Consider the following 107824-nt stretch of genomic DNA (forward strand, 5'->3'; position numbering starts at 1 on the left):
AAAAGTAGATAGGGACTACTTTCGTCGCTACTGAACCGGAAGTAATAAATGTGACCAAGTCCAGGAGAGATCCCTAGAACAACTTCATTATTAGCTATATAATTAATCCAGTCTAGCATATTTATATTCCATAATTTTAAACCTAACGCATACCCGTGTTCAAATGTCCCATTACAGTCTCTCGGTGCTGAAATATAATTTACAAGTTATATAACTGTCGGTTATTAGACTTCTGTGCATAATTTTCTACAAATCCTGATTATATATATGATATTTCTGCATATGATGTCATTTATATTGGCACTTGTCCTACATGTTATATATGGTAATAATTTCATAAGTCTTTAAGAAATCTATTTTTTAGCTTTTATGGAACTCTTTATACATGCTGTTGATGCAATATCTTACACTCATAAATATATTAAATGCATTTGAGTAAAAAAAAAATATAAAGTCGATATAAAGACAGTGGGGACCATTTATTGCTTTCTTCAGTCTCTGTTTTTGTATGGAAAAGTTATATATTAATGCTATAAAAAAAAACAACGTAAATGAAATAACAACGACGTCAAATTGTTCATTTACAAAACAAATATGTAAAAGTATGTCTACCTGAAGAGCATTCATTGATACCGTTTGAAAACATAAAGGAATATATATGTATATATATATATAGAGAGAGAGAGAGAGAGAGAGACAGAGAGAGAGACAGACAGACAGAGAGAGACCGTACAGACAGACATTCATACAGACAGGCAGATAGAGAAACAGAGACAGACATATAGACAGACAGACATACATACATACATGGGAGTAGTTGGGTTGGGTATCTTTGCTCTAGAGTTACGCTACATATAAGAAGGTAATAATACCTCTCCTTATTATCACAAAGTCTCATACTTGAATCTTTAATTTAAACATCAAAAAGAGGTATTCCATTAACAGTCATCATTATAACAGTGCCTATGACTATATAAAAAATAAGATCCATTTTCTAATCCTTTATAAACAGTATTAAAGAAGACTCTCATGACTGTACGTTTATGCGCTGTAATGTTCCTAGGATGATGAATTTATTTTTTAGCTGGATAGAAACATTCTATGTAAATGTAGACACGTATATAGGCAAATGTAGATTGTGATCTAGATACAAACTGACAAATAGACAGTGATCAGAGCCAATGTTGGCAATTATCTAGGCACATGATGGCAGTAATCGTGGCAAACGCTGGCAATGATCTCGGCAAACACTTGCTCCAAATCATATCTTTTCACAAGACTGCTCAGATAATTAGGAAATTGATTTTAATATAGTATTATCGATGAAAAGAGTTAAACAAAAGAAAATAATGGAACGGTTACAATTTGAAAGTATAAGTGTATGTCGCATAACAAATATACCTCGCCTAAGACGTATTCTTTCTGAATTGACATGACTGGACAAATGTAAAGAGTCTTGAAGAGTGAGATCATTACTGAAACAGCCATATAGATTTTATATATTATTAAATGGGTTAGGAGACCAAATGTAAATTTACTAGAATATAAACAAAATTCATTTAACTATTATGCATTACTCTATTTAACTTGGAATATGTGTATTATTAATTACGATCTAACACCAAATCATTTTACAATTAAGCGCAAACCTGTACATTCCTATTTTTTTTAAACAGAGAAGACGAAGTTCAAAATATAATAGGCTTCAGATTTTGTTATCATGTTTAGTACAAATTACATTGCCTCATATTGATAAATACATGATGGTATACTCTGATAAAAGAGAACACGGGGGCATCCTTCTCCATTTCTTATCCATGGCATAGTTACGGGTGTCAACAGCTTGGCATGGAGACAGAAATATATCAACAAAAGGAGAAGAGATGACAAGAAACAAATGTGCATTTAAAATCTAAACCTACGCCATTTAGAACCACTCAACTTGAATTTGTAAAACCAAAAAAACAATCAAAGCTACAATGACGTGTTTATTTTCCAACACGAGTTAGATTGATGTTTCATATTCTCAATGCTGTAAAGTTAAACTAATTAACCAGTTCATGAGGTTCCGACGTTTGTAATCGTTTCAAAGCATTCAGTAATAATATTGAAGCTACAATAATATTAATCAATCATCACCTGTTAACATTATACAAAAATAAGAGTTATGATCAATTGGAATAAGAATTTCCAGGTAACCAACTTAGTTTAAATCGGTCAAAATAATGATGTTACACACAAGTTTGCTAACATCCAAGTTTCAAACTGGCCGTTATTTATACGTTTCGCTAGTCCATCCATGTCATCAAAAAATGGCTTCACTACCTTGAATGAAGCTTCTAAATTGTACAATATATTCGTCCCTTAAGCTAGGAGATTTACACTTGTTACTGAAGATGTTTCCTGTTGAATAGTCCACTCCCCAACCACCGTGATTTATGGATGTTTGTTACTGTTCTAATGTTACGAACCAGTGGTTCTATCCAATTGACCACTGTTCGTCATATCTTTCAGCATAATCTATTTATGTAAATGTAGCCATACAATTTTTACGATAGATTTAGTTCCACTAAAATCAAAACTTATCTGGTGATTCTTGAATTTCTTTAGTTTTATTATGCAAATGATCTTGTATTTCGTGCAAATACATCTAAATAATTGCGACGAGCATAAATAGTTATTTTCAAAGCTCCTAATGTAGAGAAAGTTCTTATTATACTTTTGTCTTTTTCAAAATACGTTTGATTTCGTCAGGGTTGAGTATGTCCTCATTCCTTGTAATTATTTTTAACTTAGCAGGTTTTCAAGATATTGGACGTATATACTAGATGTTTACTCTCTAAATGTAATTATCACACAGTCTCTCAATTGAGACGAATTGTTTCTGATCAAGATGTGCATAAATTTATCTATCCCATAAAAGTCATAGAAATTTGAAATTAAATATTTCTGGGCATGTAAAACAGTAAAACGAAATTTAAATTTTCACTGATGAGAGGATTATTTTTTTAAGCAGATCATCCTTTTGTGATCATCCCTAGTATGTAATATTTATCCTGAAGATAGCATTGTCAAATACTGTTTAAAGTCAAAAGCTGAGTTAACCAAATAACACAAAGATTGATTTAACTTAATAGCGTGTAACCTCACTGGCATTTGTTATTACTTTAAGTCAATGTAAGGGTGAGTAAATTGCTTAGCTTTAACAAAATAAATGTGCAACAGAAGACAAAGGAGTGAGTTTTCTTCACGTTTAAAATGTTCTGATCACAAATGGAATGACAAAATATTTCAAATCAGAATTCTAACTAATATACATTTTTACAAATTTAGACTGCCATCCCTTGGCTTGCAAATGTGGACATTTTTCATCGCGTTTTTTATTAGAGAGTAAAGAAAGAGAAGGAAGTAAGCAGAATTTTCTGCATTTCATTCTGACTCAGATGTCTGACTCAGATGTTGCACCTTTCAATTCTTGCGCACGAAAAATAGTCTCAGATGGTAGATGTAGCATTATTGAACAATTTTATAACAAACATTTAGAAAATTGCTCTATAACACATAATAATTACAAGAGAAACTATGCTTCTAATCAGTAAACCATCTGTCACAAACAGAATAAAAAATTACAAAACTGGACCCCCGCTGGAAATTCGTAGGTCTTGTTACATTGTTCAGTTGGTTAGATCTGCGGGGTCAAGGAAACACAATATACATGAATTTATATGTGGCTGTTCAGAACGTTTCCACCAAAAGGTACATTTATTCCACACAAAAAAAACATTCACCACAGCTGCATCATTGGATCTAGCAGAATTTCATTGTTGGATACTTATCTGAAGGGAGTATTGCTGGCTGCAGGAACTGGGTTCGATGTAGAAGTAATGCTGAGAATAGAGGAGATTTGCAGGTGCTGATTTGCATTCATTTGGCTGAAGTTATTAACTGAACAGAGGTTTTTGTAACCAGATATTTAAATGATTTGACTTGAAACAGTAGACGACAGCAGACACAGTCATATATTATTTAGAATTGCATCATATAATAAGAAACATTATAAAGATTTGAGCTGTTGTACCGCGTAAAAATACTATGTTTTGACAAAGTTCTGTCAAAAGGGAGACAGGTATATGTCCACGATCCTCTGATGTGCTTTTACACATTTCTGTAAGTTAACATTTCCACCCTTGCATATAGGGTGGTATTCCATGGACTTATTTGGAATAATCAGAATCACATAAAATGATCAGTTAAAATCTAAGTCAAATCAAAAATATTAAAATGTATACATTACGTGTAAGGTGTGCAGAGTATGTGATAAATTAATATTTGTAACACGTTCAATAATATTTTGTGATTTCACAAATGACGTCATAGCATCATACAAAAGAAAGGTGGAGAGACCAAGGGATCATAATGTATTTTAAAGTAATTTCACTACAATATTCAATTGTTTGATAAAAAATAAAATCAATATTAGTTACCTTGCAATAAAATTATAAATTTAAGTTCATTTCATATGATATTATGAAACTGGTCGAATACGTTCAATCTTTTGCTCGTTAGGAAGGATAGTAATTGTTTGACCCATTTCATAAATTTCAATTGAAATGAGCACTCATGTAAGATCTTCTTTATGTAAGTTAAGTAAACAGGCATATAATTAATTAATTCAGGAATAAAATGTAAGTAAGAAATTGTTAGCAAGTAAAAATGAATGAATGAATGAAACAAACGAAGAACGCTAGATACGTTTAATGCAAGAACATCTATTTTAAGTTAGAATGAGTCGATATGCAGATGGTGTTTTGCAAAACAAGTATTTACAATTTGTATAATATAGTTTGATCCAGTTGAATTTAAGGAAAATCAGTTTTTCATAAGAAAATATTAATATTTTAGAAACACTTTTATGTTCCCTACCTAATCATTGAAACACTGGTTATTTCTACTCGTAGTTTGTCATGTTAAAGCCCGTATAAAATGTACTAATACCACAATGTAATTATATACAAGCATGCCACATTCTATATAAAATATACTAATAGCATAGTTTAATTATATACATTCATGACAAATCCTGAATAAAATATGGTAACAATACAGTGTAATTATATACATTCATGTCAAATCCCGAATAAAAATTATTAATAATACATTGTAATTATGTACATTCATGCCAAATCCCGTATTAAATATACTAATAATACACTGTAATTATATACATTCATGCCAAATCCCGTATTAAATATACCAATAATACACTGTAATTATATACATTCATGCCAAATTCCGTATAAAACATAATAACAATACAGTGTAATTATATAGAGTCATGCCGAATCCCGTATAAAACATACTAATAATACAGTTTAATTATATGCATTCATGTCAAATCCCATATAAAACATACTAATAACACATTGTAATTATGTACATTCATGTCAAATCCCGTATAAAACATACTAATAACATAGTGTAATTATATATATTAATGCCAAATCCCGCATAAAATTTACTAATAACACAGTGTAATTATATATACATAGTCATGCCAAATCCCCTATAAAATATTCTAATAATATATAGACAGTAGTTTCTTTCCCTACCTTATGTCCGGATATATTTGCTCTTTTTGTACCAAAAACATAATATTTTAACTCGTGGCGAAGACACCGGATAAAATATATAGTTTTTGGTACAAGACGAAATGTATTCGGTATTAACATATGAAATGAATTTTTTTTATTATATACCAAACTTGCTCCAGAATCGAAACTTTAGACGATTAAAATCATTCTTGGTCACAACACTCTCACCTCAACTCCCTTTTCGTAAATACACCTTACTTTCATAGGCTGATCATATAAATATACTTGACTTGAGAAAGCGGTAGACTTGAGTTGACCTAATCTGTTGTAGTAAATTAAATTTTTGTCATTTTGTAAACTATTTGACCCTATCTGAAAATAATGCATTTCCGATTCAACAATGCATTACAGTGGGTAAGTCGTTGTTATTTGGAAGTAAGGGGAAATAACTTCCGAAAGACACGAACTTCGTCTGGTCAGATTTCATTATCAAAGATTAATTTCCATGTCTGAAATGTAAGGCAATTTCCATTTATTTGCTCCAGCTCACAGAGTACCTGTTTTTCTTGTTCCAGGTACAACTTTTGTAGGGCAAAAACAATCAAGCGTCGCGTGGCATGATGGGAAATCCTATATTTTCACATGTGAAAATATAAAAATATATGTTTACATGTAAAATCATAGAAATGAAAAAAATGAAAACTATTTCGCCAAGAAATCTCTATACGTTACATTTTGATATAGACTAATATGTAATTATATACATGCATGGTAAACAATCTTGGTCTGAAATGGAAATTTCTTATTAATTTAACAGAGAATTTCAGATGACCGGTAATTGGAACCTCCGTCAAGTCGAGGGTCATAAAATCTTGTTTACATTGGGATTATTCATTTTTACCTTAATATCACACTTAAATATGCATTTCTTCTCATTTTTTGCATCGCACATACAAATATTTTACCGTGGTAAAGATCAGTTTCATTCTGCAAATCGTCTAGATCTTCCCGCTTTCGCTTTGTAGGTGAGCAACTGTAAATGTTATGATACGCAGGCAGGCTGACCGTTTTATGGCATAACGTAATAAGGTTCATAAACTAATCGAAGATGCTTCCTACGTTACGTACCTGCCCAGACTTTATATTTATAAATCATGCTACCTGTTAAGTCATGTAACTGGATTCAATTTGTTTCTAATATTCTTTTTGGATCAACAATCGTACTGTGTCAGGAGTGTGGAGTAAATGTATGAAAACCAATTTATATCATGTTAAAATATATAATGGCCTGAAATACGAGTATATATTCAATAAGCGAATACCTGATTTGATATAACAATTTTCATCTAGACTCAGGTTCACATCATCGTGTTTTATTAAAGATAATGCAACGTTGACAACATGCAATTATTGATTTAGACATAGGACTCCTGTGCGTAAGAAAACAAACAGCCATAGATGTTCAGATAACAAATCACAGAGACTGCTATGAAACATGTCATGTAATTTAAGGTATGCAAAGTCCTATTTGAAACAAAAGCAAACTTCATATGAGATGTTTTTTCACATTGAATATAACATTGACTTTGAAAATAAAAATAATGCTGATTGAAACATAGCGTTGGTATTTCCATTCAAACTATGGAAAACACTTACCGGACACCATGCCAGAGTCAGTATTGTTTTATAAGGATGCTTCTACCTTTGGGTTGACAAACTCTCGTAACCGAAAAAAAAACCCTCTCAGCTGAATCAGAGGCTTAGTATCCCCATATATATATATATATATATATATATATATATATATATATATATATATATATATATATATATGGAAATAAATTAAACCGCCCAATCAAAATCTTTGAAGTGCTAATTGAAGATTTAAATATATCCTCATTATGTTTTCTCACCCCATTTCTAAATACAAACTCTCTATCTTTGATTTACTCTAATTTTGATCAGCCAGCTGTTATATTTAAGCCAGGTAAGAAAGAGACTGAATCGTGTGTATTTTGTATGGTTTTCGTAAATTAAAAGTAACTAAATGACTGCATTTTCAAAGTTTAAGGGCAATAGTAATTAACAAGAATAAAAGTAGACTTCAAAGAAAAACCAACAATGTTTAGATGTAAAACCTTCATACACATGTCATGCATGCCGATGTTTTCAACAAGCTGTTAAGAAACTAAACCTTCTTCCAGCGATAGTGCATTAAAGAAAACTAAGCGTCCACTTTAGATTAACTTTTTGCGTCTTACAAAACTATAAGACAAGAGTTCTTTTCTATTTTGTTTTGTTTCTGCATTGCAAGCATGTAATGGTATCTTCAAATCTTAACAAAGTATATTTGCGAATAATTTTAACACTTTGAAAAACATTTATCGATCAACTTCCAGCATGGTGTCTAGCCCCTCATTCATCAATTTGGATTACGTTTTGTGTTCCGAGTTTTGAAGATGTTCTGTGCCGGTTTAGATACATTGTTTTGTGTTCTCTCTCCCTCCCTCTCTCTCTCTCTCTCTCTCTCTCTCTCTCTCTCTCTCTCTCTCAATTTATTCGTTGTGCAAAATTCACAGAGTGTTGTCGTAAAGACACAAAATATTGTTAAAAACCACTCAAACGTTATTTATTGAATCACCCAGCATGCCAACAAGATTTGATTTTCTTAATCATCGTATATCTAAGTCAGCTTATAGTATTTATAAAATGAATGGAAAAGTCTGGCACATTAACAGGGAAACGGTTTTCTGCATTATCTAAGTCAGGTTTAGGTCTCGGAGACTGCATACCAATTTTCCTCTCAGTAAAAAAATTGTTATTCATTCCATAACTGGTTATCTTTGATTCATTTTACATTTGATAATATCTCTTCCGTTGTTTAAGAAAATTGTTATATGTGTGACAGAAATTTTAAGCGTTATCTTCTCTCAACCACTATACTATTAACTAATATATTAATATTTAATTTACAAATATAGCATAATGAATGCGCAAGTATGCAAAAACTATAATAAAGAAATACGTAATATATACTGTATGAATGAATTAAAAAGCAACTATATAAATGACCTTTAATATAAACATATTTTTTCTTCTGAAAGTAACATGCAGATGGTGTTACGTGATGTTAACTAAAACACCTTAATTCCATTTAAATGCGGAATAATTATTTAAAGTTAGTTTTAAGGAGATTAGCATCTGTCAATATTTTAATTTGGCTAGTAGCATTATTGTGCAACTAATCACTAGGGAAAAATAATCCCCAATTATTTTCGACAGGTGTATGTGTGTGTGATTTGGATTCTTAACGTAGCTTTAACAATTTTTCAGTTATATCGCCACGATGTCTGTTGTGTGGCAGTGTATAGTGATGTCTAGCACTGGAGCATCATGCCGCAGACATGTAGCATAATGTCCCACCCAGTCACATTGTCTTGACACCAGGCCGACTAGTCCTACAACTAACGTCTTAATGCTGAGCGGCTAGCGAGGAAGCTGTTAGTACCATTTTTGTAAGTGTTTGGTATGACGGTCGGGGTTCGAACCCGCAAACTCCCGCATCCGTGGCGGATGATCTAGCCACTAGGCCACCGGAGCGATCAAATTTACAGATTGGAAGAAAACAATTTTTAAATGGTACTTTTGCAATTACCTTAGCCTTGTACTCTCCAGTAGCTAGAAGTGTTCCAAGGATATGAAATTAAGCAAGTTTAATTATAAGTTACATAAATATTTATTTAGCAACAGAATAAATCATTTTAATCCGATCAATATTTGAAAATATGCATTGCTGATATTGGGTAATAAAAGAAGGAATGTGATGTAAAACGGATATAATAAAAAAAAATATTATCATGCAAACTCGTAACTATCATTATTGAAATGATTTCAGTAAGGCCTGAATAATACAATTTTCATAATTGTGAAAACTCTTAACCTCGACTCGACTATATATTCATTCCAGCTCTCTTGTATTATTGCGAGGTTTACATCGTGAAGAACACATTTCGCGATTGTTTAATATAGAAAATTGCATGAATCTATTTGTGTTACAGTTTATCCCATCTGGTATATCTATGTAATATATGCATTATCGACGTTTTGTGAACGATCTAGTAATATAGGATGACGATCTGGAGTCCAGTATGAAAAATTCGGGGTCAAAGTTCGTATACGAATAAATGTGGAGAACAAATTAGACAATTGGAGGTTAATGGGAACTTAATATAATTCTATACGATTAACATGAGGCTACCACTCAGAGATCAGTGGGGGGGGGGGGAAATAACCGTATGACCCCATAGCGCTAATCTTATACTTAAGGGATCAAGGGAGGACGGGGGTCTCTAGGAAATTAACACTATCACACTATATTGTCATTTTGTGTTAAGTTAATATGGTGTCAAAACGCAGTGTAACATTAAAAATGTATATGCTAACTAATCAACCAATATCCCTTTGAAAAGAGGTAACCTAGTGAAATCAAACTTGAATCAACAACTGCATGAAACGATCGCGCTTTTGGACCTGAATCACCCTTCAATCTCAGTAGCTGTAAACATTCAGTAGGTAACAGATGAGCTTGTTGTCTGTAAGTAGCTGGGAACCAATGGTTCAGAGGCAGCTTAATGACTTAAAAACTTATTTTAAAGTACAAATCCTCTCAATATGTCACAACCAAGATGCATTTTAAACGATCGACAGAATGTAACAATTATTAAGCTATAAAGCATACATAATATGTTATGGTGATCATTTCTGCATCATTGTCTCCATAGGAAAAATCATCATGTCAGAAAATCGGTCATGGGTCTGATATAAATGTCGTCATTTTCAAATAACCTACTATCTCAAAATATTATGTGATGCAAACAGTACAGTCGTCATGCTTGAAAGTGATTGGACATGGTGATACGTGCATTGATTTATGCTATTTGTATTCTTAAGAAAATACAAAAAAATATATATATTAGCAGAAGTTCATGATAGTAAACAAATATGGTTTCATACCAACATTCCATCTGTGTCATCATAAATTTGATTATTTGTGAAAAGCCATGCATCGCAAATAAGGGTTAGGACCATGCCTGATATCACTCTTAATATGGACACAAAAGCGATATGCAATGGATGACAGACAATCACTGAAAAGAACTGTTGCGTAGCATGTTTTCTGTCACTGAAATAAGAGCCAATATGATTCTACATTTGGAACCTGATGAAGTGAATTTATTTTATCATGGCGATTGATTCTATTTGTTGCAGACTTTGTCGTCGTCGTCGTCGTCGTCATCAACATCATTTAGAAGCAGCAGCTTCGAAAGTAGAAACAAATTATGCATCATCGCCATTATTATCATCGTGATCAAGATCGTTAGTAGTAGGGGTAATAATCGAGGCAATAATTGTAATAGTGTCAGTTAGTGCTGCTGTTTTGTTATACCTGCATACTATGTATTGTGGTTTTAGTATCGTTATTATTATTATGTTTATTATTTCAGCTGAACCTGCTACTGTGCCTCGTGGTCGTGACTTTTATGGTGCAGCCGGGGATGTCAGCATCAGTGCCAGGTTTTCTCTCAAGACAAAGTGAGCAAGTCGCTGTTGAGGAATCAAATGCGTGTTAAAAAAAAGTATATTTCAAAAGAGGACGTTAAGACTTTCAATGAAATTTAGAATAGGACGTGCATGCTCTGCAGAGACCAAACTTAAAAGCAATCATGAAAGAAAAGGCATATTAACCATTTTAAGAATAATTGAAATTCTTACACAACGTCATTTTCGTCAGAGATTATAAACAAATTACAATAAAAGGGGAAACAACGATTCAACCTCTATAAATCAAACTCTGCCCTCTCTTCGCCCCAAACTCCCAAACCCACAAGCAACCATGAATGTTGATACTAGCAGCCAATGATGGCTGTTTCATTTTTTTTCTGGGATATAATATATATGCGTTATTCCAGGAGTTATTTAGTTCCATATGAATGTGCAGTCCAGAATCCTAAAACCTGACATGACGAGCTTTTAGAGAAACCCGTAGATATGTTACGTATATCTGATTTAATATATATTTATTATAACTTAATTGTTTATTTGTCAGTTTTAAATTTTTATTTTTCTTACATGCTATTGTAATGTAAATTTATTCACTGCAGATGATACTTTTTCAAAAAATTGTTTGACCTTGACTGTTAGTGTATAAACAACATGTGTTCTAAATTCTGACCTGGATTCAGAATTAGTAAACAAAGTTCTATTTTATTTTAAAATGATTGGTTGTTGTCATGGTCAAGATAGGACTATGTAGGTTAAGAAGTGAACACTTTTGTATTCTTATTCTGGGAATAAAATCTTTGGTCTAATCAAGGCCATATTCTGTGTATGTGATATAATCATTATCATGTGACCCCACCCCACCCCGATTTTGCAACTTGGGGGAATTTCGAAACTGCGTCTTATAATACAATATAATCTTTGTTTTGAGAGAGATTTATCGGTTTTGGGCTTTATATACTGATGTAAGTTAATTTGTTGCAGCCAGATTTGAGCTATAATAATTCTTCAGATCAGTTGGATTTTATGAGGGTTAATTCTTTATTCTCTGGAAATATTTTGAGGAGTGCTCACACAGAAATTTTGGAAAGACAATGCTTACAATTCCGTAAGTTCTTCTCCTTTTTTTTACAGAATTTTCCAGGAAAATAAATTATTTGTTAAATTTTAAAAAGCTTGTTGTTTTCACTCTTTCTGTGCTACTATTTATTCGAGCCTAAACACATAGATAACAGGGCCCTTTAACGTGTTGTTTTCAGGAACGTTTTATGTTGTTTACATGATTCAGTAACTGCAGTAACTGAATGAAACTCGACAATTATTCACAAATTTCGCACATATACGTAGATAAATTTCATAGCCTAAAGTGGGTAAAAGATGTTTTATCCTTCACCTTGCCACGATAGTTTTTCCCCAAACACATTTGATGGATACTTTGACATGTCTATGTTTCTCCGAATTTCTATAATGCTACACTTTGTCATTGTGGATCTCTTGGTATAATGTAATTCATCTAGAAATATTACCCATCTAATTTCTTTCTTGCCAGACATTGCCTAAAAAGAAATATTTTTTTGAATTACCATATATTCTCTAGTAATGCTAAAAACTTACTGATTAAGTGTATATTGTCATAAGTGTCAGCCTTAAATATATAAAATTTAATTTTATTAGAATATATTAAATTAAATTTGCTATGCAATTAACGTTTATTATTCTCTTTTATTACAAATTATTATTATTATTATCATTATTACAGCTACAAAAAAATGTTTAATAGAAATGACCCCGAGCCTCCAGAACTTCATAGTGTCTGTGAAAATGGCTGAAGTTACGTAAGTGTTCACTTAAATTTTACAATTTGCACTGAGAATACTGCCACGTGATGGTTGTGTTTTCTGTAGATAATTTGAGTGTACAGTGTCAGTTCTTCAAAAGCATAGTGAGACGTTATTTAAGTTCCTGATATTTGCACCTTATGGCAAATTTTTACCCTGGGAAGTGTCAACGAAACCTAGTAGTATCGTTAGTAATCAGAACAAAACCTAGTGATAATGGTAGTGGTCAGGAAAAAAAAAGTGTTGATGACTAGTGATCATAACATAACATAGCGATATTAGTGACCAGATTAAACCCAAATAGTAATGTTAGTGATCATAAAAAACAGTGATGATCTTAGTGATCAGAACAGAACATAGTGATGATATAAGTGATCAGAATAAAATAATATCATCCTGTTAATGGTCGGAGCAATCGTAGGGTTACTGTTAGTGATCAGAACAAAACATAGTGATGATGGTAGTCAGCAGAACAAGACTTAGTGATGCTCTCAATGGTAAGGGCAAAACCTAAAGATACTGTTTGTGATCCGAACATAACCTAGCGATAGTTAGTGATCAGAACAAACCCTAATGATGATGTTGGTGTTCAGAAAAAACCCAAGTGATTATGTTAGTGATCAGAACGAAACATAGTTACACTCTTAGAGGTCAGAGTAAAACCTAATGATGTTGTTAGTTGTCATCCATATCATGATGTTTCCATTATTATGGCATCTTATTTGAGTGATACTAAGGAAGATTTGTGATTTGTGTGATTTGTATTTTTTTAACGTAGCTTTAACAATTTTTCAGTCATACTGCTACGATGTCTGCAGTGTGACAGTTTATAGTGATGTCTAGCACTGGGGCATCATGCCGCAGACATGTAGCATGATGTCCCACCCAGTCACATTATCCTGACACCAGGCCGACCAGTCCTAACACTAACCTATTAATGCTGAGTGCCAAGAGAGGTAGCTGTTAGTACCATTTTTGTAAGTCTTTGGTATGACTCGGCCGGGGATCAAACCCACGACCTCTCACATCCGAGGCGGACGGTCTAACCACTAGGCCACCGGAGCGGTGATACTGAGGAAGAGAGATTGATAATACATAAAACTTGCCAGATTAAGGGCTTCCTGGGCCCTCATCGCTGAAAATACCCCACCCCCACTACTAAATGTGAAATTTAAAAAAAAGTAATATCAGTATCTAATAAAAGCTGGAAAATAAAAGTGCTGCCACCATTCCAAATCACAATACTCGCACATGCAGATCAAAATGGTCATATATAATTCGTTCGATTAAATTTTTTGCAAATAATTATAAATGCCCTAAACATGTGCTTGGTATGCTTAATTGGTTATCTGGCAATGTACATAACCACATTCAAATGAATGTAAAAAAAAAAAAAAAGGTAAATTTTTAAGACATACTCATTAATAATTTGACTTTTTATGTCCATGTTGGCCTGAATCCTTTATTTTTAATGCTTTGTATTTTCTCTGATGACTGTGCAGTCATTGCAAGTTCTGTCTGGTCAACTCCCATTGAATCTAAGAGGGGTCCAAGGTTTAATACAAACAAAAACAAAATGGAAATTACAGTAACATTTGCTCATCTCAACTGTACTGACAGCAGGAGTGCCTCACCCCTGGGTCATATTGTGGCTGGATGAGTGGGGATGTTACAATCATCAGGATTTGCTATTAGTTTTGGTTAACTGCTACCTTTGAGTAATATGTGTTTAGTGAATGCATTTCTTTCATCAGATGCTTCATCGTCTCTTGCCTGCAGAGATTTTCATTTTAACACTTCTCTGAACCTCCCGTTATATCGAAAGCCTTATGGCGAGATATTCGCATGATTTTTGCATAGGAATACGGACAAGCATGTTGGCCTACATGTATAGTATACAGTACTTAAAATATTGATGCACAAAATTTGCCATTGAAACCTCTGTCAAATTATAATAGTGAATGTAATAATGTGACTAGCTTTACTTTAATGGTATATATGAACCCATATTCATATAACCTTATTTTATTCGTTAAAATGTTTCTATACGTTTTTGAATTTCTTCATTGCCCCCAACTAGGGCCCCAGTTTTAAGTCACTACAAAGAAATGAATATAGGCCTCCATGTGCATAGGAGAGAGAGAGTATAGTCGTACATGGTTACTTTAAACAATGAAAAGGTAGAAAAATACTTACTTCGACTCATTTTTCATTCAAGTTTATGTGCAAACTTGTTCCCAAAAATTCCTTGAAAGTTGCATTCTTTCTATAAATCCACAAATCTTGCACGATGTAATTCACCATCTTTGCAGACTCTTAAGTGCTGGTAAATATCATTTGCTAAACGAATAATAATGATTGGGTTTCCATTTGTTCATTATAGGTATATGTTCTTTATAAACATTTACATCCTCTCATTTCACAGGCAGCTGTATGCAGTCAGTGCAATGAAGTATTCCCACACTGGTTTAAGAATAGACAAAAGGTCTAGAGAGTACAATACCTATAGTCTGTTTCTCTCCTGTATTCTCCAATGCCATTACTTCTAAAACATATTTCATATTATTGAAAGTTCATTAAAAGTGCAGAACCAATAGTGTTTTCTTTCTATTAATGTCCATATTATATCTTTATGGATGAATGTATAGTTTATAAATAGATTATAGCTTATCTATAGGCTACCTCAATGGGTGTGGAAGACAATTAATTTTTTAAATCTCTAACGATAGAAAACAGTAGTGTGTGTGCTATATAGCTATGAAAATATAAGGATAAAAGTACATAAAGAACATTTGGCATTTCCAGTGAAAGTAACAAACCCATGTATTCGGTGAAGAAGCGAATGTACAGGCCCTTGTTAACGCCTCAGTTACAGTCATATTCAATAATATCAAACAATCATTTAAAAAATTCAGTAATATTAAACATCATTCAATAATATTTTACTGAGGAACAGTTGTTCTATTTTATGATTAAGTACCTTTTTGTCAACATATTTTAGAATCAGTTTTCAGTTGATGTACAAGTTCGATATTCTATTTTTGTCTAAGATAGACCATTTTGGAAACATTTTAGAAATTAAACTAGAGCTTTATAACCCCTAAAACAATAAAAATGCATATTGCAAATTTGAAACTGAGTAAACAGCTCATGGTAAAGCAGTATCTATGAGAAGTAAATGGAAAAAATGACTACTTTTCATGTGTTTTTTTATAGTGTTTTGACACCCTGTAACCATGGCAACAGACACATGAACACAAAACTGACGTCAGAAAGAAATGTTAACCACCTCATGTGTACAGTACACATCATATATGCACATTTGGAGAAGAGGCAGAAAATGGCCCTTATTCAATATAGTCCTTCGTTGTGAATTGGATACCACGTCTGTGTGAATTCAATCCAAGACAGGAATGAGCTGACATTTAGAATGAATAATTTTATCACAGGAACTTGACAAAAGTGTAACCATTCATCCAAAACCTAAATACACAAGTGTAACCATTCATCCAAAACCGAAATGTACAAGAGTACACATTCATGTAAAACTAATGCAAAAGTGTAACCATTCATCCAAAACCGAAATATACAAGAGTACACATTCATGCAGAACCTAATGCAAAAGTGTAACCACTCAACCAAATCTTAAGCACAAACATGTAACCATTCATCCAAAACCTGAACACAAAGTCTAATCATTCATCCAAAACCTAAATACAAAAGTGTAACTATTCATACAAAACCTAAATAATCAATCTAAACACAGAAGTGTAACCATTCATACGAAACCTAGATACAAAAGCGGAACTATTCATCCAAAGCCTGAATACAAAAGAGTAACCATTTATTACATTTTATCTGGAAATTCAAATAGTTTTGATATAAATGGGTGATAAAGTATGAGTCAGTATGAAAAGAAACAAAGGCAATGACTTTAAAGGAATGAGATCTAACATAGAGAATGTCAAATAAGCTACAACACTGGTTACAATCAATATAAAATACAAGAATTGAGACAACATATAAAAGACCACTAGTGGAGACACAGGAACAGAATGTGGAAGATCGTCACAAAAGAAATATATCCACAAAAAGACAAATAAGTATGAAACATATGAAAAAGTAATAAAGTTTCATGACTATGATCTTTTTAAATTCCTTGTTGTATTTTCATCTTTTTAACCAAGCATTTCAAATTTGTGCAAATCAAATTTAAAGTTTGTGTTCATAAGCCATTTATTCTATTCTCTTCCATACATTATATTTTGTTTCTTTATCAGCCCAAAAAGAACTAAGTTTTCATTTTAAGTTACTAAAATAGGTACTCCAAATAACCTATTCTTCATATTTCATGTATTTTTGTTCATTTAAGGAAATGAGAATGTGTTATTTTTCCATTTAATTTTTCAAGAATGTGGATATAATGCTTATTTCCATTGCAGAAGTTAACAGTTCAACACCTACCAAAAGTGACCCTTATTTACCATTAAGACCTTCATTTGGTTATTGTTGTTTTTGTAAGCTTAATGTTGAAGTCAAATATTTACAGTTCTTACAAAGACATTCCTTTTGTTCTTCACACCAACATCAGACAATATTGTTCTTATCTAATAGTCTTCTTTTTTGTAAATCATACACCTTTTTATAATTATAATAATTTATTTCTGTCAACATATAATAGAACCCAATTAATTCATAACATTCATAAGTTAACATCATTTTGTTTTGCAATTTCATAGTGTTTGTTTTTGTAACCTTGTCCTTGTATGTTTTTACGTGTCATCTAATATTGTAAGGTGCTTAGAGCACCTTAAGAGTAGGTGTTATACTAAGCCCACATTATTATTATTATTATTATTATTATTAAGTAACAAATAACAATGTCCACTGGATGGTGTATGCCAGACAATTGCAATTCTGATTTTGGTGTGTGACCAGCAGAACTGACAAGATGACGAGGGCCTGTATCTCAAACCCAAAACTAAAACACTGGTATAAAATGCATGGCCTTTACTCATAGGTCAAAAAAAAGGAGAGCAAGTATCACAGAATAAATTGTCATTGTTTAATAATGATCAGATCAATTTATGAAAAAGTCCATCAAGAACTTTACAAAACATAATAAAATGAAAAACAAGAGAACAGAGCATATGTCACAGAAAAAACTGTCTCAGCTTCACACTTATTCATCCCAAGTAACAAACATCCTCTGAAGGGATATAGGAAATAAACTTAACCCGAGTTTACTATGACTACCGTATGTACTTGATCCCAAGCTCAGTGTGGCAAGTATGTGCATCACAGAATGAATCATCCCAGCTTGACAATGTTTTGTCCCAAAAATTAACAAAAGGGTTTTAGGGAACAAAATGAAGAAATCTTAACAAAAGTGCTTTGTGACTTTGATCTTGACACTGGGGTGATAGAAGTGAGTGAGCAAAGGTGTGGTAGAATGAGTTATCTTAGTTCTATAATAATTAATGTCAAGGATAATCAGACTCTATCAACCAAAAAAATGTTAACAATTACATTAACAAGACATTACCAAGACATTAGCAAGACATTAGCAAGATATTAACAAGACATCAGCAAGACATTAACAAGATATTAACAAAACATTAACAAGACATTACCAAGACATTAACAAGACATTAGCAAGATATTAACAAGACATTAACAAGACATTACCAAGACATCAGCAAGACATTGGCAAGATATTAACAAAACATTAACAAGACATTAGCAAGACATTAACAAGATATTAGCAAGACATCAGTAAGACATTAGCAAGACATTAACAAGACATTAGCAAAATATTAACAAGACATTAGCAAACCACTGAAGCTGCTGCTACTGAAAATTAATTGTATTAAATATGTAAATCCAGAGATAAACGTCTTAAAAGTACATATCCAGTAAAAAAAAATGTATCAAAAGTGTATATCCAGAGAGATAAATGTATCAAAAGTGTATATCCAGAGTGATACTTAAAAGTATATATCCACAAAGATAAATGTATTAAATGTGTATATCCAGAGATAAATTTCAAATGTAGATCCAGAGTTCAATGTACTAAATGTTATATCCAGAGAGACAAATGAATTAAAAGTGTAAATCCAGAGAGATAAATGTATCAAAAGCGTCTATCCAGAGGGCTAAAATAAATGTATCAAAAGTGTCTATCCAAAAGGCTACTTACATGTGTATATCTAGAGAGTTCAATGTATTAACACATTAACCCCTGGAGGTTCTTGTCGTTTTCACCTGAAATTCAAGTAGGAAACACATTTTGAAATCTATTTCTGAATGCATCCGAAAACACCAAATTCCAGGTGATTTTTCAATAACAAGCAGCCTAGCTTTTTGCAAAGGTTCATCTGTCTGTTTGCAGTTCATACTGGTTTCCTTGGATCTGAGACCTAAAAGTCTAAAATCCTGATACAAAATCGGATTCTGACCACGGGCCAATTTTGGACTGAAAAAAATAGATTCCAAAAATTGAGGTTTATCCCTATGTATTTTGTAGTACAACTAGAAATTCCAGATTTTTAGTGTATCATGCATGACCATGATGCAACAGAGCTCTGCAATTGGCTACTACCTCCTGCCACGTTAACTCATTGCTAGGTGTTAATGTGTATATCCAGAGAAATAAATGAATTAAAAGTGTGTATTCAGAGATAAGTGTATTAAAAGTGGATATCCAGAGAGAAAGAAATGCTTTAAAATGTTCATCCTGAGTGACAAATGTAATAAAAGTGCATATCCAGAGAAATAAATGTATTAAAGATAACCATGCTTTTGTGCTGATACACTCTGGAATTGCAAAGAAGGCCAAAATCAGACAGGCATATATCTAACATTATTTTTCACTTGTTTCCTTTGTGAAAAAATGGGGAACAAATCATAATAGGCGATAGCAACAAGCACCTTCATAATTTTATCAACTGTATCTATAGACAGCTTTATAAACCACCTGAACATAGTGGACATGCACTGTATTGTTGAAAAACTGCAACAACAGTGATCTCAAGCAAAAATGATTGTTCCTTGATCAACTTCTCAAGCAAAATAAAAACAATTTGCAAAACCTAAACCATTTTAACCAGAAAACATTCTTCAAAGAAGGAAAAGGATACAACATTTTGAGACCTTTTTAAAGTTAGCAATTGTTTTCATGATGAAATATCCAAACACTGGGCATGAGAGCACACTCAAGCCAAGAAGGCGTATAAATGAGAAAGCCAAGATGAACAGTACTCAATAAGCTGGAAGAAAATGATTGTAAATTGTTTTTAAGCCTATAATGGATATCAGATTGGCACCAGTTCCATTTAGGACCAACAAGACTGTAAGATTTGTTTGGCGAAAGCACAATATGAAAATAACCACCATCTATGAGTAGCCACAACAAGTTTTTTATAATGACCATTCAGGTAGCCATGTTGGAAGTCAAATCAGCACCATTTTCATGTAGGAGCAACTAGACATCTTCAGAAATGTTTCTGTGAAAATTCCATACTGCTATGACCATTCATTCATTCAGGTGTGAAAAGATTTTCAAGATGACCAAAGAGGTGGCCATGTTGACTGAGCCAAATCATTTTCATTTAGGATCAAGTCATTTATGAAAACCCCATGTTGATATGACCATCCATTCTGAAGGTCTAGCAATAATAACATTTTCAAAATGGACAGTGTGGCAGCCATACTGAATGTTCAGGCACCACCCTTTCATTTAAAGCCATCCAGACATCATGAGAAATCTTCTGGTGAAAACCTAATGGAAATATCACATTTTACTGAAGTGGACTAGCAGTAACATCAGATCAATACCATTTTGATTTAAGAGCAAGTAAACATAATCAGAATTCTTTCTGCAAAACTGAATACTGAAATGACAATCAAATCACAAGACGTAGTGGTAGCAGGACTTTCAAGATGACAACTGAAGCAGCCGCAATGGACATCAGATTGGCAACATCTTCATGAAGGACCAACAAAACATGATAGGACTTTCTGGAAGTGTACCAATAAAAAATTTTTCAAAATGACTAATGTGACAGCCACAATGTATTCAGATCAGCATCACCTTTTACTTGGGACCCACTAGATATCATAAGAAGTCCTTCGGTGAGTACCCCATATTGATACGACCATCCATGCAAGAGAAGCATTACTTTCAAGATGCTGGATATCTGAGTAGCACCTTTTTAATTTCGGCCCAGCTAGACTATGGGACGAATGTATGTATAAAATGTGATGGCAATCCTCCAAGTAGTTTAAGTGGAGTATTGAAAACAAATCTGTGCTAACAGACAGACAGACAGTCGATGGACAACAGACCATCTCATAAATGCTTCTGGTCAATGACCTTCACAGCCAATAAAGCTTGGTAAATGATCTTTTATCATTAGGATACTAGATAACAATGAGGTAATCTGGTATACAGTCAGTAAAGCTAGTTATAACCTTCAAGGTCATCTATCTAATACTGATTACACTTGGTGTGCAGTCTTTTATCGTTGTGACATTACAAAGGAATGAAATAACCTGGCATAGAGCTGGTAAAGATAGCTACCATCTTAGATACCATATCAAATATATCAAATACGTATTTCAATGATACTTATATCATCAAGATCTCGGACGAACATTACTATGAACAGCATCTTTAAATAATGTCACTACCGCTACTCTTTTTGGATCCGACCAAAACTGATCAGCTTGAAAAAGCAAGTTTTAAAAACTCCTAGTTATATTGCATGTATATATGTGCTTAAAGTATGACACCAGAATGCCAACATATATGTTAACAGCAGTAGTAGTGAACTTACTCTATATTCATGCCTGTATGTCTGGTCTAATTGCAAACATAGTCACATGGTTTGCAGATCAAGGTTCTTGTGCTTTATTCTATTTATCAATCCAAAGAAAATGCATACACTCATATCTGTTGGGGCATCATGGGATAGCAGATCTGGATCTATACAGCCTGCAGTTAGACCTGACTAATAAGTGAGTATATCTGGAATGCTTATTAATTTTTACCCCACTAGTTACCACAATTCAATATTCTTGAAAATTTAAGACTCATTTTAATAATTCATCAAATGCTTTAAAGTACTTTTTACTTTAAAACTTGTATTGCTTTTTGTAAAGATCCTTTATTAATCAATTACAAAAAAAATATACAAGCTTCAATTTATAATGTATGTTCAATTGAAGTTGCTGTCTATGTATTACTTCAAAGAAACATATTAGACAGTCCCTTTCTTAAGGTTTGAAAAAGGACTAAGAGTAACCTGTATAATATAGTTTATGAAAGAGGACTGAGTAATCTTTATATACAGCATATGAAAGTGGAGTAAGAGTAATCTATATAATATAGTATATGAAAGACTAAGAAAGTAATTTGTATGAACAGAATATTGAAGTGGGCTAAGAGTAACCTGCATATACAGTATATGGAACAGGTCAAAAGGTAATCTGCAAATACAGTATATAGAAAAGGTCGAAGGGTAATCTGCATATACAGCATATAGAAAAGGTCAAAGGGTAATCTGCATATACAGTATATGGAAGAGGTCAAAAGGTAATCTTCAAATACAGTATATAGAAAAGGTCGAAGGGTAATCTGCATATACAGTATATAGAAAAGGTCAAAGGGTAATCTGCATATACAGTATATGGAACAGGTCAAAAGGTAATCTGCATATACAGTATATGGAAGAGGTCAAGAGGTAATCTGCAAGTACAGTATATAGAAAAGGTCGAAGGGTAATCTGCATATACAGTATATGGAACAGGTCAAAAGGTAATCTGCATATACAGTATATGGAAGAGGTCAAAAGGTAATCTGCAAATACAGTACATAGAAAAGGTCGAAGGGTAATCTGCATATACAGTATATAGAAAAGGTCAAAGGGTAATCTGCATATACAGTATATAGAAAAGGTCAAAGGGTAATCTGCATATACAGTATATGGAAGAGGTCAAAGGTAATCTGCAAATACAGTATATGGAAGAGGTCATAGGGTAATCTGTATATACAGTATATGGAGTAGACTAAGAGTAATCTGTATCATATAGTATATGAATGAGAACAAAGAGTAATTTGTATAATACAGTATATGGGGCAGAAGTAAGAGTAATCTATGTATACAGTATTGGGGCAGAAGTAAGAGTAATCTATGTATACAGTATATGAAAGTGCACTAAGAGTAATCTTAACATAGAGGATCTCAAATGGGTAATGATTTAATACTGAATTTATGAAACTTGTTGAATAATGTCCAGCTATTGTGAGACTTGGCAAGCAAAAGCTGGACATTATTCCAAACGTTTCAAAAATTTAACATTAAATCATCACCCATTTGAGATTGTTTATTACATGGTTTTAATTTTAATGGAAACAGGAGTTAAAGAAGAAGAAATAATTTGATTCACTTTGATACAGATGCTGCACCTTTCACTTGTTGCATGTTAAATATGGTCCCTGTAACTTTTTGTGATGTTATATAACTAGTAAAATTTATTAGTTTAATCTTTACCAATTATAATTCAAGACCAACTGTCCTTCTGAATAAATAGAATATCCGACTCAAAAACAACATAATTTTTTCAACACGGAATGTATATGCAAGGTCAGTATGATGTCACATGGAGAAATGTTTAACAGCAAAAGTGTGTCACTCTCGGTTTCACTTCTAAGCATTCAAATTGCTGGATATGTGAAGGAATGATTATGGATACAGATATTCCAGATTTACAGTAATCATTCAATCTGGAACAGTAGACTATAGCAGACAGATAAATTTGGAATAGCATCGCACTGCAAGAGCTATTTCATGGCATAATCATGTTGTGGCTGGATAACATTCTTTCTGTTTGAAGGCTGATTTACTCCACAGTCCTCTTTAAACAGAAGTGAGTTTATTTACTCCTAAAAGTTAACACTTAAAACATGCCTGTATACAGGGTGTATTCCATGTTATAGGTATACCCCCACTCCTTTCCACATGCATGCTGTCAACTGACCGATTCCTTTAGTTTTTTTTTTCTTTTTCTTCTTTTTTTGGAGTTTAATGCCATTTTCAGCACATGATAATCTTAACATAGCAAAATAAGCCTATGTGGGAGTAATGGGCCATATTCAGACCGACGTGACTTGATCTCCACAATTCCCTTTGGGCAGCTGATTAAAAAAATGGCCACTAAAATGTTAGTAGTAATAGTAAAACCAAAATATTCCAGTAGGCAGGGTAATGAAATTTTCCCACAATCACAGCCAATCAATAAAGAGAATACTGCAGAGGAATTTCAAGGGTTTATAAAGACAATTCATAATCATATAAAGTGATAAGTAACATGTAATATTATAAAAAACTATTACAGTTTATGAGAGATGACTAGGTAATATTTATAATTTAATATGTGGAAGAATAAATAAACATAACAAAAACATTTATTGATTTAATGTTATCAAGATTTTGGAAATCCATCAGCTTGAAGAAGAGACTCTGCTGGGTCTTGAACAATGCTGGGTCCAGGACCAGATCGTGTGTGTATGACGTACTGAATAACCCCTCTCTGAACTGGCAGTGAAATGAAAGATACATCTGTCTGAAAAACAGATTGATATTCAGCATTCTACATATGATTTTTAAGTAAACAGCAAAAACGTAATTAAGCTTAACACATTCTGAATATTCAGTAAAGATAAATATTTTCTACAGAGGTCGACCAGGCATTAAATGTTTTCTACTTAAATGACTGGCATCATTTTATGTATGCGCTTATGAATGAGAATAGGGTTTAAAAAGTAGTTGATCTTTAAAATTAATCTACCCAATATAAAACATACTTTTAAATAAATGTCTAACTGAAATAATATTATTTTGGATATTTATTTTCTGTACTTAGAGTTTTCTCAATTAATTTTCAAGGTTTAGAAATTATTCCAATTTTCTCAACGTCTGATGGTCATTTAAGAATCTTTAAAAAAAGCATCTGATTCCTAATAGAGCCCATATAACTAATGAATTTTGACAATCGGCTAATTGCTTCAAATCAAGTCCACTTAGTCAACTACCTGCATAGATTTGTATCATTAAACATTCACCTCCCAACCCACCTCAGCCCCATAAAATGTACTGTCAGACTGAAACACATTCCTTAACAGTGCTGAACAATTTGTAACAACAAAACACATGCCATATCTTCAGTGTCAAAAAAAAATTTGTAAAAGTATCCTTGAAAAACTTGGCTTCCAGTAGGCACTGATAAAAGGAAGATTACAAAACTTCTCTGTAAGAGATACTGCAGTTGCAAGATTGCCATAATTTCTAAGTAACCAACACTGCATGCACTCCACAGCACTATTTTTCCTGTTCAGCTATGTTGTTGGTCAACTGCTGTTTTTCACCTTGGGATGACCCCTGCTTCTAAACCTGTTACTCTAGTGGTTATTTTTTAATACTATCCTTCACATGCAAATTATGAAACTCACACTAGAGACTACAGTTTTACAACTTCTGATGCTAAATGCTGCATAAAGGATGTTGGCAACAGTGCAGAAATTTAGAACTGTTCTAAAGTAAGTGTGCATGTGGGTGTGTGTGTCTGCCAAACCTGCATGCATGCATGTAGGTACGTAGATATGTGTGGGGTTTAATGGCATTTAAAAACATTACTGGCTATATGGTACTGATTGAAAATGAAATTCTAAAATTCTAAAGACAGAGATTTGCAGATTAAAACTTTAGGAAAATAACCCTTTCAAATAAACATAAACACACAGTACAAGATAAAAGATAAAAGGTAAAGACGTTAAAATACCATAAAAGGCATATCAAATAAATATGTAACAAATATTTTACAAAATGACCTTAAATAAAAAACATGTAAAAACTATTTTCAAAAATGTCCTTAAAATATGTTGTCCAAATTTTGGTATATAAGCTGTATTCCCTAAAAGGTTAATGATTTTCTCAAGTGATACTTCATAAGTTCTTCTGACTATCGATAGCGAAAGCTGATACACTCAATAAGTATGTGTTCCACTGACAGTTGACACTCACAGGATAGGTACACTGGTCAAGGTTCAATCTACAGAAGGTACACATGAGTCAGGTATGTTACATTATTACTAGACTGTCTTTTGCTTCTCAAAACATTGCTACAACATATTTTTTCATTATGAAAACATATCCAGTAAATGTTATAAGTCTGACTAGATGGTCAACTGTGCTTCTATGGCAACTGAATCCACAATGAAGCTTTATGTTTGTACAACCTGCAAGTGAAATGGTAACAAAAGAATACCTTGTCCTCAATGTGTTTTCGAAACAAGAATGCACTTTACTCAACTTGAATAACAGAAGGAAAGTTCCTGCTTGGTCACAGGTTTACTCAACTTAAATAACAGATGGAAAATTCCTGTTGGGTCACAACTTTACTCAAGTTGAATATTAGATGGAAAGTTCCTGTTTAGTCACAACTTTACTCAACATGAAACCGCTCCAGTGGCCTAGTGGTTAGAGCATCCACCTTGGATGTGGGAGGTCATGGGTTCGATCCCCAGCTGAGTCATAACAAATTTGATTTAAAACCAAGTCATTTCATGTCTGCAAGAGTACCTTTTTAGGAGAAATGTTTGGTGTTTGTAATCCCTGGACAAATGTGTTTATATCATCTTTCTCTGGTGGAAAGAAATGGCATACAAGAGACAAAACTCTGCCCACATCTTCCTCAAGGAGGTATAAACAGGCATTGGGTCCTGCATCGAATGTGTATGCAACCTGCAAAGATAGAAATTGTCAATTTCTGACAAAAGATGCCTCCAACTGAATTCAGACAAATTAAAAGCACTATGTATAAATGCATATGCTCACATACCAGAAGGATCAAATGGTCCTACAAACTTACCTCTGCTTCCTCAGTACAGTGATAAAACTGGTATGAAATATACATATTGTGTGCAGCATCTGCAGCCACATCAGGACTACATATACTGTACCTGTAAGAGTAACCATACATCACCGAGCGGCCGTTGACACGTCTGATGTAGTTATCTATGAAACTGGCAGCAATGGGTTCGAGCCAACATTGAAATTAAACTTTAATTCAGCTTTTATTAAAAAACAGAGGCCCAAAATCCATAACAACAATTACAACAATGCAAGACGAACCCATGACTCCAAAAGGGTCCAAATGCTGTTGTTGTTGTTGTGGGGTTTAATGCCATTTTTCAGCACACGATAGGCTATACATGGCAGCCAGTATTAATGGTGGAAGAAGAACCCGGGAAACACCTGGAAAGAACCACCGACCCACAAGAAGCTACTGGCAGCTTTCTCACATACCCACATTGGCTGAATCCGAGACAGAGGTGGGATGGCAGTGATCCATAATGGAAAGCGCTTTAGACCACTCGGCCACGAGTCCAAATGCAGGTGAAATAGAATTTATTGTAGCTACACAGTACTGGAGTAAAGCACTTGCTTTGCAACTCAGCAGTTCTTGTGTAAAACCTTAATTCAAAACACATTAAATATTTCAAACCACATTCAAGGAGGTGTCACTGTCTAACAAAGACCAGTGATTCCCTGTGGCTTTCCAATTTCTACTCCTCAAAGATCCACAGATTCTGACATGTGAGCTATAATTAATACAAGTAAATTAAGCTTTTTCTACAATTAATGTCTTTAAAAAATGGGTAAATTTAAACACATGATCCACAGAATGATTGGTCTCCGCTGCTACCGTAGTTGTCTATAAATTGATGCAGAGTATAAGTCGAATGAGCAAATTTGGCAAATTTTCCATCCTTCATCCATATATAAGTTAATGCTGAGTATAAGACAAGGCCAGATTAATAACTAAACTTCATCTTTTTCACTTCGTTCCATGCTGCATTGCAAATTTTATCTATATGTAACTCAGTAACCTTTCAGGTCAGGATCGTTGAATGTAACTAAAAGTACCTAATTTGTTTCACACAAAGTAATCTAAATGTATTTTGTACTTTTTGCTACATATAATGATGCCAACCTGAAAATTTATAGTTACAGATAGGATAAAATTCACGATGCTATGTGGAATTAAACTATAGTAACTTCTGGTTTCATAAATATGAAAGGTATTACTGTATGCCATTTCAGATGTCCAGAACTTGGGTAATTGCAGTATCAATGCTAAAATCCTTTTTCCAGAGTTATTTTTTGAAGAGAGATACAAAGAGAGAGAGAGCGGTAGATGTATTCCATCTCATTTTTCTTCTTGCAACATGTGATCAAAATAAAATATTATCGCTCAGTATGAAAGAGAGAGAGAGAAAGTCTACAGCTATTCATGTTTTTTTGTTTCTTTGTACCTTACTGCCCCTATTTAGCTGAAGCTTTTGTCAAAGAGGGAAAACATTAATCAATTAAACTGAAAATGTAAACTATGAAAATACATACCATACTCCTTCAGAGTTTAAATATTCACAATAGTTATATCCATAAAGGCTCCACTTAGGTTAGATCCCAAGAACAACCATTTTGCATGCTATTTTTTTTGCAAGTTCAACGACTTCTCCATTCCCAACACATAAGATTTTTTATGGGCATGTACTCTTCCTGTACTTAGGAGGCAATTGTTTTTGACCTTTGGTGATAATTCAAAATGCTGAGAGCTCTATTAGCAAGTTCAAATGATGTCACTGGTTGAGAAATTCACATGAGTAACCAGCATTTCCTATCATTATACAGTAGCATATTTATAATACCCATGGGTAGCCTCATTTCCCTATTGATAGCCTCACTAATCTGATCTGGTATGCTGAATCTTGACCTCAAACAGGTGTTAGCTTGGAAAACCAGACTACAGCATAGCATATTTAACTAGAATGTAAATACCACTACAAAGCCATGTGATTCTTGAACAATGTGGACAATGGAAGTGGTAACTAAAACTAAAAGGATCTGCTTACCCAGTGGTATTAATTGATAATGGAATATAGCACTGCACTTGTACATGAGTAAGATCACAGTCATCAGGTAAGTGAACAATACAGATACATCAAGACATCTCTCTCTCATAATGGGCATCATTTTTATTTGATCGTGAGGTGCAAGAAGAAAATTCTGATGGAATATCTGTCCTTGTCATAGTTATTTATCTCCTAACTTCTCAATTCTAATGCACATATATGTACCAGTAATCAAATTTAAACAACGTATATTACTAGTATATGCTGATTTAGTGCACTTACATCTGATGCACATTAATTTTTAATATTAACGATCATGTAATTGTTTAAAATCCTTCTTAATGTGGGGTCCGATATTTTTTCATATACAATCTCTTCCCCAAAATGAAGTATGTTTTACACATTATTTTTCGTACTTATTGGAGAACCCTTTTCCATGCGAAAAATTACATGAAATATGATAAAATGATTCATATGACATAATCCACATATAAGTCGATTCAGAGTATAAGATGAAGCTAAGATTTTCTGGTATAAAAGTATCATCTTATAGGCCAACAAATACGGTAATTGTTTTTATGATTTTCACTTGCACAGGTAAGACAGAATTATCCAGCATATTAGATTAAAAACTTCAGACTCACTGTAATAATTTATCAAGGTATAATACAATCATATGTGACTTCAGATGTATTGTAATATTTCATCAAAGTGTAATACAGCCATAAATGACTTTCACAAAAATGTACAATAGAACTTTAACATCTATTATTGAATTAACGAGGTGTGCACACATTAAGTGAATGTACCTCGGTCTTTAACACTGTTTGTGTCTCAATCTTTATAGGTGATTGGGTAAGACAAAAAGAATATTCATCAGCTTTTGACTCATTACCTTTGTCTTCCCACAAGAAGAGTTAAATGCATGGACAAGCTGAATAATTTGTCTGGATACATCTGTCAAGTATAAAATCGGAGGATAGCTATCCAGACACACTGCATGAAACTGGTTACTGTCCTGTAAAGAAGAAAATTAAATTTAATATATATATGTATATATATATATACACACACACACAAAAGATCAACAGTGGTAGATGCAAATTTGCTATGAAGAAAAATGTAACTATTTGAAAAGGAAATGGTAGCTATTGACTAAAAAATTTACAAAGGAGTAATCTTTGTTTTATTGTACAAGGGATAATTAACTTTTCATATTCAGAGAAATAAACAGTTTTACTGATAACTGAACAAAACTGATAATTAGGGAGCTAATTTTGAATTATATGGTAAACCAGACATTATAGTTACATCTCATCACAAGCTATTGAGAGACTGGTTTTGCTTATTCACATCAATGTTCTCAAGAGAAATCAGCAATTCCTGATAACCTGTTATATACAGAAAACGGTTTCATAAGTTTAAGAAAGAATTTGTGACTATCATGAATTTGAGACCTGCTACTATAAATTAAGTCTACAACAAGGAAGTCAGAAAATATATAATTCATTTTTGATCTTAATAAATAAAAATATCTAAATAAAACATAAATACCATGAATTTGCTGCTTCTTGTGAAATATATTTTCATGGTTTTGTAAAAATGACATTTTCATCGGTAAAATGGTAGCTTCAGTATAATGTCATTTCTAGCGATGTGCATTGTTTATTCTCATGATGGAGGGTTTTCATGTTAAGTATTATTCTTTTTCTTCCCCATTTTACCAGAGTGGTAATTAACCCCAGCTGAGTCATATCAAAGACTAACAAAAATGGTACTAACAGCTGCCTCACTAGGTGCTCAGCATTAAGAGGTTAGTGTTAGGACTGGTTGGCCAGGTGTCAGGATAATGTGACTGGGTGGGACATCATGCTCCATGTCTGTGGCATGATGCTCCAGTGCTAGACATCACTATAAATGCCACACTGCAGACATTGTAGTGATATGACTGAAAAATTGTTAAAGCTACGTTAAAAATCCTAATCACACATCACACACACACCATAGTGGTAATTAAATCTGTTGATTAGGAAAGGAATACTATCATCTTATGAGTATGGCAAAACACTCTAATGACTAGGGGAAGTTATATTTTTATTCTACCAGTGTCGTAATTAAATATGTTGATTGGGAAAGGAATATTATTATTTTACCAGTGGTAATTAAATTTCTTGATTGTGGATAGGATACTATTATCATACCAGTGTGGTAATTCAATCTTTTGATTGGAAGAAGGTATACTATTATTTTACCAGCATGATAATTAAATCTGTTGATTGGGGAAGGGACATTACTATTTCTAAAAGATCACTGTTTTGTCATTAAATTCATATGGTAGCAACTACAAAACCTGCTAAAATTGGACATCAGTGAAAAAGCAACAGCAAAATAAATAAACAAACAAATAAACCAATCAATCAATAAATCAACAAAAACTACCTTCATTGTGATTTCAGCAAAAGTTTTGAAATCTTTTTTTAGTATTGCCTCTTTAATTTTTTCTACATTTCTTGGAACACATTGGATTCTTCTGTCCATTAACTGGCTTGTCTGAAGTGTTGTCTGCATCCCCTCTGTACTTCCCATGCTTTTCTGCTGGTCACTCACCTATACAGATAAGAAGACAAAACCATCAAGAAAATGTTCTAACTGCCAGATACCAGGTATGATCCTTTCTAAGACTTGACCAACCAAACAAGACAGGGAATAAAAGCTGTTTACTGGCGCTGACTTGTAAAGAAAGGTATTGCTTGAAACTATCTGATGAACCAATATTTTCAAAACATCAGTCCATTTCAAGTCATCAGGGGACTAGGACTGAAAACAGTATTCATTCATGCTATATTTTACAGAACTATGTACTAAATAAATATAATCATATACACATGGTAAAAAAGCATAAATTGTACCTTTAACATTTGCATAACTCTTATATGAGGTATGTGTCTACCTGTGAATAAAAAAAGCAAAAGGCATTTGTCACATGTGCAGGAAAGCTGCTCACCCCTTTTGCAGACTATCCTATGTTCTGCTGACATAAATATTTGTACATGTCAGATCTGTACACATCTAATATATATATTTACTCATTTTTAAGTCAGATCACAGACTCTGATGTGATAAAATGTGAGCATATCAGGGTTTATTTTGTTTGTTTTACCAATCAGCCTGAACAAACAGCATAGGATCAGATCTACTGATACACTGCATGATGGCAGATCACAGTCTATGTTGTCTGTTCTATTGATTAGTCCTAACAAACTATAAAGACCCATATTTACTGTCACAGAATGCACTAGTAGATCGGGGTTAATGCTGGATTTTTTTTACTGATTAGTCCCAACTAACTATGTAGACTCAAATCTAGCAGTGCATTGCATGACAGCTGGTCTGGGTCAGTGCAGTCTGCAGTTTGATCCAATTTGTATGTAAGAATCTACCGCTCCAGTGGCATAGTGGTTTAAGCATCTGCCTCGGATGTGGGAGGTCACGGGTTCAAAACCCATGTTGAGTTATGCAAAAAGACTGATAAAAATGATACTTGCAGCTGCTTGGCTTGGCACTCAGCATGAAGAGGTTAGTGCTAGGACTGGTCAGCCTGGTGTCAGGATAATGTCACTGGGTGGGACATGATGCTACATGTCTGCAGTATGATGCCCCCAGTGCTAGACATCACTATAAACTGTCACAGTGCAGACACTGTAGTGATATGACTTAATTTTTTTTAAAGCTAAGTTAAATTTCCATATCACACACTCACGCTACAGTGTAAAATATGCTGGTAAAATACCAAGAGAAAACACCTTACATTGGTTGAATTTGTAATGTAGCTGTCAGAGAAAGATTATAGTTACAGAAAGTTATTGTGCATTCAAGGTTGGCATGGAAACAGGAATCACAGGAGAGGCACACTATTATCACAATCCTATTTATTTCCACAGATCACTCAGTCAACATGAAGTATACAAATTACAAGTGTATATCAGGTCACATTATTTTAGTATTTACTCTTAGATACTGGAGAATGACTTATAAAAGTAGACATGAAAGAAATGATATTGATTGAGATGAGATAATCCATTGTTAACATTACATAAATTTTGGTACAACTGATACATTTCAGTGAAAGTGCTGATGGACTCTACTCACCACCAGAAGGAGCACTCGTAGTTCTGGCCAGTGATTTTCTGATGCGATCTGTCTGGATATGGAATCAGAGCCATCCTCCTGTGAGCCCATGTCCCACTCCACAAATCCACCATACATACTTCTACATGCACTGCCAGACCCTCGTCTAGTATGCAAAATATACACATCATTTTAACATAACATCACTATAACAATTATTTAATTCAAAATTCGGGACACATGTTGAAAGATTTAATGTTCTGTTATCTTTAGCAAGCAAACCATAAAGTTTTCCATTTTAAAAATGTGATATTATGGCAAAATGAATATTCAATTTTATTTATAACTCTAAGCAGCAAGTTGATATTTTCATCAATTAACTGCAAAAATATTCACTGTTATGAGCTAAAGTGAATTTGAATGTCTTTATGAAATTCAAGAACTTTTTAATATGATAAAAAAAATAAAAGTTCAGACACTTTTCTATGACTGTAATATCCATGTTCATTTTTTCCAAAGACAAATTTAAAAATTTATGTTGTCATGTAATAAACTTTCAAAGTAAAGTTTAAAGGATTTTACAAAACTGTTTTAGCCCCACTCCAACATAAGATAAATTTTCAAAACAGTACAGATCTTCAGTCTTTTTAATATATATTGTTATGTGTTTAGGCTCGAATAAACAGTAACACAGAAAGAGTGAAAACAACAAAAATTTAAAATTTAAAAAATAATTTATTTTCCTGAATCAAATCCAAAATTAATCTAAGAAGAATCCACAAATTAAATTGCAAAAGTCCTAGCAATAAATGTTCTAATAATTTCAAATTCGAATCCTGATGTAAAATCCAAATGACAACGTATGCTGTAGTCAGTACTGTGCTTATCTGCAGTTCCTTGTAGAAATACAAAAAATAGCACTCTGGTGTTGGAAATCCAAATTAAATTTGTACGCAAAGTCTTTCCCTGTGTGAGCACTCTTCAAAATATTTCCAGACAAATAACAGAATCAATCCTTTCTGAGTCCAAGTAATTTGAAATAACTCTAAACAGACCAACATAACACTTTAACTGCCCAACTTCTACTAAAATTATTTCTCTCAAACACTGAGTTATATGGACTTTCCTAAACATCAACAAGGGTCATGTGATCATGTTTATATCACATACACTGAATATGGCCTTGATTAGACCAATGATTTTATTCCAAGAATAAAAATAAAAAAGTGTTTACTTCTCAACCCACATAGTTTCATCATGACATTAATAACAACCAATCATTTTAAAATAAAATAGAACTTTGTTTACTAATTCTGGACCCAGGTCAGAATTTAGATCAACACCTGTTGTTTATAAACCAACAGTCAAGGTCAAACCATTTCCTGAAAAAAGTATCATCTATAGTGAATAAATTTACATTATAATAGCATATAATAGAATAAAAATTTTAAAACTGACAAATTAAATTAAATATATATATTAAATCAGATATACGTAACAATATTTCAAACATTTAAACAGAATTGTAAATATAGATTGCAATATTTTAAAAACATATTGCAAATTAAACACAAATGCATCACCTTATCTATCCCTTAACACATTAACCCCTGGTGAGGAGTTTAAGTGGCAGGATGTAGTAGCCTACTGCCAAGCTCTGTAGTGTCAAGGTCATGTATGATACACTAAAGTGGGTGTTATTATAGAAAGGTAGGCAGATATGGCTCTACAATGTTACCAAATAATCTGGAATTTCAAGATGGACTACAAAATACAAAGGGAAAAACCTCATTTTTAGGACCGGATTTTTTTCTACCCAAAATTCACCCATGGTCGGAATCCAATTTTGTGCCAGGATTTTAGACTTTTTGGTCTCAGATCTAAGGCAAACTGGTATTAACTGCAAACAGACAGATGAACCTTTGCAAAAAGTAGGATAAGATGGGCATTTGGAATAAACAGTGGTCTTGATACAAAAATAATGGGTCTGTTAAGCAACAAAAAAAAAACTCCAACTTTTACCCTTCTGCATACACACGAGCCAAATAGTCAATGAAAAACAATGTTTCTAACACAAGTAGGCACTATTTTATTGGAAGATCACCTGGAAGTATGTGTTTTCAGATGTATTCAGAAATAGCTTTCAAAATGTGTTTCCTACTCGAATTTCAGACGAAAACAACAAAAACCTCCAGGGGTTAATGTGTTAAGCTTCATGTAGACAAGTGACTAAAACTGCTCATTAAAAGTGCAATAAAAATCTCTTATAAAACTACTATCAAAATGTATCCAATATCCACAAATCTGCCGATTGCATTTGCATAACTAAACATTTATTCCCTTTATATTTTACTGACCAGAGTCATAATAAATCTTTGACAATTTCAGTTGCTTCAATTTAAAATTTAATTCACTCACCAAGACTATGTTGTGCCCATTGTTGCATAATACTGAAGTGACATGTGATAATTCTGGAGTCATACATTGTGGCCATTGTTGCATAACGAAGTGATGTGATATTTTCTGAGTCTTACATTGTGGCTATTGTTGCAAACTGAAGTAATGTGTGATAATTTCCAAGTCATACATTGTGGCCATTGTTGCATACTGAAGTGCCATACAATAATTTCTTTGCCATACTTTGTGGCCATTGTTGCATAATGGAGTGATATGTGATAATTTTGGGGTCATACAGTGTGGCCATTATTGCATACTGAAGTGATGTGTGATAATTTTGGGGTAATATATTGTGCCCATTGTTACATCCTGAAGTGACATGATAATTCTGAAGGCATACATTTGTCAAGGGAAGTAACCGATATGAAACTAATCATTTAATCTCACCATGAGAATGTGGTTAAGTGCCTTTGCATAGCCTGACAAGCCTTTCACTTTCTCAAGGGCAGAAATGTAAAATATACACAATTCCTTATTATTAAACTCACTAACTATTCAATGTAAACAGAATAGCAGACTGCATGCCATAACCTTTCAAGCAAATAAAAATGATTTTCATCCACACACCAATGGAACAGCTGCTTACCTGGCAATAGCTGAGAGATCTCCTTCTACATCATACAATCTGGCTAGGGAATAGGCTGGAAAGAAAAGCATAGCTCAGTCTGTAATAAATGCAACAACGGCTGCTGGAAAGCAAAACAGTAAGTTTTCCAATTGCACTGTTTTGACTTGAAACTTGATCAATCTGATTTATTGGTACATAAACTAGAGATCCTGTTTTAATATAAACAGAAGGCATACTGGCTGAAAAATGTCTTGTCATCATTTCTAATCATTCAAAAGGTCAATTTTCAAAACAGATTCATTACTAAATTACCATATGCATTGGAATTGTTTATTTAGAATTATTTTCAATGTCATTGGGCCTTATTTATGCATGTTGTGTGTATCGCTGGTTAAAGCTGAATTGTATGACATCATGATCTGTGCACTCTGACCTTCCATCCAATTACATTCTTAGTGGTTTTTGAAACTGACTGAAACCAACAGACAGAACCAAGTCAAGAATCTGGGGAACAAATAACTTTCTTGTGTAAAAACGTACAAAAGTATTGGCTACAAAATGGCCTGAGAAATCTTGCATCTATAAAGCTGTGCTCCGTTAGATTCAAAGAAAGCAAGTTTATTATCAACCATTGGGTTATTATGGGAGATTTAATTAAGCTTAATAAAATGTTATCATTTGGTATGGATTTATTAATTTTGCATTCCTTTATTATATAAGAAAACTAACTGTGATGGTATAAAGAGTGGTGGAGGGATGTTTACAGACTGGTTATTTACAATAAGGACATACCAAGACAGGCGTAACCTGCAGCTGAAGATGCCAGTCCAGCTGCAGTTGGAAAATTGTTTTCTGAGCAAATATGAACCTTCCACATGAGTAAACTATCAGTACATATATCACCATTCTGTTTTTCCTTCTTCCACTGCTTAACTGCAAATTAAAATCAGAATATATATTATACATTTTTCACAGTAAAACATCTTTTGACTTTTATTTTGCATGCCCATATAAAATATCTTTTCTTGAAGTATTTTGAAAAAATGTGCAGAGAGATACAAGCAGGAAAGTGAGCAAGTTTAAAACAGTGTTATATCTAGGGGCTTAAACTTTGTAAAAAAAGACAAGGTAAAACCAAAAAAACATTCAGGTTTCTAAAATATAAATATATATCCCTAACATTTAAAATTAAACAAAGTGAAAGAATTAAAAATAACTTACAGTGTATTATTTCCTAGAATATCCTAAATTATGCTATCAATCTTATACTAATCCAGAAACTGTCCAAAGGTTTTCCAAATTACTGGTAAGGTTCTAACCTATGTATGTATAAGCTAATGTGCTAGCACCAGTCAAGAATCACAGTTCTAAATCCAAAAGTTTTAATGGCAGAATATCACTTAAGTCGTTTAAAGTTTCACATAATCAAGAAGAATTATTAAAATATTCAAGTCCTTGAATACATTCACATAATCTGATAGATATTAACTGTTTGAATTAAATGTTTTCCACTCTATTATTCCAACAAAATTTAAAAAAAAAAATAATAAATCACACTTTCCTCTCTCTTACAAAGCTGGCATACACTGTAGAATAAAAGTGTATAATTCCCTTATACAACCTCTATCTGCACACCAAATCAACAAATTCTGAGTCACTAAAAAGATTCTCAAACATTTAAATTATTAGATTGCGAAATAATGTAAGTCATGTTCTGACCTTCTCAAATTACTGAGTTAATCAACAATTAGGGTGCACATGATATCTCTATATGTCAAATGCACTCCTAGTTTCACATGATGTTTTCATGGCCTCCATTCAAACTAAACAGTGGCATACTTGATCAAAATAATTTGTCGACTTGACATTGGCTGTCAACCTTTGGGTAAAGTAAATACAGGTACCGTTATTACTAGCCAGCCACAGAATTAAAGAATTAAAAACTTAAATGTCATTAAAACTCTTAACTACTGAAAACTATATTAGAAATGTAAATGGTGATATAGCTATCCATAGCAACAGAAAATCTAATCTGGTATATACAAAAAATTTCAAAATAAACTTCAAATAGTATAAAAGTACATAAAAGGAAAAAGCTAAAAACTCATTTGGGGTTGATTCATACATTTGTTGAGCAAAAAGTAAATATTTTCAAACATGACATGTCTATGTTATTGATATTATATATTTCAAAATGAATTATTGAATATCTGTGGTGGAAAAATGACTTCACCACAGAGACAATACCAAGCTTACTGCCAGAGGGGCAATATCACTTTTGCAACAACTTTCTCTTCCATTTAGGAAATATATCTGCTCTTATCTATGTTATTCAGAACTGTATTTCCATATTAACGTCAGAACTGTACATCCATATTAAGGCCAATTTCTTTTTTTCTTCCCTCTCTCTCTGTCTCGTTCTCAGTGAAATCACTGTCCTAAAATTATTGTAAAATTTTGGAACTTAATTTTATCAATGTAGTAATACGGAAAGAAATCGATGAAAATCAGAGGATTTTGCCGTAAAATATATAGTAAAAAAGAAAATATATGTGTTTTTAGTAGATATAATGAAATATTTCACTTATGAATTGGAAACAATTTATACTGACACTTGTGGCTTCACCACTCAAGACAACAAAAAAAATCCACTTCACTCATAAAATATTTCCTTATGCTCAAAAAGTGTACATATCCGCTGAACATGTCCTAAAGACCTCCAATAAAGTCTGTTATCCTTATGAAATTATGATCATCAGAAATGCCATTCAACAAGAACTTCATTGTTTCTGACAGAGAACATACAGCCATATATCAAACAATACTTCTGAACAATCTTCTGGAATATTTTATTCTTTACATTCTTCTGGTACACTCTTTGTTAGTTTGTGGGCGATTTCTCGTATCATTTTTAACCTAATTCTATAGCCTGATTTATGTACTCTCATGATGATCAGCCAAATATGACAGCCTGATTCATGTACTCTCATGATGATCAGCCAAATATGACAGCCTGATTCATGTATCCCCTTGATGATCAGCCAAATTGTACAGCCTGATTTATGTACTCCCTTGATGATCAGCCAAATTGTACAGCCTGATTCATGTACTCCCTTGATGATCAGCTAAATTGTACAGCCTGATTTATGTACTCCCATAATGATCAGCCAAATTGTACAGCCTGATTCATGTACTTCCTTGATGATCATCCAAAATGTACAGCCTGATTCATGTACTCTCATGATGATCAGCCAAATCGTACAGCCTGATTCATGTACTCCCTTGATGATCAGCCAAATTGTACAGCCTGATTTATGTACTCCCTTGATGATCAGCCAAATTGTACACCCTGATTCATGTACTCCCATAATGATCAGCCAAACTGTACAGCCTGATTCATGTACTTCCTTGATGATCAGCCAAAATGTACAGCCTGATTCATGTACTCTCATGATGATCAGCCAAAATATACAGTCTGATTCATGTACTCTCATGATGATTAGCCAAATTTTACAGCCTGATTCATGTACTCCCTTGATGATCTGATATCATATCACACGAGTGACAAGGACAAGACATATCAGCCATAAATATATTATATGCTCAGCTGTGTTAAGAGCCAATTCATTTGTAACCAAATCCAATTAATGTATATTGCAAAAAACTCACTTTCATTCAACAAATTCTGTATTCTTTTGCTGTCCATCGACTGCTCCCTGAAACAAAATTTCAGTACCTATAATAGTAACAAAGTCTATATAAATTTTTATAAAAAAAAACAGCTTCTGTGTTTGTGTACATAGCAACCTTAGCTGATTTTTCATTCTCCTTGAATTGCTTTTAAATGATAGCTCTCATCTCTAGCAACATAGAACAGGTTAAATTTTAAAAATATCTCAACCAGAAGTAAAGATATGACATGATAAAGTCGCAAAATTTCCATTAATTTGCCAACCTTTTCCCTTATAATATTTCCCACATGCAATAAATTGATGGCACTGAAAAAAGGAAACAATACATAAATTTATGTAATTTTGTTATTTTTAAAGAAAAATTCATAAAACTTTTCAACTTTATGTAACAAACATGCTGGACTCATTTTTGTAATTGTTTAAGATGTATTTTTTACAGTTATTTCAAGAAAAATCTCACCAATACTTAAATTTTGTTTTTAATATTTTGTATGCTAACACAAACAACAGTAAGTCAATATATGATGTTAAATTTTAAAAATATTGTTTTCCACATAAAAACCATTCAAATAAATATTTTAATAAAGCCATACTGGTAATCATGTATCAAGTCTAAGGCTTTAGTACTCATATGGAATATGCAACAAATTTTCAAGATTAATTATTGTCATGGTAAGTGGTAAATCTCATACTTTATTTTTTGAAAAATGTCACCATTCTGTTTAAATAATTAAGTTGTAAATTTTTTTCATTGTTTAGGAAATACATCTAACTCTGTAAAGTACTTCTTCATATATCATTTAAAGAATTTGTTTTTCTACTGTTTAAAAGAATTGTTTTGCAGGTTGGCAGGGTATACACAATTTCTATATTATTTAGAAATAACCAAAAAGATCATGTTAGTTTTTTTAATTATTTTGATCAAAACAACTGAATTTGCTACTAAAATCTTAAGAACAAACTAGTTAATAAGCTTATGAAAAAATAGCTGTAAATTGATAGAAAATGTAGCAGTAAAATGTCAAAAAAATGGCAGTCAGGTGACCCAATTGATGAGTCAGTCAATTTTGACACATCTGGGTATATTTTGGTACAAAATGCAGGATACAAAATATTTACTGAATTTAAGGACTTGCTTATCATTTTAAAAAGAAAAGCTTTAATTTTATTTTGATGTATGCCTTTTACCTGTATTTAGAATAGATGGTGCAAATTCCTCAAAGAAATGACCCATCATAGCTCTGTTGTTTGCAAACATACAAAGAAACATTAATATCCATGTTACAACAAATTCATTTCTCATTGGCCAAATTAACTGTATGGATATTCATATCCATTTAGTGACCTGCATACATGATCATGTGATCTACATGTACTGTTGAAGTGCATGCATGCCGAAAAGGAAAATTACCAGAAAATACCATTCTGTAGTGAGTCTTAGAAAAGATAACAAAAGTAATTTTAAAATAACAAAATTAAATGTTATATCACAAGAGAAATAACTGAATGCCCTTTAGAAATATGTATATTTTGTATAGGTTGATTTTGATTTGTGTGTGACACTGATAAAGTTCCAACACTAGGTATTTATTTTCATAGATATACTTAATATGTGATGCGTATCATCTGTGTGTGTGTGTGTGTGTGTGTGTGTGTGTGTGTGTGTGTGTGTGTGTGTGTGTGTGTGTGTGTGTGTGTGTGTGTGTGTGTGTGTGTGTGTGTGTGTTAAATCTGAATATCACAAAATGTTTAAATCTGAGTTAGATTCAACATAAAGAAGTAAATATCCTCCTTCAGTCCTACTATCAAAAGAATGCACTTTCATAATTCTGTCAAAATTTTAAAAAATTTAATTCAATCCAACATATACTTCTTATAGATCAAGTCCAACCACAAACAACATACACTATCTGCTATCACCAGCAGATCTGGGTCTATGTTGCTTGTTCTGCAGATTACTCCAAACACACTGCATAGATCCATATCTGCCACCTCATTATGCCATGACAGACCTGGGTCTGTGCAGCTTGGAAATGGACAGAACTTATTAGTGATTATATGTGGTAGGTTATTTGAAAATAGCAAAACATACAATAAAAACATAAGGGTAAAGAGGATTCTATACATTTTGAGCTCTCATTCATTCTATCTTCGTTGTAATTTAATAGTTATGTTTTTCTGTCCATACAGAAACTGCATGTTCATTTCAGAAATGTCATGATTGTTTATTTGAAATAAGCTTTCATAATATAATTCTGTATCAAGTCTAACTTTGTCATAGTCCTTTCCTTGAAACATGGCATGAAAATATTGACAGGCTTTGCATAACAACAAAGGATGAATAAAATTCAGAATTTTTAAAAATTTTTTTACTGAATAATAAAGCACTGGATCATTTCATTGGGCATCCTAAGTAATTTTTTTTTAGAATTCTGCTTTCATTTAGGAAATTTACCCTTGTTAATTAAAAAGTGAAAAATAAATGTGTGTGTGTGCGTGTGTGTGTGTGTCATTTTGATTTTTAACGTAGCTTTAACAACTTTTTAGTCATATCACTACGATGTCTGCAGTGTGGCAGTTTATAGTGATGTCTAGTACCGGGGCATCATGCCACAGACATGTAGCATCATGTCCCACCCAGTCACATTATCCTGACACCAGGGCAACCAGTCCTAACTCTAACCTCTTAATGCTGAGTGCCAAGCGAGGCTACTGTTAATACCATTTTTGTGAGTCTTTGGTATGACTGAGACGGGGATTGAACCCACGACCTCCCGCATCTGTGGCAGACGCTCTAACCACTAAGCCACTGGAGTGGTCGAAAAATAAATCACATCATTTTGGCCAGTATCACTATCAAATCCAAGATAAAAGTTTCCTTTTATAAAGAAAACAATTATTTCTAGACAAGAAGACAGAATCATGCTGAAAACATTGTCAGCCATCTTACCTAGAATGCTGATTTGACACTGCACTGTCATATATATGTAATACCTCTCTGGTCATCAGGGACATTCTCTGATTCAAACTTTAAAATGTGGTCGGGAAAAATTGGGGAAAAAAACCTGAAAACCTTCTCCAAGATAATCTAGAATTTTCTTATTTCATGTATTTTTTCAAACCTGCTAATTTTTTTGTATATCATCTATCCATAAAAATAAAAATTAATTAAATACATCATATTTTTCATACACCAAACTTGATATTTTTCATCAAATGCTTAAAATTTTAGCATAAAAAAGTTTGAATCAAAAGATTTACACATGCAAAAACAGTAAATATATCAAAGAAACTTTTTCAATAAAGAATACACATTTTAAACAACAAACATAATCAAGGCATTACTTTGTCATTATGTAAAGTAATTTATCATTTTCTAACCTAGTATTTTATTATTTTATATCTCAACCATGTTTAAAACAGAACTGGAAAAAATTCTGATGTATAACTAAGATATGTCAAGTGACCAATGTATTGTTTTATAAGAATTTCTTGGATCAAAACTCGTGCAAAAAAACAAATATTTCTTAAATTTGGGAAAGTTTATTTTTAGTGTAGCTAATACTGTGGATAATTCATTTTTATATTACAATTTAATACTTCTTGCTTCTTGTCCTTGTCATTATTGGTATCATACAAGAAAATGGTATATTTTATCCTATTCATGCTCACATTTCGTCTGTGCTGAAGTTCATAATTCATTTTTAATTTATGCTGGCTACAATTTAAATCAATTAAAAATTAATCAGGAGATTAAAAAATAATCAATGTTTATAACTGTAAACTGATCTTCTCATTTTGAAAGGGTAATTGTTTCCTTAATTAAGAATCTACCAGTTATATTCAATCTGTTGTTGTCTTTATCAGCGAGAAAGAAGAATGTGCAATGCTTGAAATTATATTTATCAACTTGTGTAATTATAATATCAACTGCTCTAATTTTAATATCACCTGTTGTAATTATGGTATCAACTGCTGTAATTATGGTACCTACTGCTGTAATTATAGTATCAACTGCTGTAATTATAGTATCAACTGCTGTAATTATAGTATCAACTTATGTAACTATAATATCAACTGCTGCAATTATAATATGAACTGCAGTAATTATAATACCAAAAGCTGTATTAATGGTATCAACTGTTGTGATTATAAAATCAAGTCCTGTAATTATAGTATCAACTACTGTAATAATAATATCAACTGCTGTAATATTTATAATATCAAATGTTTAATTAAAATATCAACTGCTCTTCATTTACAGCTGGAGAATGACATATACAGCTCATAATCCTCAAACAATATCAATGACAAGTGCCTGTTTTACAGCTGGAAAATGACATATACAGCTCATAATCCTCAAACAATATCAATGACAAGTGCCTGTAACAAGAAAGTCATTGTCACAAAACACCACAGTATACCTTGTGTGATCCTACATTCCAAAGTGTAAACCAGAGACCATTGGTCAAAGAGTACTGTTGCTTTATTATAGTAAACAAACTAAATTACTAAAACCTTGGCATTTTCTATCTAAACACGAAAGTCACTGAAAGGGTGAAATTGATTATTGCATGTCTTTTATAGTGTACTGTTTTTGTTTATCTTTTGTAATATTTTGATTGTACACCTCTCCCTCGATAACTCCCGCATGATAGGGTCCAATAACATAGACCGCACTGTAACTGAGGATGCAAGTTACTAAGGAACCTCCGAAAATTAGGAGTTATGCCATCCCTGCTGAACAAAACTGCAGGAGAGGGGATCTGAATACTCATTTTATAACCGCTTTAAGAATATGTCAATAAAGCACTTTTTCTAATGAAGTTATTAGTTATTCTCCATAAATTATATGTATTTTCAGGATGCCCAATGACTGAAAGATTGTTAAGATTATTTCAACTGATTTCAACAACCTTCACATGTACGCAAAAAAAAATTGTTGTTGATTAGTCTGGTTCCAGACTTATTACAACAAAGTTCAAAGCATGGATCTATAAAGCAGGGTAGCAGACTAAATGTTGATACACAACAAAACAAGATTAGTTTTATTTTTAAAACTTAGCAACATTTATTTCATGTAACAACTGTCAGCATCAAAAGTCAATTTTTGTACTTCTCAGTTTGTAAAATATTGATGCCATGATTTGATTGCAATATCAGTGAAACATCTTCTGATCCTTGAGGGCATGTCTAAGTGCTAATTCAGGATTTTGCTGAAGCTTGCTTGTGGAACAATAATCATTATCTGTGCTACAAAGCTCTTTATTTGATGAAGTATTAATTTCGCTTGATTGCCTTGCTATCTTTGATCATATTTATGACTGAGTAGGTTAATTTAAGGTAGTCTAATTATATTAAGTACACAATAATATTTATAACTGATCAATTGAAATGAGTTCACTCGACATACGACCGGGCCTGCTAGATCTTACACATGTAGGATTTGCATGCCTTTTAACTTTTCTTTTATTCCACATCCTTTATTTGATAAAAAAGACACAATTAACGTGATATAACAAATGAAGTCAGTTTTTAAATTAATGCAACAAAAATCTTCACAAGTCAGATATCAAAGTACAGTTAGCACTTAATTAAGTTCTCAGAGAAATGCTCATGGACATAGCTGTTCAGGTAATTTGACACATTTTACGCCTGAATACAAGAGAGCACATTGCATTTATGATCATTACACTTAAACCTAACTAACTGATAGAACTAAAATACAAATTTCACTTGATAAAAAACGTATTTAATTGGTTTTATTTAAGAAAATACTGCCTCCAGTATGCATAAGCGACAGTTTTATTGATCAAATTCTTTTTGAATATAGTTACTTACAGTATACTAAGAAAGTCGTTTGGAAAGGAAATGTAAAAAAAGTATGACATATTATTAAAGGTTGACAATTTCATAATGTGATTCAAATTTGCAGGACCTATTTACCATTTTTTATGATAAAATGAGCGATATATCAAAGTTTCAGTTACAAATTGTGATAGTGATTTTCTTCAACAAATAGGGATCAATTTTGGGGGTAGTTTATTTTGTAGAAAAAATGGGACCCACACCTGTCCCTGCGTTATAAGTGGGTTTGCGAGATATCAGGGCTTGAATGGTGTATATGTCTGATTCTTGCAATTGGAATTCATTTACTTATGGTGCATATGAAGGTGATGACTACAATACAGTGCTTTTTCAAACGTATGCCAAAGATATAGACTTCTGTTATGCTGCCACCAAAATGGTACAAGCATGGTACCATACTGCAGCCACAAAATGTTTTCTTTATATGTAATATATAAACATTTCTATTTATGAGTCTTCATTATTAAACACAAGTACTGACTGTTAAATTCATTTACATTCAAATTTATAATGTTCGGAAAACCTGCATTTTTCAACAAGGTAGTCCTATTTATCTACTGATAGTCTCAATTGTCTGATCCAGTTGTGGGTCCCGTACACTCAAAATAGCCACGACTAGAATTACCTGGACCATAAAAATTCACCAATGATAACATCATATTTAAGTACATGCAGCATGTAATAACCCTGCAAGGTCATGTGATTTCTTTGGCATAATGTAACAATGGCTCTTGTAACAAAACAGGAATGAACTGGGTTTTCTTTTCCAGAAATGTTATTTGACAGTGGAATATAATCTGTGAACAAAATCAGTAGTGCTCTTTTACCCAAGGAAGATAACAACTGTCATGTAAATAAATAAGGATTACAATTTCTCTCTTTTTCTCTTTTCATAATAGAACACCATAAAAGCTAAATGCCCAAGGTTGATGGAGGGATGGCATGAGTGCTTGCTACGTCCAAGGTTGACGATGGGATGGGATGGGTACTTGCTATGTCCACAGTTGATGGAAGGAATGGATGGGTACTTGCTATGTCCAAGGTTGATGGAAGGATGGGATGGGTGTTTGCTCTGTCCAAAGTTGATGGAGAGATGGTAGGGGTACTTGCTATGTCCAAGGGTGATGGAGGGATGGTATGGGTACTTGCTATGTCCAGGGGTGATGGAGGGATGGTAGAGGTACTTGCTATGTCCAAGGGTGATAAAGGGATGGCATGGGTGCTTGCTACGTCCAAGGTTGACGAAGGGATGGGATGGGTACTTGCTATGTCCAAGGTTGATGGAGGGATGGTATGGGTACTTGCTATGTCCAAGGTTGATGGAAGGATGGTATGGGTACTTGCTATGTCCAGGGGTGATGGAGGGATGGTAGGGGTACTTGCTATGTCCAAGGGTGATGGAGGGATGGTATGGGTACTTGCTATGTCCAAGGGTGATTGAGAGATGGTATGGGTACTTGCTATGTCCAAGGGCAATGGAAATATGGTATGACTATTTGTAAAAAGCAGCAGTACTTGCTGTACTGCTGCGTACTATTTAAATCTTGGGTTTTATTGCACAAGACTTACTTGCCATTCAGCCACATTCTGTCATTTGGGAAAGATGGACTAGCCATAACTGTTGTTTTGGCCCGTAACTGCAAAACATTATAAAGATCACTGCAGTGAAAGTTGTCTAATATATACCTCCACAAAAGCATACATTGTAAAACATGTTAGAACATGATTACTACCAGTATTGTCACTCTCTAATTGGTTTATTCAAAACTTTATAGGTTTTTATGGATACAGAAGCTTTTGAGACCCACGCACATATATACAAGTACCTCTCTCTCTCTCTCTCTCTCTCACACACACAAACACACACACACACACTGATGTGTTCCCTCAGTACTACCTAGAACAAATATGTATTTCCTAGATTATTATAACTTCTTATAGATATACTGACATACCATCTCATAAGTTAAAAAAGAAGCTTTTATCAGCCTAGTTTGTCTTCCCAGTTTGAGGAAATTAATCTTTTTGTAACCATTTTCTATGGCAAAATCTTCACCTACTCCAGTAAGAAAATATGCTAGAACAGTTCCAAACTGTTTAACACATCACACATTGCACCATGGTTACTTTTTTAGGTATTGTGTTTTCAGATATAAAATGATAACTCAATCCTTTAACAATTTGGAAGAAAAGACATTTAGAATATGCCAATATACAACTACCACTCAAACGTGAAAAAGCCGACCCCAACTTGATTTAGCATGTTATAAGTTACAGTCAATAAAGATCTATGAGGGGCTCCGAGTAGCTGAGTTGTTTAAAGCGCTCACCATTACAGATCACTGCCATCTCACCTCTGTCTGCGTGGGTTTGAGTCTCAAGTTCAACCTATGTGGGTATGTGAGAAAGCTTGCCAGTAGCTTCTCATGGATTCTTCCTCTACCATTAATACTGGTCGCCATGTATAGCCTATCTTGTGCTGAAAAATGGCGTTAAACCCCACAACAACAACAACAACAAAGATCTATGATGTCATAAAGTGAGCAGTGTCAACCCTAATCTACCAGTGCATAATGTGATGGCACGGTTGGGTCCATGCTATGAACATTGTCAACCCTAAACTAGCAGTGCATTATGTGCTGGTAGGTCTTGGTCCATGCTATGAACATTGTCAACCCTAAACTAGCAGTGCATTATGTGATGGTAGGTCTTGGTCCATGCTATGAGCATTGTCAACCCTAAACTAGCAGTGCATTATGTTGTTGTTGTTGTATGCTTTAATGCCATTTTTTCAGCACAAGATAGGCTATACATGGCAGCCAGTATTAATGGTGGAGGAAGAACCCGGGAAAACCCCAGAAAGAACCACCAACCCATGAGAAGCTACTGGCAAATCTTCTCACATATCCACATTGGCCGAATCCTAGACTTGAACCCACGCAGACAGAGGTGAGATGGCAGTGATCTGTAACTGAGAGCACTTTAGGCCACTCAGCCACTCGGGGCCCCCAGTGCATTATGTAATGGTAGGTATTGGTCCATGCTATGAGCAGTATCAACCCTAATCTAGCAGTGCATTACGTAATGGCAGGTCTAGGTCCATGCTATGAGCAGTGTCAACCCTAATCTAGCAGTGCATTACGTAATGGCAGGTCTAGGTCCATGCTATGAGCAGTGTCAACCCTAATCTAGCAGTGCATTATGTAATGGCAGGTCTAGGTTCATGATATGAGCAGTGTCAACCCTAATCTAGCAGTGCATTATGTAATGGCAGGTCTAGGTCCATGCTATGAGCAGTGTCAACCCTAATCTAGCAGTGCATTATGTAATGGCAGGTCTGGGTCCATGATATGAGCAGTGTTGTTGTTGTTGTAGGGTTTAATGCCACCCACACAGAGAGATGAGATGGCAGTGATCTGTAACAGTGAGCACTTTAAACCACTCAGCCACTCGGGGCCCCTTATGAGCAGTGTCAACCCTAATTAGTGTATTTTGTGATGGTAGGTCTGAGTTCATGTTATGAACATTATGAACATTGTCAATCCTAATCTAGCAGTGGATTGAGTATGTGATGGCAGGTCTGGGTTCATGCTATCTGTGGTGAGGAGCATGCAACACACAAGCAGGCATGAACCATATATACTTGCTTGTAAGTCTAACAGCAAACTGGACAGATCCAGATCTACCATATGTTGGCAGATCTGGGTCTAAGCAGTTTGTTAGGTGTAATCAGTCAAACAAACAATACATACCCTGATCTGCTGGCACATTAGTGCAATGGCAGATCACGGTCTTTGTTGGTTACAGATGAACCTGACCTGTAGGCAAGAATATATGGTATTTATAATTTTAGCAACTATTGATCTTTCCTCATGATTCGCCCATTTGTCATACCTGTGCCTGATCCAAGGTAACACTAACTGAAGAGTTGACTGGCAGGATAAGTTCCTCATCACGTTTACCCCCTAAAATAAATATTAGAAAGAGAATTATTATATAAAATAAAGAAGAAACTTAAATAAATAAATAAATAAATGCACATAAATAAATAAACTAAAGGAGAGGGAGAGAGAATTTAACGATGTTTAAGTGATCAGCAATCTAAAATAGGTAGAATTTAACAATATTTAAGTTATCAGCAATTTAAATGAGAAAGAATTTAACAATGTTTAAGTCATCAGTAATCTAAAAGAGTGAGAGATAATTAAGTGTTTTAGATTTCTCTGATGACGACTTTTAAATTTTCATTTTTTAGTACATCATGGATACAAGGATATCACCATTATCAGAAAATGTCCTATTTGGTGTATAATGCCAAAAGTACAAAACATTTTCTTTCAAGTTTTGTACTCACCACCAAAACACCGTAGCCTACTCCATAAAAGCTTTTGATCCTAATCTGTAACTACTTTGTTTTATTTTCTAAAGTGTCAAATTCTTCCAGATCATTTTTCAACCCTTTGGCTTAGCAATCTGTTGGGAAATAGTCATATTTCCAATGGACAACTGAGCACTGTAATTGAATGGGACAAAAATATTACATTTTATTTAGGCTGTAATACCCCCACATTTTAATTAGGCTGTGACATTCCCATATTTTAATTAGGCTGTGATAATACCACATTTTAATTAGGTTGTGATATTCCCCAATTTTAACTGGGCTGTGATTGTAAAGGTCTTATAGCCTACCTTAGGTTGGGGTGGGGTGCTACCAATATTATCTTTAATTATTACAGAAGACCCACCCTGGCTCGTTTTTGTTAGAAATTGAAGTAGCAATAGAGATGCAAAGCTCCGAGCCCCCAGTCAGTGATGCCAACAGTTAAATTACTGAATACACAAAAGGTGAAATTCAAATAAACAACAAATTTAATGCCATCCAGTAACAGATAGTTCTTCCTCAAATGAAATGCAATATTCAAAACCCTATCACTCGTCTTTCACTCGACCATGTGATGACCTATTTCATCATCTGACTTAGTGTGATAGATTTTCCTCCTGTCCTGTGTTTTTACTCATCTGTAGCACTTCTTGACTGGTACCCAGTACCCCTTCAGTCCAACAACCACGTCCTTCACCCTTCCACTTCCTCCACTTTCGTTCTCTCCTTTTCTTGTCTCCCAGAGATTCAGGACCAAATGTACCAGGATATTTCCCTTCTCTGTCTCCTACAGCTCCTCCGGTCCCTAAAAGCTTCCTGTCTGAAGCTCCTTTGTAATTCCCAGAATAACAATGTTTCCCGTCAATTTCGAATGACATCAGAGTAGCTTATAACTTCCTTATGTAATTCCCACAAGATGGTTTAGCGACTGCAGACGTTTAGTTTCAAGACACTAGATTTAAACTTGCTATTCCAATGGTGGCCATGTCTTGCTCAATTTTGAGTGGATGTTGATTCACCCATGGTTTACATAATTAGCAGACATTGCCTCCTTCCTGGCAATCTGTCAAGGGTGGATTTACGACCCCCACTTGATGTTCCTTTGAGCCCAACACCAGTAATTCATACCACTTACATGTGAATCGCATGCAGCCAAATAAGGCGCCAGTAACAAGTTCCTATGGCCATGTTATATACAACTGGCTTCCAACCCGTCCTTTGATGTCAGCTTACTCTATTGTAACATAAACCGGCCGGCTAGCTGTGTACACATCACTTTGACACTGATTGTTCGCAAGGCTGACACTCGCAACATTAATGAAGCGAATAATTAGCCTCAGGGTCTAGCATATACATGTTGCAATCTGGCTATTGTTCCTTACTTATAACGTGACAGTGATATTCCGACACTCAAATTATCCATGGATATTCCCACATATTAAATTAGCCACAGATAATCCCACCTATCAAATGTCATATGAAAACAACTTTAGTCATTCAATAAATACATTATCAGACAGATTCCTTTTCAAGATATGGAAATATTTAAGATTTCCTTGAAATTGCTTCAAAGAAACATCATCCACAGCAACTGTTGCACTGTCCTTAATATGAATGGATAAATCCATTAAAAGTATAGATATGTATAGAAGTACACAATTCACAAAATGTAACAATGGAAGTTTGATATTTTTAATCGCCAAATAGTTTTATTTTCAATTCAGAAAAACATTTCATTCCTTGAAAATACATGGAGTTATGGAAGAATCCATTTTTATAAACAACAAGACTGAGTTTTTATAATAGCCATTACATACCACAGGTAAACAAACACTGTCTACATGTTAGACAAATCATATCATAAACAAATTTTAAGGAGAAATTTAAAATAGCTTAAGGAAAATAAGATGATGATGCAAGTAATTTTAGCCCCATTTTGATAGGCTCACATGAAAATCCACTGAACTACAGATCCAAATATCATTTGTGATGCTGATCTTAATGAACTTTAGTATTATAGCATGGATTGGAATGTAAAAATAAACATACTTCAAAATACCAAATAGACCAAGTTAATTGCTACAATAAACATATGCAAGTCCTACTGTCTCCTGATCATTACACTTCTTTTATAGTTATGTGACTGAGGAAATCCAGGAGAATGTAATGGCTAATGTGTCTGCTTTGCATGTCCAGGGCTGGTTCCATTTTTCTCATTAATACTTCATCTACATCTAGACCTTATGTTGATACAGTCACCCTTGACTAATAACAACGGGTGGTACCTGCTCAAGATATAAGTAACATGCTAGCAAATGGATCAGATAAAAGAACATTAATATTAAAGATAAAAATGTTTAAAAGATTGTGAAGCTACATTTGTGTCCCTTCATACTTAGACCAATCCAGCCATCATCATGGTGAAAAGGTATGTTTACCTCAACCAATATAGCTTTGAGAATCACAAGGGCTTACTTATAACTGGCAATTGCATTTATAAAATCATGGTGCAAAGATCCTGCTTGTAGGATGACAAGTCTGGAGCTTCTGCAAATGTGACAGCTAAGTTACTGCAATGTTCCATGTCCATGAACTAGTATTTAAAGAATTTGTAGTGCAGATATGTCTATTATCTTGAAATCGTTCATTTTGGTCCAACAAGAAGCTGAGGTCAGATATTTGTCACTGGGTATGTCTATTAGGTTGCTGACAATCTTTAAGATCAGGCATGGTCATCTGGGCCTTGGTTTGCCTGCTCCAATGGTCCACCATGGCTAAGATGCTGCATATGCATTCATATCTAGCAGCATCCCTCTGAACCATCTTATATATCTGACTCTAGTTTTGCAGGTTCCACACCCTCAAGTACTACTCAAGGCTAAGTTGCATGAGCAAGAAGTATACAGAGCTTCTGACTTGCTCCATGCCAACTTGCAAGTTGTGCCATAGAAAAATAAGGGTACTGCTCTACTGAACCTTTCTTCATCATCATGTCTATGTGGCATCCATCGCCTGGCCAAATACTACAAGATGTAGCGATTGTCCCTAAAAGGATTCCATATAAATGACCTATAAAATATATAATAATGACCAAAAACAAATGTTGCAAATATTTTATTGTCATACAGAAAATGTTATATTGATTCAATATTATGATGGTGAAAAAGAATAATCTTAAGTACATTTCTTTGGTCATTTATAATATTTTTTAGTCCGTTCTGATGCTGGCCGTTTCCGCTGGCCTGGCTTTTTCCCAACATTTTTGGAAGCCTTGGGACACTTAAAATCTATGTTGCTGGCACTGATATATCTGGATTTTGTTGTTGTTGGCGGTTTTGCCAGCATGAATTTGTGTATATGCCTGTCTTTCTCCATTTGTGGCATACCATGCCAAATTAGTTGTGGAATAACATGCTTTTCCATTGAAGGTGCTAGACGCCAGTCTCCTTTGCTATAAACAGCACATCTGAGAAACAGAATTTGGTTTTTCATAATAGTTCCAATCTCTTCAATAAGTTCTGGGAATTTGTTTCTGTCCCAGTTAACTGCTGCCTTTAACTTATGGTTCATGGACTCACTGTTATTATTAGTCCATGGTGCACTGATTACTCCTTCGCGTAATAGGCGGAAAACATAAGTGTTTATTTTGCCCAACAGGAATCTTTGCCAATATCATTGAAAAACTGGAAATTGTTTTAAATAGGGTTCCAAATTATGACATTTTGAATCAAATTCCGTATCATCTGAGGCAAATATTATTCCATTTTTTCTAAAATGATTTGGATTATTGTTTTACGGACCAGTACACATGCCCCGTTTTCTTGAAGATTTCGTCGTACACTGTTATGAATGTGTTTGATACATAACAAAAAATTTGCTTTTCTCTTCGTACTTTTCAAAACGTTTTTGAAATTTTAATATCCAATGTTTTTTTATTTTTTTCTTTCTCTGGCTCTGATTTTGTATAGAAATAGAACAGTGAAGAATTAAAGCATATAATTAAAACTATACAACAGTAAATAATATGTGTAAGTATCTTATTAAGTACGTCTTCATGCCTGCCTATACGAACGTCTTCCATACTGGCAAATAAGTCATATCAATCTTAAACAAACACCTAATTTGACAAATATGATACCAATTTATAGGTTTCTCGTCAGTCTAAATAGACCTAACCCAATAGAACTGTGTAAAACTGCACAATAAAAAATAATTCGATTTGTGGAAAAATATTTGTTTTAAATTTTTTTTTAAAAATGGGGGGAGGGGAGGTACCGTAGCAATTTAGAGATGAGACGACAGACAAAATGCGATTTGGTGTGGATTTGGTGTAGATTTGGGTGGATTTGAGTTGATTTGGGTGGATTTGGGTGTTTCGTAACACCGGGTCAATACTTGCTACCTTCAACAGAAATCCTTACCATTAAATTAAATAAACAAAATAAAAAAGATAACAAAAATGTGTCCATTATTTACAGTATTTGATCACAGCAATATTAACGGGGGCAGTGCAAGTGACACACTTTATGTTGTCTTCCATGTTCTCCATGTGCTTTAGGAAAGAGGATAATATGATTTCGCCCTGTAATTGGTTATTATTAGAACATGGTTACTAATTTGCATAATATTGTAAATATTGTAAGACTATGTGTTACATAATAAATAAGGGAGTACTGAATCCCATATGTTTTAAAAATGTATCTTATAGAATATTAATATGGCTCACAGCCTGCATAAAGGAAAATATATCCGAATCCTATTTGTGACCAATCACGTATCAGAGAGTGATTGGAACAGAGGACGAAAAATGGCAGCCTCCTTGCAGAACATGGTTGGCTGTAAACTTTGCAAAAGCACTACCTACTGTCACTGGAGACTTATAGTTAGATTTTATTCAGCCAAAGTGAGCATTGTGAAAACAGTTGAAACATTCTCTCTCTCTCCATGAGATTATTTGGATATTTCCCACTTAAACACTGCATGTTCTTGTCTCGTAAAGTTTAACAACCACTATAAATATGTATAAATTATATGGCATGAGGAGTAGATAGAAAAATAAAGCCGTTGTTTCTCAGAATGATAAGTGACAGCAAAATAGGTAGAATGACTGCAGTAGTATACGGTTAAGAACATTGTTCGGACTTGACACCTTCCTGATTTCTTTTTGTGGGGAAAAGATTAGTCCTGTAAAGTAAGACGTCAACCCCGCTATACATGCGGAGGAAGGTGGATGGGCATGTTGCAGTAGTTAGATGCCAAGATCCTCACCCATATAAGGGTCGACGTCTTACATTATAGGAGCAGAAAAAAATATATAAATAGACCTACATGCACAAATGAATGTGTTCTTGAAGCAGGAAGTTTCTCCTTCATATACAAAGATGCATTTTAAATTTTTTCTCACTATATATAAAAGCCTATTTCTCTGCATAAAAATGACATTAATACTATTTGGCCTAAAGCTAAATACTTTGGTATAAACAAAATGACCCATGGATGTTGGGACATCATAAATTACTTTTTAAAGTAATTTTTGTGCTCTCTCTTTTCTGTGACACATTTTTGATTCTTAAGTTGTGAGACATCCTTGAAATAATTCAAAAATTGCATGTTAGTAAAATGCACTCAATTTTTTTTATACAAATATTAAACTGTGTATTTGAGATAAAATTCTTTTCTCCACTGCAGTATCATCTCATTAACCCACCCCTTCTCCTGCACACATATGATCCATCCTTTCAGTGGATTAATATTTGTTACCTTTCTCATGAAAAATTATCATTGGAGGCAACACATATCCCGAAGTGGAAACTTCAGTAATAAAGTAAGTTTGTATGCACCAGTCATGTGAATTCCCACACTTAATCCCCTTCTTATCAACAGTCTGTCCAGGAATGAGATCAAAGTACACTGGCGTTTCTTCCATGTTAATGATCATCCTTGTTGGCAAAATCATCTTTTCTTCTGGCCTTCACAAATACATGAAATGATTTTGTTTTCTCCTCTAAATCTTCTGGGAGATGCTGGGTCATTGATGTTAGTACATGAAGCACTAGATTGTGTCGCTTTAAAAACTGTTTCATCGATTCAGTTTATTGTCAAAATTCCCATAAGTTCAAACAATGAGTTTATTGCTCATTGCTAATTGTGTTTGTTCACCACCTGGGCTCCTATCTGCTTGCCATCTGTAATTATCTTAATTGATACAAACAGGCATTGATGTCTAAAGGGTAAATAGCCCTTTACCTCACAGAGCATAGTTACAAAGTGCAGCACGCTGTAAATAGAACACCTGTTACCTATTCGACACCATACACATAGGCCTGCCTGTTAACTGTTAAGCAATATAGTGTATGTTACGTTTAACAGCGATTTTACCCATTTTACATTTTTGGTACACATCTATTATGTGTGGAAAAATTTAAGAGTAAAGTCCAATTGTTATAGCTGTGTAATTATTTGTAACGGAAGAATTTGTTATGTGCTTTAAAATCTTGAGAGAACTTGTTCACCGTCATGTCAGTGATTCCGTGTGACCAACCATAGCTGCCATTTCTCATACTTGAAATTTACAAATTTTTCATCTGCGTAAGTCATCTGAGTTTGATAATTCAGAGCCTTTACCTAAGTTATTGAATCTTTCATAGTTGTGATTCTAGTCGTGAAAACTTCGTACGTACTGAATCAAATCCGCAACCGCCGTTTTGGAGAGTGGAGATTACAACCCAGTTACTTTAAATAGCTGATTTTGACCAGAGCATAAATAATGACCACGTGATCTGACGTATATGTCATTCGCAGAAATGAATGTAGTATCTAATAGGGGTTTTTCCCCAAAGTTGGCACTATGAAAAACTGGCTTTAAATGGCTGATGCTTACAGCAGGCATCAAAAGGCGCTTCCATGCGAATGGAGTAGAGGCGTTAAAAGGTGCTTCCATGCGAATGGAGTAGAGGCGTCCAAAGACGCTTGCATGAGGTAAAGGGATAGTATACACAGTAATAACTTGCTTTAAAAATATTTTTTATAACCTATGTTAGCGAAAAGATTGTCATTTTTTTCCAAACCAAATGCTTGTATCCTAGAAATCTGACCAAACCATAAAGATTGTCATTTACATTCACAGCGAATGTATTTCAAACAATGACATTTATTTGCGAGACACCGCCATATAGTTAACCTGGATAAAATAGAATCTTGGTTATTTTGCACCTTACACCATGACATGTGTTAATGGCAGGTGCCATCAAGCAATCGGTTGATATTTCCCTCTCTTACTCTCTTGTTTGTGATTTTGTTGAATCCAGTTTTCACTCTAATACAACATTCAAACCTTTGAGTACAGCCAAACACAATTCTTTTCTATATGTGCACATGAGTGAACATTGTGTAGCGTGTTATCTGACGTATGTGATACACATAACAGTATGGATGCATATGCTACATATATGCAGTTTGTAGATAATTTCTTAAATTATCATGATGATGAAAACAGGAATAAATGATAACAATACAAGATTAGTTTCTTTTATTGTCAAATAAGTGTTTATTTTAATGTCACATGCAGTGGTGTGGTACAAGTTCAGTTAGTTTCTTAAGTCTTGGGACATATGACGTAGGTAAATAAAGTTTCACCATAAGATCTGGGACAGAAAAAAATAATTGTCCTAATTGATACGGTAAATATGGTAAAATGCTTTCAACAAATTATCTTAAAATATTTAAGAGAATCATCCATACAAAAAGTTTTTCAGTAGATTTTGTTGTGACAAGAAAAACTGAAAAGTAGATTAATCATGGCGAAATTCTTGTCAATCCCAGGTTCTGTCCTTCCCTGGAAAACCATATGATTGACCATATCTTCCTTGTGTTGAATGGTCAGATTGTAGTCTCTCTCTCTCTCTCTCTCTCTCTCTCTCTCTCTCTGTTAATCTGTTCTTCAGTTATCTTGTGTCTTCTGTCCTATAGCATATGGTCAGTATTCCAGCTGCTAGAATCATTGAAAGATCCATAAAATAAAAAGTGAAAAAAGGGCAAATTTAACATACATTTAGGAGTAGGATTTAGCAGCTTTGGTATTGTTTTTGTATGTTATGCATTTTCAGCAGTTATTAAAAAAACCAAGGTTATCAAAGAAAAAAATAACCTGTGTGAAATAAATGTTTGGTAGATTTATTTGCTGAGAAAAATTGTGGATTAATCTCAGTTTTATATTCCACATGAAAAATCATTACAGGAGATGTTGCCACTATTAAAATCTGTGTATTCACTGAGCTCTAATAAATGGCTGGGCCTTCCATTAGATTTCAAGTTGGGGGTGAGTTCCATAGTTTCCCAGGGGTAGGGTGGACCTCTCCAACGGGAATATTTTTTTTTAATTTAAAGTAGTGGGGTGTAAATTAAAAGTAGCCAGGTAAATCACCTAGCTCCAGGCTGATAAGGAAAGCCCTGAATATGTTTTGTATTCTGCAGGGACCAGTCTAAGAAATTGGAAAGAAGAACCAGTCATTGACTTGTAGAAATAATTATGGCAGCATTTCATGTGTGAATATTTGCCTGCTAAATTATGAAATCAGTAATAAACATTTAATTGGAAAATATAACAAAGACATGTTTCTGAGGTAAATAATGATTAATTATTCATTATAGTTTTTCTAGACAATTCTAAAAAAAGCCAAATCAAGTGGTTTAACCCCAACTTTCCATCACCCATATGTTGCTTTATCCCTTTAACTCATTTTTTCAGCCTTGTACCTTGAAAAGGGGTACAGACATGGACCCTTCTGTGTCATCTCGCTTTCAAAATGGAGAGTTCAAAATGCGTAAACATCCTGGCATCATGAGACAGAGAAGGATACAAGTCCCAGAGAGACTGGACTCTGCTGTAAATGTCTTATCAGAACGTACGTGTCATAATTTGATAATCTTGCTGATTTTGTTAGATTTCTAAGAAAAAGCCTGAAATTCTGCATCAGTCAGATTTACATTAGAAAATAAACTCCATTACCTCACAAATGCAGCCCTTCCAGAAAGATCATAACGTTTGTCTTTAGGACACACGGTACTAATTATATGGAAGAACTGTGAACCAGTCTAGAAATGGGTGAACAAATAATAGAGTATTTACGGGTTTGGTGGTCCATAATTGGTTAATAATGAAAATTAAAATTTTAGCAAAAATATCTTTTGAGAGATTATTCTATATGTAATTTAAAAAAAAATATAGACAAAATTCTATTGATGCAATTTTAGTATTTTTACAGGCTTGACTCAAGAGTACTCAGTAATGAAAGTAGCACCTGATTCATTTGGTGCAGAATCAATAACATGTGTTTCATGCACATGTAGATAAACAAAATGCTATAGCTCATATGGTGTTCTCCACACATAAAGCTTGCACCAAGATTAGATGTGCATGGAGAATTATAGGTCTCATCATCAGCACCCAGAAATTTTAAGTTATTGAATTTTGAATATGATAGTGTTTCCATATGTTTACTATTGGAGTTGAATTAGTACCGTGAATCCTTTAACCTATATATATATATATATATATATATATATATATATATATATATATAAAGACAAAGGGAAGAAACTCTTCTAAATGACCTCCCCTATCCACTGCTAACTGCCTACCCTTACACACTATGTTTACTCAAATGAAGCTTTTATTGCTGTAAGAGTTGCATCAAAAATCTCTTGATCTCCATCAAGATATTTGATAATTCTATCCAACCATTTGCAAACTTGATACAATATCATTTCTTATGGTTGCTGCAAGATTTTGGTAACTTTATTTTTGAATTTTTATTGGTATTTTTACATAATATTCCAGATTGTGGACTTTCTGAAAGTGTCATAAATACTCACTGTTAAATTTCACTTTTGAACATTTGCTGAATTTCTCACTATTTAGCTCTAGTGATCACAGACCAGAAGAGCTTAAGGAATGGCCTGTTGTCTATCATTCTGCTGTCCATTAGCACAAGTTTGCTATTCCTCCTAAACTACTTACAAGATTTCTATTTAACCGACATGTACATTCATTCAATGGTCAGTTTGTTTCTCAGTGAAACTGGTGCTACTTGGACATTCAATATAGCCACCACAGTGGCCATCTTGAAAATGTTGTCACAATTTCTCCTAAATGGATGGTCATACCAGTCTGGGTTTTTCACTGGAAGATGTTTATGTCCAGCTGGTTCTAAATGAAAGCGGTGCCAATCTGACATCCATTATGACCACCATAGCAGCCATCTTGAAAATCCTGTCATTGTTACTCCTACTGAATGGGAAATCGTATTGACACATCTTTTGATGTCTTATTGGACCTAAATGAAAATGGTGCCAATTTGTCGTCTAGTTTGGTCACCACATTGGCCATCTTGAAAATCTTACTGCTGCTTCTCGTAAATGGATGTTCTTATCAACATAAGATTTTCACTTCTTATGAAGTCTGGTAGATCCTAAATGAAAATGCTCCCAGGTTAAAAACTTTTAACTTAAAAACTAGAAGTTTTCTGCCCACCTAGGTGTAGGTTGGGTGGAGTGATCTACCCTTGGTACAGGGATTGATGCCAGATCTCATCAATATCCGTTACTACAGTGTGACCCCGCTATAATACAGTAGTTGGGAGCCATAAAACCAGACTGCGTTATATAACAAATCGTGTTATATGCAACCCAGTCAGTTAGCTGAAGAAAATGTACCCCAAAAAAAATATTGGTGGGTGGGGATGGGTAATAAATATGGGCAGTAAAATATGTGCTTTGTTGGAACAATTACCATCTTAAATCGATGCATGTTAAATGAGAAATACACCTGTAGTGAAAACAGAGAAGACATAATATAATAGTTTACTTTATTTAGAGAACCATGAATTGGTACATATACGTGAATCCTGTAAATATATAAATGTCTAATGTATAGCATGAATAGAGTATCAACACTGTGTACTCACCTGCGAACCTCATCATATACATTGAATCCACAATACAAGTGATTCCATCGAAAATATGCACACACAGAGCTTTAAAATATTCATTAATTTTGTAACAGGTCATGTTGGTCTGAATTCAGTGGGAAAACATGGCACAATCACGTAATGAATAACGAAACACATTTACTTTAAAGTACATTCCAAGTCGGTAAAAGTTAGTTTGCGTTTTAAGCCGCCATTGGTAGCGTTCATAAGTATAAACTTTTTCCCTCCAAAAAGGAAACTTTCACAGCACAGTTAACGTGTTCCAGTCACATTGGAAAATGCAAAAATCCATCAGATTCCATTACTTTTATTTAAGTTTGGTACTGACTTCCTTTGAAGAAAAGTTCTTTGCTGTTATTGAAATATTGTATATTCTTTGATGAAGGGTGCATGCGCTATTGAAGTCACTGCTAAAGGACAGCTTTGGAGAACCAAACGAGTGCCCATTTCTTATTGTGGCTGCAACATCAAATAATTGTATTGCATGATTGAGACTGGTATTTTTTCCATTTGCTGAGTACGTTTTCATAACAGTCAGTGCTTCAAAGGTAATCTGTTTCCTTTGAAATTTCAGCAAACTATTTTATCTGGGTACATTTTTAGACTATTCTAGTTACTGTCCCTCCATACCTACTGAATAAATCAATAAGTAAGATGTATTTTTTTGTTTTTTACATTTGTGGTAGCAGCGTGATGCTGCCTTCCACGCATGCATCAGAAAATTAACAAAGGGTCAACGGACGATAGAGATGCATGTGTTCTGATGACAGGGATTATTACAGAAAATGTGAGTGTTCTGAAGGATTTAATTCTGAGTGAAAAGAAGAGGAATTTTACTTACCATCCACATACAAATGTCAGTCTTTGTAAATATATTAATTACTAACGAGTAGCCGAAAATTCGATGAAAGATAGATTTTGTGACCATGCCGCGTCCAGTTGATCTCCGTTACCAGAAATGTCAACAACAAGAAAGCGGATATTTCACAACATACAGAACTCATGCTGGATGTCAAGATAAGCGGATTATGATATAACAATGCCCTGTTTAGATGGTTTGTCAGTATGAACAAAGAATTTGTTTATGTTACAATAGATAAATTTCAGTGCATTTATATCCAGTTTGCGGCTTCCTTTAATGGGGCCTCTGAATTTCTGCACTCCAAACCAATGGTTGTATATAAAAGTTTAAACAGCCAACAATGTTGCCAATAAATATAAAGCCACATGGTATGTTTTGCAGCCAATAAGGAAAAACAATCCAGGTTTGTGACATAGTGAAGACCTACGCAATCCCAGAATAAACTTTTTATGCTGTTTTTTTTTTTCTTCTTACTTGTAAGAAGAATAAATTACTTATTCGTGTATGAGAAAAATGCATATAAAATTTCAGGAACCAAACCACAATCGTCTTGCATTATTCATACGCGATCTCTTCCCCAAAATGATAAGCAACTTGTTACATTTTTTTTCGTACTTTTTAAGAATTTTTTTGTGCACAAGAAAAATAAATGTATATGAAATTTCAGGAGCCATGCCACAACCACGTTATATCTGAATTCGCGTTATAACAGAGCGCGCTATAGCGGGGTCACACTGTACTTCCACCCATGGGAAGTAGCATGCTCTCGCCAAGAGACCCCGCCAAAATCCTCTGCCAAGTTTCTGAGTTTCTGGAAGTTAAAAACTTACAAGGAGTCTTCACTTCAAAGGGAGGTATACTCATTTTATATTTCAAACTTTTCGATCTTCTTATAATGTCCAAGTTCTGCCTTTCCAGTTAAATCACTTTGCTGTCAGTTGATAGTATTTACATTCTTGCATGGGTCGCCTGTGGGTGTATTATATCAAAAATGCCACCCGTTTTCATTTTGAATACTCTTGAGTTGATTCACAATGTCATGACCATGGGATCAACTTTGTATCCAATATTTAGATTATCCCCAGTATGTAGACCAATGGCTTATATCCTTCCACCATGAATCTCAGTTGAAAAAGCGGGTATATATTTATAGGAGAGTCCACTTCATAAAATAGAGGTACAACATACTATAGTCATAATAGCAGCTATTAACTTGCAACTGGTGGAAGAGATTCAGTGCTCTTTACCCCCACTTTACAGAACTATCTTGGCCAAAGTTACACTTGCAACCTCCATTATCTGTTCTCCTTAATGATCAGGTTGAGGGAATTTGCTGCAAACCACCATACCACTCATTCTCAGCTCTAGCAGAGGGATTTATTTACAAGGCAACCAGCAAGGTCACTGGAATGCCTTTAGAGCCCATGCCACTGAGAAACAGTCCTACAACTCCTGAACTTAGTTGAAGAGTCAGATAGAGGTACATCATTTCCACAAGACAATCCTTATCTTGATGACTTACATACAGGTGCCCACATCTTACTCTATCTCAGATCCTGGTAGGAAGAAGACTCCAATCTTTTGTGGCTGATTGGAGAAGATTTATCATGACGACAAGGGGATCCCATGATAGTTTCTGTAGACTCACTATTAAATTCAGCACACATATGTTTCAGCTACTACACTGCTCTTATAAGTTGATCTTCCACTTAAGCGTATTCAGTCAACTCTGTTATGCTCTTGGGTTTGCGATGGAATACAGCAACAGGTCTTGACACTGTCAAGTGTGAAGACAACGCAATCAGCATGGACTTGCAAGAAACTTGATTTCATGCTCCACTCTAACTACTTTCAGAAGTTCAGTGATTTGCCTAAAACAGGTTACATACAACAGGCTAGTTATATTTTGGAGCAAGACATGATTTTACGTGTTACTCTTCTTTCATTCTCAATCTTTTCTTAACAAGAACATCTTAGACCTTGTACCCTTTCAAGATTCAGTCGACTAGGTCTGGACTTTATGTTCAAGTAAGAAGAATGTGTTCCGCAGGAAAAGAGATTTAATTTTATGGAATAGTTAGTTATATGCCACTTTGGAGCAATCCATCTGCTAGATTATTCATTTGCCAGCGGAGTTTTGCTCGTTACAACAACAGACATCTTAATCCATGGTCAGTTTATTGGGCTCTCATAAGAATGATTATATGGTCCAAGTGGAGACCAAACTTTGACATTTGGACCAGCTCTCTCAATCGGCAACCATTTGAGGTTGCATCATGAAGACACTTTGACTTGTGTCAGCACATCCTCTGGCAATTACAATCACTACAGATGCAACCACAGAGGAAATCTCCTTCCTTTTCAGACTGATATAGGAGCATAGTCCTGTCAGGAACATTATTTATATATCCAAATCATCAAAATGGATGCTGTTTTTTAAAACATTTCATTGGTGGCTGGTGAACCTAAACGGGAATAGAGTTCTCATTCTGTCTGATAATTTCACTGTGGTGATTGATCTCAAACAGCAAATTGGAACATATACTTGGACCTTTGTATTCTTGTTTGGGATTTTCTGAAGTGGGTCCTCACTGAAAATCCAGGTTTCAGTTTGACATATCCTGGACTGGCTAATGTATTGGCAGACTCATTTTTATGCAAGCAGGAACTTACATAAATGGAATGGCCTATTCATCCCTCAGTTTCATACGATACATGCTTGATGGGATCAACTTGTGATAGACACTAGTGATAAGGTGGAATGCGAACAGTCCCAACCTTTGTGACACCAATCTTGGGTGCAAAAGCCTGGCTAATTGTTCTTTCCTATACATTGGAATGGCCAAATGTATTACACATTGAAACACCTTTGATCCTGAATGAAATACAGTAACCAAACGTAACTGAGAGTCTCTTCATCACGATTACTAAAAGAGGGAATACAGAACCAGCCAGGCCAGTATTAGAAAGAAATGGAAAACAGTCTGACTGGTTCAGACCAGAGTACTTTATTGCAATGGAGACATCCATACCACAAGAGCTAACCTTCTACACTCTTCAGTGAGAAACTGGTAGAATCTATCAAGGTTCTCTGTGTTGTCATAGAAGAGAGGATGTTGCAGAAATCAAAAACCTGCCTGATCTGTTCTCTTGGATTTCACCTGACCAATGACACTGGACCCTTGCCGAAGTGGAATTTTCATGTGGATTAGCCTGGCTGAACAAGACACCAATTGAACTGCTCTCAATAGCGTAATTGTTTAGTTCACCTATCATACAAGACCTGCCTCCTCACTACATTGGCAGACAGAAGGCAAAATCAGCAATACATCTCTTGGTGGACCATTCTACATTCAGTTCCAACATGATGGATCAATATCACTCATGAACTTCCCCACTTGCAAGGGCACCATTTACTCACCTTTCATACTAAACCTTCATTTTCTTTAGAGATGGCATGCAGAATCAGCGAAACACATGCCTTATAAGTGGATCCGAATTACATGCAGTTCTGACAAGATGGGTCAGTTTCACTCATGATGGTACCCTCTTTCATTGCCAAAAACAGTGTCCCATCCATGGGTAACCAATTTTTGATAATGAAATCACTGTCTACTCTGGACACTTCAGCTTAAGAGCACTTATAAGATCCAGTACAAGCTTTGTAATGGTATCTTTTAATGACAGCCATTTCATCAATGGAGATCACTCTTATTTTTACCTCTCAAACAGGAATAGGAAGATGTATCAGCACAGACCCTTTCATCCTGGATTAAGTGGGTTATTCACTCTGCATATCGAGAAATAAATTTGTTATGCATTTTGCCTCATGAGGCAAGAGCAGTTGCAACAAGCATTCCATCAGACTGGAAATGTTCTCTGTCATTATCCAGGCAGGGTTCTCACGGGTCCTGGAATCCTGGGAAAATTTTGGCATTTAAAAACTAAATTTCAAGGGCCTTGAAAAGTCATGAAGTTTCTTAAAACCCGCCAAAAATTTGGAACATTCATAGAATTTCTGACAGATTCAAAACATTGGTAGCTGCTAATTTCATAGAGCCCCGAGCACCAATTCCTAAAAGTTGTTTTGAACACAAAACAATTTTTATGATCAATAAACAGTTTTATTGTGGTCCTTGAATTTTTCAGAAATAGCCCTGGAAACATCATATGGTCAGAGTGTTTTCTTATGGAAAAATTATTTACTAAAAAGGTTACATTTTCTTGCAGTGCCAGAAAGAGGCTTCCTCAAAACTTTCATTATCATTTGCTGATGAGATAATGTGATGATCATTGTAATATTAAAATGACATCATGTTCACAAGAATATTTTCAATGGTTATTTGTGACACACCTCCAGCATTGGTATTGGTGTTCAATTAACATCCTTCTATACTTTAGGTATTCTTTTGGCAAACATTAAAAACTTGACATGGAGAGGAGACTTTGTGTTTTTACATGCTAAATCACAAAAAGTGGTACAGTAGAAAACAATTGAATTCAAGGTTTTCTTACATTACATTTTGTCAAAGGTCATCAGTTTTGTTGTAAAATCTTTAATATTAAATAGATGGCTTCTATTCAAGGTAACTATTAACTATATTAGGACTATATATGACTTACTGGGCATGATCTTTGCATAGATACTGTTAAAACAACTTTATAGTCAGAATATTTTGACCATAAAATAGACCTTGTCCACCTCTCATTCACCCTTTGCAAATGTATTGCTTTTTTATGTGAACATTTATTGTTATTTGCAGATACTTAATTTTGTGTTTACAACAAAATAAGAAATTTAAGATATAAGGAAAAATGAAAATGTCGTTTATATTGTTTTATGGGATGAGTCATATCCAAACATTTAAAAAATTGCAGACATGTGTCTTTTCTTTCATTCATTGCAAAATAAATGAAGCATTATAACCTTAAGAAAAAAATAGTTCAAATTGTGTCTATATTAGAGGACTTCAGCCTTGCTGTATTTTTATTGCAATTGTTTATTTACTTAAATGATTTTAATGGGAATCTAATCTTGCCTGTATTGAATGATGTAGATCCATTTAATCACAAAAATGAGACAGTATCTTAGTACATATAAATAAGCATTAACAAAAAAATTATATATCAGTCCATTAATATGATGTGTGAATAGTGTTAAATCAGATTATTTGAAACTTTTTGTTTTTGATAAATGATGCAACCATGCTTTATCATAGTGTGTCATACTGTATTTCTTATGTTATATATTATGCCTCTAACTATTGTTTATATCTATATGATATTATTGATTCTAAGACTCCATTGTTTAGTGTAATGCCATATTTTGTTATAAAATATGTATTATACCATATTAGGACAATAATTATGATACCATATCATTACACTAACTGTATGACAGAGTATCATGGCACTGTCATACACCATATCATGACACTAATTATATAACACCATATGATGACACTAAATATATGATACCATATTATGACACTAATTATATGACAAAATATTGTGACACCATATCATGACACTAACTATATGACACCATATCATGACACTAATTATATGACACCATATCATGACACTAATTATATGACACCATATCATGACACTAGTTATATGACACCATATCATGACACTATATGACACCATATCATGACAGTATATGACAATATTGTGATACTAATTATGACAAAATATGATGACACTAATTGTGACTATATCTTGGCACTAATTATATGACATCATGTCATGACACTAATTATGTGACAGATATTGTGACAACAATTATATCACTCCATATCATGACACTAATTATATGACACAATATCATGACACTTATTATGTGACAATAATTATATGACACCACATTATGGCACTAATTATGTTGTTATGTACTGTTTATACTTGCTTATAAATAGAGTCCAACTACAAGTATTGCTATGAACCAGATCCACCATCACATAATGTACTAATAGATATGGGTCCATGCAGTTTATTATGGGTAATCAATGAAAGAAAATAGATCCTGAACTATGGGCATATTATGTGACAGCAGATCAGGGTCTATGTTATTTGTAGCTGAACACAAGATAATTGAATATATATTGTAATTTTAGGTTACTTGAATCAGTCAGTGTTGGAAGAAGCAAATAAGATGAACCAGCGATTACAGATGAGACATGTTCCGCTAGAAGACCGTGAGAAACAGGCTTTGGGGGAACAAATCCGCGCAGATATCACCAGAGAGGGTTTGTTTATATCGAACTGAAATACAATGCAGAGAAGCATATAATTTATTGAAGACATCTTGCTCATATACTTACTGCTTTCACTGGCCACCTTGATGCCTTTTATGTAAATGCTTGTACATAGTGAGCATAACAGTTGGGCACTGCAACAAGTTTTGCAACACAGTATAATGAGGTATTTCTGAAAATACTGTGATACACACAAAGGTGTAAAAACATTACATTTGGCCCCAACAATTTAATTTTATGAGTCAGGAGCCAGAGATTTCCAGCTCAGATAGCTGGAAAATATCTGGCTCTTGTTTATAGCAAAATAACACCATATTATAATGCATGTTTAAGACAAAAGGGAAAATAAGCCACTTGAAAAGTGTTAATAATCAGCACAGAAAAAGGAAAAGGAATATTCAGATTTTTGTGAATAAAAACTGAAAGGGGCACAATTACGTTTATTGAACATCATGTGCCAATTTGAATTATGATTTCTGTCATGTGAAACGGAAAAATAATTTCCAAGAATTACATCAAGCTGAGAGATAGCAACAAGCCATTCAGCTGCATAGGGTTTGGAACTAAAGGTTGTGCAACTGTACATGTGGTAAATAAAGTCTGCAGGTACTTTACAAACCTTTCAGTTGAACATAATGCTTATCATCACTGCATGTTTTGAATACTGAACTTTTAATTACGTTTTCCAGCTTTGCAATATCAGTTTATGTTATTTTGTTACATCTTGCTGAAAACTGGTCAAACTTACGGAAAAAAATCAACTGCCTTACTGAGATGGACTCGTCAGGGTTGGCAGATCTGCATTCAGCATTAAGAGGTTAATGTTAGGACAGGTCAGCCTGGTGTCAGGATAATGTGACTAGGTGGGACATTGTGATTCATGTCTGCGGCACAATACCCCAGTGCTAGACATCACTATAAACTGACACTTCAGACATCGTAGCGATGTGACTGAAAAATTGTTAAAGCTATGTTAAAGAGCCAAATCATGCACACTCCTTATATAGATTGTAAAGGTTTTACACAATTATCATACATCATTTGTACAATTCATGAAAATTAATTGAAAGTTCTATATTATAATCTACTTTTATGTACCTTTTTAACCAGCTTCTGACAGTCATTCTTCATATTATGTTAATGTAATTTATATAAGGTGAACTTTCAAAAATCAAAACTCTATATGGTGTAAATGCAAAAGGAGGTAGCAAGCTTATGCACAGTGATTCATGTGTCAATGGTATTTTTATATACAGAGAAGACAGACCCTAACCTGTTAAACAACCACCTCTGGGATGTGAGAAAACATATCACTGAAGACAGGTATATGCATGGTGATTCATGTGTCAATGGTATTTTTATATACAGAGAAGACAGACCCTAACCTGTTAAACAACCACCTCTGCGATGTGAGAAAATGTATCATTGAAGACAGGTATATGCACAGTGATTCATGTGTCAATGGTATTTTTATATACAGAGAAGACAGACCCTAACCTGTTAAACAGCCACCTCTGGGATGTGAGAAAACGTATCATTGAAGACAGGTATATGCACAGTGATTCATGTGTAACATAGTACCGGGGTAAATCAGGGTCAATACTGAAAAACATAGACCCTGATGTGCCATCACATTGTACACCAGTAAATTAAGGTCAGTGCTGTTTTATTGCAATACTAAGTACAACCAATAGCATAGACCCTGATGTGCCATCACATAGTACACCAGTAAATTAAGGTCAGTGCTGTTTTATTGTAATACTAAGTACAACCAATAGCATAGACCCTGATGTGCCATCACATAATACACCAGTAAATTAAGGTCAGTGCTGTTTTATTGCAATACTAAGTACAACCAGTAGCATAGACCCTGAAGTGCCATCACATAGTACACCAGTAAATTAAGGTCAGTGCTATTTTATTGCAATCCTAAGTACAACCAATAGCATAGACCCTGATGTGCCATCACATAGTACACCAGTAAATTAAGGTCAGTGATGTTTTATTGCAATCCTAAGTACAACCAATAGCATAGACCCTGATGTGCCATCACATAGTACACCAGTAAATTAAGGTCAGTGCTATTTAATTGCAATACTAAGCATAACCAATAGCATAGACCCTGATGTGCCATCACATGGTACACCAGTAAATTAAGGTCAGTGTTATTTTATTGCAGTCTTAATGTCAGTGATATTTTATTGCAATCTTAACTAAAACAAATAGCATAGACTAAGACATTCCATCACATGTACCAATAAATCAGGGTCAGTGCTAGTCATTTGGACTTATGAGTAAAACAAATAGCATAGACCCTAAAATACCAACAAATTATGCAATAACAGGTCTTGGGCTACAGATTTTGGCCAGATACAAAGCAATTGATGTATTGCCATATCTCCGCCTACCCATTATTCTAGTAACTTATGTAAAATTCAGTTCTTCTGTCAATAACTTTTCATGGTATGTAAAAAAAAAATGTTATCAGTATATACTAAAAATTTCACAAAAATACAGGCAAGAAAATTTTATGACTGTCCATTTGAATTCACATTCTGGCTTTAAATTAAATAACACACATCGCACCATCAAAAGCAGTAGTCATTGGGTAATTGTTAGCAGCAATCTGTTAGCATGTTGCTGACTGGTGGGCAAAGTCGCAGTTCATAATTTCAGCTTTTGGATTGATAATGTCCAACCAGATATCCATCTGACCTTCTTTGATGCACTTTCAATTTAGATACCAGCATTACCTATTCTTTGTGCTATTTTACAGCGGAAACAAAGGCAGTTCATCTACCTGAGAAATCACAGAATGACTGGATCACATCTAGAGTCCACAAAATGCTTAAGACTGCATTAGGACACTGGCAAGCTTTTGAGTAAGTTAATCAGCTTTTTGTTTTAAACAGAGCCTAATAATTCAAATATCTTGTTTATTATAACTGAAGTAACAAAATTTAAAAATAATTTTATGTATCCTAAAACTACAAATGAAATTGAATTGGGGGTGTTGGGGTTGGGAGGTGGTAACAGTGTATTAGTAAAAAGAAAATGCTAAGATATAAAATTAAACAATGCAGTAACTCTCACTTACATGTTCATATACATACCCATAAGTAAGTTTTGGAACACATTTATATGTGAAAGCAACTTGTAATTTTCAAATTTTGCACTTATATTTGTACTACCCCAGGCATCTATATAGGCATAAACGTTCACAAGATAAAACCATATACATACGTATAGCCCCACCAATGCTTTCTTTCCAGATCCAAGGCAAAATTTTTGTATGAGATTTGTAGCACCTGCATCCTGGGGTGAGGGCTGAGGGCTGAGGGGGCTAACACATACACATACAGTTAGTTGTACATTCTTGGTTAAGTTTTTATGTTTATCTCAGTCTTTGGCACACTGGATAAACACTGTTATGCATGGAAACATGGTAAGGGGATACAACTTGACAAGTACATCACCCTTATTGCAAAAGCAGGTCATTGTAACCCATATTTCATGCTTCAGTGACTTTGATTAGGTTTAGTGTTTTATGTTTTTTTCTCAAGCTCTGTTCATGTGAAAACCATTAGTCTCTTTGATGGTATGCCTCTTACCACATTCTTACACCAGATGTTACTGACTGTGACCAACATTTCACATTTTACTGGCTTAGATTGAGTTTTTACATTCAGTTCATGACCAAATAGTTTTTGTTGTTAAAAAACCTGTGTCTGTACTGTTGTACCGGAATCAAAAATGGTGAGGGGATGCACTTTGCTGAGTAACTATAACCTCAACGCAGAAGTGGTCAATGCAACCCATATTTCATTCTTTACTAACTGTGATTCAGTCTCTAGCACTGTTCATGCCAGAATCATCAAGCTAGATGATTCTATGCATTTTTCATTCAAATACATTCCCCAATCACATTATGTTGGGAATGCTAGCCTGCTACCTCACAAATCCAGTTCTACTAAAAGAAAAACAATTTACTTTTTCTGTCTTTCTCATATAGAAAAAGAGCAATAACTCTTGCCCATTACCTCCCTTGCCATTACCAGGTGTCACTATTCACTGCTGTACTGATAACATCATACATTTTACCTCTGCCAATCCAAGCCATCTTAGTGTTAAAATTGGACCGTTCAACTTTAAATTTGGATTATTGTGATGGACAGTCGTTCTTCTGCAGGTTGTATATAATATTGTTTAAAAAAAATTCAGAACTTGAGTGACTTTGTCAACTTTATGGACTTCATCTGTTCAAGACCATGTTACACCACGCTATCGACCTCATGTCGTCATTTACAATTTGGCACAACAAATTCTTTTGTAACGGAAATGGTATTCGCTACTTAATAACATGTTAAATAGCTAATTTATCTTTGATTTCTTCTCTTTTGTTGTTTCAATAGAAATATTAACTAGATGCATGAATGTATAATTTCAAAGCATAGTGGTGAGGACATCTAAAATGCGATACTGATTATTTTTCTTTTTTCTGTTAGTAATGGGATTTATTATCAAGTGACTAACATACTGAATTATTAATTTATGCTTTGTTTTTCTCTTCTTGCGTTGTTTTACTGGGAATGTCAACTAAAAATCCAAACACTTCAAAGAAAAGGAAGATAAAAACCATGACTCTTGTATTGTATGTACCAAGTGTACATCAGTTATGCCATACAGCATATGTAATACATTTACAAAGGAAGTCTGGGCTACCTTTGTCCAGAAGATGCAAAAGGGAAGTAAAGACAGAATAAGTTGAGGAAAGATAATGTTGATGTCCCAAGTTTGCTTGCAACTATCAGCCACAGTAACATCAGTGTCAGAATCATCCTGAGATGCAGTTATTAACATCAGGCCAGATATTACCTCTATTTCTCTTGTTTGCTTCCACGCCTTTTTCCAACTCATTGGGCAAGTGTACCCCCAATTTTATGCTGCCCAGTGAGCCTAAGTCCCCTCCACACATGTTTGAGCATGGCCTTCTTGCCTATAAGTCTGGATGCATGGGTTTTTTACCAGATTCGTTACATACAATTCATAATACAACCGTGCATTCACCAGCCCTCCAGTCATCTGTACATGGGGACCTTTTTGATGCAACAGTGCAGCCAACTAGGTTTTATGGGAATCTTAGTGACAGATTCATCTGTTTAGCCATACCATTAGCGATATACCCTTACTATGAAGGATATTTCAGTAAGAAATTTCTCTAGTTTTTATCTCATAGATTTAGCTTCACAGAGGCAAACCTTGAATCTGGTAAGACCAGCAGACCTGACAACCCTCACAATTTTTGCATGAATTTCACGACTCAAGATAGCAATTCAGTTATTCACACTGCATGTAAAAAAAATCACAAATTCCAGAATTATCAATCGGCTTAAACAATGAATAAAATAAATTTTAAGCACAAGTCAAAATAGCAGCAGTGGTCACTCCTGCCCATTATGGTCCTGTATTGCTTATATTGAAAACTTCTAACCATTTCAATAAAGAGCATGATTCATTCATATTAATGAGGTGATCTTGTGTCTGATTAGCTGAGTTTATTGCCACTTTAGAAACCACAATCCAGATTATATTTGCGTCAAAAAATTTAAAAGTAGATTATAGCATTACGATCTTTGACATTGTTGAAAGTGAACATCAGCCATGAGATGTTCTTGCATCTGATTTGGCTGACTTTTTGGGTGTTCCTAAAACATTGTTTTTGATCAGATTTTCATTAGACTTCAGATATAGCCTGTATTATTGACATACACTAGAGTTTATTGTTGAGATACACCAGAGTTTATTATTGAGATACACCAGAGTTTATCTTTAGCTCTAGATGATATCTCTCATCCAATGTCTATAAAGCTTATATTGGCAAGATTTGGGATAACTTTGAATAAAAGAAGGAGACTGTGCATATTAATTAGGCCTTTATCTTTGGAACAAGTTTTTTTCAGGATAGAGTAAAATAGTTACAGTCAACAGAATATAAATTCAGGGAGATAGTTTATATAATGTAAGGATTGTTCTTTTAATACCACGTAAGCATGCTTAGTGAAATGACTGACTGTTAAGTTATTTAAGCCAGGTATTAGATCCACTTGTGCCTCTTGTTTTACTTTATTTCCTAATAAGCCCTGACAAGAAAAAAATACCCAGTCATGTTTTATATGACTCGGATGAGAAATCCCAGCCTCAGGGTAAGAGTTCATGATCAGAAACTGGGCAAAACCTAATTTCTGCCAACAAATGTTTCACCATTTGGTAGCATTTCCCAGCATCACCTTCTGTATGCAGTGGATTGTATTGATTTATGCAGAATTGTTTGAGTTATTTTTCACAGCTGTTCTGGACACAGTTTATTTGACTGGTTTTTATGATATTTAAACTTTTTTTCACAGCTACACTGGACACAATGGACTGGTTTATGTGATATCCAGACTAGCGAAGAACTATAGTGTGATAAGTCAGTGTTTATTGGAGGTATGTTTGTTCAATTTTCTATAGAGCTGGGGACCAACAGTGTTATTAAATCTCAATATATATATCGGCATAGTATTGCATACATAAATAAAACTACAAATATACTGTAAACTGTACAGATTTGTAAATGTTTGCACATTATCACTTGTATAATTGCAAAAATATTTGGTAGGATATGATAAATTGGTAAAATGAATGAAAGCAACATTTGTTCTTGTCTTTCTATCTTTGTTTTGAACGTTTACTTAACATTTGAACGCACTTTTAGAAAAATAGATTACTAATAAATCTGTTGGTCACACATACAAAAGCAAACATTGTTCAGGTTGAAAAGTTACTTAGGTATCATACAAGTAGGTGCTACATTAAGGTATGTAACATTTGCTTAGACAATTGTTGTGAATAATTTAAGAACTCTTATTCCCCTCACTTAGGTCAATATAAAAATCTGAATTTGCTTGTGTTGTATGTGGTTTTTTGTTGTTGTTTTGTATGCCTTTTTGGGGGAATGTCCAAATTTGATTGGCATCATATATTTAGGATTGTGCTATGTGTCATTGAATCGTACATATATATATAAAGACATACATACATATGTACATACTTACTTACTTACTTAAATACACAGCCTTGTTTTTTCTTCATTTGAAATATGTAAGAAATTGTTGCTTTTGAGAAAATTTATATTATTTAGTTCATGTTTCATTTGCTGTTGTCCTGTGTCAGTAGTCTGAAACTGTATTGTAACACACTATAGCCAGAGAAAATACTGTGATTCATTTAAGAGTTTAATGTTGGTAATGCCGAATTACACGGCAAAATACTCCAGATGGACATTGTGTGAGATGACAACTGACAGTTTATACCATGAAAAACTCAGAAAAAGCAATGTTAAACTCTTATAATTGCAATTATTTTTAATTTTGTTTATTGTTTTTATTGCTTTTTTTTTTAAAGATATTTCCTATCAGTTTTAGAGCCTGTTTAAGTATATGAATTCTTGTTGAGGCATCTGCTACTACCGCTAGTGTTCTGTTTAGGGTCTTGCTTGATGTCAGACTACCTCTAGTGTTCTACTGAGGGTCTTGCTTGATGTCAGACTACATCTTGTGTTTTATTTAGGGTCTTGCTTGATGTCAGACTGCTAATGTTCTACTGAGGGTCTTGTTTCATGTCAGACTACCTCTAGTGTTCTACTGAGGGTCATGCTTGATGTCAGACTACCTCTAGTGTTCTACTTAGGGTCTTGCTTGATGTCAGTCTACATCTCATGTTTTATTTAGGGTATTGCTTGATGTCAGACTACCTCTGGTGTTTTGTTTAGGGTCCTGCTTGACGTCAGACTACCTCTAGTGTTCTATTTAGGGTCTTGCAGGATGAAACTGGTGGGCAAATTAGTACGGTAATTGCAAAGAAGTATCACTCAGTCAGTTTGCAAGGTACTGTCAAGAGTATTAAAAAGCAGTTTAAAATAAGCATCATATAAGTACCAGAGTTCATTGAATTTAAAGTTAGTTTAGTAGACAGATTTATATTCATGAACTTGGGCATGACTTTAATTTCCAGCATTTTACACTTATCATTTTGTAGAGCTAAGGTACCTAATTATTGGAGTCAGCCACATTTATGTCCGTAGAATTCAGCTCTTAGGGGCTTGAGATTGAACAGCAGTGTATTTCATAATGTACCCATCACCAATAACTAGTTAAAAGTTTCCAGAATGACCCTGTTTCTCTCAGTGTTTGTCCACATTGCTTGTCTCTGTGAATCTTGAAGCCAATCATTTGTAATTTCTTCCACCCTGTCTGATTCCTTTTTAGGCCTTACAATACCAGTGGTAGGGGCCTATGGTATTACTGTTGCTATCAGTCCTTCCATCACAACTTGGTTAATTTACGCTTTTAAATTATTGCATTCCCATTGATGGAGCATGGGTGTTCCATTAGCAGATTTATTATCTTCCCTTGGTAAATCCTTTTAACATGAATGTTGGTGCTAAAAGCAAATCTAATTTACCATGACATTAATGTACATTCGTTTCATATTTGGCAGCTTACACATATTAAGGGCTATCCTGTTCACATGATAGAATGGGGAACACACTTTTATTTTCATCTAGAAATGAGGATCTATACTCTTTTCTTTTTTGTCAGCTTAATTTCACTTCTTTTCTTTTGGTGGTACCACTAAAATTACCCTACTCCAGGTAGATATAAATGGAATAGTCCTAACTGTACTTTTGAATTTTGCATAACTTAAGTTACAGGTTAGAAAAAAAAACTAAGACATTTTGTTATTGTTTTGCTTTTAGCTTTTACAGTAATATAGTTTTCTGTCATGTTTTATCACTTCTGCAGATACACAAGAGAGATGAGCAGTTTGTTCCAAGAAGTGTTTACAATTATGGCTCAGGGACAGGATCATGTGTGTGGTAAGAGCTACAATATACCTCCACATTGTTGACATTCGCATCAGAATTTACAACTGACAGACTTTGTGTCAAGATGTTTTGTTCACATTTTCACGTGTATTGCATGAGCCACTTTGTGTTTGGATAGTATGGCGAATCATTTGAGGCCCTCTTTCTTGACTATGGGATAAGGATGATTTTGTTGTTGTTCTTGTAAGGCAAAGCATATCATGCTGTGGTATTGTCCATCTGTTTGTCTCTCCATCTGTTTTAGGTTCCACATGATGACTTTAACTCATTCAGCCCCAATCCTGCCTATACTCATGGATTGGCTGATCATGCCTACAGTCGTGGTGAATAGGTGGTAGTAAAAATGTTTCTGATTAGTTACAGACTGGGTTTTTCCAATAATCAGATGATTTTAATCCAGCCAGAAATGAGTTTACTTTTATTCTGTATACATCTAAACTATTCAAAAGCAAAGGCTACGAATCAAGAGCACTTGTATTTCACGTGTTTCATTGATGAAAAATAATAAACAGTGTTGGAGATTGATATTTGATGATTGTGACAACCGTAACAAAGAGTTTCTTGGGGTTTTTTCTATATAAAAATATTGAGCAAGCAGGAAAGATATGTCCAGAAGTTGCATATTTTATGAAATTTTTGAGCCCGAATCATCATTCTGAAAATGATGCACATATTTTTGTAAATAGTGTATAAATAACTTCTGAAAGATTTGGACAAATAACACAAAATATACATGACAGTGTAGACAAATTTATTTGAAACAGTTGGTGAAAATTTCATGGATTTTTATTGGATATAAGAGGAGAAATTAAGTTAATTAAGAATGCATATGCATTACGTTTTCAAAATTTTCCAGTTTAAAACTCACTTGGGCACAAGCAGCTAGACACAGCTTAGTGTTGCTAGGGCATAGCAGCAGTAATGCTGATATACATGCTAGGGCATAGCAGCAGTAATGCTGATAACAGTGCTGGGGCATAGCAACAGTAATGCTGATAACAGTGCTGGGGCATAGCAACAGTAATGCTGATAACAGTGCTAGGGCATAGCAGCAATAATGCTGATAACTGTGCTGGGGCTGAATGAGTTAAGTACAGATAACAGACTTTGATCAAACATTTATGGATACTTGCATTTGGGATAAAAAAATAAAAAAAAAGAAGACATTTAACTTTGGGGTAAAAAGGTTCAAGGTCAGGGTCACTTCAATGACTTGACTCTAGATTACATACCTTGAATAAACATTGTGGATAGTTTGCAGTTGGTACAAGGAAGAGCTTATACAATTTAGGGTCAACAGGTCCAATGTCCTAGTCACTGCAGCTGAATGAAGATAAATGGTTTTAACACAATGACTTTATTTCTAGATCATGTACCTGGACTACTAAACATTGTAAATAGCTTGCCCTTGGAATAAGGACAAATCCTATTTAGTTTGGAGTCCATAGTTCAGAGTCACTGAAAAAAGGGAATACTTTTTTATTGATAATTTTAGGTCTTAACCATATGACTTGCACATAAAGTAGGAAAAAGTATGTTGATTTTGGAGTCAAGAGGTCAAGATCATTGTGACTTAAAGAAAATGGTTTCTGTTCAATAACATTTGTTTGTATGTGACTGCTTTGATGAAACATTGTGGATCGCTTGACTTAGGGTATGACCTGTAGAATTGTAATCTAAAGGTCAGATGTCAGGGTCAAGGTTAGTCTAATGATATAGTAATTGTTCCTGCATACTGCGTTAGTTTTAATTGTGTATACCATGACCAAGCCTTGCACCTGAGAAGAAAAAAAAACACTTGATTATGGAGTAGGGAGTTAAATATGCTTTATAATTTCCTACAAACAGGACTGTCCAGAGTCATGCATGCCCTGTAATGGCATCCATACAGAACTCTCTGGAATCGAGCAAAAAATAGATGAAATCAATAGAAATATGATTTATTTTCTCAAAAATTGTGACCATAGCATTTGTCATGTCTTAAATCCACTGACAGATAAGACGAATGTACGTAGTTGCTGAAATTTGACCTGGATCTGGTCATTTGCATCCCGAGTCACATGACTATACAAATCTCACAACTTACATGTCAGTGACATCAGAGGTCTTATAGTCACATGATATCAACAATAAACAAATTTCCAAAGTTGTTGTACATTGAATTTGGACATATTATATAGAAGTCACTTAATGTTTGTAAATAAATATAATGAACACTTAAATCTTAACATATTTATTTTGAGAACAACGACCAGAAGCCTGTCGTGTTGCAGCAGTGTGGAGAAAACCATATTTTCAAGAAGTACCGACGTGTCAGTGATGTTTTTGTTGGTGTCACGTGACTTATACATTGACTTGTGTTTTCTGCATAGTGAATCTGGTTTTCTTCAAATAGCTGCAACATTTACAGATTTTTGGTCATTGTTTTCACAATAAATATTTTGAGAAGTTTATGTTTTTTCATTTTTCTATACAAAATTACATGACTTTCATTTATATGTTTGATTTGTTTTCCTAAAGCAACATTAGAAATGGTTTTTTGTTAAGATCACATGACTGTATGACCTCTGATGTCATTGACATGTAGGTTGTGAGAGTTGTTTAGTCACATGACTAAGAAGGCAAATAGCCAGATCCAGGTCAAATTTCAGCAACAATATACTTTAGTCTCATCTGTCAGTGGATTAAAGACATAACAAATGCTATGATCGCAATTTCTGAGAAAATAAATCATATTCCTATTGATTTCATGCAAGTGTATCTCGAATAAAGGTCGTTCAGGTTTGCTGGACCAGCTAGTAAGCTGCTACCCCATGCCAACACCATTGGTGTTGGCGAATTCCAACTTTTAGATTGGGAATGTCCAAATATCAAACATTGTATGGCATGGGTCAGAGGAAACAAGGACTGTACTTTTGTATGTAATGACCCTTACATGGGAATGGGTTTTCAAGTCCCTTCTGTTATTAAGGCTGTCAAATATTTAGCAATTTTCTACCAGGTAACTGTAAGTTCTAATATTTGGAAGCCTGATCAAAGGGAAATTCTATTAAATGTGTACAAAACTGAAGTTAAGTACACATTTTTTTAATTCACATTATCCTATAAATATCACTACTCAATGTGATCTGGTACAAAGTCCAAGAATTTATTATCATTGATAAACTTCTGAAATTCTCCATTGTTGTCTAATAAATCATCATGGCCCAGTCATCATAAATATCGTCTAGTGATCATAAATATCACCTAGTCATCATAAATATCATCGTCTGACTCCCATTACTTTGACTCACTGTCATATAATAATAATAATAATGAGTACTTTTTATAGCGCCTAATCTTTAGAAGCTCTAAGCGCTTTACAACATTAAACACCTATAACATAAAAAATATATAATGATATGATTACAAAAAACAAACACCATGAAATAAGAAAACATAATAACATGCTGAAAATATTTAAGGTAGGAAACATTATTAGGTCTTTAAGTTTGTTCTTGCAGTTTATATAAGTAAGTTTTAAGAGCACTCTTGAATGGGATCACTGTGTCTTTGTGTCTAAGTTTGTTGGGTAATTCATTCCACGTTGCTGTGCCCTGGTATGCAAAAGAATGTTGTCCATCGTTTTCATAGTGGGAATAATGAGTATACGATTGTCAGAATGGTTATTTAGGTAATACTAGAATTTTTGGTATGTAATTACCCTTGCTTGGGAATGGATATTTAGGTAATAGAACTTTTCATATGTAATTACCCTTGCTTGGGAATGGATATTTAGGTAATAGAACTTTTCATATGTAATGACTCCTGCTTGGGAATGGATATTTAGGTAATAGTAGAACTTTTCATATGTAATGACCCTTACTTGGGAATGGATATTTAGGTAATAGTAGAACTTTTCATATGTAATGATCCTTACTTGGGAGTGTATACTTAGGTAATAGTAGAACCTTTCATATGTAATGACCCTTGCTTGGGAATGGATATTTAGGTAATAGTAGAAGCTTTCATTTGTAATGACCCTTGCTTGGGAATGGATATTTAGGTAACAGTAGAACCTTTCATATGTAATGACGCTTGCTTGGGAATGGATATTTAAGTAATAGTAGAGCTTTTCATATGTAATGACCCTTGCTTGAGAATTGATATTTTGGCAATAGTAGAACTTTTCATATGTAATGATCCTTACATGGGAATGGATATTTAGGTAATAGTGGAACTTTTCATATGTAATGACCCTTGCTTGAGAATTGATATTTTGGCAATAATAGAACTTTTCATATGTAATGATCCTTACATGGGAATGGATATTTAGGTAATAGTGGAACTTTTCATATGTAATGACCCTTGCTTGAGAATTGATATTTTGGCAATAATAGAACTTTTCATATGTAATGATCCTTACATGGGAATGGATATTTAGGTAATAGTGGAACTTTTCATATGTAATGACCCTTGCTTGAGAATTGATATTTTGGCAATAATAGAACTTTTCATATGTAATGATCCTTACATGGGAATGGATATTTAGGTAATAGTGGAACTTTTCATATGTAATGACCCTTACTTGGGAATGGATATTTTGGTAATAGTAGAACTTTTTGTATGTAATGACCGTTACTTGGGAATGGATATTTAGAACTTTTCATATGTAATGACCCTTGCTTGGGAATGGATATTTAGGTAATAGTAGAAGCTTTCATTTGTAATGACCCTTGCTTGGGAATGGATATTTAGGTAACAGTAGAACCTTTCATATGTAATGACGCTTGCTTGGGAATGGATATTTAAGTAATAGTAGAGCTTTTCATATGTAATGACCCTTGCTTGAGAATTGATATTTTGGCAATAATAGAACTTTTCATATGTAATGATCCTTACATGGGAATGGATATTTAGGTAATAGTGGAACTTTTCATATGTAATGACCCTTGCTTGAGAATTGATATTTTGGCAATAATAGAACTTTTCATATGTAATGATCCTTACATGGGAATGGATATTTAGGTAATAGTGGAACTTTTCATATGTAATGACCCTTACTTGGGAATGGATATTTTGGTAATAGTAGAACTTTTTGTATGTAATGACCGTTACTTGGGAATGGATATTTAGAACTTTTCATATGTAATGACCCTTGCTTGGGAATGGATATTTAGGTAATAGTAGAACTTTTCATATGTAATGACCCTTGCTTGGGAATGGATATTTAGGTAATAAAACTTTTCATATATAATGACCCTTGCTTGGGAATGGATATTTAGGTAATAGTGGAACTTTTCATATGTAATGACCCTTGCTTGGGAATGGATATTTAGGTAATTGTAGAAGTTTTCATATGTAATGACCCTTGTTTGGGAATGGATATTTAGGTAATAAAACTTTTGATTTGTAATGACCCTTGCTTGGGAATGGATATTTAGGTAATAGTAGAAGCTTTCATTTGTAATGACCCTTGCTTGGGAATGGATATTTAGGTAATAGTAGAACCTTTCTTATGTAATGACCCTTGCTTAGGAATGGATATTTAGGTAATAGTGGAACTTTTCATATGTAATGACCCTTGCTTGGGAATTAATATTTTGGTAATAATAGAACTTTTCATATGTAATGATCCTTACATGGGAATGGATATTTAGGTAATAGTGGAACTTTTCATATGTAATGACCCTTACTTGGGAATGGATATTTTGGTAATAGTAGAACTTTTTGTATGTAATGACCGTTACTTGGGAATGGATATTTAGAACTTTTCATATGTAATGACCCTTACTTGGGAATGGATATTTAGGTAATAGTAGAACCTTTCATATGTAATGACCCTTGCTTGGGAATGGATATTTAGGTAATTGTAGAAGTTTTCATATGTAATGACCCTTGCTTGGGAATGGATATTTATGTAATAGTAGAGCTTTTCATATGTAATGACCCTTGCTTGGGAATTTATATTTAGCTAATAGTAGTGCAAACAAAATACACACCAACCTATATTTTGTATTTTGGATTGCTTGGACCAATAGTTTTGTCATTTATAACTGATTCTACATGTTAGTTAGGATGTTGAGCCTGTAACCAGTATGGTGCATTGTCTATTCCAGCGATGAGATAATCAGCAGTCAGCTACCATGCTGTGTCCTTGGGCAAGGCAATTTAAATGACTTGCCTTGATATTGTATAGCCTTCAGAGTGTTGCTATTACATAAATGAAAACACCAAACAAAGACAAACACAGTTAGGTGCACATTATAAATACCCAAGTACAAATATACTAATTTATGATTACTGTAATGACTGTTTCAGGGCTGCACATGAGATCTGGAAAAAGAGTGTGTTTGAGTACTATTGTGTTGACCCAGTCCAGGATATGAATACAATAGCCAGGTTGCTACTACAAGGTAAACTGTTGTTGATATTACCTTCCTCAAGTTAACATGCTTTTAATATAGGTCATATGGTTTAATCTTGTCACTATCAAGGTAACATATTTTAATATTGTCTCCTGCAGGGTAATATGGTTTTAATATTGCTTCCTGCAGGGTAACATGCTTTTAATATTGCTTCCTGCAGGATAATATGTTTTAATATTGACTCCTGCAGGGTAACATATATTTTTTTTAAATTGACTTCTGCAGGGTAACAGGTTTTAAATATTGTCTCATTTGTTTGGATTTTTTTTTTAAAGAGTCATGCTTACATTTATAAGAGATCAAACTGCAAGTATGATTTTAAATGATGCCTTTTCTACTTTTATTACTAAAGTTTGTACATTTTCTTCTCATGAATGTTCCTGGTGGCTTCCAAATTGGAAGACAGCAATACAAGCATATTACCATAAAATCTGTCTTGAAACACTGCCCTTTCTGAAAACAAATTTGATATCAAGACATGTTGGCTCCAAAGCGAATTTTAAAATATTTCTGTATGGGCCTTTGCCATTACTGATATTGGGATAACATTTGCTTTATTTCTGCCATGAAAGAAGTTAAATGATAATGGACAGTTCTTTATATATATATCAGCACTATTTAAACCATTTTAGTTTTTACAAATATCAGCAATATTTAAACCATATCTTTGCTACTGTTATAAAATATTGATTGAATTGTTACTGTTCTACTGTTACAACATGATACAGGTACTTCCTTGACCTGCTTTCTTATAATGGTTTTAACCCTGTCCCCTTCCACCTGTAGACATTGTCAGTCTGTAGCTGTTCTGTTTTATTTGATGTCTTATTATTATAACTGAAATACATGTTTTTCTAGATGTCAAGAAAATCATTGTATGACAACAAAAATCAGACCAGTGATCTTTGAGGTAGTTGCATTAAACTATATCTTATGGCCAATGGTTACTGAGATATTCGTGGTTTTTTCTACCAGTCACTATATCAAGGGAAGATCACTCTGCCTGACCGCCACCTTTGTATGCAGATGACTTACAGCTCATTTTAGCTGAAACTTTTATCTGGGAGGGCTCAATTTGTGAGGTAGTAGTAGTTCTCCTAAGGTATTATAATTGAGTAAGTATTCATGAAGAAACATGTTTTACTTGAAAAGATTAGTTTCAAGATTGGGGGGATGCCCCTGAATTGTCTGATTTTAAAGAGAAAATACTACCTTTCAGTTGGAAAAGAGCCAGTATTGGTAATATAAATCTTAACATATCTTTTTTACCTGTTCATTTCAGATGGTGAAGAACAGAAACAAATGTATATTCGCGGTGTATATTTCAGACAATTCTCACCATCTGATGAAAAAGTAAGTACATTATCACAGAATTTAATAAAGCAATTGCATATATGGAGAATCATAAATGAGTGCTTATTTAAAATTTAATTTATAAATCAACAAGTCAGATATTATCTTTTTGCAGGCTTTGATAAGCAAAAGATCTAAATCATTCAGAGCATTTCTTAAATTTAGTTGGGATTAGCACAGATATAAGATTCTGTTTATCAGATGACAAAATATGCTGATTGTACTTCATGAAAATACGAAGCATTGTAGTGAAATGACTTTGAAATACATTTGGATGAATTGCATTTATATCACATGATGTCTTCTACTAATGCATTCCAATAATATAAAAAATCAGATAATTGGTGACAACATTAACTTTTGGGAAAAATGTCAAAGGATCATTTCCAAATTTGGAACTCCTTTATATATAAAATAATAAAGTACTGGTCCATAACAAGCACTTGAAGTAGTAGCCCAGACTTAAAGCTGAAAACTTTAAAACTTTAATTAAAAGTGAGCATTGACAAAAGTTCTGTATCTTGTTTACAAAATGGCACTTTGATAATAATGGCACTTTGTCTGATAATAATGGCACTTTGATAATAATGGCACTTTGTCTGATATTAATGGCACATTGTCTGATAACAATGGCACTTTGTCTAAGAAATAATAACACTTTGAAAAAATGTTGGCACTTTGTGTGATAATAATGGCACTTTGTTGGAAAATAATGGCACTTTCTCTGTTAATGATGGCACTTTGTCAGAAAATAGTGTCACTTTGTCTGATAAAAATGGCACTTAAATTTTTTAATTGCACTTTGTCTGAAAATGATAGCACTTTGATAATAATGGCAGTGATATTAATAATACTTTGAAAATAATGGCACTTAGATAATAATGGTACTGTTATTTATGATACTTTGATGACAATGGCACTTTGTCTGATAATAATGGCACTTTGTCTGACAATAACAGCACTTTGACAACAATGCCACTTTTGTCTGATGACACTGTCCAGTAATAATGCACCTTTCATCAAGATACTGTATTAAATTCTTTTTGCCTTAGAAATGCTCCCAAAATAGAAATTATTCAACTCGTGTCTTAAATTTTAATATCAAATAATTATTTTGCAACAAAATAATTTTGTTTCAGAATAAGTTTGAGCTCGTAGTCAGTGGATACACCTTGTTGGAGCAACCTAGTAGATCAGAGAGACTCAAGACAGTTGAAAAGCTGTGGAACATGACACAGAACTACCTGGTCAGTTTTCTCCCTCTGGACACCATAGAAAACAATTTGTTCCTTATTTGTTTTTTATTTTAAAAGATCTTTCTTTTTAATGGCTGGCTTACCTGTAAGGTGGGCTTCCATTTAAGTCCAAATATCTGTAAAAGTTTGAATGAAGAATAGCTATACCTTGAGTCATCCATGCTATACCTTGAGTCATCAGTGTTATACCTTGAATGATCAATGCTATACCTTGAGTCATCAGTGTTATACCTTGAGTCTTAAATGCTATACCTTGAGTCTTAAATGCTATACCTTGAGTCCTCAGTGTTATACCTTTAAGTCATCAGTGTTATGCCTTGAGTCATCAATGTTATACCTTGAGTCATCACTAACTCGAGAGAAAAAAGATCTATAAATGCCTCCCATTGCTTAGGCAAGAGTGTGAGATAGGGAGGAAGACTCAGATTTTGGTAAACAGTTCTTAATAAGGGGAATGGGATGCTGAAGACTTCTGTTGATGCATGAAAATTGTAATCTCCATTGTCCTTCACAAATATTCTATAATGGATTTTAACTTCATGGATATCAGATCTGAAGATGGCAGTTAAAGTCAGTAAATTACCAAAAGACATTTGTGTTGACATGCAGCAATTACACTTCATTGTGTGTCATTAGATTTAAAGGTACTTCCTTTTTCAGGTCAAAACATATTTATTCATCATTAGCAAGCACCAATGAACTGAAGTTTTGTAGCTGACATTACACACATGAACCACAAGATCCAGTCCCATCCTTAAGTTTGCACTGGTTAATTCCTCAAGATTTTAAATGTCATTACGCTCTTATTTATCTGTAGTACATGTATCAAGTACTGAAATCATTTGTCCAGATAAAACCAGTCAGCACATAGCATTTCCTTGGTACAGGAATACTACATCTGGATTCAAAGATAAAACAGAAAAAGAAAGGAAACAGCTTTTATACTAGAATTTGAAGGTTTTTTTTTCAGTTACTTTAAATTATAATGAATAAGCCATATTAACCAAAAGCAAAAGTTAGAAATTGTCTACAGTATGTGATTTTAACACAAAATTAGGATGACCTTACACACAAATGTTACTGTGATGTCTGTACCTTTCATGGAGTTGGTTGTATTGTTGTTATTAGTTTGCTTGTGTCTTGATGCCAAAGGACTATTTTTCTTTGAAACAGTTCTCAAAATAAATCTATCTTAGCTGCAGGGTGAGCACTTAAAAAGGTTTTAAAACATGCACTCAAGGGCATCAAAGTGACATTAAGTTGATTCCTTTCACATTTGAAAAGAAGAGGGCATATAACATTTATAACAATGGAATTTTTGTGTAAAGTTTAAATGTTGATTTCCCATAAGAAAACTTTTCTGTTTGGTATTTATTTCATCCAGTAATGCCACGAGTATATTTTCCCAACATTTTCTTGTGATTTATATTTCATTGGATATTTTATTTTGTTTTTTTTTTCTTTATTTATTTATACGGAAAATACTCATGTTAAAGAAAACCTTGCAAATTTCCATGCACTCCCTGCCATTTTCATAGAGATTAATCAGGATTTCATTTACTAATTTTGACTGATCGCAGTTTGTTAAGCAAGCAGGAGACTTTCTTTTTGCTTTCTTCCTGTGTTATAATTGGTTCCACAAGTTGTCAGGCACACAACGAAGCAAAGTATGTTGCTTAACATCACTTATGGTAATAATGGAAATACCTTATTCGGCAAATCAGCCATAACCATTTTCAAATTACTATATGTAATTGCTTATAAGTTCAACTGTAGACTGCACAGATCAAGATCTGCCTTCACATAATGTGCCAGCAGATCTGAGACTTTGTGGTATGTTAGTAGTAACCAATTGAACAAACAGCATAGACCCTGATTTGCCAGCGCATTATGTGGTGAGCTGTGGTGGCTCAATGGTCAGCGTGCCAGACTTGCAACCAAAAGGGTACAGGTTCAAATACTACCATCTGACCATCCTGGGTTAGCTACCATGGTGTGTCCTTGGACTAGGTACTTCACTGCAATCGCCTCGGCACTGAATAACCTACTTGTGTGGCTGTGCCGTAAAGCGGCAAACTGGACCAACACATGTGATGACAGACCTGGACCATGTTGTTTGTAGTTGAACTTGATATATTTCATTGTGACATGCTTATTGATATCGCTGTGACATGCTTCTTTTGATTAATTGAATGAATTGCTTCTGTCTTTAAGAAACTGAATTCCTTTTATTTCCTTATAACATATACCAAAAGTACAAGAAATGGCTTATTATTTTTAGTTTAAAAAATTGTGAAAATTTCATGACAGATATTTTGAAAAATTTATCTTTTTACAGTTAGCTTCAGTTTCAGAGTTTTTGGTGTTTTCCATTTATATGTTCCATGGAAGGGCACAAAACTACTTTAATCCCTTTCTTTTACTACAATAAGTTGCCATAAATAAATTTTAAAATAATGCCATGTGTAAGTTTTCAAATAACACCATTTTTAAGTTGTCAAATACAACAACTCTCTAAACATTCACTGTAATTGACATGACTTTAAAAGCCATAGAAATTATAGTGTTATTAGATTTGACGAAATCACATATCAGAATATTTGGCATTTCTTTAAATTTATTTGTCAGTAAACTCTTGCTGAAATATAAAAATAGCAATAAACCGATAAAGCCCCAGTGCGAGACATCACTTAAACTGTCACACTGTAGACATCATAGCGATATGACTGAAAAATTGTTAAAGCTACATTAAAAATCCAAAATGCACACACTCATATAGTTCAGTTCAAATGATTTGACAATCCAATCCACAAATACAGAAAGCAACTCCTACTGTTCATTGAGTTGGTTGGTTGTGTGGGTGGGTTTACGCCAAATTTTTTACCACATGGTAGGCTATACATGGCAGCCAGTATATTTAGTGGAGAAAGAACCTGGGATGAATGACTGAGCCACAGGAAGATACTGGCAAGCTTTGTCACATACCCATATTGCTTGAGTTAAGATTCAAACCAACATGGATATTGTTGAGATGTCAGTGATCTAAAAAGGCAAGCATTTTAGACCAATCTGTCACCCATTGTCCCCAGTTTTGAGTCAGATGAATTGACTCTTCTGTCCACAAGTGTATTTGGCTAGAAGATGAACCTTGAGAAAATCCTGAAACACTTGTGATACTAACTTAAATTATTGATAACTTTGAATGTCTATGTTTTCAGAATTCAAGCATGAGATTGAGTTATGAGCCCTGCAACTTTGGAAAATGTTGGAAATGATGTCATTTCAGAATAGCACATGGTCGAGAACATGATGCAGACTTGTTTTTATAATTAGATTCTACATTATTTACTCATTTTTAATTGATCTTGTAAGAACAATGACCTGCTAACTCAGGAAATTGTTTTCAGACACATGGTTTTCCTTTGGATTCAGAATTATCCATGCATACTACATGCTTTAGTTTAGGAAATCTTATATGATTCTGTTAATCAGTGACATTCATGATTAGTACTGTTTATTCATTGTAGGTCATAGTGGAAGTTGTATGATTCTGATAATCAGTGACATTCATAATTAGTACTGTATCTTCATTGTAGGTCATAGTGGAAGTTGTATGATTCTAATAATCAATGACATTCATAATTAGTACTGTATCTTCTTTGTAGGTCATAGTGGAAGTTGGCTCATTTGCTGGCTACAGTGTGATAATGGAGGCAAGAGACTTCATACTGCAAGTAAGATGGATAACTATTAAACATATGACATACATTTTATTATTCCGCTCCTCAGAGTACTGCTACAAATCCAAATCCTACAGCTATTACACTTAATCCTACAGCTGTTACACTGATTTGTACAGGTACTACACTGAATGCTACAGCTATTGCACTGAATCCTATAGCTACTACACTGAATCCTTCAGTTACTACACTGAATCTGAATCCTTACAGCTATTACACTTAATCCTACAGCTACTACACTGAATCCTACAGCTATTACACTTAATCCTACAGCTACTACACTGAATCCTTCAGTTACCACACTGAATCTGAATCCTGCAGCTATTACACTTAATCCTACAGCTATTACACTGAATCCTACAGCTGTTACACTTAATCCTACAGCTACTACACTCAATCCTACAGATATTACACTCAATCCTACAGCTGTTACACTCAATCCAACAACTGCACTAAATGCAACAGCTACTACACTAAATTCTAGAGTTACTTCACTGAATCCAATGGCTACTATAGCAAACCTACAACTATTACACTTATTCCTTTAGCTGCCAAATCTGAATCCTACATCGACAACACTGAATCCTATAGCTATTACACTGAATCCTATAGCTATTACACTGAATGCTACAGCTATGGAATCATACAACTAGTGCACTAAATCGTACAGCAAAAACACTGAATCCTACAGCTACTGCTCTGAATAGTACAGATAGTACATTGAATCCTACAGCTGCTACATTGAATTATACAGCTAACACACTGAATCCTACAACTAACACACTGAATCCTACAGCTCTTACACTGAATCCTACATCTACAACACTAAATCCTACAGTTATTACTTGGAATCATACAGGTACTACACCAAAACCTACAACTATTACCCTAAATCCTACAGCTGCTACATTCAATCCTACAGCTGCTACATTGAATTCTACAGCTACTACACTGACTCCTACAGCTACTGCACTGAATGAATCATATAGCCAATACAACAAATCATGCAGCAAATACGCTGGATCCAACACTTAATAAATACTCTGAATCCTACATCTATTACATTGAATAATACAACTATTACACTGAATCCAGCAGCTAATACACTGAATCATACAGCTACTACACTGAATCCATCAACTACACTAAACGTAACAGCTGTTGCACAGAATTCTAGATCTACTTCACTGAATCCAACGGCTACTATAACAAATCCTACAGCTACTACATTGAATCCTACAAATACAACACTAAATCCTGAATCCTAAAGTTATTACACCAAATCCTACAGCTTTACACTGTATCCTACAGCTTCCACACCAAAACTAAATCGTAGAACTACTAAACCATATGATAGAGCTATTACACTAACACACAACATGATGATGGTGATGATGGTGATGATTATGGCAGCAACATTGGCAGAGAACAATTGGTCAAGAGAGATTGTTCTGTTGGCATTGTCTAAGGAAGTCCAAATAGAGAAAAACTGGACCAGCTTACTATGCAGGAAGTGTAGCAGGTGGAGTTGACACACTGTTGTTGCTGTAGCTGTTTCTGTCAATTTATTGCAAATTGATTAAAACAAATTGAATATCAGTATTTGTAGAATCATATACTTGACCTTCTTAGTGTTCTACAGACAGAGGAATCAGGAAACCTTAGCTTTTAGACCATGCTTCTTATGGTATAATTGACTTTTTTGCCCTTTTGTTATTGTATAGTACACAGTGTGCTTTTCAGCCCAAATTTGAACATTTAGATACGATATGGTGTGATAGAAAACCCACACACTCAGATAACTTGTATTTGAAATTTACTAATGCATAAACACATGATTTTCACAATCTTTTAACTGTTCACTTCAGAAAACAACTGAAGACCAAGAACCGGAGGGGCATGTGTTTGCACCGGTAAGTAATTTCCATTCAAATATATTTTGCTAATGCATATATCACTTAAGTAAAATGATTTATTATTTTTCTTTTATCTCATTTTTGTGCTGATACATTTCATGTCAGATTTCTCCCTAAACAGTTGAATCTGTTTCTTAGGATGTGAATCAGCCACTTCACAACCATATTGTATGTGGATTTTGTTTTGGATAATTGATATTATGGATAACTTAGAAAAATATACAGAAAAATATAGTGTATCCAAGTGACACTATGCTAGTCAACATGATCAGTAGGCCCAGAGAAATGGCATCTGGAATCTTGGGGACACTGAATTGGTCTACATTGATCAGAAAGTCCAGAGAAATGGCATCAGTTTTCCAAGGGATACTGTGTTGGTCTATACAAACAAAAAGTCCAGAGAAATGGCATCCATTTGATTGATGTTTTACTGCATTTATTCAGTACACAGTGGATGTTCAGGTTATTTGCAGTGTTTATTATTAAAAAGTAGGTTCTCTAATAGTCAGACCCACTTACCTCAACTTCAGTTATCTTGAGAACCCATGTATGTCGAGCGTTTTGGTCTGGTCCCCCAAAAATCCCTCTTTCTTATGCTGATTTTTCCCCAGTTTATCACTTGCATAGAGTGGAGAAAAGTATGTTGTAAGCAATACTTTAGACTAAGGAAATTGAATGAATGCATTTCTGACCTTTACAAGAGCTGCCTTTATAATATAATGGACACTGTCACATGTCAACACCATGATAGTATAGTGCATTCCACAGCATCACAAATTTTATCACATCTGTAACTCAGTAAATTATCAGGTCAACATCTTTAGCTAAAAATACCTAATTCATTTTACACTGTATATTTAAAATGAATGAGGTACTTTTAGCTACATTTAATGACCACCACCCTAGCAAACACCTGATTATTAATTTGATTTGAACAAGAGTAAACAAAAGCACAAATGGTATTTTTTATTATTGCATAGCTCCATTGTTGTTTTTTTCTCTCAATAAAGTTGTCCATCACTGTGCCATGGTTACAGATTCTTCAATGCAAATGGAATGAAACAAAAAGTGACTGATAGAAAAACATCACAGAGAGAGGACATTTGTATTGTTTTATCTTGAGTCGAGTATCAAAGCCTTGCAGTCTACCTGAGTGATATGCTGACTCTAAGTCGGGAGGAATATGGGGCTATAACTGTGAATAAAATATGTTGGCTTCTTACAGAATTTGATGTCAAGACCATTAACTTTAAAGACTTTAAACACATTCAACAGTTTGTCGGTACATGAATGCCAACAGCCTCATCTTTTTTCCGATACAGATTTTCAAGTACAATTTTGGTCAGTTACGGTTTGCTTCTAGCTCAAGTCAACACTAACAAAAGAAATTGGGTTTCTTTAATACTTTTTTAAAAAAAAAGAGTACAGTCCTACATGTACATGTACTTAAATTAAACCAAGATTTTGGTCAGCAGGAGAAAACTACTGCCTTGCAGAGGCTACCAAAGGGATGAGGCTATTCACAGGAAAATAAAAATAACTTTAAATCACTGAGAATGTTACAGCAACTGAAGTGTCATAAAATGTGTGACTTGTTACTTAATCTCATTTAAAAGACCTCCCGTATTTTTTCTGCAACTTGGCATGACTGAATTATTTATTTTTTTATGCATTAGAAATGCCATTTGTTTTTAGAAACAAAATTCCCCATATTTGGTGCTTCAGCTGCATAATCATTGATTTGTCAACTAAACCTTGATATCTCAGGACCCGATTGTGTTGACAATTTATGTAAACCCCTTATGTAATCGAGATAACCGGGTCTGACTGTATTTAATCTATCTTTTGGAGGAAAGAAAATTATTTATAAACTCCTTACATTGGTCCTGATTGATGTATTTAAGGCATAAGGAGCAAGGTCACAAACAATATATATTGCATTGCCATTATTCTGTTTTTACTTTTGGTTATGATAATTTACTCTCTCATGTTGTATGTTAACTCATATGAAATTTTTTTTGACTGCTCTTGTCTATGTATGTAATTTCAGTATCAGCTGCCCTGTTCTATGTATATAATTGCATTATTGACTGCTCTAGTCTGTGTATTTAATTTCAATAGTGACTGCTCTAGTCTGTGTATAAAATTTCAGTATTGACTGCTCTGGTCTGTGTGTAATTTTAGTGTTGACTGTTCAGGTCTGTGTGTAATTTTAGTGTTGACTGTTCAGGTCCATACATGTAATTTCAATACTGACTTCTCTGATCTGTGTAATTTCAGTGTCCACATGATCTTCTCTGCCCAAAGAGGTCCTTAGAGAAAGTTCCATGTACATTTGAAGTAGATCTCAAACAATTAGCATATAGAAAGGTAAGTAGACTGCAGATAATTGACAGTTTAATTTATGTGACATATTTACTTGTAGGTAATGCTCTCCCAACTGCAAACAGGATAGACCCAGATATTTGCAATGCAGTAATGCACTGACAGATCAGTGTGTACGCCGCTTGTTCTACATAGGCATTGTTCAAAAATTCATAGGTGTTATCTTGCAAAATGGTGCCCTAGATTGACTTGATACATCTAAGATTTCCATGACATGTGCTCTATGTAAACATGGTGTTATGTATATTTAATTTAATTGTTTGTTTGTTATGTTTTTTTTAATTTTTTTATTTCACTACATGCTGTTGGATTGTAACATTGTATGCTGGACCTTGTCCAAAATTGAGTTCATTTCTGCTTGACCTGATTTATATTTTTAACTTCATTTTATGTAGACAACTAATACATAGCTAAATTATTCTCTATATGTATGGGCTTAATATCAGGATCTTTATTAATAGAAGTAGATATATTGATTTGGGTCAGGGTTTTGGACTTTCTAAGTGAATTTTACAGGTTATGATTTTGATTTTGTAAACATCAGGTTGATTCTAGAAGGTTATTGCCATTAGGTACTGGTTGTTTTAGAAAATGCTAATTGTGACCAGAGGTCAAGTAGAGAACTATATAATTTTTTATTTTATGCTAAGCAGTGAATTACTTGCTTTTCTAATTACAATAATATTGATATTTCACTGTAGTGAAAAAAAACTTTTTTTTTCACTACAGGAACTACTTTTTGGGTCAGAACATACTTACCTCCCTTTCATTTTCTGTCAGTGAACTACTTTTTCCTTATGTACATGTCATTGTTATCTCAGTGGCATCTGCAACCAAAATTAAACTTGTAGTTTGTTATTCTGGAAATATCAGTTAATTTTTATCAATCTGACATGGAACTAATTTTGTGCGCAGGTGTACACATAGCGCAGCAGAACATGTACAGTAAACAGCTGACATTACCGTAAGAAATCTGCTAATTCATTGTGTCACAAACTTTAGGTAGCCAATGTATGTGAGCATAAAATAAAAAGAATATTTGCTTGAAATGAGTGAATAATGGATACATTTCATCTTGTTCGCCACTCGTGAAAATACTGAGTTTTTCATTCACTCGATGAAATATATCTGTTATTCACTTGTTTCAAGCAAATATCCTCTATTTAATTGTGAGGACTTGGTCATTCATGCTTTAATATCTTGCACTTTAAAGTTGTATTATATGTTATGACCAGTAGTTTTAGGCTGGAATCTTTTTTGTTCAGATTATTGAATTCAGGTGATCATTATCTTTGGAAATACGAAAGTGCTCTGATAAAGATCTTGGATAGAGACATTTACTGGAATTTATTGTCTCTTCAAACCTGGAATTATATTTCTGTGATTCAGCAAAAGACTGTTGATGCATCAAAACTTTAATAGCTACCACAGACATGTCATCAGCTTCAGTTTTGGGATTTTTCTGGACTTTTACTGAATTTTATTCAGGACTTTTATTGCTAAGATTTGTGACTGTAATTCTTTGATTATTTTAGGATTTAATTTGCAATACCCTAAGTTTTTTTTCTCATTTTCACTTTGCATTCTTGAGAAGTAAATATATTTGTTAAATTTTACCTAGCTTGTTGTCTTTCACTCTTTTCTATTACTTATTTTAAGATCATAGACACATAACAATGGGAAAGGTTGTAGTAATAAAAAACTCTTTAAAGTCAGTTGCATTAGTATTCCTCTAAAATTTTCTTATTAATGTTGTAAATTTAAATAGATACAGAAAAACAATTGTAATTTGGATTCTTCAGAACAATATGAATATTTTCATAAATAATAATTCCGGTTTATGGCCAGCCAGCCTTCTCATCTGTTGAATACAGTATTATAAAAATTATAAAAGATATTAGCATTCTCAGTTCATGATTAAGTTTAGAGTCATTTCCCTTCATTTGTCAGGGCCAACCAGACCAGGAAAGATACTCTTACATCATTATAAAGAGAGGCAAGCATAACGAAGGTAAGTGCTTGTGAATTGTATAAGAAAATAAAGTCCAACCTGATCTAGCAAACACCTGCATATAAAAACAACCTGCCCATAGAAATCACTATCTTTTCAGTCTCCTGAACATTTCAGTAAGTTTGTCTGCATGGTCGCTGTTTTTATTGTTTTGACCGTCATGTACTATATATAGCAACTGCTGGTTGTTTGACATTAATTTATTCTTTATCAGAATTTTACACCTGCACTTTTAAAGGCCTAATCTTTGCACCTATTTATATATATCTATCAATCTACCTAGCTCTATCTCTTTACCTAACTACCTACTTACATATGTACCTACCTACCTATATACCTATCTATCAATCTATCAACATTTGTCTATATATCTATTCCATCCATCCACCCACCCACCCACCTATCTTGGGCTGTCTTATCTGTATGTAAAAACCACCTGACCATAAAGGCCACATTTTTTGTTATCCCTATATATCTGTCAATCTGCCTTGTTCTATCTCTTTACCTACCTACCTACTTACCTATGTAACCACCTACCTATTTGCCTATCTATAAATTTATCTACATTTGTCTATAAATCTAATCCATCCATCCACCCATCCACCTATCTTGGGCTCTCTTATCTGTACGTAAAAACTACCTGACCATAAAGAACACATGTTTTTTCTTCCCCTGGGTAGACATTTGACACCAGTTTGATGGTACATTTCCACCAGTGCTTGTCACAGATTATGTTTTTAATCTTTATTTTTGGTCTGGTTTTATTTTTTAGTGTAATGAAAACATCTTCACTAGCCAAGAATGAATGATTCACCTTTTTTCAGAGTGACCCTTGTACTACTGTTCTCTCTCTGATTGCAAGCAGCTGCAAGAAACTGATCCAGTCAGATTGATCATTATATTTACCTAGATTGGAATAATGTTTTGCCTACTCTGTAGACAACACATCAAATATCAAATTCTCCACTTTAAACACAAGTTTTCTTTTGAGTCAAGGCAGTTGAACATCACAGAAGTTATCATATTAAATACCAAACATACTCTCTCATTAATCACTTGATTTGCTTGCTATGGATGGTAACTCTTTCGTCTCAATGAGTTTTCTCATTAATCACTTGATTTGCTTGCTATGGATGGTAACTCTTTCATTTCAGTGAGTTTTCTCATTAATCACTTGATTTGCTTGCTATGGATGGTAATTCTTTCATTTAAGTGAGTTTTCTCATTAATCACTTGATTTGTTTGCTATGGATGGTAATTCTTTCATTTTAGTGAGTTTTCTCATTAATCACTTGAGTTGCTTGCTATGGATGGTAACTCTTTCATTTCAGTGAGTTTTCTCATTAATCACTTGATTTGCTTGCTAAAGATGGTAACTCTTTCATCCACAAAGACACCTTCAGAATACTGCATGGCTGGCTACATATGCCAGTGGTCAGTGTTGACAAATGTAGACAGGCAACCATTGGTTAAAGGAGATGTATAAAGAACCAGTATGAAGAATTTATATTAGGTGTCTGTTATTATGTGCTGCTGCAAATTTTAATTCCCAAATTCCTATCCATCTTTTTACCATATCAACATTCTGAGTCTGACTGCAAAAACTCATCAGTTAGAAGCCCTCAAAATTGAAAACTCTTGGGACCCGATTTAATTTTCAGTTTTGAAAGTTTTTTTTGTTTAATGAGGTTTCACAGATAGAGTGTTTTGAATTCCATTTTCTTTAGAATATCTAAAAAAGCAGATGCTCCTAGTCCAAATTGTTCCCTAGTTTTTTCCATGTATGTTTTGGCACCGATTCATTCATTTTAATATGGCTCATTTTATCCTGTGAAGTTAAATCAAATCGAAGAAGCTTAGCTGCTTGGTGTGACATCTTAACATGCAAGTGAAGACAAACGACAGTCATGGTTACTTAAATAAATGTATATAATCACTTCTTTTTTGAAAATCAATCAAATAAACTAACAAAAATCATTATATATTGATCATATGTACCAAGAAGTAGCATCAGTGACAGATATACTGTGAACATAATCTCTGTTAAATGGCATATCTACAAGCATTTAGTTATTACTAATTTACTTAATGCTGACTCTTTTGTATGGTGTGAAGACAAAGACTGCTTGCTTGCTTTTTGGCCATAACTTGTGTTGGTGTGTGAAGTATTGTTTTAACAATGCATGTCAATGGAACATTTTCTTTCTGATAAACCTACTACAGAATGTTCTAGCCATAAATAACCTACTCCAGGAATCATCAGCAATTTGGCAGCCAAAACACATTTCCAAGTTTAAAGTGAGTTTCAGTGTTATGGGGCTTTAATTAGTGTAAAATAGAAAATATTATATTTGCTTCATGTATACTTTTGTGTCATTTATAAGATTTAATGTTATGTAAATTTTTATCATGTACATTTGACTAATAGTTAAAAGAAAGCTCCATTGCACACATCTATTTCTTCTTTACCAGTAAATACATTACCCAATCATAATACCTTAGAAGTACTACTACTGCCTCACAAATCCAGCCCTCAAAAATACTACTTGTAGCTAAAGGGAGCTAAAAGTTGTCTGCTGATGTAGATGATCTCCCTTTAGGAATAAGGATTGGAGGCAGAATGCATGAACCTGTCAGTTACTGCTTCTGCTCTTGCCAAGAAGCATGCTTTTGTCATGAGAGGATCCACAGAGTTCATGTAGCATCATAAAGAATAATAGAACATGACGGTTATTAATCTGAATGATGAGCACAAATATTTTCATACCAATTAAGTTCCACTACCTGTAATGGATTCTTATTTAAACAAGTTGTTTTGCATTCAGGTACTGCCAAGTGGCCGCGACTGATTCTACCTTCAGTCTGTGCATCAGACCACACACATTGCAAAGTCTGCTGCCCAGATGGCAATTTAAACCAGGTCATCATCACCAAAGGAAAACACTCCAGGTATGGGCAGTATGCCTTTCTTTTTTCTTGCCTTCTCAAAAGGTTTTTAAAAAATTAGATTCAGTAGTAACTAGGTTGTTTATTGTATATCCAGTTTTATTCACAGTATATTAAAAGAAGTTTTCATAATTCATTTATTGCCTGTTTATTTATATCTACATTTCTACCAAGTTTCTTCAAAGAATACAGAATCCACAAAGAGGAAACACAGAACAATTTAAGTTCCAGATTGTCAGTTGATATGTCTCAGTGTCTGTCCATCTAGCTGTCATGCATCAACACTAACATTGTGGTTTTATTTAGGACATGTTCTTAGACGCTATTGCTTTTGGTCACAGGACTTTGTATGTTAATGGTTCACGAGTACTACATGCATCAGTGCAGACTAGGTCACTGTGTCCTGTTTAATTAAGCTCAGGTTCTCTTTGGTAAGGATTTGCATTTAGCTACTTCTCTGACACTGTTGCTTACCAAGTCATTTAACTTGGAATAAAGATACATTATGAGTACTCACCCTAGTCAGTATTAGGTCACTGTGACAAGTATTTTCCACCAGTTACCTTCATTAACTATTGCATTTAACTTGGTTTTTCAAACACTGTTGCCTGCAATCATGTCAGGGATGGTCATGGCTTTGAAAAAGTTGTTGGCAAAAAAATTGCCAAACTCAATATTTTGGTGCCAATTTTCAAAACATGTTGCCAGAACAAGTAGTGAATATTTTTACAAGTCTATTAATGTAATTTGCAATGACAGTTGTAAAAGATGGGATAGTTATTACTTTATTGATAGCAAGCAATACAGCCTTAATATTACAAAATAAATCATTCCATGACTGTTTTGCACTACTTCCATGGTCTTTTCATCCCGCATCACTGTTAGTACATAGGTATGACTGTTGTCACCTGAAATAAATGCGTTGTCAAATGTAAAATATCTACTTTCCTGACATCTACAGTCTTTCTCTCTCTTTTTAATAGAAACATCAAGTATTAAGTAAATCTATATTATATATATTATTTTACAAATAATAGTTTTGTAAGGATCTTTAGTTAATGACATTTTAAGACTAAAACCATATGGTCCTACTTTGCAATGTAAGATAAGTGGCATATAATGTGACCGTCAATTTCATGCATTCAGGAATTGAACCACCACCCCTCCCTTTATGGCCAGCTTCACAAAGTACATCTCCATCAACCAAGAGTTCAGAAATTTATTTTTGCTGCACTTTACATGCTTTGCTTTTGTGAATTGCTTCCTAAATCCCAAGAATGATCACCGAATGCTGTAGATTTTTTTCTTGACAAGCAAACTAGGATATACGAGATAACAATAAGGAATTAAGGTGGGATATAAAATGTGGGAAATATATATCACCTATATGGTAGCTTAAGACCACATTTGAACTGTTAACATAAATTCACACCCATTTTAGGCATTGTTTATTTGTCAATCAGTTGCTGGCGCTTTTTACTCACTGTAGAACAGGCAGCTTCTTTGAAGTATGTCGAAGACGCTTGATTCTAACCTTTAGTTATTGTGCAGCTTGGGCACAGCTGACCAGAATATGAAATGGGGGCACATTGGGTATGGAGTGGATCCCCTCCATACTATAGTTGGGTGGTGCACGAATACCACACTCCACAGGGAGAAACAGCGTGTCCTTTGAGAATTTCACGTGAATTGGACCCGAAAAATCGGTGAATATTTAATGAAAACGATGCTTAATTATGCCGTAGGTTCCTTTAGTGGTCCCTTTGAATTTCCTTGCTCCAATTCCATGACAGCATGTACAAATTAAATAGCCCAAATAATCGCCAGATGGTATAATTTGTCGCCAATAAAGAAAATAAATTGCAATTTGTGATATTGGCGAAGCCCAGGACAATCCCTGGTATGTGATTGTGTCATGAAGAGTAATATTGTATCTTGAAGAATATTCCTTAAGTAATAGAAGATCACTAAAACCTATTTTTCACACTCCACTGACATGCTTGAAGCTTTGTGTTTAGCTTTTTCTCAGACACCATTGCCTGCAGTCATTTAATTTGGTATCTAGATGCTTCTTGTGAAGTAGTACACCTTCAGATCAAAACCAAGTCAATGTGACCTATATTTCACACGCCAGTGATCTGTGATTACCTCTGTATTTAACAGAGTTTCTTAGACACTATTACTTTAGAATTATTTACCTCGATACATAGAATGTGCCATAAATAACACTGAATTTTTTGGACAAAATAAAGCTCAGCAATCTTACCATTCCACAGTTGGCAGTTTTCTGGCACTTTTGGCATACATTCAGAAAAGTAAATGCTCTTTTAATTTTTATTTCCACTGGATTGGTCAACAGCTGGATTTCCTTGTCCCTATGAGAGAAGTGTATCTACAGTTACCAGACTTTGTGGATGGGGCAAGGAACAATGCTATTGATTCTGTGGTCTAAGGTCAAGGTCACTAACTGAAATTCAATGATTTCTGTGCAGTAACAAGTTTTCAACCCATCAACGTCTACCAAACTTTGGGGAGAGCATGCACACAGGGTTAAAAAAGAGCCATATTTATGGTGGTACCAGAGAGAGGGGACAAAAGGTCAAAGTTCAAGATTATTATGACTGAAAGAAGAAAATATTTTCAGCACTATCACTTCTCCACTATCTACAGTTACCGAACTTTCAGGATAGCTTGCATTTCAGTTTCATGGTCAGAAGTCAAAGGTCATTGTAGCTGCGCCTGAAAAAAGAAAACAGCTTTCTGCACAATAAATTAAGTTCTTCACCATCTACAGGTAATAAACTTTATGGAGAAATTGTTTGAGCACAATGATTCATTGTCAACCATCTACAACTACCAAACATTGTGGATAGCGTGCAGATGGAGCTAGGACAAATCCAGTTGACTTCAGAGTCAAAGGGCAAGTTCACTGTGACAGGAGAAAAAGAAAAATGGTTTTTACTTAAAAACTATAGTTCTTCTTCATCTGTGGTTGCCACACTAAAGAAGCCTGGTCTATTTAAGGGTCAAAGGCTAAATAGTCAGCATCATTACAACTGAAAGAAGAAAAAAGCTGTTTCCTCCCAGCAACATTATTCACATGTCACATATCTTGACCAAACTTTGTTAAAGACTTGCAGTTGGAAAAAATCACCTTATTTTGAGGTCAAAAGGTCAAGGTGACTGAAAGAAAAAACTGGTTTCTGCACAGAAATTACTATTTTCTATATATAGGGCTATTAAGCACAGGATGGGCATATAATGTGCTGGTCATGTTACTTATGTACTTATCAGTCCCTGCCAGATTTTATTTGGGGAAAAGGGTTACTTCTGTCTTGTCTATATATGTGAATGGACATACCTTGCAGTTTACATAACTTCCTATAACTTGATAAAGACTGAATTTGTTGAAATCTAATGATTATTTCATGTGCTTTTTTTAACTGAAACCTGGGTTGAATTGTGGGTTGTTATTCATTAGTTCCGATTTCTTTGACTAAAACCTAGGCTGAATTACCATTTTTGTTTGTTTTCCGATTTATTCTGCTTGGCCATGGACTCTTATGCTGTACTTCATGCTCCTCAGGTAGGATTATTTATTTCCTTTGATTTGGTGTTATTACAGCCAAGAGGAGTCTTAGATTTAACATCATGTACAAAATGGTTCGTGACCAACAATCAAACTTGTGTTTCCTTTAAAAACAGCAAACTTCTTTTTCTTTCAGAGAACTGTATAAATGCTCACGAGTTTCCAGGTGGGGAGATCTTCTGCCTGTTATCTGGACAGAGGATATTCTTACAAGACATGACGCAACACATGAAGATGACCAGTCTGAACAATCAAGTCAGGGGGACACCATTATTACAGGCCGTGATGTCAACACTGGATTTAGAAATGATGGAACAGATCTTGCTTGGGCTGATAGTTTTGGAGTAGGACAGAAAACAGAGACCAATGATACAAGATGGGATGATATAGAACTTGATAATCAAAATAAAGCTGACACATGTAGATCATCTTTTCCAGATGCCGGTATACAAACTAAATTGGACAAGACAGAAACTATTCAAGACCTTGAACATCCAACTAAAGCAAAGACTGAAGTTCAGACAGAGAGTATTCCATCCTCCGTGGGAACAGTTTAATGTCACAGTATCTTTGTAACGAGGTGTTTTAAGTGGAAACAATTTACATTTGTAAGTGCCAGGACAGAAGAGACTGGGTTTTAATGTAGATTCCCATATGACAGAGAAATCTTGTAGATTTACAATCCTTTTTCTCATCTTCTGATGATTCTCTCAGTCAGTTATCTTCAGTCATCATGATTGGATGACAACATAATATTGTATGACACTTTCTGTACAGACTACTTTATGACACACTTTCTGGACAGACTACTGTATGACACACTTTCTGGACAGACTACTGTATGACACACTTTCTGTACAGACTATTGTATGACACTTTCTGGACAGAATACTGTATGACACACTTTGACATAATATTGTATGACACACATTCTGGACAGGCTACTGTATGACACACTTTAATGTCACAGCATTGGACAACACAATTTAAACTTCAACATGCTTTCAATATTTGCAAATTAAGTAAGGCCATGATGTGATGGAATAAATCTTCAGTATCTTCCTTTCCTCTTTGTAAAGCAAATAAAACAAAGCTATACAGAATGCAAATAAAGTGAACCACCTTGTCATGATGCTAACATAAACTTGCATTCTCTTGGTCTTACCCCTGTCCAGCTTTAGTGAGGTTTTCCATTCGGGTCAGTGGCTCAATCACTGTATTCTGGCACTTTTTCTCTTTGAACATCTTTGTAGTTATATGGAATAGCAATTTTTTTTAAAATTAGCCATTGATTTCAAGTCTGATGCAAAATGTTCCAACTCGAGACTAATTTTTATATTCCAGTCAAATCTTTTGGCCTATGCTGATTGCTGTTCCCTTTCCATTCATTTAACTTATTCAAGACTTGACAGTTCAATTCAGCAAATACAGATAAAATCTAATGTATTTTTTATTTTACTGTCAGTAGAGAAAAGTTTAATGATATCCAGAATTGAACGTGTGGGAATGTGTGTTTCCCTGAAAATAAATTGGCAGCTAACAGCTAGTTGTTCCAGCTCTGAAAAATTCTGTCAATATAAGTGGCCTTGTTTAAAAAGCAATTTTCTATATGTAATTTTTATAATGTATCAAAATACTTGGAATTTCTGACAATTTATCTGTCAATAAACTTGGATATAAACATTTTTATAAAATACAACCTTTGCAGGGCCTCCCTTGGAAATATTTTGCTTTGCGCCATGAAAATTCACCAAATGTAAAACATTTGGAGCCACTTTTTGGCCATAGAAACCATTTTATGACATGATGCAGGGACTTAAATATATGCATATTATATTGGCCCTATTTTTAATCTATATAAACATGTTTTTGTTACATTTCAAAGCACAAGAATAATTATTAATAAATATAATAATACCATTATATACACGTGAAGTTCAATGTATAGCATAGGGAAAGCAAGAATGATTAAGTATGTTTCTTTATAACTGATACTACAAAATACTGCTTAGTCTTTATGAACAATATCACTGACACTTCATCAATATCTGCCTCATTTTCTTCCAAATTTTAAATGCATTCCTGAAATAAAAATTCTCAACAAGAGGCCCATCAATAGAAATTCTCATTAAATTTGTCAGAGTAGAATTTCATAAGCTTGTTTTGATCAGATTTTGGTGACAGAACCCCCTCTCACAGTCTGCAGTAGAAATAAGGGCAACAAGTAACCCGGTAGCTGCCTCAGATTCAGCCAGACATAAATCCTTATTTTTGCCATATTCTTTGTGCTTGATACAGACTTGTTTTATAAAGTAAATATTTAATTTTTCGTTCATATAAGAGACTCTGGCCCTTTACAGTCGATGACAGACATCCCTGTAGTGGCATCCTGTGTTAAACGGTTAAGTTCAGTCCACAAAAAATGTTATCTAAGTAAATAATCCTTAAAACACTAAGCAGTCGTAAGTGTGTCTCACACTCACAGTATGCAAAAAACATAAATTAACAACACATGCAAACAAAACTTTTTGCCAACTTGTTCAGCAATAGAGTATATCCCCCGGTCATTCCTGATTTCCTTCTAATCACATTCAGTTGCTTCTCAAAAGCGAATGATAGCTTGCAGTTAGCTGAAGTCAAGTTCATATAGCGTCTTATTCATCATCTACCGACATGATCCACTGACTGCCGCAGATAGTGAAAACAGATGGCCAGAGTCGTTTATATCGATGAAAATTCAAAATTTACTTTATAAAAAATTTTTCTCCAGCAACTTTTGCCAGTCAGTATAAAATAGCACCACTTTCAAAATTTGTTCACATTTGGCAACAAATGCAAAGCATAGTGAAGGCCTTTCTTTGAATATATGTTTTTTGTTCTCTTCAAAGTAGAGATTTATGGGATCTTTCTTTTGGGATCAGTCAAAACTGCAGAAATGCTGCCTGGGTTTTACCTGATGAAGGAATCTCCCTTTTTGTCACCAAGATAGGGTTTCATAAAGGGAAGGGGTATTGTCCTAATTCATTTGTTACCCAGCATTTCAGTATATATCAATTTCTTCCTGCTTCACTATGTTTGAATGCTGTTGAAAAGATAAGATTCCACCCTCTAGTTGTATAAGCAGTAATATGTTAACTGTTTCTGAGCTTAATCAGTTCTTAATCTGTGGATGAAATAGTGTGCTGATAACCTCCTTTTACAGTCAAACATAAATGGGACATATATGTACCTAGTTTATCCAGATTTAGCAAGTTGGGACACTGTTCTTCATGGTTATGATCAATTTTCCACAGTTCACAGGTATTGTTTCATAGATATCTCCGCTCCAAAATGCATGTGATTGGGTGACTCAGTGTGTCATGTAAGAATTTACATCCTAAAATTAAAACACTGATTTCTGATGTAACGAGTTATATTTGCCCCCCCCCCCCATTTCAACAAATATTACACAACATACCTGAAACTAATCCAGAAAATGCAGAGTCAGCATTTGCAAAATATTTCTGACTGCCCCTCCCCAATGAGACAGGTCAAAAATCTGCTAAGTTTAGTGATGTACCCAGTAAAATCGTAATGACCCCCAAGCTGTTCAAGCAGCTGAGCTCGTTAATATTCCATACCTGTCTGTAGACACTGCTCTATCATGCCTGGGATGCCCTGTATGAAAAGGAGTTCTACACGATAAGGAGTTCTGCACTTCTAGTATGTAGAGGATCTAGACCAGATGTGGGCAAGTGCTGCATACACAAATTTACACCTTGTCACGGGCGGCATAGTTCATTAAGTAAAATAATATTTGAAATAGCAAAAGCAAAAGGTTTTTCTAAATAACATCTAATTTTCAGTTGTTAATATGTTGTTAATATTTAAAAACTTAAACTTCAAAAGAAGCACATTTATTTGATAAACAGAGTAACAGAGTCAGTGCGAATGATGACTTGTTCCTAGGCCGCATGCAGACCACTGGCCGTAGTTTGCCCACCCCTGAACTAGACAGTACTCCTCCACCTTAAAGGCATACAAGGAGAAGTGGCACATTTCATTGACTGGTGCTATATTAACACATCACTTACAGTCTTCATATCCTTACTGGCCAACTTCCTTCTATTCTTCTTTAGGGACAAATAGTTAGCCTCCATCACAAAGAAGGGATACCATTTAGATACTTCACACATGTTCAGGCATCATAAAAGAGAGGATAATGGCTGCAACATAGATCTTACTGATTTCTTGTTGAATGTTTTCATGTCCAGGCTCTGCTTACTCATCTGTTCTCAAAATAGAACTTTATCTTGGATTTGACATGGCTGATTTTTCCAAATCTGACCACCCAACTACACCCTTGCTGAAATTGTTATCATACAGGACTTGCTTCCTGATAGCACTAGCTTAAGCTTGAAGGGTGGAGCTGGATGTATTGTCCATTGATCTGACCACGTGCAGTTCCATATTGACCACTTAGTTGTACTAATAATGCAAGCTGGTTTCATCTTTAAGAATAGGTTTCTGTCCATAGACAATCAAAAAAACAACTGCTTGCACTCACCTTGATCAGTTACAACTCATAACAAAATGTGGAGTCAGTCGGCTGGTGCACAGTCTAATACCTTCAGGATCTATTTACATGACATGGCCTCACAAAGGAGATGGCTAAATCTGGTCAGGCCACCAGAAGCTGCCCAGACAATTACCACACCCCATTCATGACAGCACAACTTTAGTCTGGGGCTTTCTCTGGATTTATCCAGGAAACATTAAAACATAAGGCAATAGCCAGGTGTGGGGTCCCACAGGAATCTCCCCTGCACAAGCATGAAAAGGTTATCTTTTGTTACACTGCCTTAATGTTAGAAGCAGTTCATCCTTTCATTACAGCAGTCATCTATTACTTGGTGACATGGTTGAGGTTGGCCTATGCCTATTCTCCTAATGTTAATGTGATCGGGTATAATTGCATGACAGATAAAAGGTTTTTTTTAAAAATTGTTTTCCCTTAATATACTTACACGATCATATTCTGTCAGTCCATTCCACCCTTCCCAGCATATGTAAGCATCCCATTATAGACTTCACTAAAACTTAAACTGCTACAAATCCAGTATATATGGCTGGCCAAATAACTGGGCA

The 107824-nt window shown here is 34.2% G+C and overlaps 2 protein-coding genes across 3 annotated transcripts; one reads left to right on the forward strand and one right to left on the reverse strand.

Annotated features, from left to right (window-relative positions):
- Window positions 1–24342: 24342 nt before the first annotated feature.
- Window positions 24343–54614, reverse strand: LOC149782712 (diphosphomevalonate decarboxylase-like). Of its 2 annotated transcripts, none has more exons than XM_089934213.1 (11): window positions 54535–54614; window positions 49572–49642; window positions 47247–47314; window positions 39787–39853; window positions 36910–37050; window positions 36136–36190; window positions 33114–33258; window positions 31404–31571; window positions 29860–29982; window positions 26629–26790; window positions 24343–24613 (listed from the first exon to the last, which is right to left on the reverse strand). In XM_089934213.1, exons 4-11 carry the CDS (start codon window positions 39821–39823, stop codon window positions 24473–24475), a joined length of 972 nt encoding a protein of 323 aa, XP_089790339.1. In that variant the 5' UTR covers window positions 39824–39853; window positions 47247–47314; window positions 49572–49642; window positions 54535–54614; the 3' UTR covers window positions 24343–24472. The 2 variants fall into 2 exon arrangements, with proteins under 2 accessions (XP_089790339.1, XP_089790338.1); XM_089934212.1 differs by having other exon boundaries at window positions 39787–39833; window positions 54535–54608.
- A 244-nt stretch (window positions 54615–54858) lies between these two features.
- Window positions 54859–106098, forward strand: LOC149782713 (ribosome assembly protein METTL17, mitochondrial-like). Its single transcript, XM_089934216.1, has 15 exons — window positions 54859–54961; window positions 58805–58961; window positions 68028–68159; window positions 70945–71050; window positions 74573–74654; window positions 77012–77085; window positions 83395–83489; window positions 84784–84854; window positions 85994–86101; window positions 89776–89844; window positions 91719–91763; window positions 94047–94136; window positions 96102–96162; window positions 98988–99111; window positions 102834–106098. Exons 1-15 carry the CDS (start codon window positions 54866–54868, stop codon window positions 103252–103254), a joined length of 1731 nt encoding a protein of 576 aa, XP_089790342.1. The 5' UTR covers window positions 54859–54865; the 3' UTR covers window positions 103255–106098.
- The last annotated feature ends 1726 nt before the right edge of the window (window positions 106099–107824 follow it).

This window comes from Sinohyriopsis cumingii, chromosome 15 (assembly GCF_028554795.1).
Source record: "Sinohyriopsis cumingii isolate HCF-2022 chromosome 15, ASM2855479v2, whole genome shotgun sequence".
NCBI classification, from domain to species: Eukaryota; Metazoa; Mollusca; class Bivalvia; order Unionida; family Unionidae; genus Sinohyriopsis; species Sinohyriopsis cumingii.

What these genes read in the sequence shown, in the direction of transcription:
- LOC149782713 (XM_089934216.1), top strand. Translation starts at nt 54,866, where the DNA reads ATGGCAGCCTCCTTGCAGAACATGGTTGGCTGTAAACTTTGCAAAAGC. An exon ending in TTAGATTTTATTCAGCCAAA is followed by an intron (nt 54,962 to 58,804) that starts GTGAGCATTGTG and finishes TCATTTTTTCAG; the next exon opens with CCTTGTACCTTGAAAAGGGG. An exon ending in AGGGGCATGTGTTTGCACCG is followed by an intron (nt 91,764 to 94,046) that starts GTAAGTAATTTC and finishes GTGTAATTTCAG; the next exon opens with TGTCCACATGATCTTCTCTG.
- LOC149782712 (XM_089934212.1), bottom strand. Translation starts at nt 54,607, where the DNA reads ATGGAGAACATGGAAGACAACATAAAGTGTGTCACTTGCACTGCCCCC. An exon ending in AGAATGTGGCTGAATGGCAA is followed by an intron (nt 39,834 to 47,246) that starts GTAAGTCTTGTG and finishes ATTTTGTTTCAG; the next exon opens with GGAGCAGTCGATGGACAGCA. An exon ending in ACAGAATTTGTTGAATGAAA is followed by an intron (nt 37,051 to 39,786) that starts GTGAGTTTTTTG and finishes TTTAATTTGCAG; the next exon opens with TTAAGCAGTGGAAGAAGGAA.